This window comes from Tasmannia lanceolata, unplaced genomic scaffold (genome assembly GCF_043159265.1).
Source record: "Tasmannia lanceolata isolate RefF3 unplaced genomic scaffold, GAP_Taslan_0.1 ptg000006l, whole genome shotgun sequence".
NCBI classification, from domain to species: domain Eukaryota; kingdom Viridiplantae; phylum Streptophyta; class Magnoliopsida; order Canellales; family Winteraceae; genus Tasmannia; species Tasmannia lanceolata.
Window position 1 is genome coordinate 37,899,855 of NW_027518683.1, and position 138,928 is coordinate 38,038,782.

General features: G+C 39.6%; 1 protein-coding gene and 1 long non-coding RNA gene across 2 annotated transcripts; both read right to left on the reverse strand.

Moving 5' to 3' along the window:
* Window positions 1-11,506: 11,506 nt before the first annotated feature.
* ABCB25 (ABC transporter of the mitochondrion 3) lies at window positions 11,507-113,827 on the reverse strand. Its single transcript, XM_077383118.1, has 20 exons — window positions 112,966-113,827; window positions 108,280-108,516; window positions 106,713-106,899; window positions 106,096-106,157; window positions 105,492-105,535; window positions 92,392-92,494; window positions 92,059-92,166; window positions 91,772-91,855; window positions 91,146-91,206; window positions 71,227-71,372; window positions 65,699-65,815; window positions 52,012-52,097; window positions 37,374-37,462; window positions 35,927-35,982; window positions 28,030-28,110; window positions 27,784-27,849; window positions 27,609-27,701; window positions 26,813-26,877; window positions 25,561-25,696; window positions 11,507-12,364 (listed from the first exon to the last, which is right to left on the reverse strand). Exons 1-20 carry the CDS (start codon window positions 113,278-113,280, stop codon window positions 12,197-12,199), a joined length of 2,304 nt encoding a protein of 767 aa, XP_077239233.1. The 5' UTR covers window positions 113,281-113,827; the 3' UTR covers window positions 11,507-12,196.
* A 12,641-nt stretch (window positions 113,828-126,468) lies between these two features.
* Window positions 126,469-135,561, reverse strand: LOC143878586 (uncharacterized). The gene is made up of 2 exons (XR_013251027.1): window positions 134,988-135,561; window positions 126,469-126,696 (listed from the first exon to the last, which is right to left on the reverse strand). It is a non-coding gene; the product is annotated as an uncharacterized LOC143878586 (long non-coding RNA).
* Window positions 135,562-138,928: the final 3,367 nt, after the last annotated feature.

A 138,928-nucleotide genomic window follows, 5' to 3' on the forward strand; every position in this document is an offset into this window, starting at 1 on the left:
TTTATATGGGGATGACATGATATATATACTGGGAGTTTTCTTAGTATGATTAAGGAATTTAAAGAGAGCATGCTGAAAGTTTTTGAAAACTCAGATTTGGGTCTTTTGCACTAAATTCTTAGAATTAAAGTCATTCAAGGATCCAATGTGTAAGCCTAAGGGTTCCCATGGGTTAATCATTCACCTTACCTTCTTGTTTTGATGCTAGCAAACCAAATTGATTAGCATTTTTGGACTAATGTGTTGCTTTGAGGTGTTGTGTTATATACAGGAATTTCTTGTCATAATCGCCATTACACAACTCTTCTCAACATATGGCTTGTGGATCAAAAAGCAAAGTAACCAAGATCTTGCACCTACATTGGAGATATCCTCATTTGAAGATCTTCAAGTCAAGAAGCTCAACATGAAGATCCCATAAATTCCCTAAGCAAGTGTCAAGAAGGAGCTTGGAGTTGAACATGCCATGGTGACTCCTCATACACCTCTCAACATGATTTGAAGATTCGAGGAAGTCACAAGAGCCAAGACAAAGTTCAAGACGTTCACTCAAGCCGAAGTAGTCCAAGGAAGTGCAAAGGAGCTGATACAGTTCAAGAAGACTCATGGTATACACTTTTATATTGTATTTATAGTCCTCTTGATTTATGTAAAATTCACTTTCAAAAGGTTTTCAAATAGTTTTCATACTTAATTTTTTATATCTTTGGAAACCATAAACACACCCAAAAATGTGTTTGAAAACCTAGGACTAAAGCCCAAAGACCATGGCCCAAAAGCCCCTGATCTTTTAAAGTTAAAATGGAATTTTACATAGGGCCAGTCGCCCGGGTCGACCGGGGTATCCCGGGCGACCGCGGCAAGGTAGCAGGAAATCCAGCACTTGCTGAATTTTATCGGGCCGGTCGGCCGGGTGATTGCGGAGGTGTCCCTGGAAAGCCAGGAACAATTCGTCATGGGTTTGGGCAGGCGACCACCGTGGGTCGGTCGACCGTGGATAGGTTTATGAGCCAAATTTTTAAGCAAACAAGTAGCCCTCGCCGAGCGATCGCCATGGTGTCGGTCGACCGCAACGGTAAGAAATTTGAAAATATAAAGCCCGATAGGGGTGAGCGACCACAATGGCTCGGTCGACTGCCGAGGTCGAGCAAACTAGCTGTTGGGCGTTTTCTGCTTGAATTTTTCAAGCAGTTTTATCCTAAACGGTCATATTTTCAAATACAATATATATACATGATTAAAACCTATCTCTACAAGCTTTTGAACATTTTAGAAAGATCAAATCCCATTTTCCTTGAGCCAAAAACTTTTCTATCTAAAGCTAAACCTCTTTGATCTTACATTTGCACATTCTATCAAGAGGTACTCCATAGGCTTTACATTTTATCTTTCCTTGGAGTGTTTGTGAGCTATCAAAGTTTGTAATCCGCCTATCTAAGAGGCAAGAGAGTTTTTCATTTATTTTCTTCATTATATTTGAGGGTCTCCTCTTCGGCCCGGTAACAAAGGTGAAGACACTGTGAGGGCCGGTAACAAAGGTGGACATTGTGAGGGTCTACTCTTCGGCCCGTTAAGAAAGGTGAAGACGTTGTAAGAGGGTGTGTCCCCTCGCCAAGGCTTCGTGCAGAAAGGGTTTGTTCCCTTTGAAGATCAGAAGAGTTGGTGTGCGGCTTGGAGATTCGCCCGTTAAAGAATCTCATATTTTAGTGGAGATCCCAAGGAGGTAAACTTTGAAGAGTGGAGTAGGTCTTGTGATAGACCGAACTACTATAAATCGTGTGTTCCTTATGGTTGCTTCTCTTCTCCTTCATCTCTTGCACTTTGTGGTGATTGGTAAACTCTACCCTTTCTTGTATCTATGTTTTATTAAAACAAGGGTTAGGGCAAATTGATTTAAAGTAATATCTAATTTATTATCTTGAATATTTGAACTAGGGTTAGATTAATAAGTGCTTAATTAATAAATTAATTTTAATAATCAATTTAATTAAGCCCAAAATTTTTAATTGACCAATTCACCCCCTCTTGGGTTGTCACTCCTATATTTCATTTGGTATCAAAGCTAAGGCTCTTAAAGAGATTTTTAAACTTAAAAATCTACAAGAGAAAGATCCGTGACAATCCAAATGGATTTTGAGTTAGGTCAATTTGCTCTAATTCCTCCATGTTTTGATGGAACGAATTATAGAGCTTGGAAAGTGAAAATGCTTGCCTATCTCAAATCCATACACTATGGCATTTTAGATGTCATTGAAAGGGAATTTTCTTTATCAAGAAAATATAATAAAAGTGATTTAAAATTATTTTTCTTGAACTCAAAAGCATTGATTTTATTGTGTTGTGGTTTAAATTCAAATATTTTTGAGAAAAATTTCAACATGTTTAAATGCAAAAGACATTTGGACCACTCTTGAAGATATTTATGAGAAAAATAGTTGTCTCCTTTTCAAATGATAAAACTCTTGAGTAAAAAGAGACATTACAAGAATCTTTTGCAAATAAAGAAAATGTTAAAAATTCAATTTCCAACTTCAAGAATCAAATTGATGTTTTAAAAATAAAAATTGATGAAAAATTAAAAAGGAATGAGAAATTAAGTCAATTAAGCAAAATCTTGATATACAAAAATAATGACTTAATACAAAGATGTAATGCTTTTGAGAAAGAAAAAGAAAGCCTTGAAAACACAAACAAGGATTTAAATGAAAAATATAAACTTTGTGAAAATGAAGAAAAATTGAATGCTAATTTATCTCAATAAATAAATTGTCTTGAAAATCAAGTAAATGAGATAAAATTAGTAAATGAAGAACTCTCCATAAAGAACCAAAGATTGTAAGAAGAGAAAGACAAACATTTTGTCATCATGTGCATTCTCGTGGTTCTTCATGTTCCTCATCTACCAATCATTACTCATGTACTTATTATGGTAGATTACGACATCACAAATCTAGGTGTAAGCTTAGATTTGTGAAGTCAAGCAAGTTTGTTTAGATAAGAAAAGAACACTCCTGCAAACAAACTTGAGTAAAACCAAAGCAATTTGGATTCCAAACTCCCCCACTCAAATCATTTATTGAACATATTAATTTATGGGGTTGTGCTTAATTGCTATATCATATGATTTCTCTCTAGATGCTTTACTTCATATTACATTCTTTGCATCTAGTTTAAATGTGCTTAAATGACATATCATTCCATTTTTAAGCTTAGATATATATCTTTACACATGATTTAATAGAATGTATCTTTGCCCATAGTGCTTTAATGATCACATCATCCCTATGCCATAGTCTATAAGCAAAACAATGCTATACATGTTGTAGACTATATCTTTGTACTTTATTGAATATCATTCTAGATTTTTAGTCTAAGTGCAAACACTTTGTCTCATAACTTCCTGCACTTAGAATTCATCCACAAGAAAATCCATAATAGAAAATTCAATGTGAAAACCATGTGTTCTTCCATGAAAATCAACCACTCCTTGTCCTTGAGTTCAACTTGATCTATCAAGTCCATTTTCTCCATATTTGAACTCTATCTAGGACAAATTTGGCACCTGCTAGATGTTAGGACATTCAACTTGTTTGGAATGTCATCTCTAGCAAAATTAATGAGTTAAAAGCCATGTCTAAGAAAATCCACTCATATCCGTGCTTAGACATCTTTTGTGCCCTAGGTGAGTAATCATGTCTATTACTTTGCACCTAGTTGTCCTTCTAACCCATTCTTGTGTGCTTAATGATTATCATTAAATGCATAAGAAATCTTGATAGGTTAAAATGGATGTGTTCCAAAAAGCCTCAAAATGAATATCCTCTCGTGACTAAGATAAAACTATGTAGTCATAGTAGTTCATTTTGTAATGCATGTGTCCAAGGTGTTTATCACTTGATATTCTCTTGAAATCCTTGGATTATTCTCTACTGTTCTAAAATGAATATTTTCTTTGTAGAGAATTGAAAATGTGTCTAGATTCAATTTATGAAACTCAGTTGAGTAAAATTAAAAATGTCATAGGAATCTAGTATCATTATTGGGCACTCACACATTATGGCAGTTGTCATGCAATACATTGTGATGGGAACACTTGTCTCCCTCACATTTTGGTTTTCTATGGGCTTATGCACTTTGTGCTTAATGCCTTATCCTTTCACTAGTGGTTTGTGGATGTAGATGTAGAAGTTTAGACCATGAACCCTATGTGTCATGTTACTTGTGTCCAATCTTCGTAGACTATCCACGGAGGCTTAAAATCCCATATCTTGCTCATGTAACCATAAGTAATATATAATCACTTGCATGAGCTATGGTTGTCTCTCTCAGACTAATCCTTTATAGTCTACTTGTCATTTTGTCTGAGTCTTATAGATTTGTGTTAAATAGACATATGTATATAATCTATAGTTTTATCCCCTTGTAAGGCATTAGCTACATGGTAAATATGGTAAATCTAAAGTTAAAAATCACTCAATTGATACTCTTAGTCCTCTTACCTTGGAAGATTGAGAGTGTACACTCACTTTAATTAAAACATCTAATCTCTTTGGCTTCTAGACAACATCTTCACCATGACAAGCCATATGTGCATTGAAGTGTCACTTATATATATATATATATATATATATATATATGCACATAATTAGGGGGTGCATGGTTTGCTAGGTTGTCATCTCTTTTGGTATCATATGACTACCTGTAGCAAACATGCATTTGTAGCCCAAGGGTGGTTTGTCAATCATTCACCTGTAAATCCCTTGGTGCTTTTATGTTAGGACAACCCTTTGGATTCATACTATTTATGAGTTTCTAACAAAGGGGGAGCTTTATATGCATTATCTGTCCTTTCCTTCTTATCATATGTGAAGTTGATATGGGTATCACATTACATATGATAAGTGTACTCATTTGAAGCCTAATTGCTTCATTTGAGTTTGAGATTTGTCTTATACTTACATTTTGAGATCATCTCTCATTTGTGACAAAACCCCTTAGCCTGAGCCTCAATGCGTTATCATCTTAGGCTTTATACTTATCTTGGGTGGACTCATATTATATCATCATTTCCAATGATAAGTACCTTGTTATAGAGTTCAAAAAATCTCTAGAACTCTCCTTCATAGGATAGTGCTTGAGTTGAACATCTCATTGCCTATGAAGTAGTCTCTTATCATGTGCTCTTGAAAGTTAATTCATTTTCATCATGATAAGATCCAATGGCTATACGTCTACATTTATATCAATAGCCATTGTATAATGTCATGCCTTGCCTCATAGGTTTTATCAAAGCCCACTGACAATCTCTTGGGAGAGAGAATTGATTCTGTGATCTTGTCATGTCCCATCATCTCTTCCAAGATTTTAGCTTCGGAGGACTCAAGTTGATTGATTTCAAATAATAATCAGTCATTTGCAGCTTGTCAATGGTACTTGTCTCCTTCTATCATGCAAGATGTAATAAGATGCTCATGTCTAAAGGCTGTCATGTGCTCTTCATGAGCATCCTCCCAAGGATGACTTTTTCATGAAGGAGAAGAGTTAAAACAAGTACCCAATCTCTCAATCTGGGAAGAACTTTTAAAGATACTACCCTTACATGGAAGAAAGGGTCAAGCATTGATTTAAGCTCTTCTAAACATTCATCAGTAGAAGAGTTCTGATAGAAGAATGCAAAGCTCAATTTTGCTTTTTTCAAAGAGATTTCCAAATACCACTTTTTTCATTTTAAAAGATATTAATTGAAATGTGGTATCAATCTTCCATCTTTGGTTCATGTATATGGAGCTCTATCTTTATTTCATCCATATATATACATGTCCCATAATTTGCCATGGATATGTACCTCATTGGTTTCATTCCCTTATCCATGTGCTTATTAGACTATGCTCTCTTCATTGTCATATCTTGAGTCTAATAAGCATCCATTCCTATTCAAATTGTAATTCTCATTTGAATAGAGCAGACATTTTGAATGGTTAAGGTGATTTCGAATCAAGGGCCTATGTGCTTGGAATTCACATTAGATTGGCTGCACATAGTCAGGGGGAGCTTACATTTTTACATATGTAAATCTCTAAGGGAAAGCAACAAGTGATCTCTAAAAGTTATGATAATAGAGATATGCTCTGGAAGAATCATGTCTGCTCACTGTCTAGAAAATCCCTTCTTGAAGCAACTAGTGAACCTAAATGGTTGTGTCATAGATCTGAGCATATCCTTGTTTAGGTAAATATTTACATGCTTAAAAAGTTGCAAATGGAGCCCAAGTGTTAAAATCATTCAACTTTTCCATCATAGTATCCTGTCATGCCCTATCACACAGGTTTCACCTAGGGCCAATGTCAATCACAAAGGGGGAGAGCTAAATGGTTACATATTCATGATTATATAAACCATTGTGATGTACTCGTATGGTTTATTGCCCCCATAGTTGTGCTTACCTTGAAAATCTTTAGATAAAAAAGGGGCTTATCATGCACTTTACTTTGTTTTCTATTTTGATAAGCATTATATGAGCTTCATTGACACATCATATACACCTTGAATACCTCTTATGAATTATTCTTCATTTTGACACCCCACTTACACTTTCACTTGCATATCCCTACCTTTTTGCTGTTGCCAAAAGGGGGAGCGTTTTGGGAATTGATTAGGTAGTCCAATTGTATATGCACCACATGCTTTTTATTATCCTTTTGTACTTGTACATATAGTGAGGGGGAGCATTGTTTCATCATTTATAATGTTTAATGCTTATTCATCTATTTGTTTAATATCTTCTGCCTCCCTAATCAATTTGTTTGCCATCATAAAAAATGGGGAGAATGTAAGCCCAAGGGTTCCGATGGGTTAATCATTCACCTTACCTTCTTGTTTTGATGCTAGCAAACCAAATTAATTAGCATTTTTGGACTAATGTGTTGCTTTGAGGTGTTGTGTTATATACAGGAATTTCATGTCATAATCGCCATTACACAACTCTTCTCAACAAATGGCTTGTGGATCAAGAAGCAAAGTAACCAAGAGCTTGCACCTACATTGGAAACATTCTCATTTAAAGATGTTCAAGTCAAGAAGCTCAACATAAAGATCCCACAAGTTCCCTAAGCAAGTGTTAAGAAGGAGCTTGGAGTTGAACATGCCATGGTGACTCATCATGCACCTCTCAACATGATTTGAAGATTGGAGGAAGTCACAAGAGCCAAGATAAAGTTCAAGATGTTCACTCAAGTCGAAGTAGTCCAAGGAAGTGCAAAGGAGCTGATACAATCGAAGAGGACTCATGGTATACACTTTTAGATTGTATTTAGAGTCCTCTTGATGTATGTAAAATTCACTTTCAAAAGGTTTTCAAATAGTTTTCATACTTAACTTTTGATATCTTTGGAAACCATAAACACACCCAAAAATGTGTTTGAAAACCTAGGATTAAAGCCAAAAGACCATGGCCCAAAAGCCCCTGATCTTTTAAAGTTAAAATGGAATTTTACACAGGGCCGGTCGACCGGGGTATCCCGGGCGACCACGGCAAGGTAGCTGAAAATCCAGCACTTACTGAATTTTATCGGGCCCGAGCGACCGCGGGGTGTCCCTGGAAAGCAAGGAACAATCCGTCATGGGTTTGGGTGGGCGACCGCCTTTCGTTCGACCGCGGATAGGTTTATGAGCCAAATTTTTGAGCAAACAGGTAGCTCTCGCTGGGCGACCGCCATAGGGTCGGTCGACCGCGACGGTAAGAAATTTGAAAATATAAAAGGGAGCCCGATAGGGACGGGCGACCACGATGGCTCGGTTGACCGCCACGATCTAGCAAACTAGCTGTTGGGGCGTTTTCTGCTTGACTTTTTCAAGCCAGTTATTTACAGTTTTACCTCAAACGGTCATATTTTCAAATACAATATATATACATGATTAAAACCTATCTCTACAAGCTTTTGAAGATTTTAGAAAGATCAAATCCCATTTTTCTTGAGTCAAAAACATTTCTATCAAAATCTAAACCTCTTTGATCTTGCATTTCCACATTCTATCAAGAGGTACTCCATAGGCTTTACATTTTATCTTTCCTTGGAGTGTTTGTGAGCTATCAAAGTTTGTAATCCGCCTATCTAAGAGGCAAGAGAGTTTTTCATTTATTTTCTTCATTGTATTTGAGGGTCTCCTCTTCTGCCCGGTAACAAATGTGAAGACATTGTGAGGGTCTCCTCTTCGGCCCGGTAACAAAGGTGAAGACATTGTGAGGGTCTACTCTTCGGCTCGTTAAGAAATGTGAAGACGTTGTAGGAGGGTGTGTGGCCAAAGCTTCATGCAGAAAGGGTTTGTTCCCTTTGAAGATTGGAAGAGTTGGTGTACGGCTTGGAGATTCGCCCATTGAAGAATCTTATATTTTAGTGGAGATCCCAATGAGGTAAACTTGGAAGAGTGGAGTAGGTCTTGTGATAGACCGAACCACTATAAATCGTGTGTTCATTGTGGTTGCTTCTCTTCTCCTTCATCTCTTGCACTTTGTGGTGATTGGTAAACTCTACCCTTTCTTGTATCTATGTTTTATTAAAATAAGGGTTAGGGCAAATTGATTTAAAGTAATATCTAAACCCTAAATTTCATTATCTTGAATATTTGAACAATGGTTAGATTAATGAGTGTTTAATTAGTAAATTAATTTTAATAATCCATTTAATTAAGCCCAAAATTTTTAATTGACCAATTCACCCCCGCTCTTGGGTTATCACACCTGTATTTCACAATGGGATTTTCGTATGTCAGATGAATGGTCCGATTTGAAATCGATCGGGACTGATGCAGGAAGTAGGATAAGAAAAATACTACAAATCCGTTCCAACCGATAACGGATTTGATGTATTGTGGATTGAAAGAACATCAGAACATCCAGTTGACCGATTACATGGTCAGTAAATCAACTATATTTCTATTTAACAAAATGGGGGAGTGCCACAATGAAAATGGGGGTGAGGATATTATTGCCTATTAAAAAGTACAAAAGATCCTCATTATAAATAAAATTAAAATTACACCTTCTCTTGTAAGAATAGATGATTTTCAAGAAGACTATGCACTATAAATAGGTCCCCCAAAGGGTTATGCCTCCCTCTCTCCCCACCAGAGGGCATAACACCAGTCGGTTGCACATCCCCAATAACCAAACTTAATTTGGAGGGCAAACCATCCCCTCAAATAAAAATTATTATCAAACACAAGAAACATCTTGATGTGGAGCCGATTGGTCATATTATATTACTTAGATAAGGCGGTCATTTTCTTTTCCAAGAAATAGGTTTCCAAACATGAGATATACTTTGGCGGGAAATGATTTTCCTTTTCATGCTTGTTGAACCAAAGCATGTGGAAAAGGGTTTACTTGAAAAGTGATGGAAAGAGGCTTTCTTGGGAAAGCCTTTCCTTAGCCGAGAAACCTTTCATGTAAACCAAACAATCGGCCCATGGATTGCAGGAACTTTCTGGAAAAGTTTGGAAAGGAAAAATATTTCTAAAATCTCTTACCTTTTTTATACACCAAAAAATATAACTTGAACTATTCAATTTATATGGAAGGACCTTCAATTTATAACGATATCACTCTAAATTAATCATAATCATATTATTTTCCTCTAAATTTGAGGAAGAAAAAATTTTCCTCAAGAAATGTTTTGCTTGCAATCCAAACAGCGCCTAAGTGAACCACGGAAGCATAGAAGACAACTCTAGCCGAAAACACGGAAGGAAAATTTCAAGTCTTCTTCAGACCTCAGGCTCAACATCAAAATACTAGAAAATGAAGGGGGTGGAGGATTTCTGTTACGAACCGATTTCGTAACAGATTTGATCTTCTTAGAGGGAAGATCAGCCTCTTGACCCGCAAACCCCAAGATATTATAACTATGAGGGATGAACAAAGATCCAGAGCTCTGATTCAAAATTATATGGATTCATCCCCCCCACGAGGAGTTGGCAAAACATTTGAGTCTTTATTCATCCCAATATAAAGGATTAGTAAATCAAATAATAGATATTAAGTGGATTGGTTTGAAGATCAGCCTCTTGACCCACTTCGAGGGAAGGGTCGTCCTCCTCTGTGCACAAAACACACTATTTTGAGGATAAAATTCTCATTGAACAAAGAAAGGCTACGTACAAGTTATTTATTAAAAATCCCTAACTAGATAAGTCTTATCTCTAAGACTCCTAACTAACTAAATAACTACAAAGCAAATCTCAAAATAACAAATATCTAAACCGATTTATTTCAGCCAAGGTGGGACCCAAATAAGCACGTAACAATTTCTCAACAGAGTTTTGATAATGATACCCAGTCATGCAAATAACACGTCAAATATTTGATATTGGCACCCGCTTCAACTCTACTATCAAGGCAGGGTAGGCAATGTGGCTTGATGGATCTAGTTCTCAACAACATTTGGCCGGAAATGTGGTCTCTGGTCAAACCAATTGATCCAATCACATAGAGGTGGCATAGGCATGCCACAAACTGTTGGGAATGAGCTATCTGCCACGTCTTTCTACTATTTTCAATTACTAAATTGGCATTGGAGAAATATTAATCCGTTTACTTATTCACATACCTAAAGGTGATTTGCAATGCGGCTTCTTGGAGATAGTGCACGCAATGCCAACGTATAGGGAAATTTGACAACTCTAAGAAAATTCACTTAGAAACCTCTTAGGCCATGTTTGGATATCTCATGTTTTTATATTTGGATTTAAGTTTTGGATACAAAATACATCAATCATCTTCATGCTCATGTTATACGAGAGGGAGGTCTTGCTGCTGCTGCTGCAGCAAGTTCGAGGAGCAGCAAGGATGAAGGTACTTGTCACAAATATGGGTTTCAAAATAATGTCTTGCAGAACAGATTTGAAAATCAGATATTTTTTTCACTGAGCTGACTTGGAAATTTAAGGATTGGATCCAGATCCAAATCTATATCTTGTGGGTATCCAAATGTGGCCTTAGGGCCCGTTTGGATACCTCAGATTTTGTATTTGGATTTGGAATTGAGTTTTCAGTACAAAATGTTGAGGGAGACAGAGATGGAAGGGGGTAATTCCTACTGCAGGGGAGAGGTTGAGGAGGAGCCATGAGGCGAGGGAAACTGCCAGATCTGTGGATTTCCAATTTCTTATTTCCACAGCTTATTTGGAAATCTGATTTTTGTCACTATCACTCGCTGCATTGGAAATTCAAGGACTTGATCGGGATCCAAATGTCAACGCAAAGGGGCTGCAAATGTGAGAATTCCAAATCAAAATCTTCTCGGCATCCAAACGGGACCTTAATGAATTTTCCATAAAGTCAAAACAAATCAAGGATATTTGCAGATATCCTTTCAGTCAATTTAAAGATATTAATATACATCCACCCAACTAATAATTTAAAGAAACAGGACACCAATTCAAGGGTGAAACCCACTGCCTGAAATGTGTTGGACAATACTCCATTGGTTTTTATGAATAAAATAGAAAATGCAGAGAGCACTACGATTGGTTCGTTATTATTCCAAATCTGCTTTGTATGGGTTTGGCTACACAAATTGTAGATTTTACACTTCACCTGGTTTCGTTCTTTTCATTACACAAACACCCTGTTGATTTAGTGGCCCTAACTTGTATAGAGATGTCATAGCCTAGCAGCTACACTCTTCATAGAATAAAAATAACAAAAAAATGCATATCTAAATTGACAGTTAAAATAAAAATAACAAAAAAATGCATACACCAACTTCTCCAATTGGACAATTACATGACCAGACCAGATCATTACAAATGGACTCAATCAGATGGCGTCTTATGAATGTCTCCTGTGTGCTTCTTTGTAGTCCACCAATTCCCATTGGTGCGAGCGACGGAACTCTGGACTTGCCAATTTGCCACTGCTTGCGCCAATGTGAATACGGCCTCCAATCTCTAAAGGACTAGTAAACCAACCCATATTCTGTAACTTAGTTATCAAATAGATCAATTTTTTCACCGTGAGGATCAACCAGTGTTCCACTTTCAAGCACACATTGAACCCCGGAAATATACATTTTTGTATAATTTAGAATCTGCTTACAAGTGCTGGAAGCAGGAAAACCTTTTGCATTGGGGTATTCCTTTTCTCTGGATGTATTGTGAGGAATTACAAGAAGAGAAGTTGTAAAATGAATGAATGCCGCTAAGTATACTGAGATTCTGGATGCTTCAAATTACCGTTTTGACTGGTCGCATCAATTCCATCAGAATTATTTTGCTGACCCCATAGCTGTGCATACCTTCCTCCTCTTGACAAGAGAACGTCATGGTGACCCTGTTCTACTACTTTGCCATTCTCTAAAACAACAATCTGAAAAGCCAAACACAGGAAACAAAATAAGGGCATGTGAAAATGAGGATACGTTTGTGGGCGAGGAAAGATATGAGCAGAATTTTAAAATGCTTGGACGAACCAAAACTGCATTTATTCTTGCTAAGAACTGATTAGGCGACACTCGGACAAAACTAAGGATTATCATCAAAGTTTGTAAAAGTCAATAATTTGTGATATAGACATGGGGTATTCTAGGGATTTGCTTTTATTAAAACAAATGAAAAGTTTAAAAATCACCCAATGACTTTAGTCACACTAGCTCATCATGTTTTGAGATTTTAAGATCTGGCAGTATCACAAGCCAAAATTAGATCTATGCCACTGCACCTTTATTTTTTCTACAAGAAAGAAACAGGTGAGTAAAATTATCAGCTAGAAGTCCGTCATGGTCACATGGAGTTGAAGATGCTATAAGCTAAATTATGGCTTGTTCGTCGTTGCACAATCTTAAATTCCTACTGGAAAAAGAGCCAAATTCTGTGTTGAGGCTAATGTGTTGAGCGATGCATTAAAGTAGACCCCATGGTGGCAATGAGTGTTAAGTGACGGATGTAACTTCCATTGGAAATAGTAATGGTTGTTTAGATATTGCTGAAATACAGAAATTCCTTTTGAGTGGTGGTCAGACATACACAAGAAGGAAACCAGGTGGCTGACAGCTAGACTCTAGGGAAATGGGCTACAAAGATCCAGGTTTCAGAAGTTTGGATTACAGCCCCTAAAGTTTCTACTGTAAATTATTTGGTCTCTAGTACATGTCACTCCCAAGCATCTTATCTTCTCACTCGACATAAATAGACGTTTCAAATGTTTCATCTCTGCTAGAATTAAAAATATGACCTCCAGACACTTGAACACTTTGGTTTTCAAATGTTTAGAACGATACATCTTTAAATGAAGTGCCAATTTCCTGACATCATTGATAATGTCATCCTGACACTCCTATCAGTACATGTCCGGGAGTGTCGCCTCGTGTCCAAAGGTGTCCTTCATGCCAACACTTCAGGAAACCAAAAATTTGGGGTGTCCAGGTTAACACAGACAACAGCAAAGTATCGTCCCTAAAACTGAACGACCAATTTTCACATCAAGTGCAACTGTTACAGCACGTGCTTTTGTGTCATTATTATTATATTGCAACAAGCTAATAACTCACTATGCCATTATTGAGATTTGATTTAATATGATTAATAATGTTATGACAATGTTGATCTCTTCTCGTATCAATCGGGTGATTGTTCAGCTCAATTATTTTTGCCTCGGCTTTTGGCCGTGCCTGCAATTCCATAATTTGAAGTGGCAATAGACGAAACATGTGATTTAATTGAGAGATGGATGCAGGAGAAAAAGAGGAACCGAGGAAGATTTGCCACTGTGAAAGGAATGTAAAGAACATTCAAGTGGTGGTTTTGGATATAATATAAGAGGGATATTCCTACAAAGAGGCTTCAGAATGCCTAGAGCTGGAAAATGCATACGGAATTTGGGAGCAGCTGGAGGATACATGAGCGACCCAGATGACACAGGCGAAGAAGAAGAGAGTATCCCAAGAGAACCAGTAGGATGATGACAAGATAAAGAAGAAGCACTGGCCGAAAACACAACCGTATAGAGTACACCCTTTACCAGGTGACTGGATGTGGGACGAATGTGGGTACCATAACTTCAAAAGATCGGTGTGTAGGAGGTGTGAACATTGATTTGAGGGCAAAAGCGAAGGCCGAAGGGTAAGGGTAGCTCAGGCCACGAAGGGAGATGTCTTGCTAAAATGGCCGGAATGGGGAAAGTTCTCAGTTATGGAGGAGGAAGGCTTGCAAGCCCTAGTAGTGGAAGGGAAAGAGATGGAAGATAGAATTAACCTCGTGAAGGCATGCTTGACAGGAGGACAGAAGGGATTGTGATCGACAAAATTCATAAATGGGTGAGATGGTTCTGGGATTTGCCCAATCTCCTCAAAAGGAGGAAGCTAGGGGGCAAAGAGGTCCTATTTTAGTTTGAATCGGCTATCAGGGAATCATAAATCCTAAGAATAGGAGGCTGAGAGTATGTAGAATGGCTCTGTCGTCTGGAGCCATGGAACACGACGAACCAGTGCGAGGTCGACTTGGGTTAGAATGGCTCTTTAGGATTCCCTTACATGCACTGGACGAGTCAACGATGGAGGCATTGGGAAGCCTGTTTGGCAAGGTGTTAAAGACGGAAATGGAACCAGAACGAGGGCACAATCTGGAGTCTGCACGAGCCCTTGTTTTCACATCGGAGTGGGGATCCTTAAGAACAAGAATGAGAAGATTTGTGTTGGAATATTCAATCTCAATAGAAGATAAAAGCATGGGAGAAGTTCAATGGAATTCCACCAGTGTACGCGGAGAGTTCGGCCTGGATACCAAAATGGCGGCAACAGAAATGGGAAGATTCGTGTTGGAATATTCAATCTCAATAGAAGCTATAATGAAGAAAAGGCCTCCAAATCCTCTCCAACACCTAGAGAGGATATTGGTGCTTTTTTGAAAAAGGAATGGACTCATTTTAACAGGGAGGCCAATAGGAGTAGGGAGGTTTTCTTTAATATAACTGGGCTTTACTATGTGAAAGAAACCCATAAGCCCATGCACAAACACCCCCTCTTTGTCAAATTCATGATGGATGAAAGAAAAGAAAGGAGGTTGGATTGGAAAGCAAAGAAAAAGGATGGGCTTTGAAGGCTGGAGGACTGAACTTTAAAAGCAGATGCCTCCGAAAAATCGAATTTAAATGAGGAAGGCCAATCTTTGGAAGAGGAATTGGTCCTTGACGAGTTCAGTTCCATTCTGGAAGATTTGAAGAAATGTCTGGGTAAGGAAGAATGCTTCTATGTGGATCTTATAGATAAAATAGGAGCCTTTTGGGTGTGTTTGCCTCTGCTTGTATTAATTTCTGGTTTTTTGTTACTATTGGCGCTAACTGTAAGAAGTGGGTTCTGAACTTTACAAATAGAGGACTGACGTAGCTTTTCTTGGAAACATAGGCAGGACTGAATTGTAGAATGAAGGAATCTTATTTTTGTAGTAAAGATGCTCTGTTTAGGCCTACCTTCTCTGGTTCTGGGTATGCCCAGTCCAGTCTTATTGATACGTTGTATCGCAGGACGGGACTCTTGGTCCCCAATGCCTTCCTAATATCAATAAAATTGTCATCTTTCAAAAAAATATATTCAATCTCAATAGAAGATAAAGCATGGGAGGTGGCCCTCCTCTTTCCACTCGGAACCCGACAGTAGAGTCACTTGGAACCAACACAAAAAGCTGTGGAAGCCGGAGTAGTCGAGTAGGTGTTGAAGCGTTAGGAAGCAGAATCGGAGAACATTAGTTTTCAAGTGATTCACTCGAAGAAGGCATTGGGGAAGACAATCTTAGGTGGCAATCAAGGTGGGCCCCGTGCAAGACTCTTGGAAAGAAAGAGGCCCAATCTGGACTGTTAAAAAGACAGGAAAAGCTAGATGCAGGGCCATCGTAAAAAGGAGATGCACTTTGGGGTGGCTGAGAAAGAAAAGGGGATAATCACAGTGGCAGAAAACGAAGAATAGGGCAACAAGTGGCAACCTGAGTCGAAACAATGTGGGACCCTTAAGGCAAACCTGCGTACGGGAGTTTGAATTCGAAATGTGAATTAAAGAGGCTGACTCCCCTGCAAGGGAAAGAATAGTCATTAATGGGGGGCATAGAGAGGCGTGGTGTTGATTGTTGAATGAAATGAGAAAGCTTTGGCAGAGGCAGTTGAGTCAAGAGAAAAGGCTGCATATGATGAAAAAGCAATACAAAGCAAATAAATACCTTGGATTACCTATGGCAATGTACAGGTCTAATACCTCTTGAACTACCAAAAAAATCAGTTGGTGCTCCTTTAGCTAGAATAGAAAAAGGTCAGCGTAGAGGATCCAGTACAAGGGTGGAGTGACTTTTTGTCACTCAGTGCATGGGGAGGGGCTTTTTGCCACTCAGTGCATGGGGAGGGGCTTTTTGCCACTCAGTGCTAGGGGAGTAGGGGAGTAACTTTCAGTTACGTAGTGATAGGGGAATGGCATGTGTACTAAGATGATGAGCATTAGGGATTACTACAGCCATCGCAAGGATATCCCCCCGGCGGCTTTAGGCATTGATAATAATTTGGAGCAGGTCATCTGTAGCTGTGACTCAACCTGGAGCGCTTAGCGGAACAATTCCTCGCCTGTGTAAACAGTGGATATTCTGCACTGGAGGTGTTTCAATCTCTTGGGGTTCTCAATATTTGCTGTCGGAGATCACTAATCTCGATTAGTCAAGGCGAAGGTCTGGTAAGATCATTTTGGGCCGCCCTAGATCCCACTCTGGATCTCTAGGTAATATCGAGGAGTGGGATACTAGAGTGAGACGGCTGGATTTTGGAGCCCGAAAGGTCCCTGGTCGAAGAGCCACTGAGTTTAACAGGCATAGGCCATCAAATGGAAGCGACTGGATGTGTCTGCACTGCACTGTCGGTATAAAAATTTTGGGCCGTGCAGTTCCTGTGGAAAGTGCTCCAGGCCAAAGAGTAAATCTGCTCCGCCAAGGTATGGAGGCCAAAGCCAGCCAAACCTCAGGGAGCCGAAATTCTGGACGATCACCCGGTGATCGAAGTATCGTTTGAGTTGGTTGTAGAGCAAAAGAGGATTCTCAAAAGCTGCCTTATTGGGATCTTGAAGAATAATGCATGGCTTTTGGAAGATATCTGGGACTGGGCTAAACATTGCTGGGGCCTTCCTCACTTGAATAAACCCTTTTCCATCAGTTCATCGGCTATTCTGTTTTGTTTTGAATCTGAATCCCAGGCAACATCTATCCTAAGGCGTGGCGGGGATGCTTTGGGAGGGTATCTTTCATCCCTTCAGCATTGGTTTCTTGCTTTTAATACTGGCGCCAGAACCATTAGAATCAGGTTTTATGATATCCCTATTCATGCTTGGTCCATATCTACCATTGAGTCCCTTGGTCAGCATTTGGATCAGGTCTCACAGACTCAATTATTTGGCAACCATGACCATTGTCTGGCTTATGCTTCTGCACAAGTCCTCATGCCGCTTTGGAATTCTTTACCCTCATTTATCAACCTTCGGGTTGATTCTAGCATTTACTCTATGAAAGTAAAGGTGGTTGACGTGGAATGCCTTAATAGCGTGGACTTGTCGGTGGTGGGGGACTTTAGTGTTAAGAATTCTGTGTTTTTTGAAGGGCCTGAAATCAATGCCGCCGGAGTTGGCCGATCCGATGGAAAAAGCTGAAAGTTCTTTTGTTAATCCCGAGGGTAATATTGTCAGTGGCAGAGAGCCGTTGGTGGGTCCCCCTGTGTTTTTTGAATCGCCCTTTGTAGCGCCTTCTGAATCGCCACTTAAAAAGTCGTCTGGGAAGTCAAGTAGTAGAAAAGCGTCAATGCGTGGATCGATGGGATGGCGCGAAAAAGGGGCATATCAGAGATCTTTAAATGCTGAAACACTTGGCGTTCGGGGTAAGGACAATCGTAAAGATATCGCTGACATCTTTATGCTGAAGTCGGCGGAAGACAAAAGGATGATCAAAATAAAAAATAGGTTTTCCAATGAGAATAAATGCAATAAAAGAAAGGTGAGGAATTCAAAAACTAATGTCGGACATGGGAAGCTGGATCGCGCCAATCCATCTTGGCCTCACAAACGCTTTCAGATTGGGAAGGGTGGGCCCACGCGTAGAAACTCCAAATCTGAGGCTCGTTTTTTGGCTACCAGAGGTGGTCTCTCTCTTTTTTTAAAAGAGGTCTCCTTGGTCGCATCAGAAAAGAGGAGATCAGGAAGAGTAGCTTTGTAGCTGAAGTTCAAAACTTTTTAAAAGAAGTTGATAATCCTTCTCCAGTTATGTCGGGTGATGAAGGGAACAAAGATAGGAAAAGAAAATATAGTCAGGATTTGCCTTTAAAGTAGGCGACTTAGGTCTATTGAAGGAATTGGAATACAATGAGAAATTGGCCAGAAAGGAATCCCCTACTCCGAGAGAAATTTCTGAGTATTTTACAGAAACAATGGAAACAGTTCAATTCGGATGCTAGGGATAATAAGGAGGACTCCATCAGTTTATTAGGAAAGAATGATGCCCAGGATGCTTGTGCGCCTCTCTTCAAACTTCCCCATTTCAAGGAAGCCCTAGAAGAGGAAAGGCGGTCCCGCCGGATTCGTTGGGAAGAGGAGAAAGGCGGCAGAAATTCAGAGGTTGGAAAAATTGAAGGCGGGTTCACATGAGGAACCAATTTCTCGTGACTCGCTGAATATGGAGGTTAGCCAGCTAGTCTGGGAGCGTTTGCGTCTGGAGGAGGACATTAAAGGAAAATGAAAAATGGTGGAAGATGGTTCAGGGTTACCGGAGGATCGAGGATACCTATCGGAAGAGTTCGATGACATGTTATCTGTTGGGGACGTTTTCGGGAGAGGGTATGAGTCGGGATACGGTATGAGGAGAATTTGGGAGCAACGAAGGCAATGTTTGAGTCTATGACTGCAAGAGACTTGAAAGAGAAAAAGAAGAAAGAGGCTACTAAGAAGAACGGGGAAGGGGACCTGGGTAATTAGGGGGCTATCTTTATGGATATGTACAGGAGTTTTTTGGTTTTTGAGGTTAGTTCAGTTTGTGAGTCTTTTAAACCGGTTTCATGGATTAGTACCTTTCACTAGAATTTGGGCATTCGGAGTGGTTGGGGTAAAAGTTTGGCGTTTGGGGAGACTACCTTAGGTGCTGATGCACAAGTAGATAGTGGTTGTAGTTGTGACCTGAGCTTTATTAGACTGTTCAACGGTAATACTTGGTGGTGGTACTTGCATGGAGGTAGGTTAGGTTTTGGAAAATGATAGGATCCATTACAAGGAAAGAATTATAGACAGAAAGGGGGACAGATAGGAGAGAAAGGAGTCCTTCTGGAATTATTGTTCGCTTTCTCATAAGTGAAGTATGGTTTCAGTGAGTAGAATTTAGTTTGCAGATTGAAACAATAGCAGTAGTATTTGTCCCATGAATTGTATGCATCTAGCTTGGCTATATATGGTTTCGCCCAAATTACGGCTTGAGAGACCATGATCTCTCGCTTAGTTTTGGTTCTCTTGTCTCGATCCTTCTACTAGGCTATTAGTAAAAGAATGTGGAGGTGTTATTGCTAAGAAAGTTTTGGTTTTTAGGAGGAAGACAATGGATGTAGGTTGGAATGATCGTAGTATAGGGCTGATGGCTGGGCATGATTGTGGAAAGTTTTCTTTTCGAATTGATTGTAGAAACAGGAAAAAGGATCCAGATTTTTGCTTATTTTTTGGTTCAGTCTTTCTGACCCAGGGTATGCCCGGGCCAGTTTATTTGATACTATCAATGAAAATTTGTAATTTTTCAAAAAAAAAAAAAAAAAAAAAAACCTATGGCAGTGTACAATTAAGGAATCCCAGAGATCAAGGAAAGAAAACTTTGGAAGCTCCAATACAAAGAGGCGAATGGAACAAGGAGGAATTTCTTTAGAAACCCAAAGAGTTCAGCGAGTAATAATCCAGAACCATGAAGAGAAAATTAGAAGAGAATTTGGTTGGATTTGAGCGAGAGGTGGTTGTACGGCCAGATATGAACTCTGTGGATGGGCCTCTGAACAAGCCAGGAATCCAAAAGATAACTAGACCAAGCAAAAAGAATTGAAGATGCAGAGAATCAAGGAGGTGTGATGAAGGTTGACATTGGGTTACACATAAGGGTGAGGGAAGGATGCTGGAAGGAAGGGGCAATCAGAAATTGGGACGTGATAGAAAAAGGAAAACTTAAATGGGAAGATGATAATGACTGGTAAAATTGAAATTACAGTAATTGAAGGATCTGCAAAAGATTCTTGGAGCTGAAATTGACGAGCACTATTGAGGTAGAAAACAGAGGAATCAACCAGTGGCGACATCGAATTAGAATCTGAAGCTAAGAGCATGGCAGGATAAGAAAGGTCTGGGCATAATACGGAAATAAAGAGAACATAAGACATGGAGTATGCTGGAAGAAATTGAAAATTGTTTGATAAGGTGACCATTGCCATACAAACAAAAACAGGGGAAAACAGAGGGGGAAGAGGGATTTCAATCATGATTAGTCAAATGAAGATTGTATTTTGGAATATTAGGGGACTAGGTTCCTCGGAGAAAAGGGTAGCTATTAAAGATATCATACAGGGCAAAGTGGTGGACAATATGGTGGTGTTGGAATCCAAGGAGTCGGGGGCGTTTGAAAAACTCATCAATGAACCATAGGGTAGAGGGAATCAAAGGTGGATAGCGCTTGATGTAAAAGGGGCAGGCAAGATTATCATAATCTGTAGAGACTACAAAATAGGATTGAAGACACTGAAAGGATCTCTCTATATCTTTAATAGAATAGTCGGAAGGGATCAGGAAGAGAAGGAAACTCGAAAATCGACGGACTTCACTGGGCTAGACAGGGACGCCAGTTTTGGATAGAGCTACATGAAATTTACGCCAGCTGGAGTGGGCCTTGGATAGTCGGTAGGAATTTCATTGGTCTGATTTCCATATGAGAAGAATACACACGAAATAACCACTAGAAGTATGAAGAATTTTTCAATGCTAGGGAGTATTTTTCTGGCTCACATGGCTTTCAGGATTATCTGTCCACTCATGGCATCCTTCATCAGTCCTCCTTCGCATACACCTCTCAACAGAATGGTGTTGCTAAGAGGAAAATTCATTACTTACTTGAGGCAGCCCGCACCCTACTCTTTCAAATGCGGTTGCCTAAGACGTATTGGAGTGATGCCATCCTTAGTGCCTACTTCATGGCTAATCGCCTTCCCTCGTTAGTTCTTCGTAGTGACTCGCCCTTTATGGCTTTACGTCCTGACCAACATCCATTCCCTCTCACCCCCCGTGTCTTTGGTTGCGTCTGTTTTGCACATCATCTAGGTCCAGGTCGTGAAAAACTTGACCCTGGCTTCGAGCGCTGTGTTTTCATAGGTACTCTCGTACGTAGAAGGGATATCGTTGCTACAGTCCTCGTCTCCGGCACTGGTTTGTGTCTGCCGATATTACATTTTTTGAGTCTAAGCCCTTCTTCACTCAGGGATCTGAGTCTCGTACTTCCCTTCTCAACCCAGAGGTCTCACTTCCTCTCCTGGTCCTGCCGGATTCACTCATGATCCCCCTTGTGTCACCACCTGCACATGTGGCTCCACCAGCTGTGGCTCCTCCATCTACTACTCATTTGGCGCCGCCAGTTCATCCCGCCACTACGAAGTAGTATCAACGACGCCGACAGAACGATGGTCCCATGCCACATCCTCTCGATCGATCCTCTTCTCAGGCGGTGATTCCGGCCTCTACTTCTCAGGTATTATCTCTCCCTTCCTCGATTGAGGTTTCTGATTCTACTATTGCTTCCCGCACATGTTCTTACTCTATTGTGCATCCTATCTCTAATTTTGTTTCCTATGATAATCCCACCCCTGCCTTCAAAAGTTTTGTATCTTCTTTTTTTTATGTCTCTTTACCGCAGTCTATGGCTGAGGCTCTTGCAGACCCTGGCTGGCGTGAGGCTATGGACTTGAAGATGGGAGCCCTTCACACAAATGAGACTTGGGATCTGGTTCCTCTACCCTCTGGTGCTTGCCCTGTTGGTTGTAGATGGGTATTCTCCATTAAATATTTGCCAGATGATACTGTTAAGCACTTGAAGGCACGCCTGGTTGGGAAAGGTTATACTCAGACTTTTAGTGTTGACGATATTGAGACGTTCTCTCCGGTTGCTAAGATTCCATCTGTTCATGTACTTCTTTCTCTCACAGTGAATCATGGTTGGGCCCTGCATCTTCATGGCAACCTCACTGAGGAGGTGTATATGGAGCAACCTCCATGGTATGTTGCTCAGGGGGAGATGTCCTCTTGTGTGCCGCCTGCGGAAATCACTCTAAAGCCTCAAGCAATCTCCACACGCATGGTTTGGGAGGTTCAGTGAAGCAGTCATGCGCTTTGGCATGAAACAATGTGCCGTACACCACTCAGTCTTTAGTCATCACTCCTCAGTTGGTTGCATTTTGTTGATCATGTATGTTGATGTCATCATCATCACTGGTAGTAATTCAGGAGGTATACAGCAATTGAAGATCTTCTTACATAAAGAATTTTCCACTAAGGATTTGGGTCGTCTCAGGTACTTTCTTAGGATAGAGGTAGCATGCTCTTCTAGAGGCCTTTCTCTATCACAAAGGAAGTATGCTTTGGATTTACTAGAAGAGATAGGTAATCTTGGGGTTAAGCCAGCATCTGTACCCATGGATCCAAATGTGAAGCTTGTTCCAGAAGGAGACTTGTTGGAAGACCTTGGTAAGCTCATATATCTTACAGTTACTCGACCAGACATATCATATGCTGTAGGGGTAGTCAGTCAGTACATGAGCTCTCCATGTAGCTGTCACTGGGCTCCAGTAGTCCCAAGTTCTCATGTACCTAAAAGGTTCACCAGCAAAGGGTCTGTTGTTTAAAAGGCATGGTCATATGAAAATTGAAGGTTTCTCTAATGCGGATTGGTCTGGATCTCCTCCAGATAGGAGATCAACCACTGGGTATTATACCTTTCTAGGAGGTAACCTAGTATCATGGAAAAGCAAGAAGCAAGATGTCATAGCCAAGTCCAGTGCAGAAGCAGAGTACAGAGCAATAGCACATACAAGTACTGAACTCATTTGGTTGCGCTCACTTTTATCTGGGAATGGTATTGTTCCATCTTCTCCTTCCCAGTTGTACTGTGATAACAAGGTTGTGATACACATTGCCACCAATCCGGTCTTCCATGAGCGCACTAAACACATTGAGGTAGACTGTCATTTTATCCGTCAACGAACCCAGAAGGGCGAAATAAGCATTGTGTTTACTCGTTCAATGGATCAGCTGGCTGATATGTTTACAAAGTCATTAAGCAAGGCTAAATTGAGTGATATTTGTAACAAGCTGGGAATGTATGATATATAAATTCCAGCTTGAGGGGGAGTGTTAGAATATGTAATATGCCTAAGGACATAATAGACTTTGTACTACATGTTTCTTTAATATAAATACACGAGTGAGGGGGAGATCTCCTCAACTCATTCATTCTTCTCAAACTCTTTCTCTCAACAAAAATCATTAAAGAACACAAGCATGGTTTTAAATTCCCAAAAACAAACTTAAACTTTTAGAATAAAACCCATAGGATTTTTACATAGAAAAAATACAATATACTCCTATCTAGGGCATAAGATTTTGAAAAGAAATTCAAAACAATTTCCCTTGATTTTTAAAGAAAACAAAACAAATCATAAACCCTATCTATAAGCAATGTAACATGGTTTCTATACTCTAAATAAATAAAAATAGAGGTTTTTGAACACTTACTTGAAAAGGGGGAAACGAAATTTGAAAAACCCTAGTTTTCTTCATCTTTTCTTTCTTTCCCTCCCTTTCTCTTTTCCTTTTCTTTTCTTTTCTCCCTTTTCTTCTCTCTCTCTCTCTCTCTCTCTCTCTCTCTCTCTCTCTCTCTCTCTCTCTTTGGGTGTGCGCAAGAGCGTGCGGAATTTGGGGTTGAAAAACCCAACGCATGGTGGGTTTTAAAAAAACCCACTTTTATGTGTTTCTTTCTTATTTGATTTGGTTTCTTGGTTAATTTCCTACTTTGTGTGGATTTCTTACTTTAGTTTCTAATCTAACCCCTACTAAAAAAGAAAGTCTATGTTTTGTTTAAATCACTCAAAAGACTGCACACATCAATTATGAAAATTGCTTAATTTTTTAACCCTTTTTAATTAATTAGTGTGGTCCACATAGGGCGTACGCACTCCCAACTTGCGAGTGTATGTGCGGCAACATTGATGCCCTAAAATTAAGCTATAAATAAAATGACGGAAATACACTATGAGCCGTCGATTTTCCGAAATTTCTTGATCTCTTGAAGATCAAGGGGGGTCGATACTCAAGTGACGTGATATGTCATCCATTCAAGCTTGATCGACCGTCTCAGGTATCCGGTAATCGATCCAACAGTCTGAAAGGTTCCAATCGATGATCTAAACCGTTGATCTTTGATCGGGCATCTACCGCCAAGATTTACTCATAATTATTAATTTTCCCCACCATTGGTGAGGCCGGGTCTTTACAAAGGCACTCAGTGAAAAATATATGGAAATATTGAGAAAGGAGGAGATCAGTTGGTGACAAAAATCCCGTGTTCTATGGATCAATAAGGGGGACAAGAACTCAAAGTTTTCCCATATAATGGGCAGTGCTAGAAGGAGGATCAATTCACCGAACTGCCTTGCAGACAGAGATGAGCTTGTAGGCTTCCTTATGGATTTCTTTCAAAAGTATTGGGAAGTGATAAAGGAATGTTGTAGCATTTATGTCCAAATTCCACCACATAGGTATAATTGGGAAAAAGATGAATACTACCTTCATAACTCTTATAACAAAGGAGGGTGCCACAAAGTTCAAGGACTATAGACCGGTTAGTCTTGCTCATAGCGCATAAAAGAAACTAAGGTGCTAGTGAAAACGATCAAAGAAGTAATGGGAGATATCATTTAATAATTTCAAAGTGCCTTTGTGCAAGGGAGACAGATTTGGATGGAATTCCAATGCCATCATTAACTCTAAAAGACGAGAATGAGGGAAAGAGACTGGGGAAGATTGATATGGTGGAAAAAAAGCCTAAAATCACATTGACTGGAACTTTGTGGATTTTATCCAGGAAAGGAAATGGGTAAAAGAATGTTTATCCTCATTATCATTTTCCGTCCTGGTGAAGTCCGTACGTGGGAGTTTCCCCCCTACTTCCCTTCTAGTTTTCCCAGGTATAACAACAGGTAGCTTGTTATTAACTTTTGCAGCAGTGCAATCTCAATAACAGGAAAAAATGCACTGCATCTTCAGAAAGAAGCAGAGCTATATTTGTTAACTAGCAAGCCACATTTGGGCCGCAATTTTTCTGTCCTTTCAGATAAAAAACAGGTCGCCATTTCGTACACAATAAAATGTATGCAATAGTCTGAAAAAATATCAGGTATTATGCTCTCGAGGCAAAAATTGGACTCAAGACTCTCCCAGAAGATAACTAAAAAAACAAGTAAATTCACATAACTCTGCAACGAGAATTGTTTACCTCATCACACTGCATTGCAGTCGTAAGTCGATGAGCAATAAAGATCGAAGTCCGGTTGTATGCTAGACTTTTCAATGCACTCAGTATCTCAGCTTCCGTTGTACTATCAAGAGCACTTGTAGCTTCATCACATAGCCTACCAAAAACAAAGAGAACAATGACTCACTGTAGATGACAAAAGATTGACTTTTAATGGAAGAGCTCAGGGAGATCTACGGAAAGTTAAAATGAAGATTTGAAAACATAGGAATTTTAAAATTTACTAGCATGTTTTTTTTTTTTTTTTTTAATGAAACGTCTGATAATTTATTTACCAAAAATACTTCACGTGGCAAAATTACCATAATCAACAAGGACAGACTAGGAAAGAGTGAAGGACCATTTACAGGCCTTCCACAGATTAAGTGGGGCTCTTGTATTTAACTAAATGTGTTTCCCGATGTACAGAAGAATATGGTATAAAAAAACTAATACCTATTTAAATAATATATTTTTCGATTTTATTGAATAACTGTACAGACATGTTAGGGACTCAGATTTTCCAGTCACCGTGTCTAGTGCCTCATGTCCATCCAGAAACCAATGCACTAGTCCCACTACCTATGTGGCAAAGGTGGTTATTAAGTAGCGTCTTTCAAGGACTGAGTGCTATTAGGATTCAGAATTATGCACAGATAACTTTGCTGATCAAATCCTTTTTTTCAAATTCCATAAAACTCCATAGCCAGCCACAAAAAGCAAGTTATAAGAAGTAATAACAATAAAAAGTAAAGATCATATAAGTCGAAAAATCTTGTAGTTCCATAGTAAATTAGTAATTGAGCATATCACGATGCGATGAAGGCCCCATTTTCTTTACAATAACTTAAGCAGGCATTCCGAAAAGAAGAAATAAGAAATAAAATATTAAACAGGTGTACTAATTTGACTGATAAAAAGAGTGGTACTTTCCATGGCCAGATGCATAATTTTAGTCCAGTCCAGGAGAATTGAAAACGGGACAGGCATTTCCAGGTTTTATATGAATTGTTTCTCGAAAAACAACTTAACAATGAAACAGAGAATAGTTCGAAGAGAAACAGGAAAAGTGGGTATGACGATGGAAGAGGAAAAGAAATAAGGTTTGAATGAAAGGATTTGTAATTTTATGAAACGAAAATATGGCTTATAATTCTTTCTCTTCTTACCCAAAATAGTTTAAATGGTCTGATAAAAGTACTCAAATGAACACAACCAAAAACTAAATGCTTACAGAATAGCCGGCGCCTTTAAAAATGTACGGGCAAGTGCCACGCGCTGCTTTTCTCCACCACTTAACTGCATGAAAATAAATTGCGATATCATTATACGATTACAAGCCTTCTCAGCAACAACATTTCCTAAATTTTCCAGGAATTAATATTTCCACTACCCAAAATTGCTAATTCCAACTCCACATTGGTTAGTTTGAACATAAAGATTAATGAAAACACATCAGGAAAGCCCATATGAGTTATTTGCCATGTTGCTAGCAGAAAATAGCAGACCTCGGGAATAGAATAACATGTCAATCTTCTTTTAATTAATTTTGTTCCTCTAAGAAATCAAACGATCGGACATTCCAGGCAGACCTTATCCTGATCCTGAGTAATATAATGTCAAAGACTTATCCATATCTAACACCGGCACATGTCCATATCTCGGCAACATGCTATTGGCTAAAAAGCATGGGAAATAAATGATCAGATGAGACTAACTTGATTGATTACTCAAAAAAGCAACAGAGCACTTGGAAACTTCAATTGTGTGAGAGAAGTTAGCACTCAATGATTGGGCAATAAAAACATATAACATAATTTAAACTCCTAAAACTTGATCAAGTACCTGACCAAGTTATGACACGACTCGGGCTCATTACTAACGAGAAAAAACTAGTAAGTAATTACTTCACGGTCAGTTAGCAAAAGCCAAAAACTAAACAGTTACATATACTAGAAGTAATGATAGCAGTTCCAAGTGCTTTGAGGACTTGCTGTTTTGTGTTTGTTATGAGGATAATGGTCTCTCACCTTAAGTCCACGTTCTCCAACTATAGTATTATACTTCTCCGGAAAGTTCATGATAGTATCATGTATGGCTGCACGTCGAGCTGCTTCAAACACCTGGTTATCAAAAAGAACAATAAATGCCGAGCATATGTTCATAACCTCAAATAGTAAATAAACAAAGAATTACATCCACAACCTCTTCTTCAGTAGCTGATAGTCGACCATAATGTATGTTGTGGAATATTGTATCATTGAAAAGTACCTGCACACAAATTACCCAGTACGACAGGTTGGTTATAGGGGTACAAAATCATTCCTGAAGAAACTTACCTACTGTTTAGCAGGAATGGAGAACGAAAAAAGACATATTGCTGTAATATACTTATTCAAGTAATAGAGCACAGAAGAGTAAATCTTGATACCCTTGCCTATGCCAACTTACAGTATCCTGTGGTACAACACCGATGGGATTCCGAAGACTCTCAAGAGTCACACGACGTATATCTTGACCATCAATCCTGATCTGTCAGAAAATAGTTTACAAACTAAAGGTTAAGCAGTGGAAGAAAAATTAGTTGTGGTTAAAGGTCCAGGTTTAATTTACCATTCAAAAAAAAAGGTCAAGGTTTAATTAAAGTACAGTTGAGGAACACAGATAAAGTCATATACATCAATGACCTGAAACGTTAACTGGCTAGTTACCACAGAAACAAGAGGAAGACACAGTAATAACCCTACAGGAAAACCTTAGTGAAAATAAAACCATCCTCAAGCATAATCAATCCTCAAGAAAAACAAACACGGAAATTAGAACAAAGGACAATTAAGAATTCTCTTTTATTTAATTAAAAATTTGTCCATTCAATGCACAAAATAGTGGATACAACAATCACCTTATTTGAAAGAAATAAGTAGTGTACCAATCAACATAACTTGACTGACATGCACGAGAATCCCAAAATATTAGGACAGGAGTCCTCTTTCAGAGTATATCTTTTCACGGGCCGAACCAAAAAACATAAAAGAAACTTCGGACATTTCTCTCTTTTTTTTTTTTGAATGGTAGTATGATATAATAAAGAAGACTGAGGGAGTCCCCCTTACAGAACTAGAAGAGAAACAAAAACAAAAAACAACAACTGTTGAGAGATGAAATTAAGGAGGGAGAAAATCATAAAGAGTGAGAACTTGCTTTGACACTCCGTCTTTTGCTAACTTATCAGCCACCTCATTAGCCGATCTTCTCACCTGCTGAAAAGATACCGACATATCTTGTACGAGGTCTTTTATCTCATCAAAATATTGAAGAAAACGCCAAGGGGGATCTCGCGAGCCTCTGAGCCATCTTATAACATTCAACGAATCCCCCTACACCACACATCTAACTGAGCGCCCCTTTAGCAAACTTAAAAAGCCTTGATGCACTGCCCTGACCTCTGCCTCGTTTGAATCAGCCCTACCGATGGGCCCCGAAAAAGCCTGGAGGACTACACCGTTGCTATCTCTTAAAACACCCCCAATCCCAGCTGGTCCAGGGTTCCCCATACTGGAACCATCGAAATTGAATTTAACGATTCCGGCAGTAGGGGGGCTCCATTTAGGGGTTAAAACAGGCCTGGTTTCCTGACTCTCGCAGACCAAAGACCACCCTTCCCACAGGTCATAGGCCGACACAAATCTGAATAACGGGAGTGCCCTTGCCCAAGATATAGTCAGAGTAATGACCTGAAAAAATAGTAAAAGAGGAGATTTAGTTTTCCCTACAAAAACTCGGGAATTCCTTTCTTTCCAGATGACCCATAAGAATGCCATGAGTGTCAGCCACCACAAGCTCTTGCCTTTTCTGCCCCATGGTATACATTTCCATCCGACAAACAAATCTTGCAAGCCGGAGGGGAACACCCAATTGATGCCAAATCTTACTAGAATCTTCCCCCAGACCTCCCTAGCTACTCGACAATGAATGAAAAGGTGATCCACCGTCTCCCCAGATTCAAGGCACATAGAACAGTGATCAATAATCAGCATATGCCTCTTTCGCAAGAAGTCCACTGTTTGGATCCTATTTCTAATGGCTGACCATCCGAAGAAGCAAACTCTAGGGGGCGCCGTAGATTTCCACACCTTTGCTGCCACAGCATTGCCTTCAACAGACACCATACTATTGTAGAATGACTTTACCGAGAACCTGCCTGAAGAAGTGTTTACCCACAACCTTTTGTCATCCCCCTTGCCACTGACGTAAGTCTCAGCAAGAAGCTGAAATAGATTGTTCACCGATGTCAGCTCGCGGTCAAAAAAGTTCCGACGAAAGAGAGGCTGCCATATCACTTTACCATTATAGCACTCGAAGCAGTCTTGGACAGAAGCAAACTTATCTGCTGCTACTAAAAACAGGTCTGGGAAAAGAAATTGAAGTGGAGCAGACGAACACCACCACATTGACCAAAACGAAATCCGTGCACCGGAGTACACCCGAAATCGAACTCCACAATGAAAGGGCGCTGTTAGGCGGAGGATGTCCCGCCAAATCGTCACCCCTGGATTAAGAAAATTATTTAGGGAAGTCCACTCACCTGATGCAACACCATATTTATCGGAGATTACTCTGGTCCATAATCTTGCTTTGTCTTCGCCAAACCTCCATAACCATTTACCCATCAAAGCTTGGTTTAACAACCTGATCCTTCGAATGCCTAGACCACCTCCTTGAATTGGCATACAAACCTCTTTCCAGCTGACTAGAGCCATGACCCGATGTTGGTCTGAACCACCCCACAGAAATCGTCGCTGAAGCTGTTCTATACGTTTCACAACAGACTCCGGGCATTTAAATAAAGATAGTTGATATATTGGAACATTAGCCAAGGCCGCTTTAATCAAGGTTAACCTACCACCTTTAGATAACAAATTCCGCTTCCAAGTATCAAGCCTTTTCTCTATTCTTTCCACAATGGGATCCCATGCACATTTACGTGGGCGCCCTACTCCCAGGGGCAATCCCAGATAGGACGCCGGCAAAGACTCCAGAGAGCAACCCATAATATTGGCTAAGGTAGAAGCTTCTTCCTCACTGAGATTCATAGCATAAATTCGGGATTTAGAGAAATTGGAGCGGAGTCCTGTGACTAGTTCATAGCATCTTAAAATTGCCTTCAGGATAAGAATCTCTGAGACCAAGGAAGAGCTAAAAAGGAGGGTATCGTCCGCAAATTGCAAATGAGATACCTGCAACCCAAGAGCACGGCAGGAAACCCCTGAAATCAGCCCCTCCGCTTGACCTTTCTTCAACAGCACACTAAGAGCTTCCGCTATAATAACAAAGAGGAAAGGCGAGAGAGGGTCTCCTTGACGCAATCCTCGCGACGATTGAAAGAAACCCTGTGCAGAGCCATTTCTCTCTTTACTTTACCTTTATTCGGCAGAACAAAAAGAAAATTCCCAAGTTTGTCCCTCCCCAAAATGAAATATAAAATATTATATATTAAGTGGATGTATGCTCTGAATTTACTTTAACAAGGCAAATCCATCAATGCTGGAATGAGGTCTCAAGAGCATATTCACTTCCATTCCACCGACAGACAAAGGGATATCTCCCAACTACTTTATTGGAAAATAGGTAGCTTAATGCTGACAACAATAATAGAGACCAACCAAGATCAGGCAAAGTTTAGAAGCACTTCCCATAATGATCCCCAACCGACAATGGGATATCTTCCAACCTATGTTGCATGGATTCGGATTCGTGTGTCGGGATCCGACACGGATTCGAATTGTCGGATTCGGCATACCCCAAAAAGTAGGATTCGGATTCGGTAATTTCTACATAAAATAAAATTTTTAAATTAAAAATTATATATATATATATATATATATATATATATATATATATATATATATAATATGTGTGTGCGCGAGCGCAGATATTCATGAAAATTTTGAGGGTGGAGGGTTGAGGTGTTAGAGTTTTTATTAAGAGAGTCGAAGGAGGAGGAAGGGGGTCGAGGCGCTAGGGTTTTTATTAAAAGAGTATGGCTTGTGCTTTCATATACATAAAGTTAGGAAGAAAACACAGTTAAAGGGGAAATATATAGGATTCGCATTTTAAAAGAGACAACAATGTGTCGGATTCGCCTGAAAAAATAGGATTCGTGCGGGACACGGCTACGACAAGAATCCAGGTGTGTCCCACGTGAATCCAAGTCCGATTCGGGCACAGAGACGTGTCGACACGGATTCGGCATAGGGGGCAAATAATCCATGCAACCCAGCTTCCAACTATAAGGGAATGCAGGAAGATTAATGTTGACAATAATTATAGAGAGCAACCACGACTAGGAAAAGTTTAGAAGCGCGTTCCATAATGATCCAACACATGGTTTTGGCTACTAGAAAACAGCAGGTGTAATGGTTGCAAAGGCACAAGCATTTTGCAAGGGTGTCAAGTCCATTGCCTCAGTTCCATTTAATGAGTGCTGATTAAAGGATTTTATGCTAATATGATCGGATGGCTTAGTAAAGTCTCTGCTCCACTATGGAGGATTGCTCCTCATTGTGGCTGTAAGTTTATGCCGGTGCATCCCAGGCATTTGAAGGCCAGATGATCCAAATCCACAATCAGATTGATCAAATATCACAAATCAATGGCTCTCATTCAAAGACATGATCGGATCAATTTTTATCTTTTGTTTTGGGAAGAAGATGAAAGGTTTTCTTCATGAAAACTTCCACTTTATCTTCGATTTAATTAACTTGTATTATGCAGGCTTTTCAATCTTGTTCTTTGCAAGGTTGTTATCACCCGAAGCAGTCCTCTGCTCATTGCCATGCCACAACCAACCCAGGTTTAGCCGTAGGAAATCGCCTAACTGATACCCTTTCCTCTTGTTTTTTTTTTTACGTAAAAAGTCAGTCCAGCCAGCAGGAAAACACCCTGCTGATAAATGATTCTTTCACACTCGAGCCATCTACACTTTTTGCCACCCGGGCCTACTCTTTCCCTTTAACTTCAATCACCCGATCTAGACAACCGCAAAGCTTTCCTGCATTCTCAGCCGTGTGTAACCTAGCCAGAGTCCCAACCTAATCGACTGCAGATTTACCATCCTCCATCCTTCATGTTTAATCAGAACACCTTCTATCACCACCCGATAGTTCTAAACTGAGTCTCAATAAGCATTGCCCAAAACCGAAGCCCCTCCAAACCGATATTAACAGCTACCATCTATAACAGCAGCACCACCCTGCTGCCACCTTTTGTTCTCAGCCCATAAACCACCTAAAATTCAGCTAACAAAAGCTCCTTGTTGTTGCGGCAAAACCCCCTTCCTTGCTATCAGCCGAGAGTCTCCCAGCTGCAGATTTTCATCCCAAATCAGTCCCTTAATCCCTATTCCAAACTGCTTAAATCCCCTTTAACTAGCCGCCCAAAGACCCTTTGTTCTCAAGTTTAACCAACCATCCAAGAAATCCTTTCTTCGTTAACAAACAACCAATGCGACCAGCCACCTTTCACCCTTCTTCATCCATCTGTTAACAGCCCATTCCTAACCGAATCCATTGAATCTTGATTTCCCTTAACTGAATTCCCTCCAAGAACTTAGATTCTTTAAGCTCTCAAATCATAAAATTCTTAGCTGATTACCAATTCTTGATATCTCCAATCATTCTTTTCTTTAACGGCCAACCGTCATTCTTGATTTCCCTTAACCACTTCTTGAAATAACAACCCAAGAAGAATCCCAATGTAACTACCTTCCACCTTAATTAACCTACGCCCAATGCCCCCCTGTTTCTGTGCTCGAGCGCAGATATTTTTGGTAGACCCCCCATCCATGATGGGGCCTTCCAAATGAATGGTTTGGATCACGCCCCCAATGCCCCTCCTGTTTCTGCGCTAGAGTGCAGATAAGCTTATCTGCGCTCGAGTGCAAAAACCCTTTTCTCATATATATATATATATATATATATATATATATATATATATATATATATGTCTGTGTGTTTGTAGAAATTACCACTTTTGGGGCACTAAATTTTTGAAGTGCGTGCGCGCGCGTGTGAAGATGGTTTAAATTTTGAAGTGCGTGCGTGGCACGTGTGTGTGTGAAGATGGTTAGATATAACCATTTTTTTATCAACTTGAATTTTGAAAAACAGATAAAGAAAATATTACATAAATGTTCCCATGATGCTCTCAACCTTAAGACTCTTCTAGCCCCCCACGCTTCCCCGCCCTCGCTCCCACCCCTGCTTTGTGCTTCTAAGCACGCAAGCAATCTATACTTTGTCCACATGATGCCACTCTTTCCCTTTACCTGCAATCACTCAATCCAGTGAACCGCAAATATTTCATGCACTCTCAGCCCTGAGTAAACCAGCCAGACACCTAGCCTAACCACCTGCAGATTTGACATCCTCCATCATGTTTCAGCCAAACACCTTCTATCACAACCCAAAGTTCTAACATGAGTCTCGGCAAGCCTTTCGCAAAACCGCAGCCACTCCAAACCGATTTAATCAACCATCATCTATAACCGTCACATCACAGTACTGCCACCTTTTGTTCTCATCCCATAAACCACCTAAAATTTAGCTATCCACAGCCCCTTGTTGTTGCCGCAAAACCCTTTCCTTGCCCTCAACCAAGCCTCCCAGCTGCAGATTTTTCACTCAAGACCAGTCCCTTAATCCCTATCCCAAACTGCTTAAATCTCCTGTAACTAGCAACCCAAAGAGCCTTTGTTCTCTTGTTTAATTGAGCATTCAAGAAACCCTTCGTTAACGAAGAACCCCATGCAACCAGCCACTTTTCGCCCTTCTTCATCCATCCCTTAACCTGGCATCCCTAACTGAAATCCATAGAATCTTGATTTCACTTAACCAAAATCCCCCCAAGAACATAGGTTCTTTAACCTTCAAATCATATACGCCTTGGCCGATTACCAATTCTTGAAACCACCCATCTAGCTTTCCTTTAACGGCCAACCATCATTCTTGATTTCCCTTAACCATTTCTTCAAATAACATCCCAAAAACTCATTGTAACTAGTTTTCACCTTTGTGAAGCAACCAATTACTCCAAAAGCGTAAGCTATTAGAGATGACATTATTTAATCTTTTATACTTTAACATTCCCCCTCATTTGTGGCCCCAGTTTTTAGGGTTGGCCTACTCGTGGCATATGTGGCCCCTCTTCTGGGTTGGCCATTCCATGTCGATTTCTAATGTCAAGGAGGTTTGAACCCAGGACCTTTTGCTCTGATACCACATGAATCAACCGATTACTGCAAAAGCTTAAGCTGTTGGAGATGTCCTTTTCAATACGACCACACTCATTTCGAACAAATCCAAGTATGCTTTCAACCATTCCAACTGCCCTTTCTCCAAGGCTTTCATAGCTATTTTCTTCCTCTACCCTCCATTAACACATTCGTATTAAAAGCTTCCGCTACAGACAATGTGCATTATTTGGTATCAAAACATCCGCATCGCTACTCTACATTACAAGTTGAGCCAGTGTATATTTATAGAGGCCAATACCGTAACTTGACAAAGTGGAAAATGTCGGTTCATAAGCTGGTTGGAGACTCCACCTTGTTACAGAGCTGCAGTACCTTTCATCTTTGATTCTTCGACTAACTATTCAAAAAGAAAAAAAAACACTTTAATTGCCTAATTTATACCTGCTCTTCAAGCATGCAGGACTTCAAACACTAGATAAGCAAAATGCTGATAGAGCATGTAGAGTTCATAATTGCCCAGACTCCAAATTTTACCATATCTTACAAAAGAAAAAAAAAGAACGAGAATAACTTGCAAATATATATAGACAAGATACATTAAAACCATACTATTGGAAAATACCATCCTCTTTATACAATTAAAACATTGATTAGTTCTGGGCTATGCTTTTTAATTGGACAGTCCAAATTCTATCATATTTTATAAAAGAAGAAATGAATGAGACTGACACAAAACGAATAGCACTAGATGCAATTAAAATTATACTATTGGAATATTTTTTTAAGAAAATCAAAACTTTATTAATAAATACCACATAAATACAAAGATTACAATATGAACACTAAAAGAACAGAATTAGAAAATCAAACCTTTATTAATAAATACCACAGAAATACAGCCATTTCAAAACAAAAAAAACCACATAAATACAAAGATTACACTATGAACACTAAAAGAACAGAATTAGAAAACAATTATAGAAAGAGAGAAACTTTATTAATAAATACCACATAAATACAAAGATTACACTATGAACACTAAAAGAACAGAATTAGAAAACAATAATAGAAAGAGAGAAAGTTTTTTATTCTTACAGTTCCAGAGTCGGGGTCAAAAAATCTATAGAGCAATCTAAGAATGGTTGACTTACCTGCACACATAAGACATGATGAATACATTAATGGCACTGCTGAACTATGATGGAGCATCAAATCCAAATGGAGGAAAAGCTTCAGAGAACTACTCGGATAAGGAAAGCATCATGTGATGGAAATAAAATATTTCGATGAACCAGAGCTTGAATACCCTGAAACTAATTGTGATAGACCTAACTTCTTGACCTACAAATGAGTAAACGGTAATCTAAATTTGTTTGGACGGGGCAAGATGCATGAAACTGTGGATCAGAAAAATGTGGCTGCGCAGAACCCTAATTCATTATTGTAACATAGACTCGGTCGGAAGCCTCCCTCGCACTACGATCGAACGCTCACACGCAAGCACGGAAGGAAGAGGTTTTAGTGAGCGAAGCGTGCCCCCATAGCAGCGGTTGAGTCGTTGCGTTCGGTCCCTCACCCGAGGCCTCTATCATTCAAAAAAAAAAAAACATGGAACCACTATCTAGATTAATTACCCTCCATGTTAATGTATATGCAATTTTCTTTTGGACAAGTATTTGATGGTACAATATATTTTAGGAAGAATCGAAAAATTAGAACTTTCCAAAACTAGACACACATTTGACGATTATATTTCCAACTGAAATAATACTACATTCTTCTGTTTCACTACTTGCTACAGGCAAAACAGCAAAAAGATAAGGATAATGTTTATCTCTGATTGCCCTACATGATACTTTTTAACCGGTACATACGCTGTTCAACTCTCTATCTGATTCCAGTCAGACCTCTGCATCCTCCACCTAGGGGGAAGCAAAACTAGGACGCAACCATAGGAGGACCATTGGTTTTTAGCCATGAGTCCCAGTTACTTTAATGACCAAAGCTGCTTTGAGAAATTTCAGCCAGTTGCTCATTAAAGCAACGCAAACGGGACACATGGCAGAAATACATCGGCAGTTTTGGGAAGGCTGTCCCATATGGGCAGCCCATTATATTTTTCAAACTTTACATACACAAATTCCTCACCCCTCCTATCTCCAATCCACCACGAATCCTCATTCCTACCTATCCTTTTTAGCATTTACTGACAACATTCATCTGACCCTACATCTATGATCTTCCTATCCCCATGCACATTGAATTCCAAGAAAACAATAAAATCAGATTTTGATCTTAACATGTGTAGAATGGAACATCTCTGTCCACTTGAACCTAACTGTCTAGTACTTCTAGTTGTTAATCAATTTCATATAACTTTTGTTTTTTTTTAATGGTTCAGTTTCATATAACTTTAAACGAAATGATAGGTATAGATAGTGATCAAGGACCAAACAAAAGAGAAAATCTCATAATTATAGACAGTTTATGGGCTACCATGTGAAGAAATTTTTTTTTTTTTTCAAGACCTCACAAGACTTACCACTACCACTGGTTCCAACAATAGCCACACTACTCCCTGCTGATACACCAAAAGATATTCCATCAATAATCTTTCGCTCTGTTACGTATCTGAAAAAAGAGAAAGGAAGAAACTTCTGTTGACCAAGAAAAAAACTATGGCATAATCCATAAATGGGAATGAAAAGCATGACAAATCCGAATAAGAAATGAAAACAAGCATCCCCACATTTGCAGTCCAGAAAGTCACAAGATGTTCGCTATGCTACTGTCACCAACGTGAGATAATTTAAGCAGCAATATGTAAACACTTAAAACCAAATGAATCTGTCATAAAAGACAATACAAGATCTACGACCGTAGTTTTAGTATAAAAATATACAATGAAAATAGAACAAATTCACGTTTTCATAAACGTTGGAAACAGAATGCAGAGTGGGGAAGCTTCCCCTTACCATTTTTCATTCTTCCATAGCTCATAATTCACATGAAGTGTTTTTTTTTTTTTCTCTATAAGCAATTCCTCCTATTTGTAAACTAATTCATTAAAAAAGGACCTCATCCTAACAAAAATTGAGCTAAGGAAATTGCTGAAACTCAGACTTACATTGGACAATATGTGAGAGAGAGAGAGAGAGGAGGGGAGAGAACGAGTGATGCTATGAGATTATTCTCATACGCACCATATATATATATAGAGGAAAATGATTGTGCGCTCGACCGCACCAAGCTTTGGTGCGGTTGAGGGCCCAAAACTCATGTGGGCCCACATTGTTAGGATGGTCCAAAGCATTCATTTGCAAGGCCCCATCATAGATAGGGTGTGTGCAAAAAATCAGCTCCATAGGATCATCCTAACCCATCCAAAAATGGAGGGCAAAATGGACAGACACCGTTTGCCACAAATCTGCCCATTTTTGCCCTCAACTTTTGGAGGGGTTAGGATGATCCAATGGAGCTGATTTTTTGTACACACCCTATATATGATGGGGCCTTGCAAATGAATGGTTTTGATCACCACAAAAAGTGTGGGACCCATGTGTTTAAGCCCTCGACCGCACCAAAGCTTAGGTGCGGTCAACCGCACACTCCTTTTCCTCATATATATATATATATATATATCAGGAAAAGGATTGTACGCTCGAGCGTACCAAGCTTATGGTACGCTTGAGTGCCCAATCACATGGGTCCCACATTTTTTGTGGTGATCCAAAGCATTCATTTGCAAGGCCCTATCATAGATAGGGTGTGTACCAAAAATCAGCTCCATTGAATCATCCTAACCCCTCCAAAAGTCAAGGGCAAAAATGGGCAGATTTGTGGACAAACAGTGTCTGTCCATTTTGACCTCCACAAATAGATGGGTTAGGATGATCCAATGGAGCTGACTTTTGGTACACATCCCATCTATTTAAGGGCCTTTCAAATGAATGCTTTGGATCATCCTAACAAAGTGGGCCCACATGTGATTGGGCACTCGAGCGTACCATAAGCTTGGTACACTCGAGCGTACAATCCTTTTCCTCATATGTGTGTGTGTGTGTGTGTAACATGATCAATGGCGTAACTGCCCCTATAGAGGGGCGCACACATACATTCCCAGCTTGTTACATAAATCGCTCAATCGAGCTCTACTCAATGGTTTTGTAAACATGTCCGCGACTTGATCATTCGACCTTGTAAACACTGTGCATATCTCTCCTTTTTGAATTTGATGACGAATAAAGTGACAATCCACCTCTATATGTGTTGTCCGCTCGTGAAAGACTGGATTCATGGCTATATGGATGGCGGACTTGTTGTCACAATAAAGAGACGTAGGGATGAGTAGGGCAGCCCAACATCTGACATGAATGACCGCAACCAGATCAACTCACAGCTGGTATAGGCCATGGCTCTGTACTCAGCTTCTGCACTTGACCATTATACAACTTCCTGTTTCTTGCTTTTCCAAGACACTAGGTTACCTCCAACAAAGGTACAGTAGCCATTCGCGGACCTCCTATCTACAGGAGATCCTGCCCAGTCTGCATCTGAATATCTCTAGATCCTCATGTGATTATGTTTTCTGAAGAGAAGTCCTTTACCAGGAGCTTTCTTTAGATATTTCACTATGTGAATAACTGCCGACCAATGAGATGTCTGTGGAGCACTCATATACTGACTAACCAAGCCCACTGCATAAGCGATATCCGGACGTGTAATAGTAAGATAAATCAACCTCCCAACTAAACGTCTGTATCCGCCTGGATCCTGTAGTAAATCCCCTTGATTAGGTGAAAGCTTGACGTTTGGATCCATGGGAGTTTCAACAGGCTTTGCTCCCAGAAGACCAGTTTCTTCCAATATATTCAGTGCATACTTTGATAGCCCTCCACGTGAATATGCTACCTATATCCCTAGAAAGTATTTCAGATGACCAAGATCCTTGGTGCAAAATTCCTTCTGAAGACAGTCCTTCAGCCTTTGTATACCTACATTGTCATTCCCTGTAATTATGATATCATCCACATAAACAATCAGGAAAATCCTCCCATCTTTGCCCTGAGAGCTAAACACTGAGTGGTCCACTTCACGCTGTTTCATTCCAAATTGTACTACTGCCTCACTGAATCTTCCAAACCAAGCACGAGGGGATTGCTTAAGACCATATATTGCCTTTTGTAACTGGCAGACATCATCTTTCATCTCCCCTGAGCAACGAACCCAGGAGGTTGCTCCATACATACCTGTTCTAGCAGATCACCATGCAAGAAGGTATTCTTGACATCTAACTGGTAAAGAGGCCACGACCTGTTGACTGCATGAGATATCAAAACTCTGATGCAAGGAATCTTAGCCACTGGAGAATGTATCCGTGTAATCAATGCCATATGTCTGTGTATACCCCTTGGCAACCAATCAAGCCTTCAGTCTTTCTACTGTCCCATCTGGTAGATATTTCACTGTGAATACCCACTTACAGCCAACCACCTGATACCTTAGTGGAATAGGGACCAACTGCCATGTGTGATTCTCCTTCAGAGCACCCATCTATGCATCCATAGCTGCTCGCCAACCTGGATTAGCCAAAGCTTCGACAACAGAGTGAGGAATAGAGACTGAAGACACAGATGACAATGAACTGTAAGAGGATGACACACGAGCATAAGAAACCACATCAGAGTTCAGATTTGAAATCCCTCAGTTATCCAGATTTGAAAAATCAAAGTTCAGACGGACGTCCGCCAATTTTTCGGACGATCGCATTTTCCTCGGTTATTTTTCTGAGGTGCAGACGGACGTCCGTCAATATCCCGGACGTCCGTAATTCCTCTGGATACTTTAACTTGTGATTTCTGAGGAAATTTACAACGGACTTGAAATGACTAAAGGGAGTGTGATTCCTATAGATGTCTAATGTTAATTTTAGGACTCCCTAAGTGCCAAAAACACAATCAACCAAGAGATGGCATACAACGTAATCTTTCATGAGAGCGGCTACTCTTTGGGTTGCTTGATTCTTCATTCTTCTTGTTGGCTTCAATCAATCAGTCTTGGATCTTCAATTTGTGTTCACTGTAGTTCCATAGATTACTTGAAATAACCACGATATCTTGCTTCGATGTCTTGGTTGGTTTCTTATGAATAGAACCTATTCAACTCATATACAAGCAACTTGCCATGATCAATCAATATGGGTTTGGGTTCAATCAAAACATGAGTGATCGATAGCCATTCGGCTTACAATTATCATATAAAGAAATAAATTGTAATTGGTTAAAATATATTTGGGAATCCATAAATCCTTTTTTATTGAGGTTAGCCGAATCCGACACTCAGTACCCGTGTCAGATTCTGACATCTACTGGAACCTATGCAACGTAGGCAGCCACCCAAGTAAAGGGGTAATTGCCCTCCAGGCTGGATGAGTGTCCAAGCAGTGAGCACTTAGTCCCATATCTACATGCATTCTTCTAATTTTGTTTCATTCCCTTTGTCATGTATTCCTTGGTCGTCAGTAAGCACCCATAGCATTATTAAATCCATTAATATCATGTGTTAGATTATACAACAGAAGGCTTGTGAATTAAGCATGTTAAATGTAATAAAAAATCCATGATTTCGAAGTAGAGACATACGTCAGTCGTGCGGGATTGATACCTAAGCCCTTCCAATCCCGTAACCAAAGAACATACCCAATCTCGTTGACGTATGATTGGCTTTACAGAGTCATAACTGAGGTCCTATATTCTTAAGCTAAGTGGCAACTCCAACAATTTCCAATATAAAGTTGCGAGATTTAGGCAAGGATCGCTATGTGGTGACTCTACTCGGAACCCTCTAATTTGAAAAGAAAATAGAGGCTTTAATGTTATAATTAGTATCTTTAATTCCAACCCTCATATGCATAGTTTGCTTATTACGCTTTGAACTGCTACATAGCTTATTTGTAAAGTTGCTACTCTATGTTATCATGTTAGATATTTTGTTCTTGTTGTGATGCTGAATTGTAACATTCTTTCATTTCATGGATGATAATTAGTTCAATTGTATAACAACAAAATAAAGATCGCTTTCGAAAGGCCTCAGACGCATCTAATTTCACATATGCACCAAACATGAACATTTATTTTGCTAGCCACCTTGGGTGGATTTGCATTACATTGCACACATGGATATCAGCCCAAAAAATATTGCCTATTGGTATTACCATGTGGCCTGGTATGGATAAAGGGAGTGGCTTATCACTTGAGGAATGCTATTAACCTTTAGCTATTACTCATTTGCGAGTGCATGTCAAATGGACCTTCATGTCCCGTTTAATTGGAATCCCTCCTCACAAAAGGAGCTTCTAAGAGATATATCAAGGGAATCCAACCAAGGGAATCCCAATCAATGTGCATGTTCCTAACCTAAAGACAAAACCTAGGATGCATCCCACGTTAAGGCATGCACACATTACAGATAAAGATGGTTTTTTTACTTGCAAAGTCCATGAATAGAGTAACATGAACACATCACATAAAACGATTGATTTTTTATTTTTATTTTTTGAGTTATAAAATCCATGAAAAGAGTAACATGATCAATCCCCTCCGTTAGATCTGAAAATTCTTTGAAAATCAATAGTTTTCAATCAACTTCGAATGCCAATAAGGTGACCGTCCTTTAACAAGGCTGGCCGACTGCTGGATGGGGCCGTTGGGGCAACCACCCAATTTGGCGGCATGCTAACCTTTTTTACTACATATATTCTGGAATATCATGATCTGACCGTCAGTATCTTATTCCACTGCACATATTCATGCAATATCCTATCCAAGCTCCTAAAAGAGACCGAGATTGTCAGTACAAAGATAGAAGAAACCAAAAAAAATATATAAAAAAATACAACGGAGTAGATTATCAAGGCGGAAGAGAGTCAAAAAGCACCAACGATTCCTTGGAGACTCCCAATCTAGCAAGGCTATCCGCTACGTCATAGGCAATACGACGGACATCTTGGAAAACCACTAGGGGCCAATCTCAACCAGTAAATCTCATAAAAAAGATAGTCAAATCGCCAAGGCGATTTCTGAATGCCCTTAAGCCAAAGAAACACATTCAGTGAGTCTCCTACTACCACGTTCTCGAGGCTATTCCTCACTAAGATCTTCAAAACTTGGTGCACTGCTCGCACCTCAGATTCTGTAGCATCCGCTTCTCTATGGGACCAGCAAAAGCCCAAATAATCCCCCCCCCCCTTCATTTCGTAGAACGCCCCCAATTCCAACAGGACCTGGATTCCCAATACTAGAACCATCAAAGTTAAGTTTCAGAAGGCCATGCGCAAGGGGAATCCAGGTTGGAGCAATTTTTTACTTGATTTCCTCACAATCACATACTTCACCCCACTTTTCCAAAAGATCATAGGCAGAAACAAATTGAAAGTGAGGAAGAGATTTAACCCATGGTATTGCCACTGCAATCATTTTGATGAACATATAAGATGGGCTTTTGGAGATACCTTTAAAAGTTCTAGCGTTTCTTTCCTTCCATATCACCCAAACTGTGGCTAAGAAACATACATTCCATAAAATATTACCTTTTCTCTTCCAAGATGACGTAGACCATCCTAATAGGACGCCCATTAGATTATCAAGGAATACCCAAGTAATGCCAAATCTGCATAGAACTTTACCCAAAGTTCGCTAGCCACTATACAATGAATGAGAAGATGATCCACCGATTCCTCAACCTCAAAACATAGCGTACAGTGAATGATGAGAATCTTCCTTCTACGCAGGAAATCCACTGTTTGTATCCTCCTTCTAAAATGTTGCCCATCCAAAAGTGCACATGGTAGGTGGGGCTTGAATTGCCCACACTCTAGCAACCTTGGAAGTAGTCGGGCTAGTCACTAGGCAATGATAAAATGACTTTATAGAGAAAGCCCCAGTTGTGCTCCAGATCAAAACCCGTTTGTCTTTCCTATCATGTTTAATGTAACCCCCTTCCAGTAACTCCAACATTCGACCAATGGATGCAAGCTCTCGATCGAAGAAATTCCTTCTGAATTGGGGCTTCCAAAATACTCTTCCATTACTTCTCTCCATATTATCAATGACAAAGCTTTCCTTGTGCACTTCGATTACATACAAATCCGGAAACATCACTCTAAGAGATCTATCACAACACCATATGTCAGACTAAATCCGAATTCTCTCACCAGAGTAAACCTTGAATATAATCCCAGATACAAACAGATGGCTTAATTTCATAATATCCCTCCAAATTGTTCCACCCTGACTTCTAAAATTGTCGGAGGATGCCCAGTGACATGGGAGAGAACCATATTAGACTTCAATGACTAACCTATAGTAGAGACTCCTCATTTCCAAATCTCCACAACCATTTGCCCAATAGGGCAATGTTAGACTCCTTAATCCTTCTGATTCCGAGGCCTCCACCTTTGATAAGTTTACCTACTTCTTCCCATTTAATCAACAAAATATCCCACTGTTCCTTACCAGAGAAACTGTCTTTGAATCTGTTCAATCGTTTTTGCAATACTGACAGGACGTTTGAAAACCAACATCTGGTAAATCGGGATGTTAGGTAGCACTGCTTTAATCAGAGTGATTCCACACCCCACCCCCCCCCCCCCCCCCCCCCCCCCCCGAGACTAGATTTCTCTTCCAAGTATCCAACTTATTTTCCAATTTTTTGCACCACATGGTCCCAACACATTTTTTTAGCTCTTTCAAACCAAAGCGGCAACCCAAGGTACGAAGTGGGAAAGGTATCAACTTTGCACCCTATAATGCCTGCCAACCCTTGAATTGTAGTCCCCTCCAAATGATACCAAAGGCTCTAGATTTATGAAAGTTAGTTCTTTGCTACGTAATAGATTTGTAGTACTGCAGTATAGCTTTCAAATTTGATACTTTTAACACTTCAGGAGAGCTGAATAAGAGCGTATAATTTGCAAACTGGAGTTGAGATACTTCTACTCCTGCCTCCCCAATCATAACACCTTCTATTAAACCAAGATTTTTACCTTTTTCAACAAATGCTCTCTCTAACAAATGCTTTCTGACTTCATGATATTATGGTAGAACTTTTTTCAGACGTTCGGCTAGAACCTTTGCAAGGATCTTATGCAAGCACCCTACCAAACTAATGGGACAGAAGTCTGAAACAAAAGATGCACCTTTCACCTTGGGTATCAGGGGAATGAATGTTGCCCCTGCACCACGATCTATAGACAAGCCATCATAAAACTCCTTGAAGAAGCGAAATATGTCTTCTCTCACATATTCCCAACACCTTTGGAAGAATGCCAGACAAAAGCTGTCAGGGCCAGGAGCTCTATCTTTCCTTAAAGAGAAGACCCCCCTCTCAATTTCCTCTTCAGAGAAAGGAAGCTCGAGGTTCCTTTTTACCAGTTCTCCAAGCGTATTAAATTCCACTCCATCTTCTCCAAGCCTATTAAATTCCACTCCATCTGGGCGGGCGAAGAAAATTCTCCGAGCAAAAAAAATGATGATAGAAGTTGACAATCTCTTCTGAAATTTCATCCTTGTTGTTCGAAAGCACACCATTCACCTTTAAGGTTTCAATTCGGTTTATCTGTCTTCTAGCACTAGCAATACCATGAAAGTATGCCGTGTTTTTATATCCTTCCTTCAGCCATCTCACCCTCTCACCCTAGCTTTCTGCCTCCAAGAAATTTCTACCTAAAGAAGAATTCTCTTATGCTCCTCTTTCCATCACCCTAACTCTTCCAACTTCTCAAGTCTAACTTCACCTCTTTCTAAAGCCAAGTTAACTTCCTTTATTTAAGATAGTAGCCACTGCTTTCTTTCGTTTAAATCTCTGGTTCTGTTATAATTCCAAGTCTTGAGTTTGCTTTTCAAAAGGCGAAGCTTTGAGCCAATCACCACATCAGCCGGGCCATCAACTTTAGCAATATTCCACCATTTTTAATGGTATTAGCATTATTCCACCATTCACCCATAGTTTCCTTCATTTTAGGGCATTCCAACCAGGAAATCTCGAATCTAAAAGGGGTAGGCCCCCAGGATTCCAACCTCAGATAAAAAAATGGGCAGCGATCGGACACCGAATGATCTAAGGCTTTTCGGTATTAAGTCCGGAAAAGCTTCCAACAATCTAGGGCAAACCTAAAATCTGTCAATCATGCAGCAACTGGTACCCCTGGACCAAGGGAATTGGGGACCCAACATGGGCAGATCTATCAACTCATGGTTTGCTACGAAATTTGTAAAGGCGAACATATGATCGCTCAACTTACTACATCCCAATCTCTCCTCCAAAGATCTAATTTCATTAAAGTCCCCACCAAAACACCACGGATGACGCCATTTCCTGCTGATCTCCCAGAGTTCTTCCCAGAAAAGATCCTTTTCCTCCCGAGACACCGGGCCATAAACCCCGGTAAAAGACCAACTTGAATTATAACTAATTTTCTTAAGGTTAACATATACCGAGAATCTGCCAATCCAAAAGTCTATTAATTCAACCATAACTGCATTCCAAACTACTAAGATACCCCCTGCCTCTCCAATCACTCCCTTTGCCACAAATTCCAGATTTCCGGGAAAAACCAAACTTCTAATCTCCATCCTACTTATCTGAGATAACTTGGTTTCCTAAATACACACAATATCCAGCTCCGAACATTTAATTACATCTTTCACCTGAAATTTCTTTTCCAAGGAACGTAGTCCATTCACATTCCACGACGAGATCTTCATTGATGACCACGGATTTGAGAGCCCCTACCCCTGCCACTGCCCAATCTGATACCAGAATGGCCAATAGGTGACTGACCTTTTTGTGCCGACCCTTCCTAGTTAATTACGGATCTAAGCCTTGAAAATTCCCGCATCATCTTCATTGATGCATCGATGTTGGCTTGATATGAATGGTCCCCCCTGGAAATCCCTTAACTCAGCCCGATGGAAAAATTGTCTGAGACCTTCTGTCCTACAAACGATAGGCCCAAAACTTTGCTAGCCGAAATAGAGTGATTCACAAATAACTCAGTCAGATCTGCCTCCGGTTGGGATGCCAATGGTGCGATAACCTTCACAATATCACTCATCCCACACTTAGGAATTTTGCAGCGGACTCTCAACTCAACAATTCTGAACCAGGCTCGGATCTACAACCATCTACAAGATCATTTGCTTCCACAACTGACTTAGCATACTAGGAAATGAGAGGGTGTAAATACCCAAAAATTCCCTCCCTTACAAAATTCGCCCCCTCTAAGTGAGGGGCGTTTTTGTCCATGAGAAGTATATTGGATTAGGGCTTCTTTAAGAAAGCCTATAAATATAACTTTTGGGAGTTTAGGGAGTTTTACTAAACCCTAAACACGTTTTCCACAGCCCCAAGAAAGGATTTTTGTGTGGGAGGAGAAGGAAACTAAGTTTTGGGATCGAAGAATGCGGATAAAGGTAAGAACTATGTTCTTGGATGATCGTTATGTCTTTAGAAACCCTAAAACAAGAATTATGTCTTAGAAAAAGAACTCTCTGACTGATCTTGGATTCTTTGGGGTCTGTTCCGTTCTCAAATCCCCAACAAACCCAAGATCAGATTGTTGCGGTCTTAGAAACCATGACCTTGGTAATTTGACCTAGACTTTAGTTTAAATTCTCCGATCTTCGTGAGGTGTATTTTTTGGCAATTAACCAGGTTGGGCGGATTTCTCTCATTGTAAGGAGTCCACCGGATCCGCTCTTGCGAAATCGGAGGTCAAGCAAATAAGTTGCGATCCTACAAAGCTATGGTGTTTTCGGACGTCCGAAGGGGGTTGCACACCCGATTCGAGCGCCCGAACGCATGTGAACCCGAAACCCAGGAGTTTGATTTTCCTTCGGAAGTTCTCAGAGACGTCCGAAGAGGCTTCCGAAAGGGGTGTTCGGAAGTCCGAAGTGGCTTCCGAAGGTGTTTGGACGCCAGAAGACCTTGGTCGGGCGCCCGAACCCGTCGAACTTTGTGAATTATTTGGGGACTTTGGACTTCTGATTATTTGTTTTGGCCCACTTATTAGGGCCCTTAATTGATGAATACGATCTGTTTATGTTAGGTAATTGACTCTTAAGGCAAAATCAAGGAAGACCTTTTCGTCATAGAGGTAAGTAGTTTCGTACTACATTAGTGTGATGATTTACCATACGATAAAGTGCCTTTTGATTATAACTTCCTCACCCCTTTGAAAATGTGCGATCTTTGGTAACCTTAGACTATAACCTGGGTGATGTAGGCTGAGGAGAGAAATAGAAGAAGTCCTCAGCCTACATCACTGGGTCTCACATTGCTTATTCTTTTATTGAATGAAATCTATTGAACCCCATACCCATTGATGGCATATGACTTTCTATAAATCTCCAGAGGGGCCTTGGAACCGCATCTCAATCGCAACCATGATTCAAGGGATGGAAGGTAGCCGGACCAGCCATTTCGAATCTTTCCCCAAAGGCTATGATCTACTTTGTCGATCGCCATAAGTTCCATGAGTCCGCTGCCTCTGACCCCATCAGGGCCAACTTGAACCAGACCTGCTCCGAGCATCTCACCTTCATCTATAATCGAACCCGCGATAATGTTACCTAATTCCTCTACCTCCATCATCGGAAAGTTGAAATCTGCTCTGGGCGATATTTTTCTGCATTTGAAACACTCCCGAGTGTTTCTGGAAATTGCGGAAAGCACATCTGCAGCAGCGCCAATCTTCCAAACCGTCGTCTCTTCTCCTTTTAGACATGCAATCCAATCTCTAGTTTCTTCTACTCTTCATTCTCGTCCAAGGTCTGGCTTCTACTCCCACCATTTCCTGTCAGATTGACATAGTGCTATCCAAGCTCCTATATATTTGATCAAATAAAATATTCCATATTCTGTGATGGTCGATGCCCCAAAATGTCTAATCGACAATCCGACAAGGCGATTGCCCTTCACTAGGGTGACCACTCGTCTGGAAAGTCAGCTGCCTTAATTGAGGGTCGATCACCTATATTGTCAACTCCATAAAAAAATCCGAACCATACAATTGCCCCCATCCTTGTCTTTCTTTGTGCTTTCAAGTAGGTTGTTATAAACTCCTACATAGCTCTAAGAAAGCACACTCCCAAGTCCCAACTCTCTGTTTGTGAACATAGTCGGCAATGTTTCATGTTTCGATTTCGGTACAAGTTTCGATCACCACGAAAAAGGAAACGTGTCTGTTTTGATTAAAAATTTTGGCAGAAATCCTTTAAAATCATGAATATGCATGAAACCATATACAAATGATGAAAATTTAATATGAAACTTTATGAAATGCTAAAGCAAGCAAAAAAAAACACTTGCTCCCGCTTATCATCCTGTCCTTTCATTCCTATCATGTCTCTTTCATCTCCTCGAGCATTCCAGTGTTGTTTCCAAGGGCTCTTTTGACCCACATCCCCTCCTATTTCTTCCCCACCAGCTCTTCGATATGCACCAGTTGATTTTTTAATGGTGCAAAAATAAACACATAGAAACCATAACTTAATCAAACAACCATCCATAATGGTTTAATAACATCGAACTCCTAATGACGTGTTGTAAAAATATCCAAAATGGTTTTACAATCCTCTTAAAGAACACAACAATCTACCTTATAATGGAAATGTTTTAAATTTTGGTCTCGGTTTTGGTTTCGATCATTAGCGAAATGGAAACATTTCAGTTTCAGTACGAAATTTTGACCAAAATCTTGTAAAATGATTAAAACATTTCTGTACGAAATCACAGCAGAAATCCAGGTAAGATTCTTCACAATTGGGATTTGTTTTATTTTTGTCGTTTCTCTAGAAATATCTTAAAGGAATCCCGTTCTTCTCTTTTTTGCAAGTGGAGTTTATTTTTGTAAGGGTTTCTGTTGAAATGTCATATTCCGACAGAAACATTGCCTTTTATCTAAAAAGTAACATGTTTAGCATATTTCAACTGAAATATTAACAAAATCCGAAAATTTCGGGCACAATCTGGTATTTTTCTGAATCCAAGTAGATTTTGTTTCGGTAGCAGCCGAAAGCGAAATATTTGGGCCAAAATTTACCATAACTTAATCAAACAACCATCCGTAATGGTTTAACAACATCGAACACCTAATGGCATGCGTTGTTGCGCATATTTGGAAGACTAGAATAATAAGATTCTTTATAAACTCATTTTCCTAACCACTTTTTATTCTACATCTTTGAAAGAACTCAACAATCTACCTTTTATTGGTAAGTAACTTAAGAAATTGGAAAGAATTCGACGAATAATGTTTTTAAGCATACTTTACGAAGAAAAGGCGGAATTGTATTTCGACCAATAGTCAAGCAAAAATTTACAAAGATTTAAAGAATTCAAGGAAAAGGAAAGAATTCGAAGAATAATTTTTCCAAGAATCCTTAGTAAGAAAAGAAGGAATTGTATTTCTGCCAATAGTCTATAGAGAGAAAATGTACTAAGGTTTGAAGAATTCAAGGAGTTCCATAAATAACCGAAAATGTGAGAAACTTTTCTTGTCTCATAATTGGATTGTGAAAAAACATAACAATAAAAGACATCTATGGAGAAGACATATATTTCAACACTTTCAGTCCTTCAAACATACCCATATTTTCATCAGAATGATGGTGTGATGGCCTTTCAGCAAAAAACTATTGGAACCAGACAAATCCAGGAGATCTGTTTGGAGGGTACAAGTCAAAGGGCGGTTCTTCTTCCATAGTTCACCTTTGTATTCTTATATTAAAGGTACGATTCAGGTTACAAATAGAAATAGAGGGCCCCAAAAAAAAAGGATTTCCCCAAGATGGAAGAAAAATAATCACTTTTAAGCCAAAAATTAATTTTAACAAAATGTTAGTATTGATAAACAAGATGTGAAAAGAACAATTATCAATAGTGATGCAATGACATTAACAACAATCATCTATAGTGATGCAATGACATTAACAACTGAGATGTCTATGGTTTGATGCCAGAAATCATTTTGTAAATAGTTTATGGGCTGCACTAGACATGTACAGAAAGTCATGCTAACATCCATCGTGAGCCCCGCATGCATATGTTCCTTGAGAAAAATTGTCCAACATAGTTATAATAATTTATAAATATTTTTAGGGACTTTTTTACAGAAAGTTTTGGTGGGCTATATGTAGAGAGAGTGTGAAATCTTTTTAGGACACCAACATCCAAAACACATTTCTCTTTTTTACTTTCGGCTGATCTAAAATATATGTTAGGCTTTATTTAGGTTAATCTAATGGATGAAATTGACCCTATACCAATGGTTAGGATTACAGCAGAGTTTTAAGATGTTTTGGAACTATAAGCTTTGATATACTATTTAGGAGGTCAATAAATAGTTTCAAGTTCTGAATTTTGGGTTTTACATATGTTGATCATGTTTTGAATAAACCCATTGTTCTCTCTCTCTCTCTCTCTCTCTCTCTCTCTCTCTCTCTCTCTCTAGCATTGTTTGTGAATATTTATTCGATTATTTGTGTGATTGTTCAATTCTATATCGAGTTCAGGACTTTTAGTGGATTCGTAGTAGTTTAATTGAACATAAAATTATACGGTTAGAGACATTCCTACCAACCTCTATCAGTAATGGTGTATTCAAAATTCATGCATGCCACACACAACCACTTAGAGACGAAGGGATTTTCTGAACTAAATAATGACACCATTGGCTAATTTGATTTGATGGAGGGATAAACCCATAGCTCTTTCCATTGTGCAAAACGAGATGGATGTTTGTTATCCCAACCATTCTTGTTAGTCCTGATCCCGATAAGGAAAAGGGGTAATTTATAATCTGCTCAACATATCATAAGATTAATTTACATTGTTATAATCTGCTCAACATATCACAAGATTACTTAAACCAATGGAAGACATTAGAAAGAATCTCGGAAACGTAACTACATAAATATCTCACAATAAACAGCTCTCTACGTACTATAAATTTAGAACAAGGGATTTGAAAAAATGAAGCACTTATTTAATAAACTTTATTATGGTAGGTAGGCTGGGATCGAACCTGTGACCTCAACGTTGATATAGAAAGCCTCAACCATTGAGCTACAGGCTCAACCCCACTTATTTAATAAACTTCCAGAAGAAAGATTGGTATATACCCGAAGTGGACATTGTCAAATTGAATACTTCCCCCCATTAACTTTAAAGGCTTTGCATCAGGCTCATCTTTAATAGCAGGCTTCACCTAAAAATAATATCAAACCAATATCCCACATGAAGAGACAGAGAGAAACATAACTCAATGCAAGAGTTCCACAGACAAGAAAGAAACTCAGAAGTTGGAACAAAAATCAAAATATAACCCAATGCAAGAGTTCCACAGAAAACAAACTGAGAAGCTACTTTAGTGAAAGAAAACATTACTTCTTTAACAGGAACAGGAACTAAAAGCAGACCCAGTGGTAGAAAGGAACAATTATCATCAATAGTTCCTACAAGGATGCCACTGATGCGAGATACAGACTAAAAATAGTAATTTCATACCACAATTTGACATTATCAATGCATGAGATAGTAGCATAACTTCCCTTTCCCCGTCGAGCACTCACTGATTGTGACATTTACAAACTGTAGACCAGAATATGTTAGAATTCCTATAGATGGAAAGCATTCCTTTTCACCAAGACCAATAATGAGGAATTAGCGATTGGAGGAAAGCTTTATGGTAAAATTTATGTAACAACCGAAACTTTTATTAGGTTTTAGTAATTTAAAATGTGGTCAATTGCACCTAATTTTTAATAAAATGTGTGAGACTAAATAACCTTAGTTATTATATTACTTTAAGTATTAATTTAAGGGTATTTTGGGGCATTGCAAAAGTAAAAGGAGAAATTAAAGTTTTGTCTTAGAGGCCTTCAGATTTTTGGCCGCATTCCCAACCCCTAAAATTTGTGCCGTATTTCCATATTTCCAAAAAATTTCAACCGACTCCCAATTTCCTAAAATAAAGCCGTACCCCTATTTCTCCCCAAAATTTGTGCCGTATTTCCCAATCCCTAAAATTTGAGCACATTCCCATATTTTCCCAAAATCTTAACCGACTCCCAAACCCCTAAAAATTTGGTCATATCCCCCTCTCCTAAAAATTTGCCGCCCACTCCAAATTGGAGTCGGTACGGCCATCGATTCTTTCCCCCTTGGGCGTCTGTTGTGGGCCCTCAAAATCAGCTATATAATATTATATATATATATATATATATATATATATATATATATATATATATTTATATATATATATATATATATAGAGAGAGAGAGAGAGAGAGATAGATAGATAGATAGATAGATAGATAGATAGATATTCATAAAAAGAAAAACATAGATTAGAAACATATCTAATTCATATAGGAAGAAAGAATATAGGAGGAAATATAGGAGAAAAATATGGATCATACTAAAATTAAGGCCACGTTTGGATACAAACAAGATTTAGATTTGGATTTAGTTGATATTTTGAACTAGATCATATCCTTAGATTTCCAAATCAGCTACAACAGTGAAAAAAATTCCGATTTTCAAATCTGTTCCGCGAGACATTATTTGGAAATCAATATTTGTGGCAACTTCCTTCACCATTGCTGCTCCTCGACGTTGCTCCGGCAGCAACGAGAAATCCCTCCCTCGCTCCCTCCCTCTCTTAATCTCTCTCTTAAAACATGATCATGAAGATGATTGATGTGTTTTGTATCCAAAAAATACAAATCCATGAGGTATCCAAACGGGCCCTAACGAGATTTACAAATCTCCACAAAATATTGGTCGTGCACGACTTCCCATAAGGGGCGTGCGCACATTTTTGCCTCCCCACATTCTCTTAATTTGGCGTGTGGACCCATTGTCAAACCTAAAATAAAGACTTTATATGTATAAACTTTCTATTCACAGTGGATTTATGCAATTAGAAATCAATTAGGAAAGAATTGAGCTAGAAACAAATAAGGAATTGATTTGGGAGAGTTTTCGACCAAATTTGGGAAAACACTCTCACACACTATATATTGTGGGACGCCCCTCCCTTTCTCCAAAAAAATTCATACGTTTAAAAAAAATAAAGAGAGAGAGAGAGGTGTACGGCCAGGAGAGGAAAAGAAAAATAAAATAAAATAAAGGAGGAAAAGAAGAAAGGGAAGAAAAGGAGAAGGAAAGTTTGGGACGTTGGTTCAAATTGATTTTTCTCTTCAAGTAAGTGCCCGAATAAATTATTTCTTATTTTTCATTCGAATAAGTGTATATTGTTCTTTTTGGAACTCGAATTTGGGTAAAAAGAGGTGTTGCATTTATGTTTTCTTGATTTATTGTTTTTTTTTTAATAAAGAAACTTGTTTTAAATTTTCTTTTCAAGATACTATGTTCTAAATCTATATGTATTGTATTTTCCTTATGAAAAACCCTACTTAGAGTAATCTAGAGTATAGTAGGAATGATTTTTGGATGCTTAAACACATACGTGTGATTTTCTAGGAGATTGTCACTGTTTTTAATAAAAAATCAGCACACAATAGTGGTTGTTTTACAAAGATTTTATCAAATAATTATTATAAAAATTATATAAGTTGTTTTTCATGAAGGGTATAATACGTAAGTATATTGTATATGCTTTGAAGGGTGAATATATATAAAAATCAGCACAAAAACAGTAAGTTTATGGACTGTTTTGTGAAGATTCTATCACATATATATATTATATAGCATGTATATGTTGTCTTTTATGAAGTTTGGGATATAATTATAATATCACTATACTTTAAAGGGCTGATTTTCAAGAAAATCAGCATATATGAGTGTTTTTGTGGGTAATATATGTAAGTTCTTTTATATACTAGCTATACAATACATGTTTATTGTTTTTCATAGAAGATATAGTATATATAAATAACATATAAGCCTTATATGGCTGATTTTCATTAAAATCAGGACCAAAAGGAGTTAAAAAATTATTTTAATCATAGTTTCAAAAAGATCGGATTAGTAAGTAGGATTTATGGTTATGAGGTCAAAGGACTCTCCAAAAGAGGCTATTAAAACAATAAATAGTAGAATCCGAAAAGAACAAAAGTGCTAAATTAACTAGGGTGAACACTGAATGTTAGGAAAAATTTCATGACGTTATATGGGAATGTTATTGTCAGGTTGAATACCTTCGGCCTCTCGCTTAGAGATCTCTAATTCTTGAAGACAAAGAATCAAGGCAAGTATCGGTTTACTCGCTTAATAATGATTATGAAGATAATGTGATTTTGTTACTCTAGTTCTCATAATGATGGAATGTATAATTGATCATGTGTAATTAGATATATTTAATGTTGACATGATATATAAGTTACAATAGAATGATGCCTGAAATTGGATAACAATTCGTGAAATAAATGCAAGGATTGAATATTTAGTATGGTGGTAAAAGAAAAGTTTTGTTAAAAAGTAATTGCATGACATACTTAGGATTTGGGAATAATGGGAGGGAGGACTAAGGAGAACCCTTGGATCTAACTTTCGGCGAAAAGCCAAAAGCGGACCAATCCGAGAGCGTACGACAGCTAGTGGGCGATGCATTTGGGAGGAACCCTTGCGGTGAACCGATAGAAATCTTAAAGTGGATCACGTTCCATTAGGGAACGGAGGGTCCTTGATGGTCAATGATCACCGGTCAGGCTAAAACGCCACCGTTGTATATGAGAAGAGAATCGATGGGGATTGCTGCATGATCATTGGGGGAAAATGAGAGAATGTTCTCATTGTGAGCCATGCATTTGCATTTTTAATTCCATTGTTAATTATTTTGTTGTTGAATCATAAGAAAAATGCCAAAGTTTCATGTTCCTTTATTATTCCATTATGGTAGAGAATTATTGTGGTAAAGTTCATGTTACTCATTTTTATTATTTTGGGTGTTGCCTTTACTTTGCTCTAACCCACCTACATTACAGGAAATGCAGGTGTTGAAGAAGGAGCCTTCGCTAACGAGAACATTTGATGAAACCAATGCGGGATGGGAAGAGTCGGTGTCGAGAGTTCGGAATGACATAGATGTCATGACCGAGAGTCATCATTAGAGGAATTTAATTTCTTTTTATCCATTCGGTTTAAAGACTTTAGTTTAATTGGTTTTTAATTCGTATGGTTTGAGTTATTTTACTTTCATTGTTTAGGGAACAAGGTTATTTTATTGATGAGATAAACAGTTAAAGTAGTGCTTTAATTGGATTTAATTTTTATTATATCGCTTCCGCTTATGTTGAATTGGTGTTTTAAGAAAAAAATTATGTGGTTTTTCCTACCGACCTCAGGAAATGAAAGCCGGCTCGTTACAATTAATGGTACAGACATCACCATGAAATTTAAGATGACATTTACCATCCTGTTATAGTACAATAGAAAAGTCATCCAGTAACGAACATGTTCTATTTGGCATAGTACCGTACATGTTCCATTTGGGTCAAGGGAAGTACTGAGGAATCGCCGGGGAAGCACGACAAGGAAGCGTGTTTCCCATTTTTCTGATTCCCATAAAATTAAAACGATGGGAAGCGACGGGGAAGCGTGTTCCCATATTCGGGAAGCGCGATTCCCATTTTGGAGAAGCGCGATTCCCATTGTTCGGGAAGCGGGATTCCCATTATGGTAAACACGATTCCCACTTTTTGGGGAAGCACCGAGATTCCCGATTCGGAATCGGGTTCGGGACAATCGCGATTCCCCGATGCAGGGTAAGGTTCCTGCTTCCTTGGTTCTATTTGGGGTGAAGTCAAACTCTAACCAACTGAATATTTCATCTGGAAGGTCTCAACCGTAAAAGAACATTTTCCAGTCTAATTTTGCATTAGCTAATTAGGGGATAGTCGGGCCTGCTCATTGTAGTCATTGATATTTGGTCAGGCTCTTCTAAAGGGCTTACAAGATGGATGACTTTGAGAACGTCAGAAGACAAAAAGAAAAAAATTTGTGCAAGTGGCTGGATGGAAGATTATGCATATGAAAAAGTTGTGTGCAAGTTGTGTGGATAGAAGATTATGCATGAGAAACTCAATTCCAAGGCCATTCCTAAGAAAGCCAGTTACATTGACTATCATAAAATGATGGTAATAGAACCATAATTATAGGACAAATCAAAAGGAAAAAAGTGATAGATACAAGACCAATGGAGAGAAGATTCGCAAGAGGATTTGTTTTATTTGAGATTTCATTGGGGATCAGGATTTGAACAAGGTTCACTCCGAAAACTTTTCAGGAATGTAAAATACTACGGGGCTGTTTTGATACGCGGATATTGGAATCTTGGATTTCCTCAAAATCGTGGATGGAAGATGAGAGAAGGAGATTGCCCGTCGTTTTCTGATTTCTCACCCTTCTTTCCATCGAACGAGAGAGTAGGAGATCGCCCCTGTTTCTAGGTTACAGAAATCTCAGGATGGCGGAGAGATTTCTAAAACCTGGATTTTTACTTAAACACTTCATCTACTTCCCCCACATGCAACCTACTTCCATTGTAAAATCCAGAATTTTAAACTGCTTTCAAACTAAAACCTGAATTCTGAATTCCACGTATCCAAACAGGGGTACAAGTAGAACAATGCGAGAGGAGAAAACCAAGAAAGCCAAGGCAGGCACAATGAAGGAATTTGCTTGTCTAAGGATCCAAAAAACTTGGCAAATGTATTGAGCAAAGCAATTGTACGAGAGACAATGCAGCCATCCAAATTCAGGCTGTTGTGCAAGGATTGATAGCGCAAAAACTGCTCGACGTAAAGGGACAGATGCGAGCTGCACTAGTCATCCAATGAAAATTCCAGCAGTACGTGGCCCACTCACTTACTTAATGATAAAGAAAGATGCATATATCCTTCGGAATTGGTTCCGTTAGAGTTAGCCTGTGAACATTATATGAGGATCAAGAGGTCAACAACCGTCATCCAGCACTCCTAGAAGAAGAAGAAAGTCGTTCGATATAGTCAATGGGAGCTTCAAATCACATCAACAAAGCCACTGATCAGTGTTTCGATCCCTACTGATTTTTTTGCTGCTTAATCAGGAGCACATGAGCAAGCATCTACAGACCCAAGGAAATGGAAGAATCAAGGTTTCTTGCCTGAGTTGTCACCGTACAGAGTACATTGAAGGATAACCTTGCGATCACATTACTTCAAACCAACAAAGAAATTGCCCAAAACTTCTTATGGAAAGAACTTATGTATCTCGGGCTTCTGCCTCTTCAGACAAGCACTTGCTCAGTTTCTTGCCATTCTTGCTTTCAGAAACGGTGAAGTCTTATAAGATTGAATGATAATAGCAGAGAAATAGCCCTAAAGGAGCATGGCAACTGTCATGACACATGCCACTGGTATGTTTGGAAGACCAAATGATATGAGGGAAACTGAAAAGGAGAATTTACTCACAAAAAACCCACCAGTTACTAGAACTTTAATGGAGACGGATGTCTCGCCAAAAGGCATAGAAGGAAACAGATTTCAGTTGTAAGAAGGAAACAAAAAGGAGAATTTATTTTTCAAAAAATATATATATATATATATATAAAAGGTCCATGAAACAGCTTTCAGCTATAAGAAGGAAACCTTAATCGGATAACCAAACTCATGTAAGAAGGAAACAGCTTTCAGCTGTAAGAAGGAAACCAGAAAGAGAATTTATTTTACACGAAGCGGATGAAAAATATAAAAGAGCCATGAAACAGCTTTCAGCTGTAAGAAGGAAACCTTACTCGGATATCCACACACAGGAAGCGAAAAAAGCACATGAATTGATAACCATGAGTTGGAGTCTGACTCTTTGATGAATGGTGGAAGAACTTCATCTGAGAGTCATTAATTATGAACAAGGTTTTAAATTTCAGTTTCGGTTTTCGTAGGCACAGAAACGGAAACATTTCAGTTTCGATGGAAATTCTAGCGCAAATCTTGTAAAATATTGAAAACGTATGAAAACATATGCAAATAATGAGATTTTCTAATCTTTTAAAAAAACGAATGCAAATGATGGAATTTTAAGATCAAACTTTGGGAAATGCTACAATATTTTTTTTAATAGTTGGAAAATGCTAGAATATGCACAAATGCATACTTAGACACCATCGCATAAACAACAAAACCATATGTAATGGCTTAATCACATCAAACACCTAGTGACATGCGTTGTCGCGCATGTCTAGAACAGTAAAGTAAATAAAAAAGTACAATGTAATGAAGTATAAGCAACTCCAATGTCCAGTATCCCCTCTAATGACCCCAACTCTACATAAATACCACATAGGGTTACGGGGTATTATTGGTCTCATGCCAAAATGACATTCCATGCATAAGATACGGTTATTCAATGATGTTACCTACCAAATATCAGTCTCTAGTCTCTACATTAAGAAATGAAATGAAATGCAAACAATAACATCTATACAATTTTTTTATCATTCCGATCATTTTGGTTGAATTTCGGGAATTTCGGTCTAAATTAGGAAATTTCAGTATCGATCAAATTTTGGGAATTTCGGTCAAAATCTCGGGAAAATAATGACGTGAAAGGAAATCATGTAGATTTCATTTCAGTGGGGATGGATATGGAAACATTTCGTTCGTTTCGGTGAAATTTAAAACCTTGATTATGAAGAGGATGATCCTAAGGATAGCCATCAACAAGTTTGAAGGCCAAACCAAACCATCCCACTATTCTGATAATTAGCAGGCAGCTTAAGGAAACACTAGCAACTTCCTTCGTTCAACATGAACCTGCGTACTAGTAAAGATAGATAATCATTTACACCATTACCGAGTTCTCAAAGACAATGACAAAGAATGCAAATTCTATAAAGCAGAAACTTCCACTGTGCAAACAAATGCTCTGATGGATAAGTATCCGTCTGCTTTGTTTGGTCTGTGTGTGTGAAAGAGCAGATTGCAACCATTGTAAGAAAGGATACTGAACTAAATAACTTCAAACACATGGTGAAGACTTCTACAGATTTCAATAACTCAATAAGTTATCCACACATGTGGGCCAGGCAGAAAGACATCCAGCTACTTAAGAATCAATGATCTCTAATAGCTTGGCTGATGCATATTATGCTGGTGGAAATAGTAGCCCAAATGATTGGAAGATTTCAGATAGTCAGAAGAAATGCCCTTCTGATGGATGTTAAACTCAATTTCAATGATGCGGTGAAATATGGGAACCCACTTGCAGTGCCCGACAAATCAGCTCAAACAAAAGAAAACAAATCACTTTCCAATGACTTGCCACATTCTTCTCCAAGGTACAGTACATCCGAGAAATGGGCTATGGACCAGCAAAAACGGAAACTTCTTGAGGAACAAAGTTGGGATTTTTATTTTTTTTATAACAAAGTTGGCATTAAAGCAGAGAAAAGACAAATGAAAGAATTACAGCGTGTTTCCACAAGTTAAGCGAAAATGTGAGTTCATCTGCAGATATTTCAGCCATGACAAAAAGTGCTATTGACCTGAAAATGCTTCAGCTTCTTCAGTTGCAACACCATTTACAGAGTGATTTTCTGCATGACTTATTCAACTCTGGTATGGAATGCTTGAAATCAATCAAGAAACATAGCAAGGACAAAAATTAAGAGTGGCTGCTGCACACATGATAATTGCAAGTAATCAAAAGGTCAGCAAGTGCCATATGCTGTCAGTGACATGACTGTTAAGTAGTGTGTCACTGACAGGCAGACAGTGGCAAAGCATAGCTCAGGTCATGAGCAGCCTGACAGCATTGAAAGAATTCCCAAAGTCAAATCTAACTGATTCGAGGCATTTCCAGGGAAAGTCAGATGGTGCTAAAAGGTTAAAGGATGGAAGCTCAGAACCAGCCCCATGTAAGGACCATGCCTTGCCCTGCCACTCCGGCAATCCCCCCACCCCCCCCCCCTCCCTCCCCCCCAGCCACTTACGAGAGCCCACGCCCCCCCTACCACTCTGGCACCCCTCAACCCCACTTCCGGCCTCCCTTCCAACCCTTTTCATCAGGTTGCACCCTCCTCGTTTATTTTATACCTCTGCCACACCCCCCCCCCCCGGGTCCCATCTCTCCTCTTTGAACTCTTCTCCCGCATGACCTAGATCTCTTTCTTTGTCTCCTTTCTTCCTCCCGCGGCTTTGATTTTCTTGATGGCACCCTATTATGTCTCTTCTTGCTATGAGTCTCCTTCGGGGCCACAGTTTCTTCTTCAGGCTCGCCTAGTGGATCCTTTTCTTTCCTATTTACCTCGCCGGTGTTGTGGTTGAGAGTCTTCTTCTCTCCTTGTGTCCATGGATCCTCTCGTTATTGAGGATCCCTCTCTTGAACCCCACTCCTACAGTCCCTACCACCCGACCACCTTCGGCTCCTTCTTCATCTACTCATTCTCTATCAGTGGATTCCCACCGATGACTACAGTTAAACTATACGGGTCCAATTACCTGAATTGGAAGATGGTCGTGGAGACCTACCTCCTCGCTCGAGGTAAGGTCATCTCCATTTGTCGAAATCCTCCCTCCACCGATCCCACTTATGAACGATGGGAGAAGGATGATGCTCTTATTCGCACCCTTTTGTGGCAGAGCATGGCCCCCCACATTGCTGGCACCATGATGTGCCTTCCGACGTCTAAGTAGGTCTGGTACCACACAGCGATCCTCTATTCTAGGGTTGACAATCTGGCTCACATTTGTGCCACCTCTTCACAGTGGATGCACCTCCAGCGTGGTGACACCTCCCTTTCTGGGAGAACAAATGGTTCGAGAAGTGAGCTGGATGGGCATTACCGTCTGGATTGTGGCCCCTTCCGTGCCATTACGCACAGTTCCATCAACGCCTACTAGTGGCACTATCGTCTTGGCCATCCCTGCCTAGAGCCCCTACTGTGGACGTCTATTGTATCTTATCGTCTTCAGTCTTTTCAGTGCAAGGCTTGTGAATCGTTTGTCATTTCCTCCTATGCTTGTTAGTCGGGTCTCGCACCCTTTTGATTTAGTGCACTCTGATGTATGGGGTCCCTCGAGGACTACCGCCTTTTTAGATATAGATATTTTCTTGTCTGTATTGATGATTTCTCTCGTATGGCATGGCTATTTTGCTTAAAGACCGTTCTGAGGCCTTCTTCGCTTTTCGCTCTTTTTATACGGAGATAACCAACCAATATAATTGTCCTCTCAAATGTTTGCGTACTGATAACGCTCGCGAATATTTTTCCAAATCTAATGGCTTTCAGGATTTCCTCACCATTCATGGCATTCTTCACCAATCTTCATGCCCTCACACCCCTCGGCAACATGGTGAAGCCGAGAGGAAGTTGTAAGCTTTACTGGATGTAGCCTGCACTCTCCTCATTCAAATGCGGGCCCCTAAGCTCTATTGGAGTGATGCCATCCTTGGCTCTTGCTTTCTAGCCAACCGGCTCCCATCCTCGGTCCTTGGGGGAGCTTCTCCCTTTGTTGTTTTACATCCACAACATGATCCATTTCCTCTTACCCCCAAGGGTCTTTGGTTGTGTGTGCGTTGTCCACAACCTTGGTTCTGAACTAGATAAATTGGATCCTAGGGCCGAGCGATGTATCTTTCTCGGTACGCTCCAGAAAGGTTATCGATGTTACAGCGGTCTTTCGTGTCCGCCGATGTCACCTTTTCTGAGTCTAAGCCTTACTTTACTACTCCTCATGACGGCAGTAAAGCCGTCCTTGACCTGGATAACCCTCCTCCTGTCCCAGTTCTTCCGGATCCAGTGTCCCCCTAGTCTCCTTTCGTACAGCCTCCGGGGGTTCTTCCCGCACCTTTGGCCTCCGTTTCTCCTTAGAGGGCTTAGAGTCTCCTCTTTGCCCTCCTCTAGTTACTACGAAGATGTATCAGCGGCGGTTGAAGTCTACAGCCCATCCGCCTTTGCTAGAGCCCTCGTCCTCTCAGCAGGAGATCCCGGCCACCACCTCTCAAGTACCTCCTCTTCCCTTTCCCAGTGCTACCCAAGATTCCCTTATTGCTTCACATACTCGTTCACATAGCATTGGTCATCCTATTTCCTCTATTGTTTCATGTGATTCTCGCACCCCTATGTTTCGTAGTTTTATGTCTTCTTTGCTTCTGTCTCTTTGACGCAGTCAATGCCAGCAGCTCTTGATCATCCAGGTTGGAGTGCGGCAATGGATCATGAGATGACCGCCCTCCGGGCCAATCAGACTTGAGAGTTGGTTCCTCTTCCTCCTAGGGCTTGGCCAATGGGCTGTTGTTGAGTCTACACCGTCAAATACTTACCCGACGGGACTGTTGAGCACCTAAAGGCACGTTTGGTTGCCAAAGGTTACACTCAAACCTTTGGCGTGGATTATACAGAGACCTTTTCGCCCATTGCAAAGATTCCTTCTGTATGGGTTCTCATTTCCCTCGCTGTCAACTGAGGATGTCCCCTGCACCAGCTCGATGTGAAGAATGCCTTCCTACATGGTGAGCTTATTGAGGAGGTTTATATGGAGCAACCTCCAGGGTATGTTGCTCAGGGGGAGATGTCCTCCTCAGTTATGTCTCTTGAAGAAATCTATTTACGGCCTCAAGTAGTCGTCTAGAGGGTGGTTTGGGAGATTTAGTGATGCTGTAATGCGGTTTGGCAAGAAACAATGCACAGTAGATCACTTCGTCTTCAGCCATCATTATGTGGCTAGTTGGGTTCTCTTAATAGTTTATGCTGATGACACTATCATCACTAGAGGTGATTTTGTGGGGATTCAGCAGCTGAAGACCTTCTTGAAGAAAGAATTTTCCACCAAAGACCTGGGTCATCTTAGGTACTTCCTAGGGAGGTAGCCTATTCCACTAGAGGCATCTCACTCTCGCAGAGGAAATATGTATTGAATTTACTTGATGAGACAGGTTATCTTGGAGTGAAACCTGCTTCTGTTCCCATAGATCCAAATGTTAGACGACTTCTTGAAGAAGGGGGTTATTAGATGACCCGGGCAAGTATAGGAGATTAGTTGGTAAACTCATATATCTCACAATCACTAGCCGAGACATCTCCTTTGCTGTTGGAGTTGTCAGCCAGTATATAAGCTCTCATCATACTTCACATTGGGCAGCAGTACTTCAAATTGTTCGGTACTTGAAAGGTGCTCCATGAAGAGGCTTATTGTTTAAGAAGTATGGACATCAGAAAATAGAAGGCTACACAGACGCCGATTGGCTGGGATCTCCAGCTGACAGGAGATCTACCATAGGATATTGCACCTTCATAGGAGGTAAACTTGTGTCATGGCGCAATAAGAAACAAGATCTTATATCCAAATCTAGTGCGGAAGCCGAATATAGAGCCATGGCACACACTAGTTGAGAGCTTATTTGATTACGCTCCCTTTTATCAGAGATCAGATTTCCTCCTTCCTCTCCTTCTCAGTTGTATTGTGACAATAAAGCTATGATCCATATTGCCACAAATCCGGTCTTCCATGACAGGACTAAGCACATCGAGGTTGATTGTCATTTCATCCATCACATAATCCAGAAGGGAGAGATACGCACAGTGTTTACTAAATCCGTGGATCAACTAGCTGATATGTTGACAAAGCCATTGAACAAAGCTAAGTCGAGTGACATTTGTAACAAGCTAGAAATGTTTGATATATACATTCCAGCTTGAGAGGGAGTGTTAGAAGGTGTATAAGTGCCTAAGGACAAATTTGTTCATGTACTCTTCTCTTTCATATAAATACATAAGTGAGAGGGAGACCACCTTAACTCACTCTTTTCCTCCACTCTCTTCTCCTCTTTCCTCCCTTCAACATCAACTAATCTCTTTATTTTGCTTTTGCAATTTCCTCGCTTAGAGATGGCCATCTTCTTAAAGAAGAAAAAGGAAAACACCATGGAAGAGAAAGATATATTTACAAAGCCTTCTCCTCCTAGAGAGGAAAGACTCAAAGAAGACTTCGTCCAAGAAGATTTCTTTCCACCGGGAGATCTAAGATGAAAGCTTCTTTTCTTCAAGAGGAGAAGGATTTCTCTCCTCGAGGAGATCTGAGATGACTCAAAGCAGTTTCTCTTCCGAAAAGACCTCTTACAAAAGAATAGTAAAAAACATGACTCAAAGGAGTTCCTCTTCCGGAAAACTCTCTTTAAAAAGCAATGTTGAAACAAAGCTATCACTATTTTCTATGACTCAAACAAGTTCCTCTTCCAAGAGAACCCTATCCAAAAAACAGAGTCAAAATACAACTCAAGGGAGTTCTTCCCGGAGGACCTTTTACAAAAGAATAGTATAATATACGACTCAAATGAGTTCCACTTCTGAGCCGATATTTTATAAAAGAAGAGATAAAAATACAAATCAAGGGGGTTCCTCTTCTAGGTCGACTCTCATCTCTACGACTCAAAGGAATTGCTCCCTCGGGAGGACCCTTTTTAATAAAGAGCTGGATTCTAAAAACGTCTCCATGAAGCTCCTCTTCCGAGAGGATTCCTAAAAAAAGTAATAATCGAAATTTATGATTATATGTCAGAGTTGTTTTCTTTATTTGAGAAATGTAATCAATGGTCATTAGAGTTGGAAACGTACTTCCCCACCAATTTAATATAAGCTCTTCTTGCAAGAGGGAAATTTGATCTCAATGAGCTTCATGTATGTGATTTCCATTTCATGCATGTAAGATTTGTTGCGAAAGACACCAACAAGTGAGGAATAAATCCCATTATCCAATTTCATTGTCCACAAATTCCATTATCCAATTCCACAGTACACAACAACAACAACAACAAGAAAAGAAATCGAAAAAATAATAACAGAAAGATAGCTGGCATAAACAATACCTCAAGTAATTGAAACATGGCATTCATGTCAATAAGACTCTGCCTAGTCTCGCGATACACAGTTCCAAGGAAATTGAGAGGTAGAGACAGTTGGAAGAGAAGCCCATTAACCATAACCTGCTCGATCAAGCAATCTTCTTAGTGCCAGTGAAAGCAAATTGTTAAACTAATATTGGGTGATTAAATGAACTACTTATCATGATTTCGTAGAGAAAATATATACAAGATGAACTTAAAGAAGGGCATCAATTGGTAAGAGCAGTTCCCTACTAAGCATCATTTCACCAATATTAGAGAATTAACCAAGCATCATACCAATTTCTGGAACTGGAAATACTAATGCAACAATAGCGAGGAAATTGTTTACATTTGTTCAGGACTGATCCACGAAACACACCATATCAAGCCATGTTTGATAAATCAATTTATGTATGCTTGGAGTTACTAACTACATTACTCAATATTATAATATTTTGAAAAGCTGTGGATTTGGAATGCTACTTTATATCATTATCTTTACAAGTAAGAACTAATAACTAAGGCTTGAATAATTACGATTTGCTTTATACAAAATTGAAAAAGTCATTAAGGAAATGTTATAATATGAGCTATTTTGCATCAGTACGGGTACGTGTCGGAATCTGACACGGATATCTAGTGTCGGATTCAATTCAACTCAACTCAACAAAGCCTTTGTCCCAAACTAGTTGGGGTCGGGTAAATGAATCCTTTAGGAAAATTTCATGAAGAAGGTGAAAGGAATCTACACAGCTCTAATCCTGGCTCTAGTTGGGTTCTTCTCAACCCAACTCAACTCAACAAAGCCTTTGTCCCAAACTAGTTGGGGTCGGCTAAATGAATCCTTTAGAAAAAATTCACGAAGAAGGTAAAAGGAATCTACCCGGCTCTAATCCTGGTTATAGTTGGGTTCTTCAACGTGGATCATTTCCTTCCATTCTATCCTATCCAAGGTCAAGTTCTTTGTTATGTTCCTAGCTATCAAGTCTTTCCTCAATGTTTCTACCCAAGTTGTTTTCGGTCTGCCCCTACCTCTTTTTACTCCATCAATTTGGCACAAGTCGCCTCTTCTCACTGGAACATCCAAAGCTCTAGTTGGGTTCTTCTATGTGGATCATTTTCTTCCATTCTATCCTATCCAAGGTCATGTTCTCTGTTATGTTCCTAGCTATCAAGTCTTTCCTCACTGTTTCTACCTAAGTTGTTTTCGGTCTGCCCCAACCTCTTTTTACTCCATCAATTTGCAACAAGTCGCCTCTTCTCACCGGAGCATCCAAAGGCCTGCGTTGGATATGTCCAAACCATGTGCTCTCTCATCTTCTCCTCAATTGGTGCCACCCCCACTTTTTTACGAATGTCTTCATTTTTAATTCTATCCAACCTTGTGTGGCCACACATCCATTTAAGCATTCGCATCTCCGCTACACTCATCTTATGCACATGTTGCTTCTTGGTGGCCAAACATTTTGAGGCGTACAACATGGCTGGCCTCACAGAGTCACAGTTGTCTTATAAAACTTTCGGATTCAACAAACCCCAAAAAGAAAGTTTCGTGGCTTCGCCAAAATATTTTAATTAATCCCCAAATTTTAATATTTTTGCATAATAGTATGGTTATAACAAGTAATATATTAAATTTGAGAAAATATAATATTTTATTTCCACATAAAAATATACAATTAGGATGGGAAAACTCAAAACAATCGGTAACTGTAAAGTTGAAGTAATAGTATTAGAAAACAGATAAAATAGATCAAACAATCCGTAACTGTAAAGTTGAAGTTGTAGTATTAAAAAATAGATAAAATAGATCTAAAAGTGTCACAGAGAATCTTGAAGTATTAGAATCCGCACGTGTCTGACACGAGTACTTCACCCATTCAAAGGAATCTGTGTAACATGGAAAATGAGCCAGTACATTTCATATATCTTGTCACATTAAAATTAATAAAGGAAATATTTCATGACATTTATTGAGTATTAACTAATTGAATAAGTGTGATGTGCTTATTATCGACATAAATTCGTCCTTAGGTAGAAAAGTAGGAATAGCATGCTTGAGGATTCACACATCCGAGGCAGCAGGGAGATATGGTATCCCGGTTCATTGCAGACTTTAAAGGTTCCTGGTTGGGGTCAAGATTGGACATCTCGCCTTCTACACGACCAGCACCAGTCTTGCCTACATGCACGTGTCGTGGAGTGGCTTATCTCAGTCATTTGGGTAGTGGACTCTAAGCAAGAAAAGTGGGTGCGATAATGGTATTGCGCACTGAACCGGATCACACTAGAATAGCTTGTGGACAGGAGTTAGTAAGGCTATTCTACCAAAGGACCTGAGGGGTCATATTAATCTGTGGGACCAGCCTAGATTCTTGGTCTATCTAACTGTGGTCCTTCTAGAGATCACCAGAGGGTAGTACTGGAGTCTCGGACAAACCTACGAGGCTAATAAGGATACTCGACATGGAATTCTCCGCCCCAATTACGGGGATATCATCTACAGTTTCAGTCAGAGCAGTAGGCCTATAAAATAGCTAGGCCAAGCAAATTCGATGAATGGTTTATCTAATATTTTATTAAAACAGTCGCATGTTTTATTAAATGATTTTGCAAATGCATTTGCGGGCCCTATCTGCTTGACTGGAAGGTATACCGTGAGTGGGCCCAAGGGGTAGTAGCTGTCCCCCCCCCGGTAGGACTCAACTTAGTAGATGTGGAATGGAGAAGGGACTTGTACTTATTAGATGTGATTCGAGGTATGATGATTTGACGGTCATCTTCAGGGTTATGTCTCAATGGAGGCCACTTATCCAATGTGATTGTCGTTGTTAACTACGAAGCAAGATCCCAGTGGGGCCCATCATTGAGTTCTGCAGGATCGATCATCGGATCCCTGCAATGATCCCACTCACAACTTGAATGACCTATTTATATTCTTTGGATAAGGGTCCTGCATTTACTAGATTGTACAGACGGACTAGATCCATAGCATTTAATGAGAGGGAAAAGATTTACGTAGTTCCTTTGGTGTATTGTGGGAACTATGTAATATTATGGATGGAGCTTTTATCCCATTGGATAGGAGGAAATAAGTTTATTTAATTCTAAAAATTAAATAACAAATGTGTATATAGCTTATAGACCCGTTTTACTAAAACAGTCATAACTCTCTGACCTTTTGGCCAAAATGAGTAAGTACTCGTTTTGAACAACTTTGAAAGGGCTACAACTTTGTAGTTTATGACTTTTCCTGATTCAGGCATCTAATAGTCCAAAAACGAAATCGAAAAGTTGGCCCGCAGCTTTGTAGCATGATTGCACCTGCATCAAGGTGGGGCCCACATGCAAAAATGTGCAGCCCAAGCAAACCACGTTTTTCCAAGGTTGGGATCATGACCAATGCTAGTAGGAAACCTCCATAGGTTCCCACTTTGTGTTGTTTTCAAATATTCAAAGTCTACTTAACTAGTTTTCCCAATTTGAGTCAAATTGTGAGAGGAACTTTAAGCATTTATTGAAGTAGGAAACTAACTCTATATAAACCATTATAGCATGTTTTTTTAGGCTAATCAAGGCTGGAAAATTCGTGCTCCCTCCTTAGAGAAACATCCAAGACTATCTCTCACTTCTACTTTCAAGTTTTCTCTCTTGATCTCCAAGTTTTTCAACTCTAATTCAAATTGTTTTGAGAATACCTAAAGCTTCATCAAGAAAATTCAAATTCTCATCCAAAGGTACTGATATAACTCAGTACATATGTTTGAAGAAAAGTTCTTCAACATCCCTTCGGGCAATTTGAAGGAATCCATTTGTTCAACTTGCGGGTCCGCGGCGATCGGATCGTTCGAAGAGTAGATCAAGCAGAAGCTGATATTACGGTCAGTCACATGGGTAATTTTATGTCTTATATTTTTATTTGAATCACCATCAAATCATCTAGACCCTAGGTTCCTGGGTTAATGGGCGAAATCAGCTTGAAAATTTTTGTTATTCGCGATTTTTAGTTCCGCTGCGCGTAGCGATTTCGCTTGAGGTGAAAACCCTTCTAACATATGGGGCACCACATCAACTGTCTTGAGTAACATTGCCTTGAGTTACATATTTTGTATTGAATGTATGGGCATGAGACCTAAATTTTATGGAATTAATGAATAGTGGATTTTCCGTACAGTTTGTGTTTATTTGATGCATATATTTATGTGGTTTTATAACATTTTGCGTTCAAAATTAACATTACTATTCCAGACATGTGCGACAACGCATGTCACCGGGTGTTTGATCTTGTTAAACCGTTTTGGATCGTTGTATTGCTTATGTGATAGTTTCTATGTGTAGTTCGGTTTATTCTAACTTCTCCTGAAGTTTCATCTTAAATTCCCATCATCACCATGTACTGCCATAAAACTTTTGGATGGTTGTATTGCTTTTGTGATTGTTTCTATGTGTAGCATTTATTCTAACTTTCCCAGAAGTTTCATCTTAAATTCCCATCGTCGCCATGGACTTTTATAAAACTTTTCCAAAATAGTTCCACTTAATTCGCCTATCTTTCTTGAAAAATTCTCAGTTAAGGCTTCCAATCCACATTTCATATGTGAAAACTTGTGGCCAACGGTGCCATGCTTCAAGAAGATGGAAGTAGATTGGTGGAATGGGTTAAATTTAAAAGGAAGGGAAGGCTTATAATTGGTCAAGACTCAAGAGACTTCAAATTCGTCTCATTGTTGGAAGAACAATATGCACCAGCCTCATTGTTAATTAAAGGCATAATCTCTTCAAATTCGTCTGTGAAGAGCCACTGAATCTCTTCCTAATCCTTAATCCATCTGGTTACGTATAGGGAGTTTCCTTCCATGATCAAGTGATCAAGCTGAGTTTGATCAACGAGCCACATGCCATGCAAGAGAGCAAGAATATAATTAGAACATGTCATACCAATCAGACCAGACAAGGCCCAATAGATGTTAGAATCAGCCTTACGGAGAATTCCCATGAATCCACCCTTTAAAGTTCCCAAGTTTAAAAATCAGTCCCTGATGTTACACTATATGTTTCCCTTCCTTTAGACCAAGCATGTTATTGAATCAAATATGGCAAAAATTTATCAGTAACCATCAACAAGTCAGTTTTGTTTTTATGAAATGGATCATTAATAACAAACCAGTTATCTAAAAAAATGCAATTTATTTGATTTATTTATTATTTATCAAAAGAAGGCTCAATAAGACTTGGATCATGTAATACAAAATAAAACCTTGCCATTCCAATGTGCACAACAAGAAGTTTCACTAGGCTAAAAGACAGTGGAACGTAACAAGAACATGATACAAATACGGATAAATATATTTCAGAGATGCATATAGATAAATGCGTTAATATCGAATTGGCATGGATTAAACAGCAAACTTATAACACCGAATTTTTTCCACTTATTATTGATTCTAGAGAGTTGATAAGAAAATATAATCTTTGAAAATGAGATCTAATTGAGGTGCCTAGAGCATTACCAAATCTCCAACTGTCATTGTTCCATTCATGATGCCATGTGAACATAACACCATTGCGGATGATAGAGCCATGCTAAATATCACATTCTGTCCAAAGTTCAAAAAAGCAAGACTAGATTGTGTTTTCAAAGCGGCATCTTCATACTCTGACAAATAGCATGGCCCATAATGTGTCAACCAAGATACAAAGAAAACACGTACTAAAACTTTGATAGGTTTCACTAAAGACTGAGAGAATGAGCTAATAATAGACAAGAATTAGAAGTAGCAGGATAAAAAATATTGAAACATTTACCATTTCAAATATATATATATATATATTGAAACATGGCTCAAATAGATATCCATAAAAAATGCCACATTGTGAGCATTTCAAAATAACACAATACCCCTTTAGATTTTCTATGTATTAATGTGAGACAAAAAAAAAATGAATACAATCAAACAATATACAAATAGAATGCATGCTCTTTACAGAATTAAGCAGTTCAAGTGCTCACTAAAGTATCACCTCCAAACAAAACCATGACACAGGTGAGGACCACTATAAAAAGGAAGTAGGCAATGTAATTGATGGAAAGACTTGAGGGCTAGGAACAGAACAAAGAACATGACCTTGGATAGGAGAGAATGGAAGAAAACGATCCATGTAGACGAACCCAACTAGTATCAGGATTAGACTTAGTCAATTTGAGCAGGGTAGATCCTTTCACATTCTTCATGAAAATTTTCTATAGGATTCATTAGCCGACCCCAACTAGTTTGGGACAAAGGCTTAGTTGAGTTGAGTTGACCTGAGGCATTATAATGGATGTGTCATTTCAATTGAGCATGCTCTATAATGAGGCTCAACTCCTTATCTACTGCAAAATTCAGGTAACAGTTTATGCTCTGAAAAGTTTTTCAGGGCTAATACAACCAGAAACCATCATCAAATTACATGGAGTTTTTATATGGGGTCCGCCCGTACATGCCAGTATAAGGGCAGCAACCCTTGATATTTGATCCAAGGATTAAAAGGATCCTTTACTTTTATCCTATTGATCCTTGGATCAAATATCAAGGGTGGCTGCCCCTTATACTGGCATGTACGCCCAGACACCATATAGTTTCCCCATTATCTGAAAGGTAAGTCTAAAATCTACAACTGAGGTAGCCAACGCATTTACTAATGCTGTACAAAGAGATCATATCTGATTTGTTAACAGTACCAATTCATGCAAACTGGCAGAACATGCCATTAAAATGATCTTTGAATATGTGATTAAAATTTCTAAGAAATTACAAAAAAATATGGAAAAACCATAGGCCTCAGAAATTTTAAATGGTTTGGGATACAGCATTCATGCCTTTGAGATTCATTTATGATGTAAAAGACCTCAAAATTTCAATGTCGCTGGTTTTGAAAGGAACAGACATGAGATGACCGCTAAAACTATATTCTGCATTCAAGTTGCCCTATGAATTTGCACATGGTTGCCAAGCAGTCAGTTGAGATATAAGATTTCTGAAATGTATTTATGTGAAATGGGACCTCAATGAGGCAGACGGAAGTGAACAGCCTGATCAAGAGTATTTTTAGCGAACATAAAATGGCAATGACACAAACCCGGAAAATGTTCAAATAACATCATTTATCCTCCCAATTATCATGATCAAAAAATGTAATTTTGAAATGTACAATCAAAACAATTCACCCCATATAAGACCTATGATACCCAGATATGGATACAGTCACAAACACATAAAGGTAGATATATCTCAACATTTTCCAAGATGTAGGAAACAGATATGGACACAGGGATATATTCATAGTCTTCAGAGATGTTTAAGGCAAAGGCGGATGATTGGCGGGGAAGGCAGGAGGATTGGCAGTGCCTACTTTATCGCTACCATAATTTTGGATGGTGGATTCGATGTAGAAGGTGCCTGCAAGTTAGATTGAATCTCCATCCCTCATCCCGCACATCTTGGGGAGGGAAGGGGAGACCCTTAGGGAGAACTAAGCATGATCGAGTTAACAAATCAGGAGCATGGTTTTGCTCTCCCTGTCAATATCTTAACTTTAGATGGCGGGATGATTGTCGCTGGCGTCATACGACCAGAATCCCCTCAAAATGGGTTCCTCGTGCTAGCTCATCACCTAGAGCAGAATCCAATGGTGGTGAAGATGATCGTTGGCCTAATTCGGGTAAAACATATCACCACAGAAGTTCAGGGATTCCACTTTTATCTATCTCGGGCAGGGAAGTGGATGTGCGAATGGGTTCCCTAAGAGCTTGCCTGATAGGGTAAAAGAAAAACCATGATGAGACCCTGCAGGACCTCTAGAAATGGGCACAGGAGTCCTGGGAAATCCCTTTTTTACATTGTCCTTCTATGTTGACGAAGAATGAAATTCTTTTTATGCTTGAATCAGAATCACAAGCCTTGCAGATCCTCAATAAGGGATCTGCGGCCTTGGATAACCATTTGCTCTCCCTCTCACCTTGGAAAAATGAATTAATTCAAGGAGAGGAAGCTCTTTGGGTTCATTTTTACGGCATCCCATTGCACGCCTGGGCTGTTTCAACGGTGGAGGTGTTAGGGGGTCTTTTTGGTAAGGTTGTAGAAACTAAGATGGAAAGCAACTACCAGAATTGTATGAGGTACGTCAAAGCCAAGATTCTAGCCCCCCGCTGGCTTTTCCCTAATTCGGGGGTTAAGCTCAGAATTTTTGACCAGATCTATACCATTGGGGTTGAACTTTTGAAGGAAAATCCTTCTTCGCCGGCGGATCGACCTCCGGCGAGTAAAAGGCCTTTTGAGCTGTTGGGCCCTATATAGGATTCAAATTTTAAATCTAACAAATCAAATCCTCTTGTCGGGATGCCTAAGAATGTGCCGTTGGTCTGCTTTGAAAAAGGTGTGATAGGACCTGAGGAGAGGAATTCAGACCATTCTTGACTGTTGGTGAGTCCCGAGAAATATAAGCCTAAATACCCTGCCCTTAAGCGGAAAATTGCTTCGTTGGTTGCACCTCTCACTAATTTCTATACGCTTTGTCTTCACCCTAGAGCCACGAAGAGCTTTGACTATCGTGCCCCTGGCAGTTCTCACGATGGCTTAAATCCTTTAGCCAGGGGGTCAAGATCACAAGAAAATTTCCTTACGAATATATTAAGGACTATCTTGGTTTTAAAACCAGGATCAAGGAAGCTAAACGGCAGATTGTTGAAGATCCTAAAATTTTACTCCAAGTCTGGTAGGAAATGTCCCATCTATAGCCAACTCAGTAGTCGTGGACTGTGGGGTTGCAGGAGATTAAAGCGTTAATGGATGCATTGATTAACCTGCCTTCCTCGGTAGTTGAGAAGTTGTCTTTTCAGTCTCCTAGCGCTTTCTTCTAGGGGCGGAGGATTCAAGGTCTTGGGTTTGGTATTAAAAGGTACCCCCAACCTCATTTTTTGAAGAGACTCAAGGATCTCTTATTAGCAAAGGAGGAATGGCATCTCCTGATGATTCAAGAGAATCCTCACCTTGCCCTGGAAGCGGGCTTCTCAGGCTAGAGTCTCAAGCCGGGTCGTTCACTGGGTACAGTCTCTGTGGGATTATTCTGTTCAAGGACAACTATTTACCATTATTCAGGCACTCTCTCTTTAAATACTTGGGTTCGGAGAAAGGGTTGGGTGGTGGCACAAACGAGATAAGACTAAGGCGGTGGTGGGTATCCGGTGGGTGGAAGAAAAGCCTACGACCAGCAAACCTCCGGAAGTCCTGAACATGATTCCGAGGTTTTTCTCCTTTTCTTGCCACTGTCCTAGATACAGCATAGCATGGAGGAGTTTCCTTCGGTTTTGATGACTTGCCTAGAAGTTCTAACTGAACGACTATTTAGTTGGTGACGACAAGTCTGTTTTGATGAATGCCATGGCTCTTCCCTGTTTTTGAAAAGATGTGTACGGGACCTCAAGAAATAAAGAGTAGCGGAGGAAGGATTCGAAAGGAAAGTGAAATAGTTACTCGACATGAAGGAAGTGTATGGTAGTGTAGACCTCACTGTAATAGTTGACCTTGAAGATTTTTGGCTTGTTACGGACTTAGGAGCATGCTCCTACCCTCCCTTATTTGATTCTATGTAATGCAAGTAAGGACCCCAGGTCCCCACTGTATTTTTCATAGTATCAATGAAATTGTCAATTTTCAAAAATAAAAAAGTTATGGACACAGGGATCTCATACGATGAGATAAAATACTTCATGCTCAAAATTATAGTTGCGACCAAGGTTTTAAATTTCGTCTGAAATCCGAAATTTCGGTCAAGACCAAAACTGAAATGTTCCGAAACCGAAATTGGAGAAACGTACCAAATCTAGGTCGAAATTTCGGAAATTTCATCAATCTCGGTAAAATTTGAAAAAAAATATTATTTTTTTTATTCCTTTCCAAAATTTCAGCCAAAATTACTGAAATTTCGGTAATTTAGGTTGAAAATTCAGCCCAAAATTTTGAAATTTCGTGTCTTTACCGAATTTCGGCTGAAATTTCGGTTTCGGTTAGGTCCGAAATTAACCTCGAAATTGAAATTTAAAACCATGGTTGCAACAATGTGACACTAACAAGCAAAAACCATGATATCTAATACAAAGAGACTAACTTATTTCAGATACTATCATGGATTTGAAATTCGGTTTCGGCTACGCCCATAGCCGAAATCCAGTAATAAAAAAACATTATTTTACTAAATTTCAAAATTTCAGCCAAAATTGTGGAATAATAATATTTTTTAAAATAATCAATTTTTAGAAATTTCTGAAATTGCTCAAATTTGGAATTTCGCGAAATTTCGGATTTCACCCGAATTTCGGTTTCTGACTCACAGAAATTTCAGATTTTGGATGAAATTTAAAACCATGGATACAATCAAAGTTTTAAATTTCGGTTTTGGCATTAATTTCGGACATAACCAAAACCGAAATTTCTGCCGAAATCCCGAAATTTGACCGAAATTGGGTAGAAAGATGTGAAATGCCGGTTTTTTGGCCGAAATTTCGGCGGAAATTCTGTAAAAAAATAAAATAATAATATTTCATCTAAAATTTCGCCGAAATTCCTCAAAATTTCTGAAATTGCAGCTGAAATTTGGTAAATTTTGGCCATTTTGGCTTCGGTCTTGACAGAAATCTGAAATTTCGGATTTGGGTCGAAATTTAAAATCTTGGATACAATTTAGTTATTTTCAAGAATATAAGTATATATTGTTGGACATATTACACCTTAAGGGTATTTTGGTCTTTGTGACACACACAGACACGAGCGCGCGCGCACACACACACACACACATACACACACACACACACACACACACACACACATATATATATATATATATATATATATATATATATATATATATATACTAGTAAAAAACCCCATGCGATGCAAGGGCCGACAAAGAACTGTACGGACCACATCACGGGTTGATCCAAACCGTCCATGTGATGGAACACAACATAAATAGGTTGTGCCCCAAAAATCATTTCCATAGGCTGATCCTAGCCCTCCAATCTATAGAGGTTTCCATAATATGTTGTTCCTCTTAAATCGGATGGTTAAGATCACCCTATAGTTTTTTATTAAAAAAGCATAAAGGAGGGGGGCAAGATTGAAATTATTTGGCTTTAATGGGTGCCTTTGTTAAAAAGCATAAAGGAGGGGGTAGGATTGAAAATATGTGTGTTGAATGGGTGCCTTTGTTAAAAAAAGTCAAAAAGAGTGATGTGTAATTCTACAAAAAATTCTCTTATTTTCTCTTCTACTATATATATATAATATATATATATATATATATATATATATATATATATATATATATATATATATATTTCATGTGAAGAGAAGACTCTCTGTCACGCCATTCTCTCTCTCTTCTCTTCTCTATCTCTCTTCAACTCTGTCTGTTCTTCAGCCATGTAGTAATCTAACAGGGTATCACAGCTAAAGATGGAAGGAATCATTCCCCATTAAAAGGTACCACAAATCTTGTTTTCATCTTCGTCATTCTTTTTTTTTTCCTTTTTCTTTAACCTAACTCTAGCCACTCTCACTTCGAGTTTTCTCATCTAGGCTCCCTACCTTCTCCCTATTCCACTCTAGCCTTGCCACCCCACCCTATTCCCCCTTCTTTTCAAAACCGCCCCCTCCCTTTCCACTAATCTCACCCCCAACGACAAACCCTTGTTTGATTTTACCTCCAACTCTAACCCTAATAGGCTCATATTTGATTTTCCTCTAAACCTTCACCCTAGACGATTCTTCCAACATGATTCCTTTCCATTCTTGTGTTACAATAATCCTCTTACTCTCGCGTTCTTCTCAAATCAGTCCTTAAACCATCTTTTCTACAGGTCCTAAACTTGTTTCTTTCCCATTTTTCTTTCATCATAGGTTCCGGGACGTTGGTAGGTGATCCTACTTCCTTTCTTTTATGTTTTTTGGGTATCTTTGCCCCCTTGTTTGTCCCGGAGCCACATCTTGCTGTCTTCGGCAGTGATTTGTTGGTTGGTTTGGTTGTATGTTGGTGTTGGTGGACTGTCGTTAGCAGTGGTGATCGTATGTGCTTGTTGGGAGATTTGTCGGTGGTGGTGATTGTGTTGTTGGTTGTTGATGATTATTGTTGGTGGAGTTGTTGGTGATTATCAGTGGTGGATTTATTGGTGTTTATTGGTTGTTTGTTGGTGTTGATTATTATTGGTTATTCTTGGTAGTGGAGTTGTTTCTACCTGTGACAGATTGTTGGTGGCCATTTGTTCTGTGAGTGTTGAAACTTGGTGATGTCTATTGTGACTTGGTGCTGCTATAAGTGTACTTGTTGCTTTGTTGGTCGGGATGCTGGTCCTCTTGGTTTAATATGGGCACTGGTTGTTGTTGATTGTGGTCAGATGGTTTATAGCATTCCGATTGTAGGTAGAGTGCTTTTGTGTTAATATTGTTACTTTTGAGTGTGTTGGATTGTTGGTGGTTGTTCTCGACATTATCATTGTGATTGTAGATTGTTATAATTGGTTGTTGTTATGGATTCAGTAGATTCCTCATCACAGCCGACGGTTGATGGGGCCAATCCTCCCTCTTCAACACATTCATCTAGTGCTTCTTATTCTGCTACGGAGGCTCCTCTTTAGATGACCTCCATTAGGCTTGATGGGAAGACTTGTGCTCCTTGGCGAAGGGTCGTTTAGACATATCCTGTAGGCCATAGGAAAGTTAGATTCCTTACAAGTGATCCGCCTGCCACCACAGACACCTCCTATGAGAGATGGTGTCAGGAAGATGCTGTGATCATGTCTTTTCTAGGGAGCTATATGGAACCACTCGTGGCTACTACCATGATGTATCTTGATACCTCTAAAGCCGTCTGGGATTATGCTGCTACCATATACTCTGGAGCTGATAATGTTACTCAAGTATGTGACCTCTTTTCTGACTGGTTTAAACTTGAGAATGCTTAATGATCTGTGGAAGATAATTACAGTTCTTATGTTGCCATCTACCTACATCTGGAGCTTCGCCCCTGTCGTCCTACTACTGCTTCAGTATCTGCTTCTGATGATACCCACCCTCCCCACCCTGCTCGAACTACAATGGCTTCCATTGACTCCATGTTTTTTAGTCGTGCTAACTATGGGGAACTTATGCACATCCGTGATAAGGGAAAGTAGTCTACTGCCACATTCACCCAACCAGGTAGCTCGTCATGTTTCCTCTCTAGTTCTACCTCTGAGTCATAGCTCATTGATTCGAGGGCTTCTCATCACATGACCAGTAATTTTCATCTTCTAACATTCTTCCAGTCAGATCTCTCTAGGATTCCTCCTACTTTCACCTTAGCAGATGGAACTAAAACCCCTGTCTCTGGGGTTGGAATGGTGTCCATATCTAATGACATTCATTTATCTTAGGTTTTGTGTGTTCCTTCATTTCCTGTAAATCTGTTATTTATGCGTCAATTGATGAAATCACTAAACTGCTCAATTTTTTTCTTTCCATCTTCTTATATTTTCAGGATCTGAAGACTGGGACGATGATTGGTTTGGACCGTGAGGTTTGTTATTTATGCTATCTTGGTTCGACCCATGCTGGTGTTGCTCTTCGAACATCTGTTGATGCCTATCAGTAGCACTGTCACTTGGGTCAGCCTCCTGCAGAAAAGTTTCACAAATGACCATTTCTGACTACTTATGTTGAGTCGTTGTCTTGTGAGTCCTGTGAGTTGGGTACCATCGGGTGTCCTTCCCATCACATGGAAGTCGTAGGTCGCCACGTCCATTTGAGCTTGTTCATTCAGATATTTGGGGTCCATCTCGCACTATTTCATTATATGGTTTTCATTATTTTGTCATCTTTGTTAATGACTATTATCGTGCTACATGGTTATTCATGTTAAAAGATAGATCTGAAGTGTTAAATGCATTTAAATCTTTTTACTTTGAAATTGCGAATCAATTTAAATGCTCCATTTCTTATTTGTGTACTGATAATGCAAAAGAATATTTTGCTAATTGTCATGGCTTAAAATCAATTTCTAGATTCACGGGGTATCATTCATCAATCTTCGTGTGCATACACTTCACAGCAAAATGGTGGCACTGCGAGAAAGATACGTTACTTATTAGATATGACTCATACCACCATGTTCTAGATGCGTGTTCCCAAAATTTATTAGGGAGATGCGGCTCTTACCGCTTGTTTTTTAGTAAATCGTCCCCCTCGTCTATCTTGTCTAATCATACACCATTTTCTTTCTTATATCCATTAGATGATCCTTTTACATTGATCCCTCGTGTATTTGCGTGTACCTGTTTTGTCCATAATTTAGCTCCGGTCGTGACAAACTAGATCCACGAGCAGAAAAATGTATCTTTTTGGGTTACTCTCGTACTAAAAAGAGATACTAATGTTAAATCCTCAGCTGCGGAAAACCTTTTGTTTCTGCAGATGTCGCTTTCTTTGAGGAAACCTCTTATTTTTCTTATCTGTCTCCAACTACGGTTGAGGTACCCAGCCTGCTCTTTCCGTTGCAGTCACCTACATTAGTGCAATCTCCAGTGACGATTGATACAGAGACTACTGGGGACCACTCTCCACTTGTGCCTAAAGTACACAATCGAGGATCACGACAGGTTGTTCTTCTTACTACCAAGCCACCATCTCAGACCGTTGATCCTCGTCCTCAGTTAAATCAATCTCAATCATGTATTCCTTCCCCTGTATCTGACTCACCTAATGCTTCTCGCACTAAATCTCGCACTACTGCCAATTCTATATCACAATTTGTTTCATATGAGCATCTCTCACCTACTTTTCATTCCTTTGTCTCTAGTATTTCTTCTGTTTCGTTGCCTAAAATAGTTTCAGATGCTCTGGCTCATCCTAGTTGGTGGGCTTCAATGGATGCCGAGATGGCAGTGCTTAAGTCTAATAAAACATGGCAGCTTGTTCCTATTCCCTCTGGGACAAAGCTAGTTGGCTGCTGATGGGCCTTTGCTATTAAATACATTGCTATTAAATACATCCCTGATGGGATAATTAAGGGTCTCAAAGCACGTCTTGTGGTCCAAGGATATACTCAAACATTTGGGACAGATTATCAGGAGACATTCTCACTTGTGGCCAAGATACCCCATGTCCGTGTTCTAATCTCTATTGTTGTTAACTGTGGTTGGCCATTATATCAGTTAGATGTTAAGAACGCATTTTTTCATAGCAATCTCGCCGAGGAGGTCTATATTGAGCAACCTCCTGGGTATGTTGCTCAGTGGGAGATGGGTTCCTCTGTTTGTCGCCTTCGAAAAGCAATTTATGGGCTGAAACAATCTCCAAGGGCATGGTTCGGGAAGTTCAGTGATGTTGTTTTGCGATTTGGCATGAACCAATGTGCGATTAATCAATCTGTTTTAAGCTATCACTCCACTAATGGGTATATCTTCTTGATAGTATATGTGGATGATATTGTGATTACGGAAAATGACCAAGTTGGCAAACGAAGATTAAAGACCTTCCTTTGGGGAAGTTTTCCACCAAAGATTTGGGATTTCTCAGATACTTCCTTGGGCATCGAGGTAGCACGTTTTCATTATGGGATCATTGTCACAAAGAAAGTGACAAAAGAATCGTAGAGGGCTGCTCACGGTGAGCGATACCTCATAAACCTTTTTCCCTATATGTGTGTGTGTGTGTGTGTGTGTGTGTGTCAGGTGGAGAGAAGACTCTCTCTCTCTCTCTCTCTTACGCCATTCTCTATCCCTTCTCTTCTCAATCCCTCTTTCTCTGTTCAACTCTCTCTCTCTCTCTCTTCTTCAACCATATAGTAATTTAACATATATGAAGTATTTAGTACGAGTATCGGTATTTAATCACGTTGGACAAAAACGTTTAGGGCTCCAAAGTATCCAGGTATCAGAGTTTAATGCCAAAACTTATAAGGACCATGTCTACTGAATCAAAATCTCATTCCAAATCAACTTTAGCCACCTTAACATGAAAACCTAAGTTACGGGCAGTTAAAATCCCTCACAAAGTATCTGCATTTCAAAATCACTGGAGTCCAATTTCGTTAGAGATAATCATGCATCTGATAACCTTTCTCATCTCCAAGAAGTCTAATGATGAACATTCAAAGTGCAATTGTATTTATGATTTCTGATATGAGAGTACTGAAGGAGTTGAAGTCAGCAACCAATCTGTTGAAGAGAATTCCATTATTAGTAGCATAGGCCCTCATATAACAACTTCAAAAATCCTAGAGGCAAGTTTTTTTCATTGGTAGCAACTTTATTAGAAGAAACAAAAAGACACAGCAAACTGCTCACCCTCCAAGATTTTCAGTGGAGGAAAAGACTTTTCAACACATACCCATCAATAGTTGACTTCAATGGGATATAGGGAAAGAGACCATAGTGCATCTACCTACCCGATCTCCGGTTAAGGAATCTTCGTACTAATTACCATATCAACAGGTGTGATCAAAGAGCAGAATGCCCACATCTAAGTGGACAATAAACTCCTCGAAGCGGATCACAAAGTGCCAAGGACAGCCTTCCTTATCCTGGTCCACTTGATCGCGGATCTTGAATCTCCTTCCACTTTGGTGAAGGATAATCACATAAGCGACAATCCTTTCAATCCTCAAAGAAAGAAAAAAAACATGGTGTTAATGGTGTAAACAGTATCTGATACGAGAGCAACAAAAGGGATAAAATGCGGAAAATTGATCGAGCTGGTCACAAGGGAAACAAACATTAAAACACACACCCATCACTAGACTGACTCCAGTGGGAAAACAAGGGAAGAGGCCATAGCAGATATGGCAATCCCATCTCAGGCTGGGGAATCTTCTTCCTGATTAATAGACCAACGAGTGTGCCAAGCTGTAACTAAAGAACAAACAGTGCAAATCAAGGGGATGATAATTTCCATCCTTATCCTAGATGCACTTGATCACATTTCCCGAGTCTACTTCCACGTAAAATTAGCCCAAGGCTAGGGTTCTAGAACCTAATACCCATCAAGAGGGCCAGCGGGCCAGCCTAGGCTTCATTGGTGTCTTTCGTGTCAATTAGGCCAAAACAAGCTAGCTTGATCGCACCCTCACTCAGTTGTAAATTTCATTTCGGTCGCCATTTCGTTTTGGCGACCATAATGGAAGGTTTAGGTCATTTTGGTAATTTCGTTCTAATTTTGGTCGAAACTTATAGTTCCGCTATGAAAAGGAAATTTTTTTTAATACTTAAAAATAAGAAAAAAAACAGAAATTTTTAGCAAAATACAAAATTACTATCAACTAAAATGCATGTGTTGACGTGTGTTGACCTGTAAAGACCCGGCCCCACACGGGCCTAGAAAGTTAATAACCTTAATTAAATCTTGACCATAGATCTCCAAACCAAAAATCAGTGTATTTCCGTTTTTTTTAGTATAATCAATTTTTTGAGCATCAAATCTTGTCCGTTCGACTTGATTTTGGTCCCGGTAGATGAGTATTTCGAATACTTACCCAACGGACCCAAGTCAAGCAATTCGGAAGCGATTTGAGGAAGTTATGACCATTTTTCTGTTAGGGGTAAGTGTTATTACGAACTTTGTCTTATTAGGCAACTTTTGGGTTTTTATTTTCATTTAAAAACTTTAGTTTAGTTGTTAAATTTGATAAGTACACCCTTAGGGAGTTTTAATAAAGATGGACTCTTGCTAATTGTGGAAGACTTAGATTAGGAAACTAACTTTTAACATTAAATCTAATTGGGAAACCCACTTTAAGCAAAAAACTCATAAGCTATTAAAAACCGAAAACATGGGCTTTTGCAACCCTATTTGTGCACATCCAAAAATCAAGAAAGAGAGAGAGAAAGAAGAGAGAAAGAAGGAAGAAAAGGAAAGGAAAAGAGAAGAAAATCAGAAGAAGAATTGGTGTTTTTCATCGTTTTGGGTTTTCGTCTCCAAGTAAGTGCCCGAAAAATCTGTTTTTCAATTTTTTCTTTTATTTGTTCTTGATTTGATCTAAGTAGGGTTTCTAGCTATGGTTTCTTGATTTTGTGGTTTTCTTTTAAATCAAGAACCTTGTTTTGAATTTTACATTTTAAGATTTTATCCCCCAAATATATAGAAAACGTATTTTCCTGATTAAAAATATTGTTAACTGTAATCTAAAATTTCCAGGGCATTGCTTTTGAAAGACTGGGGCTATGCGTATGATTTTTATATAGTTTGAGGCTGTTTTCATACAAAATCAGCATGTATTAATTTGTGTTTTTTCAATTAATTCGTTATATATTTTCCGTATGTTGTACATGTTACTATTCACAAAGAATGTATTTTTCTAAAAATCGGCAAATAAAATGTGATAATATGTATTGTTTTATTTTATTCTTTTACTTATATGTTGTACAAATTATAAGTATGATCTTATATGAGATATAAGTTATATATATATGATATTTTAAACTCACCACTTCGCGTTCCGCCACGGGAGAATCATCTTTCAACCTAACTTTTGGAACCGAAGCCATAATCCCGATCGACCTCGGCGTTCCCTCACGGCGTGTAACGTGCTTCAACTAACAATTGAACGGAGGCGATCTCCGGGCCAATCTGGACTTACTTGAAGAAGTACGTGAAGAATCTCAAATCCGATCAGCGGCGTACAAGCAGAGGGTGTCCCGCTACCATGACACCAAAATCCGCCCTAGAGAATACCGTGTAGGTGACCTAGTCCTGAGGAGAGCTGCAGTATCCCAGCCCAGAAAGGCCGGAAAACTCTCCCCCACTTGGGAAGGGCCATACAAAGTGGTCGTAGTTATCCGGCCTGGTAGTTACAAGTTGAAGACCCTCGACGAGAACCAGCTCCCCCATGCCTGGAACTCCAAGAACTTGAGGAAGTACTACCAGTAGCCCGTCAAAGGAGCGTCCTCATAAATAAATAAAAATTATACAGATGTAGTCGCCGTAAGATTTGTGCAATTAATGAAAATATCACGGCATTTTGCAAATTCGTTCACCTCGCACTAATGTTAACTTGGTTCGCCTCGACCATCTCCATTAAGACCGGAAGTATATTTCTGGTCGGGATTGGTTGAAGCCTAAAACCAATATGGCGCTCGATGAAAACCAGAGTCATTTAGCTCGGGCTAACTCGGTTCACTTCGACCATTTCCATTTAGACCGGGAATATATTTTTGGTCAGGAGTGGTGTTGAAGCAGAATACTAGTGGATATCTTAAACCCCTAGTTCTTTCACTAAGGACTTATGTCAGACAAGCCGTTCCTATTGAACTTAACAATGTAACCTTGAATGAATCGACATGCGTTCCCAAAGTAAAGTAAGCGGATTAAAAATAAACACGCATAGACGAACTCAAGCACTTAAAAAAAAATCCACAAAGTATATTCCTTCCAAAAAGAGCCCCATGGGCATGGTACATCTTGGCCCAAAGCCGGCGTAAGAAAATGATGGAATAAAAAAGAGAAGTACATAACAAGCAAAAGAGAGATCGGGATTCACTGAGCGGCGTCACCGGTCCCCGGATCCGAGATCGGGTCAGAGTGAGTTGAAGCCGGGAGTTCAGCTTCGGGGACGGATTGACCCTAACCAGTCTCTTGGTCATCTTCGTTGGACATGGGAAGGAATACATCCTCGAGGTCCAAGTCAGAAAACTTCGCCTTAACAAGGGATTTGCACTCGTCAAAGCCATCCCTAAACGACTCAGCAGCTAGTTCAATCAGCTCGTCCTCTTTGGCCTTCACCGCTTTTTCCAGATTAGACTGGTACTTCAGTTGCCGTTTCTCCGCCAAACCAATGGCCTTTTTCGTCAGCTCTTTCTGGTCATTCAGTTCTCCGATCAAGCGCTCTATGGTAGCCCTCGCCTCCGTAACAACCGTCTCTAAGCCGGCCTTGTCCTTCTCCAACTTACCGACCTTCTCTTCAGACGAAGTCAGTGTCTTGGAAAAATAGGCAGACTTATTCGCCTGATCAGTCCAGTAACATTGGAGCTAAAGAAAACAATACGGACTAAAGTAAGGTTCCAAGTCGCAAACCAAAGACAGATAAACAAGCCAAACATTTCAAGAAGAAGTACTTGATAAAGAGCACTAAAGCCCCAGCCTTGACCGTCTCGTTGTTCTGGTGAAGGATCCGAAGCCGATCCTTGTGCAAACAACTCTTCGTGACGATCTCCTGAGCAACCCAAGCATCATCCAAGCCGCAGTCGTCCTTTTTTACTCCCCATTTCGGACGAAAGGTGCTATCCGCTCCAGTTCGGTTAGTAGGCGCCGCCTCCAAGCCAAGGATGGGCGTATCATCATATCCAGAACGAGTGGCTCCACCAGCCGACGACCCCACAGTCACCTTTGCGGATTAGAGGATGTACCGCCCTTGTCACCAAGGACGGCCTTCTCTTTACCCTGAACGGTTGGAGCAACCGGTTCAGGCGGCTTTCTCTTCTGGCCTCCGCCCTTACCGAGGACGGACTGGCGGACTTTTTCACGTGCCGATTGCTTATGCATCTCTGCAAAGAATACAAGTAAATGAGAACGGCCCTTAAAAAAAAAGAAAAAGGGGCAGTATCTGAGAATGGCCTAAGACACCTACGTGTTCGGGAAGCAGAACTAATCCCGATCTCGACCAAAACCTCTTCCCTGGAGAAGTCCGAGCAGTGAATAAGACCGTTCTTATGGATCTCATCGCGGATCATTCCTAAAGTGACCTCATCCTCGTCATCTAAAGCTGGTTTGTGACTCATGGCCTTTGTATTCACAAAAGACCAATTTATGGAAACCGGCCAACCTTCCTCGCAGCTGGCGTAGAAAAACCTGCTCTTCCAAGTATGAATGGAGGTAGGAATGCCAGTAATCATCCTCATCTCAGCTCGTTGGCTAATATAAATCCAACCTCCCAGTCGATGGCTTTTCAGTTGAGTGCACCTCCTGAAAAGGGGCACGGACAAGTTCCTTTGAAGACGGAACCGCACAAGGTAAACAAAGCCGGCTATAGTCCTCCACGAGTTCGGCGCCACTTGAGCGGGGGCCAGACCATAGAATCTCAGCACGGCGGCTATAAATGAATTTATCGGCAACCTAAAACCGGCCTTCATGGCCTCCTTGAATATGCACAAATCGACGCTATCATTACACGCCCTATCCCCCTCTATAGCCGCCCTCAAGGTAAATCGGTCGGGAATACAGTACCGATCTTGAACATCACTAAGTCGAGAAGAATCAAGTGTGTTTTCCACCTGAGCGGCTGCGAGCGATACCCTCTCTAACACCGCCCTCCATTCTCGTTGAAGCCAATAACTCGACTACTCTACTTCCAGCAAGAGAGACCAACGCTCTCCTCTCAAGGTTACTTACCTCATCATCGTCCTCGGCTCCATTACTGTCGATAGTTACGTTGTCCGGATTCTCGACCCGAACAGGACTCAGATTAAGGTCAACAATGACCTCATCCGAACCTACGTCTACATCCTCTTCGTCACCCACATCGTCTGGCCGACCAGCCATGGACTCTTGCCCCTTCAAATTTGAGACCGATGTTGTCCTCTCCGACGAACACGAACTGGTTCCGCTTGAGGAGGAAGACCCTCCTGACGACGAACTAGACCCTGAACCGGACTCCAAACTAGAACTAACACTACTCATATGCGGCCAAAGAAAAATAAAAATCGGACTAGAAAATTACCTATGGGTAATCTGACCTCGAACTCAAGCAAGCCGCACCGAACTGAGCAAAGAGAACAAACCTAGCTGGCAGAGCAAAGGTGAAAATAAAAGTTATGGATGGTAAAAATGAGGCCCCGCAGGCCCTCTTATACTCATCCCTGTCAGACGGCCGGCCGTGTCCGCGACCCATTTAACGCCACGCGTCAGGGTATTCAATGCAAACTCAAAAAACGAAGAGCCAAGGGCCAGGAATGAGACTGGAATGGGGGCAAAACCGAAAAGGGAAGAAGTAAAAACCTTCTGTTTCAAAACCATCAAGTATGGGAGATTCGGAAAGTAAATGAGTAAAAATATACTCACCTAGAGGGGAAGAACATACAAAAAGAGATCGTCTCAAGCCGTGGTGGATATAACATAATCCACTAAACGATAAAATGGAGATCGTCTCACGCCGTGATGGATATAACGCAATCCACTAAACGACAAAAAAGGAGATCGTCTCATGCCGTGGTGGATATAACGCAATCCACTAAACGACAAAAATGAGATCGTCTCAAGCCGTGGTGAATATAACGCAATCCACTAAACGACAAAACTGAGATCGTCTCAAGCCGTGGTGGATATAACGCAATCCACTAAACGACAAAACTAAGATCGTCTCAAGCCGTGTTGGATATAACGTAATCCACTAAACGACAAAGCTGAGATCGTCTCAAGCCGTGGTGGATATAACGCAATCCACTAAACGACAAAACTGAGATCGTCTCAAGCCGTGGTGGATATAAGGCACTCCACTAAATGACAAAAAGGAGATCGTCTCACGCCGTGGTGGATATAACGCAATCCACTAAACGACAAAAAGGAGATCGTCTCAAACCGTGGTGGATATAACGCAATCCACTAAACGATAAAAAGGAGATCGTCTCAAGCCGTGGTGGATATAACGCAATCCACTAAACGACAAAACTGAGATCGTCTGGATCTGAGCTAAAAAAAGAAGGAAGAATATCCAGATCGCCTATGGCCGTTCTGGATAAATTCCACTGGCCTCAGCTCTGAATAAATCGCCAGATCATCTCAAGCCGTTCTGGGTAAAACCAACCGGCCTCAGTACTGAAGAAATACTCAGATCGTCTATGGTCGTTCCGGATAAATTCCACCGACCTCCGTACTGAACACGGGAATCAACTTTCCAGATCAACCTATGCCGCTTTGAACAAGTTTAACCTCACTGAATGTTAATCACAGAACCCAGTCCCCAGTTCATCAAAGACCTGGCCACCTCCAGTATGACGCTCAAAGGAGCTTCTCCAAGTCATTACAACGACTCGAAGAGCTGGGGGAGAGTGATGGGGTATGCAAAACAACCCCAATCGTCATACAACACGTAGCACCAGAGCAAACCCCTAAAAGCCCTCACCCAGCCATGGGTCGACATTTGTCTAAGGGAAAGAAACAGAGGCACAATTTGGCTCAATAACAGGACGACACCTATCCCAAAAGGATAAGCAGACTTACACTCAAAGTCTCGCTATAAATAGCCCTCATAAAGACAAGGTAGAGGACTCGAATCCCAAAAAATCACTATTCATCGCTTTGGCAGTTCAGTTTCACTGACTTGAGTGGCGAAGTGCCCGTCCGGAGCAAGGACTCCGGGTTGGCCTTTTGACCTCGTGTGCCGTTGTGCAGGTTATTGCCTCTTTATCAGCTTAGTATCAGAATTCGCCAGATCAGCTCTTACGTCACTGCCTTATCTGTTACCGATTCCGGGCATAACAGGACCCTTGGTCCGCATTGTAATCTTCATAGCATCAATGAAATTGTCAATTTTCAAAATATATATATATATATATATATATATATATATCTTTATTTGCTATTTAATGTATTAGTAGTATAATATACCAGTATGTGTTACATAACAATATATTTGGTGTATGTATTGTGTATAAATATTTATAAGAATTACATGTGAAATGTTTATATCAGTAAGTGATTTTTATTTGCTTATGTGATGGTTTTGATTCATTAGCCGACCCCAACTAGTTTGGGACAAAGGCTTAGTTGAGTTGAGTTGAGTTTATGTGATGGTTTTGATTCATTAGCCGACCCCAACTAGTTTGGGACAAAGGCTTAGTTGAGTTGAGTTGAGTTTATGTGATGGTTTTGAGTGTGTATTTGTGCTTATTCCGGCTCTTCCTGATGTTTCATCTTAAATGTCTTTCGTTTGCATATTTTTACATACATTTCTGCGATTTTACAAGATTTCCACCGAAGTTTTCATCCAAAACCAAAATGTTTAGATTTCGGCCACAACTGTAACACATACTAAAATTGAAACCTAAAACCTTGGTTAGCAAGACATCTGTACTGGCCCTGAGATTAAAAACAGATGCGTCCAAACTCCCATGTAAATGATAATGGAGTTAGGTATGTTTCTACAAACAATTAATGCCAAGCTTCAACCTAAATTGAAAAATGACATCACATGGAGATGACATACAAAGAAAAAACATAACAAGAAGATTAAGGAAAAATAACGAGGTTGTACTATCAATGCAACCCCTCAACCTCAATATCATTTGGTGTTTTCAAAATTTCAACAAAGGCTTGCTTCAAATTGATAAGCCAATAGATTGATTAGCTTTCAATAATCCAATAATTTCTATTGAAAGGATGGATATTTTCGGAACTCGAGGCTATATATGTTATCGACACATCAACCATATGCAGTGACCTTCAAATTATGCTATCGATAATTGGCACAACTAGGTCAATCACTCCAGTTACAGAGAATATAGACCTAACAAATATATCATGTATCATCCAGAGAGAAAGCTCAAACACGGGTCGATTCCACTACGCAAACCATGTCTGGTAGGAGGCAAGACATGATACAGGAATGCTTAGAAGCTTGCACCCGGACAAGACCTAGCCCAAGGTAAAATCGAGTTGACACGGGCAAGTCAGTCACTGATGTAGCAAGTTTTATTTGCTCAGAAGAGTAGGCAATGTTGCACAGGTAGAAGTATGAGTGTCGGAATCCGATATAGGTATCAAGTGTCGAATTCAGCAAGCCTCAAGAAAAAGGATTCATGGATTCAGAAATATATTTTAGTAAATTCTTAAAATGATACTTTTACATAATCATATGGTTGTAAAAGGTGATACATGTATGAGGAATGTTAATACTTAATAGGTTAGGTAAATTTACTCTTGTATTTTACATAAACAGCTTACTATTATAAGGATAAAACTAAAAACCTATGGTAACTGTAAATTATTGTTAGAAGTGTACTGATTGACTCAGTTGATCCAAAACATAGTCAATTGGCAGAGTTTCTAAACAATGCATTACAAGCAAGTAGAGTGTTGGTCAGGAGCATAGCACAAGTGAAGAAATATGTTAGGCATGCCATCAAATAATTGGCATTAGGAAAGAAAGATGTTGGCAACCAGATATGAGAGTGATAATAAAACGAAAGAATTGAAGGCTTCCAAAGCGAAATAGAGAATGATGGCCATTAGAAACAACATCAACAAATTTCCTGGTAATGATTGAGGAAGGTTCTATACACCCACAGAAAGGATTGAGCAAAGTCTAGAAACCAAAGATTGTTACCTAACACATCGGATAAGTGAAAACAAATTAACTTTACACCAAAAAGAAAAGTATATAATGGAAATAAACAATTACTAAGAGAATGCTCCAATATCAAATAACTTACTCTTCAAAAATTCATCATATTTCTTGACTTCAAAGGCCTCATTGTTGAAATACTTGACAGTCTGGAAGATGAAAAGAAATTTTGGTTAATGAAAAAGGATCCAAAAAAAAGGATCACAAAGACCACGTTCGGCAAAGAGATGACAATCCGGGGATAGCCATCCCTGTACTCAATAGCTAGTAAGAAAGGGGCAGAGGATGGATTTTTGCTGATGGTTTCTCCCACTCCTTCGCCTCTGGTTATCTCTACCCCTTCCCCGCTGGTTTCTCCGATCAAGCAGCGAGGATATTTAAGTCTCCATTTTCATCTGAAATTTCACTATCCTCTAGCTTACACTTCCCACCATCCTTGCATGACCCAGAAACCAGCGATCGCTGGTTGATTTGTAATGGGGAAGGAAAGGGAAGGCAACTTTGCTATTTCACTATTTTCTTATGAAAGGGAAGAACGATTTATGACGGGCTATCAGCAATGGACTACTCCAGTGATGGCTATCCCAAGATTTTGGGATCCTTCTACCGAACAAAGCTAAAAGAAAACTCCCAAGAAAAGCAAACCATCGAAGTTGATGGAGAAAGTAGAAGCATAGAAAGTGAAACAAAATATGGCCAAGAAGTAAAACACACCTCATAATTGATAAGCGAATCAATAGCTCTGGAACTGGCTTCATTATCAGCTTTATTCATGGCTTGCCTGAACTTAGTCCGCCACTAGCAATAATGAGGAAAACCTTCATATAATTAATAGCCTTCAAAGTGGTCTCCATTTTAAAAAAGAAAATAAAACCATCAAATAAAGATTTACGGCCTACATGATTATCTATAGATAGTTAGCTGGAAAAAAGAAACAGTTTCGACACAGAAACAAATTTCCAAAATTGATTTGATAGGATATGATACGAGAAACAAGTTACCTGGGTTACAATCAACGTGAAAGCGACATATGCACCAACAGATAGAGAAGTAATCCAAGCAAAAGATGACCCATATTTGTATGCCAGGATACCTGATACCATGGATATCTTTTAAAAAGAAAAAATAAGGTTAACTGCTAGGAATTGTTTGCTTAGAAAACCATAAACAAATATGAAAGGCACAGTGGTTCTAGAATATCAGCCAATGTAATGAAAATATACATAGTCAAATTGGACATGAACTATTTCAGTGACAAAAAGGAATGCAATCCTTAGCAAATAAAAGGTATGCTTTAATGATGGTGTAGGTTAACAAAGCTCACGAAAGCATACCTCTAAGATGGTGGGTAAGACGTTGAATACCATTGCTGTGAGAATAAAATTTATCGCGCGGCTACCACGGTCAATTATGCGATTCAAAGCACCAGTTTGTCGGCTGGCAATTAAAAATTAGTTCAGAATGGCAACAACCAATTGTTAAATACCCATTGTCGGCTGGCAATTAAAAATTAGTTCAGAATGGCAACAACCAATTGTTAAATACCCATAAATAAATAGTTACGAAAGAGTTGAAATCCATCAAGTTGCAAAAATATCAAATAAATACTTGTGTTGTGAAACATTTATAAACTTTAAAGTCCTAACAAGTAAAATGAGCAAATAAGATCAAGTTCTGTGTTCAACTGGTACGTATGGGTAGCTTTAGTCCATTTTGCAACAAAAAGGAAACCACACATTCAGTAGGAGACACTTATACGATATACATGACATGTCAATGCAACAAGGTTCAAACCTACAATTATCTGCCAAAGTATTTTGGAAACAACAAAATCAGTGGGAGACATGTATATGAAATAAATGACATGTTAATGCAACAAGGTTCAAAGCTTACAATTATCTGCCAAAGTACCGCCAAGCAAAAAACATGCTCATGTATCATCAAAAACCCTACATGGGCAAAAGAAGGAAAAGGAGAGTCTAATTTAGAGGTGTATCCTATGTTACATGGATGCTTCTGAATGGGCAAAATAATGGCACCGGACAGGTGTCAATTTCCAACAAATCATGGATTCAATACATAGTTTTAAATCTGCACTGAACCAGCACAAAATGCCGGAAATATTTTTGTTTCTATCTCCACCAAAATGCATCACGAAATCAAAGTTGCAAGTGTATATATTACATTATTTTGGACAAAACATAGAAAACATGAAGGTTTCATTTGGAAATAACATAGAAAATACTATAAAACCATGAAAACGTATGAAACGTATGCAAAATTGGGATACAGCAACGGATACTTGGGTTACAACTTCTCAGACGTCTTCGTAAGTGCCAACTTTATGAGGATCAATCAGTTACAGATGGACATTACCTGCCGTCAACAAGGGGAAAGGCCTCTATGTAACTACTTTGCCACTGTCAGGAGTATTGGATTGTCACTGACGGGAGTATTGGAGAGGAGTTGGATTTATATGAACCTTTTGAACCAACATGTAATTTAGATGCAGTTACTGATCAAAAACGTGTTGAGCGGAACCTTATCATAGAATTTCTTACTTGACTCAAAGGATCAACAGTTTCACGTTCAACATCTCAGCTAAGATAACTTATCAAATCTCAAACAATTCTTTTTTCTTTTCATTTTTTGATAGGCAAGCTGGGGTCTGGCAGACCCCCACCAGATGTATATGAGAAAAAAAACCATTAAAATCTTTCATTTTGCTTCACCTCATTGTCTTGATGAACAATAATTAATAGCATGGGTGGAGAAAGGAAAATAGGAATATTGATTCCTTTACATGGGCATTCAAATTTAGAAAGAAAATCTGCTGCTGAGTTTACCTTCCTCCATGTGTGTGAGATTCTCCAAATCTTCAAGTGTTATAAGGTTTTATCAATTTTGTAAATGGGGCATCTACAAATAGCCCCACATCAAATTTTGAAATTTATTTGCTCACAACAAGTTCAGAGTTTTGGAAACTGCTTTTGGAAATTCCTATATGATCTCCTTACTACAGAATTCCTCTTAAGTTGAATGGGAGTTGATAGCTTTTTGATCAAGCTCCCAGAGGTCTGCAGCACAATTCTTAACTCTGGAACGTAGAGGCAAGTCAGGAGTCAATTGACTGAAATTGACTTCATATTTGACTTTGTAACTTCAGCTTCAAGACTAGACTCCAATCTTAGCCATTTAATGCAGCCTCGTACAACGGTAAACGCGAAATTCAATCACAAATGGGAGAAGTCTGTAGCCTTACGAGTGCAAATAGAGAGGGAAAGAGGAAAAAGTTCACTGTTGGACGTTTCTTCTTCTTTGCATTAAATTTTATTCAAAAGTAAAAACTGATCTCCTCTTACAATTCCTATCTAATAATAACATTCCTTCTCCCAATAAAGTAGTAAGCTAGGTAAAGAAATAACTACTAGGCAACGTTGCCCATTAGACAACATACTAATATAGCAGGGACTCAATACAGCATATTTCTAAAATAAGGAACGGGCTATGTAAAGAAAGATAATATAAAATAATTTCTAATGGAAAGTGCTCCTCGATCAATGGGCAAAAGAGAAACCTCCTAAGAATAAAAGAAGATATATGAGGAATCTTTGACCGGTTGCTCTCTTGTGGATATTGCCAAAATTGGCTACTTGTGGGGGCCCTCTTGGGATGGTCCATCCTTGCCCACATGGCATGAATGACATGCTCATGTGAGCCTGCATCACTATTCCAGGAACCAAAACCTAAATTCAGATCAGTTTCACGACAGGTTGAGGATATTTTCAAAATACTATTTTAAAAATCATAGGTCATTTTATTGTAAGTATTGTCATCTGAAGTGGGTTGTCAGTCAAATTTATAAATTCATATTGTGCTTACCAAATTTTTCTTATAAAACAAATACTAAGAGCATGTGGTTCTATGTTTACTGTTTAGCTCAGGAGGAGATAGCAAGCGGGTCTAACCGACACAACCCGACCCAACTCGGGTCGGGTTTGGGTTGGGGAAAAGCATATCCGGGTTGGGTCGGGTTAGTCAAATCGGGTTAAGAGTCAGTTTGGGTCAGGTTAAGGTTAGAGGATGAGGTCTTCAGGTTAGGTTCGGGTTGGCCTCAACCCGACCCGAGTTGCACCCATAACCTACCTGAGTGGTAAAGGAGCTGGAAGCTAAAGAATTCAACCGGACCCACATTACTTCAGATCCAAAGGATGTTGGTGTGTTTTACATCAGCTCATCAGGACAGCCTCTCCCGCCTCCCTCCTCTCTCTCTCTCTCTATCCCGTCCCGACCCCCCACCATCCCCCGATTCCCTCCTTCCCTCGCCTCCCGTCTCCAAACCCTCATCCCGTCTCTCTCTCTGTCCCCCCCCCCCCCCCCCATCTCTCCCAACCCCCTCCTCCCGCTTCCAACCCCATTACCCGTGCCAGCCCTCCCCTGCCCCGCCTCACTCCGTCAACCCCCGCGCCAACACTCTCTCTCTCTCTCTCTCTCTCTCTCTCTCTCTCTCTCTCTCTCCGCGTATTTTCCCCTATTTTTCAACCCTTCCCTAACCTTCTCTCTGCCGCCCTTTGGTGTCTCTGTTTAAAGCCCTAATCTTCATCTCTTTCCTTCTACCCTATTCCCTCATGACTTAAATCTTTTTACCCTCTCTTCTACTCATTCCGTGGCTCCGATTTCTTGTCCTTCTCTTCTCCTTTTATGTATTAGAGGCCGTCTTATGCCTCCTTCCTACCTTGTTTACTCTCAAAGCCGCAATATCTTCTCTTGACACTTCTCGTAGCCCTTTGTTGTGGTTGGGCCTCTTAGTTTCATTTTCTCCACATGGATTCGTCCATCATTGAGGATCCCTCTCTTGGCTAGCCTTTTGTGGCTCCTGTCCCTCCACCTCCTACATCATCTTCTTCGTAGAGTCCCTCTTCTTCGGTGGATTGATCATTCCTACCCATGACCACAGCCAAACTCGACAGGTTCAATTACTTGAATTGGAAAGTTGTTGTGGAGACATACCTCATTGCTCGGGGGAAGGTCTCTCTTATCCGTTGTGATCCTCCTGCTAACACTGATCCCACTTATGAGAAGTGGGAACAGGATGATGCCCTTATTCGTACTCTCCTCTGGCAAAGTATGACCCCTCAGATTGCGCGTACCATGATGCACTTTCCGACTTCCCGACAGATTTGGGATCATACAGCGGTTCTCTACTCAAGGGTAGGCAACCACACTCGCATCTGTGCCCACCTATTCACAGTGGATGAACCTTCGGCGTGGTGACACTCCTCTCTCTACTAATTATAATCAGTTTGTTTCTCATTGTCAACAGCTGGATGTTCTTATGCACCTCACGACGAATCTGACTACGGCCGCCCAGAGCGGGATCAGGTTCGTGTCGTTCACTTCCTCGAGACTTTGGGCCCTGAGTTCCTGCATCTCTGCTAGCAGATCTTTGGATCTGGCACTATGCCTTCCCTTCAGGAGGTATATTTGGTGCCCAACAGTGCCTTCTTGGTCATTCTATGCTGGCTACCTCTATTGATAGCACTGCTACAACGACCTATGGAATGGGTGATTGTGCTACCCGTGATGGTGGTACCTTTGGTCGTGGTCGTGGACGTGGACGTGATTCTAGCCATGTTGTTTGTGGTGCTTGCCGCGACCTTGCTGCCGACCGTGGTGGTCGCCCTCGTCCCTAACTCACTATCGGCAAGAGGGACATTATCTTGAGACATGCTATGCTCTGCACCCTTCCACTGAGCCTCGTTTTGGCCGCTTTGCACACCTTCCAGCACTGGATGCTTCCGAGTCCTTGTCCTCTTCATCTCAGTCCAACCCTGCCCCTACTTCTGATGGGGTCTTTCTCTCTCGTGCGGACTATGATGAGTTTCAACGCCTCAGGCTGACCAGCTGCCCCCCGAGTGCCGGTTTCGCCCAGCCAAGTAGCTATCCTGCCTCTCTTCTTACTAGCTCCCTCCTGGATCATTGATTTCGGAGCCTCCAATCATATGACATGTACTTATTCCTCACTTAGTTCGTTCCGTCCTCTTTACTCTCAGTCTATTACCCTTGGTAAAGGGTAATGGGAGCTCTTCTACTATCTCTAGTATTGGGAGAATCTTCCCTCGCCCTGGCGTCACATTGTCCTCTGTTTTATGTGTTCATAAGTCTCCATTTAACTTACTTTTAGTCAGTCAACTTACTAAGCATCTCCACTGCTCTGTCTCATTTTATCCATCTTATTGTTTGTTTCAGGATCTCTCGGCTGGACGAACGAATGGCTCGAGCCATGAGGTAGACGGGCTTTATCGTCTAGACTGTGGCCCTTCTCGTGCCATTTTGCATAGCTCCATCGACGCCTATCATTGGCACTGTCGCCTTGTTCATCCTTGCCTCGAGCGTTTACGGCAGACATCTATTGTTTCTTCTCCTGTTCAGTCTTTTCAGTGCGAGGCCTGTGAACTTGGAAAACACCATCACGTGTCGTTTCCTCCTGGGCCTGTTAGTTGGGTGATGGGGACCATTGTAGGGCTATATTTTAATTTTTAAGTGTGTTTTAGGTCTCTTTTAAGTCTTATGTTATAGTAGGGGTATTAGAGTCTTTTTACATCAAAATAACTAAAGTTCTTTGAGTTATGGTTGTTTTACATTGGCCCCACATGTGTCTTACAGGATTTTTAAGTAGGAAGCAAGTAAGAGGGTATTTTGGTCCAAAAGTAATAGGTTTTCTTTAGGGTTTTAGAACTTTCTAGTTCTCTGCTTTTTTCTTATATAATGTAAGCCTTAGGGCACTTTGAAAGGAGAATGCTACATTATGCTATGGATGAATGAATGAAAAGATTTGAAGTTTTTTACCTCTTGTGTGGATGTGATGTCTACTCCTTGCAAAGGTGTGAAGCCTTGATCTTCCTTATGGTGCGATGCCTTGGTTGGTGGGATTCCGACCTTCCAATCTATTTCTCGTTCATTTTTCCTGCCCCCCCCCCCCCCCCCCAAATCAGCCATTTCTTAATCGATTTCTATAGATCAGCCCAATTTGGACCATCCAAGAGTCTGATCAAGGCCAAACTTTGGGGTTTGTTACTTCTTATAGGTTGTTCTCACATATCAAAAACCTGGAGTAATCCAACGTTTGGATCTGATCCCACAATTAGATCTGGACCGTCGATTTACGAGAATTACAGATTCTGTATTTTCACCAAGATTTACGATCGGACGGTCGGATTTGCACTAAAATTGGATATAGTTATTCCCATAATATCCCCTACCACATATCCAAGAATCAAGTCAATCCAACGGTCGGATTGTTCTGTACAACTCTTTTCCCGATCTGCTGTTAGACTTTTTGTAGAAATTTAATCCCTCCTATTGCAAATATTCTTTCATTCTCCTCCCATGGATCCGTCCTGCATCAATTTTGGTATGTAAGCCAAATATTATTTCATGTTCGATCGTCCAGCATCATCGAGGTGCGATCATCGGGCCTCGTACCCTTTTGATTTAGTGCACTCAGATGTACGGGGTCGCGCGCGGACTACCTCTATTTTTGGACATCATTATTTTGTTGTAATTATTGATGATTATTCTCGCATGACTTGGCTTTATTTACTTACGGTTAGGTCTGAAGTTTTCTCTGTTTGTCGTACCTTTCATGCAGAGGTTAAAAATCAATTTAGTTTTACCCTCAAATGTTTGCGCAATGATAATGCAAGAGAGTTTCTCCAAATCCAATGGTTTTGATGATTTTCTATCTACACGTGGTATTCTCCACCAATCTTCATGTGCTCATACCTCCAGCAAAATGGTGTAGCTGAACGGAAGATGAGATCTTTACTGGATGGCACCCGCACTCTTCTTATACAAATGCAGGTCCCCAAGAGTTATTGGGGTGATGCCATCCTAACTGCCAACTACCTCTCCAATCAGCTTCCTTCCTCGGTCCTCAGTGGTTCCTCACCTTTTGCTATGTTACATCATCATCATGACCCGTTCCCTCTCACTCCTCGGGTCTTTGGTTGTGTGTGCTTTGTCCACAACCTTAGTCCTGGCCTCGATAAGTTGGATTCTCGAGCTGAACCATATATCTTCCTGGGTTACTCACGGACCCAGAAAGGTTATTGTTGCTACAACCCTCGCTTGCGTCAGTTGTTCGTCTTGGCCGATGTAACCTCTTTTTAGCCTGGGTCTTACTTTCTCACTCAAGATGGTATTTCCACTGCTCCTGGTTCTGACCTTCCTCTCCATGTTCCTGTCCTTCCCGACCCTGTAGTCACTCCCTCTCCATCTCCTACCTTATTGATACCGGAGGTTGTTCCTGTTCCTGTTTGCGGCTCCTCCTCCACCTATTACGAAGACCAATAAGCAACGGCTGAAATCTGCAGCACATCCCTCTCCACCTACGCCATTGCCAGCTCAGCAGGAGATCACGCCCACCATTTCAGAGGTACCTATCGATTCTCCCATTGCCACTTGTACTCTCTTATAGTACTGCTCATCATATTTCTTCTGTTCTTTCATATGATTCAATCACCCCTACTTTTCGTAGTTTTGTGTCTTCCTTGTCCTCTGTCTCATTGCCGCAATCATTGCCAGCGGCTCTTGATCACCCATGGTTCTTGAGATGGAGGCCCTCCAGACCAATCAGACATGGGATTTGGTCCCTCCTCCTCCTGGTGCTTGTCCTATTGGCTGTCGTTGGGTTTATACCGTAAAACACTTACCTGATAGGACTGTTAAGCGCCTTAAGGCGCGCTTGGTCACCAAAGGTTACACTCAAACTTTGGTGTGGAATATGGTGAGACATTCTCTCTGGTGGTTAAAATTCCATCTGTTCATGTTCTACTATCTCTTGTTGTCAACCATGGGTGGCCCCTACATCAGTTAGATGTCAAGAATGCCTTCCTTCATGGTGAACTCACAGAGGAAGTGTACATGGAGCAACCTCCTGGCTATGTTGCTCAGGGGGAAATGTCCTCTGTATGTCGATTGAAGAAATCCATCTACCGCCTGAAGCAGTTCCCTAGAGTATGGTTTGGAAAATTTAGTGATGCTATCAAGCGCTTTGGCATGAAGCAATGTGCGGTTGATCACTGTTTTCAGCCATCAGTCTGCAGCTGGTTGGGTGCTATTGATAGTCTATGTTGGTGACATTATCATTACTGGCAGTGATTCAGTGGGGATCCAGAAGTTGAAGTCCTTCTTGCAAATAGAATTTCTACCAAAGATTCGGGCCGTCTTAGGTACTTCCTTGGCATTGAGGTAGCATATTCCACCAGGGGCGCATATCCCTCTCACAGAGGAAATACGTCTTGGACTTTACTTGAGACAGGTTATCTTGGAGTGAAACCTGCCTCAGTTCCCATGGACCCAAATGTGAGACTACTTCCCAAAGAAGGAGACTTATTAGATGACCCTGGCAGATACAGGAGATTGGTTGGTAAGCTTATATATCTCACAGTCACTCGCCCAGACATCTCTTTTACAGTTGGCATTGTCAACCAATATATGAGCTCACCTCATACTTCGCACGGGTAGCTGTGCTTCAAATTCTTCGATTCTTGAAAAGTGTTCCAAAGAGAGGAGGGTTGTTGTTTAAGAAGTGTGAGCATCAGAAGACAAGGTACACAAATGCAGATTGCGCAGGATCTCCAGCTCATAGGAGATCTACCACAGGATATTGCACCTTTGTAGGAGGTAAACTTGTGTCATGGCGAAGTAAGAAGCATGATGTGATATCTAAATCTAGTGCAGAGGCCGAATATAGAGCCATGACACACACAAGTGGAGAGCTTATTTGGTTACGCTCTGTTTTGTCAGAAATCGGTTTCCCTCCATCATCTCCTTCTTAGTTATATTGTGACAACAAGGTTGCGATAAATATTGCTACCTGTTAGAAACTTACCGACTTCTCCAAAAGGGTAGTATTTAATCTTTAATACTTTAACACTCACCCTCATGTATGGCCCACTTGGCAAACTCGTGGCACATGTGGTCCCACCTTGGGCCAACCATTGCATGTGGATTTTTTTTTTACTCTGATACCATGTTAGAAACTTACCGACTTCTCCAAAAGCTTAAGCTTTTGGAGAAGGGCAATATTTAATCCTTTATACTTTAACATTACCAATCCGGTCTTCCATGAGAGGACCAAACACATTGAGGTCGATTGCCACTTTATCCGGCATAGGATTCAAAAAGGGGAGATTTGCACAGTTGTTACTAGATCTATCGACCAGTTAGCTGATATGTTGACCAAACCATTAAGCAAAGCAAAATTAAGTGACATTTGTAGCAAGCTAGGAATGTTTGACATTTACATTCCAGCTTGAGGGGGAGTTTTAGATGTATGTTTATGTCATGTGGATGCCTAAGAGCATAGTAGTCATTTGTAATGTTCTCTCTTTATATAAATGCATAAGTGAGGGGGAGTTCTCTCCAACTCACTAACTTCTTCTCCGTTCTTCCTCTTTAACAGTAAGGACGCTGACCTGCCATCTGCTCTAAATCAGAAAGGCCTCATTCCACATCTGATTAAAGTACACACCTTGTAGAGTAAATAGGAATGCCGGTTCCAGAAACGGAAATTAAATTTGTTTCTTATTAACTGAAATCGAATCCAGGTAGCATTGAGATAGCAGAATTCAGCCTTATAAAATTCGTGTGTTCCCCTATTGATTCTCTGTTCCAACCTTCAACTATCCTCAGCTCACAGTAAGTAACAACAAGGCATATGAAATCTGAGGTTTGGGTAAAATTAAGTTATATCAAAGTTCATGGAATTAAAAATCAGATTTGTAACTACTCATTTCAAAGGAACTCTCAAATTTTTAAAAGGATAGTAGTTGCCCTCATAATATTCAAATAAAAAATAGAAGCTGCCTTCAGTTTCTGTTCAAGGTTTGAATCATACCAAGCTACATTCAAATGCTTCAGAGACTTATTGCATCAAAAGTGATATCAGAGCTCGCTTGTAAAGTTTCTCAACTTTACAGATCTTGGCAGAGCTAATTGCAGGGGCTTGATATAGATTACAGTATGTAGTTGATTGTATAACTACTATGATTTGTTTGACAGATAGTTTTGGCAGAGTTCATTGCAGGGGGCTTGATACAGTATGTGGTTATTTGCATGGCTACTATGATTTGTTTGACAGATATTTCATATTCCATTGTTTGTGTTGCTGTCATATTTTGAAGTTGACTGTTTCGGATCAAATTCTATGCTTATTGGCAGTTATACACTTATACTTTGCTAATGATTGCTACTGGTTAGACTCCTCATTGATTGGTTGCTAATGCTTGATATTGGTTTGATGGCCCGTCCTACATGTCAAGAATTACTTGCCTCGCTCTTGGAAGGTGCATAAACACAAGATGCTCTGCTGGAAGAGATCCGAGGCATCAACGCGAAGCAAGATCAACTTCTTACCCGAGACAACCAGTCCCCTCCGAGAAAGAACACTTTTCAAGAAAGGGGAGCAGGATGGATCGCCAAGGAGAGCAGCTCCAAGGCATGATCTTCAATCACACTATGAGTATGATCGGCATTGGGATTCACTTGATGTGGCTAATATTCCCGAACTCTATTGCGGAATGGAGGCTATGGGGATAATTGACTAGGCACATGCCGTTGAGAGAGTATTCGACTCTAAGCGAGTACAGGCAAGGAGTCAACTGCCATTGGTGGTTGATAAGTTACAGAGGCGAGTAGCGAATTAGTGACGATCTTTGATGTACCAATGAATAAAACTTGATGATTTGCCAATTCAGACATGCGCAGAATTGAAGAAGGTGACTGGGCAAGAGTTTCTACCTTTTGGCTACAACTACAGGTTGCATCACCAGCCTGTGAGTGTTACGGCTGCACCTCCACCATTGCAGCCACCTAGGGTAACTCATCCCTTTCTCCCATTGTTACCTCATCCATTACTTGCCATAGAGATGATATGAAGAGCCAAGAAAGCAAGGACTGCCCAAAGCCAAAGCAAGAGTTATCGGTATACTTGCAAGTAGAGCCTAATGTTCAAGATGATGAAAATGATAGTCACTAACGACTAGAGTACGATGAAAACTACGATGAACTTCTTGTTTCGGAAGCGGACAAGGATGCCATTGATCTAGATGAAGCCACCTACATTGACAATCAAGCTCGTGGAGAAGATAAGAATGACACTGAGCTGGATGACACTAGTGGCATGGAAAATGAGGCTCTTGACACTAGTGACATTGAGCTAGATTGCTAAGGAGAGCTTATTGGAGAAAAAGGCTTCTTCTTTGGTGAGATGCCGAAACTCATGGTGTGAAGCCTTGAGATAAGTGATTACCTCGTATTACTTGTCATTTATTATTTCTAACAATCTTCTCTCATCGTTTTTTATTTTTCTCCCTTAAAGCGTCGTCCCGGGAACCCCAAACCTTAATTAACCTCACCCAAAACCTCTCTTGCATTATTTTTCACCTGTCTTCAACCTAAAACTCCTAAAATACCCATTAAAAAAATCCCCAACCTTTTTTTTTTTAATGGTAGCCAATGATTATATTGCTATGAAAGGAAAAAAATTCCTAACCTTAGACACATCATTTAAACATATCCATGCCTAGTGCCCCTTTCATTATACACGTAATTGAAACACATCCATGCCTAGTGCCCCTTTCGTTTTGTCCCAAAACTAATTTTACACCTCCAGGGATCCTTCGACAGCTTCCCGGCATATCCGCATACGTCTGCACAACTCCAAACCTTTCATATGCCTAATAGAAATATGTTTCCAATTTAATCACAACTTTTACGACCCAAACCCATAGTTTTCACTCATATTCTCTACCACAACAATCTATATCATCTCAGCATAAATCTGCAACTTCATGGCATGTGTCTAAACACCTCGAAACCTACCCAAAAGCCCTCTTTGAGGTCCAGAATCTTCTTCATAGGCATATTGCTATTGTTTTGACTTTTGAGAGCTTGTGAGATTTTGTACGATCAGATTTGGTATCAGAGTGAAGTATTAGCCCTTGCTTCGATTGTCCTTCCTTCGATCGTCCTGCATCACCAGATTAATAAAAAAATTGATGAAAAAGGCCATTAGGATGAAAGGTAAACCCCACCACATCCTTTTCACTTTAGGGGGCCCCCTCCAATGCTAGGGAGACATGAAACCTAGATTTACAAACAAGTTAACAACCAAGGTTAAGCTTGAGAGCACTAATGGGAGACAGGATCATCTAGTCCCTACTCTATTCAATCTAGGACAACCATTTTTATTTCCCTCCCATAAACAGCTAAAACTCCTTCCTTACTAGAGCCCAATTGATGATAGCATTCTAGATTTCACATAATAAAAGTTCTAAAGTGATCGTTCAGTCTAAATTCGCTACAACCCTGAAGTGATTTTTCATAAGATTTGATCCTTGTCGTCATATGGCCTATTTGACCATTCATCACAAAGGACCACTATTGAGTTGTAGAAAACCTATTTCAGTCCTGTCATTGAAGAAGAAAGCTATGGTTTGTCATTTCTTCCGCTACCTACCACATAAAACACATATTCGCTGGCCAAAACTTCTCTCTTCAAAATTTCATGGGTGTTGCTCTTGCTTGCCATAGTTTCCCAACAAAACACTTCCAAATGATATCTTGATGGTGCGCCCAGATTGAGGGTACCACTGTTAACCAAAAAGATGCCTTCATGAATCCAAAGAAACTGTCTCAGATTCCACAACTGAACCTTCTTTTATTTTGTGTTCTTTTTCCTATTACGATAACTGAAACTAGGTTAAATGTAGTCTCTACAACAAGGGCAGAGAATTTTCCATGCATAATGTAATTCCAATGACACCCAATTTCTAACATTTTGGCTAAATCATTGGCCTATCTAAAAGTCTGCACAAAAGATATACTTACTGAAACTTCTTTCCTCCCATTTATCTCAAGTGTTAATCTCATTTTCCAGCGTTTCGCACCAAACATTCCCATGGGACCACTAGATGGTCAGTCCAAATTGAGGCTCCCTCCATCTCTGTGCAAAAAACAGATCATTCACACCATAAATTCCACTACAACATTCATCTTTTAAAACTAAATACTTTCGTTCAAAACTTGGAAAAAATATCCTAACGTAGAAGTAAACACAAACTCAAGGCATTTCCAAAAAATTATAATAATTCATTAATTGAAAATGATAGTAAATTAGTATCTAAAGGATAAGGGACGAAAGAGCATGCAAATATATACAAGGAACCACAACATGAGATAGAATATTCTAGTTTTCATGACATTTAGACAAACTATCTAAACCTGAAGAGTTTGAGCATCTCTTAATATATTAATATGAATGGTTACGAATCTCGTCACTAGCAAATCTACGTGCAGGTGGTTAATGAAAGCCCATCACCAAATGCAAATTTCTAGCAAATTAAATGTCATTTTCCTAAAATAGTACCTCAGATGATATCGAAGATCAAGATCAAGCAAGTGTGCAAATACCTGCCACACCATATGTATAATTACAAGAATTAAAACAACAAAGTCAATCAAATTAATGTCATAAGCTCAAGATTAAAAAAAATCAAATTAGGGAACTTCGACCACTAATTGTAAAAAAGAAACTTTATGTGCTTTGCAGAGGACAGACAAGCATGGAATAGTATATAGGGTATTGGCTGTCTACAATGCATCATATAAAACTATCATTTCCATTTACAAGAAATAATTGAGGAGGTTAGCAAATGTAATGCCATTCAAGTTCATACAATATGGCAAACTACATTACTTGAGGGTACCAAAATGGAGACAAATGTATGGTCGTGATCATCATAGCATGTAGCTGAGATTGTGGCTTCGAGACAGCAACAATATATTTTTCTCAACCCAAACAACTCAGTTTAGGTCTACCCCAATACGAAACAACATTGTGCAACAAAGTAGTGGAATGATGGTTGCAATGTGTCTCAATTGGGGTCAAATTGATTTTGTTATGTTTCGGCTGTTTCGGCCAAAACAACCAAAAATAACAAAAAATATCAAACTGAAAAAAGCTGGCATACCTTTCTAGAAACTGTTCGGATAGCTCGCAAAGCTACCTTCGAAAACACAGCCGTCCGCAACTCTGTCAAAAAAAGAATCCCATGCAAACATTAATATGGCATAAATAAAATGTTAAAATTACAGGAAGCAAGACAATATGTTAAAAATAAAGTTGTAGGCCATCAACAAAAAAAATCCAATATAAGCTCCTCTTTGAGAAAGTACAAAATGTGGGTCTATCTCACAAATATCGTTCTCGGAAATTTCTTGGCAAGGAAAAATCTTTGGATACATTAAATTTATTTTATTTTTTTGGGTTTATATCGGGAAAAAATGATAAAAACAAATTTTTTAAAATATATATATATATATATATATATATAATTTAATAAAAAATATAAAATAAAAATATCGTAAAAATATAGTGATATTATCGCGGTATTTTGTGATTAAAAATGAAAATATCGCTATATTTTGAAAATCTCTGGATTGTTTCGGGATTTTGTTATTTTATCAAAATGTCGCGATAAAAACATGATATTTTGAAAATATCAGAGATATTTGTGACATAGATATGGGTTGTTATTATTCACTTCCAAATCCCAATTAACTAGTAAGGACAAGTTCATGGTAATACCATTGCAGGCTGATGCGCCCATCCGTGCTATTCCATATCCAACTAGAACACCTGCTGGAGTTACAAAAAGTGCCAACAGATTTGAGTTATCAACAGTAGAGGCTGTGATTGTACTGGCAACACCTGTTACAGTTGACAACCAATCTATGGCTAGCTTGAACAAGAAAGGCACTTGAACATTTAGAACCTGAAAGTAATTAGTATAAATTAGGTAATTATCAACATGTACATTAAGCATGTCATACAACTGAAATTTCAGGAAAAAATGAACACTATCTGTAGGAACACTGTATGTAAGAAATGAGACCAATAATGTACTAGTATTCCTCCAAATCCAAAAATGTATACTGTACTAATATTTCTCCAGATACAAAGACAAGTTTTGAAAGATTTAACATTGGACCACGGTATCAGTAGACCATTAGCTATGTACTGAGAAAAATGTCTCACTGAAAGAGAGCAGAGGACTTTCCTCTATGAATAACAAAGATATTCAATACCCACAAGCTTGTTTGATACTAGTTATTGAGAAGATCTTGATTTAAAAAAATCAGTATACATATAATTGATGGCATGATTGGCATCAAGCATAATGTAGCATAGAAACCACAGGCACTTGAATGATTAACAGATGCCAGATACATTGTATAGATAGAGCTTGCAAATAGATCTTACCAGTAACCAACACCAACCAAAAAATTTGATAAGCAAGCATTAAAAAAGGTAAAAACTTAGAATAACTAAATAAATAAAAAAACAGCATCCAACAAAATAAGGTATGTTTAGTATGAAAAGGGTAAAAGCTTGAATGCTATAACAGGAAATGGTTTGACCTAAAAGAACAGAAAATCTTGGCATGTGAAAGAATGAACTGGTTCACTGACAAATTCATGCAACCTCATAACATGCTTAAGCCAGTAAAAACGGTACATGTGTTGAATTGATGATGGAATTCCACTTGAGAGAATGGTTATCATACCAGGAGCAAGTCAAAGAGAAGACCTTAACAATGACTAATTAACTACAGCTGGTGCATACAACTTTTGAATGGAAACAGCTTACAAAATTCTGTACTGAAAGAACAACAGGCGTTGGCTCTTAGGCAGGAGGTTAAACTGCTCAGTCTCTTCGTAAGTATGCCCCATCATCCATTGAAGGGCTTTCCCTCAATGTTAAGAGATGGATTAGATCTGATCAAAGCTTCCCGTAGACATTAGCAAACGTATTCAAGAAAATACTGGGCCGTTTAGAGGGGCATCAAGTGCATTTTGCCCGTGTGCGGGTAGTGGCTAATGTGAGCAGATAGATTTGAAAGGGAGGGGGTGCCCAGCCATTCTTTTATTATAAGAGATCATATGCCTCTATAGCCTATATTACTGTTTATTTTTAGCTCCACACCTTTATTAATAGAGAGAGAGAGGGAGAGAGAACGAGCAATATTGCAATAAATGATCCGTATAGAGATAAAACTGAATAGTGCACATGAAACAGTGCATAGGAATAGAGAGGTGATTGGGACTTTCAACTTGCAAGTCATTTATAAGGAAAGTAAGCAAATGGTCCTCACCTTTGCCCCCACAAGAAGACCCAATGCCACTAAGACTCGCAAACGGAATTCTAAGTTATCTTTTAACCATAAGTATTTCGCAAGTGTACGGAGGATTCTCATGTCTGCGACTTCCTCTTCCACAGGTTCTCTTTTCACTGTGTTGTTTTGGATTAGCTTTACAGAACCAGCTTGCTTTGAGCCCGTCATATCACCAGTGGATGAAGAAAACAATGCGTGCCCCTTATGCAACAAACTCTGTTTATGACAGAAATGTGATCAATAGATTATCCAATGTCATTGTAAGCCTTCAATTGCTTCTAAAATAGCAAAGTAGAACGAAATAAGTTTGAAAAAAGAGCCATCCATTGAGAAATCTAAAAAGGAAATAAACAACTCTACTCTCATAGATCATTAAATATAGTTTACATCATCGGAAAGCAGAATTCATAGCAACTGACAAGGTAGCATCTACATATCATTAAGCATAATATGTGTTCAACGATGAATAAAAAAAATTCCTCGGCAGAAAGTACCTCTAGGACCAAGCAAGTGCATTGCCAAAATTCTTACTCACAAAAACTGATACAAAATGATATTGAAAATTTGAGTAAAATAAAGAAGTCCATCACTGCTTTCCACCTTAAGCTAGGAAGCATTATATGACAAGTCGTCTATAGGTTAAACACCAAAAACTAAATGGAATGATAGATCCACATTAGGCATACTATGATGGCGACCATAGATTCATTCTCAGAAATTGTTCCTAGAAGCTTCAAAAGAATTTAGATGGATGTGGAGTCCATCAAGAACTGATCCCAATTCAAATCCCTTGAGAATTACACCAAGGGCATTTAGGCATTGACCTCGGTTAAGCTGCAACACGTGGAAATTTAAATCCCTTTGGCATTTTCAAGAAGCCTAATGGAGTCCACTTCATGGTCAAACACATTTTCATAGCGTTTTGTTTGAGTTTTAGATACTTTTGCATGTTAGTCAAAGTTTCCTTTTTCGCGAGCTAAAGTCTTTTAGTAAATTGAAGTATGTTTAGGTTAGTTTCTTGTTTTCAATTAAGTATTTTAGAAAGTCCTAATAGATTCCTCGCCTCTATTTTGTAGATTGAATAAAGTAGGCTACTTTATAAAGTGAATTTAGTCTAGAAAAAAAAAGAGTCTAGAAGGACGCACTGATTTTAGACAGTTTAGATTTAGAAATTGTCTAGAGACAAGAGTCTACTGTAAATTCTCGACAAATTTCTCCCATTATATTGTAATTCCAAAGGGATGGAATAGAGATGAATGGATTAGAATAATAGATTAGAATAAAGCCTTGAAGCTTCACTTGCATGTGGAAATGATTTTCCAACCTCTTGATTGTGGGCATGATGCCTTTGATCGAACCATTGGAGTGGTCCTTTTGGGCCTTGGAGTGATTACTTGGCAACTATTGGTGTGATGTCCTAGTATCTATCCCAATACTAAGTAAGATCATCTTATATCTTCTTTATTATTCTTCTATTCTCTTCCCAAACCCTAATTTCTGTCTTCTTTAATTAGTGCAGTTGATACCCTAATCTTGGAGCAAATTCTAACCTCCAAGCTTTGAAGCTTTCGGAATTGGGTTCTTGATCAGTTCGACATATAGGTTGGCCGTTAGTAACCCCTTTGGATGGAAAACCCTAACCTAAGATTTGAAGAGAAACCTAATTTCTTGACACTCTATAATTTCTGGAGAATCTGAGTTTCAGACAGATCAAACTCTATTTGTGGTCAGATTAATCCCTATTTTGGATATAGACTTCAATTTGCATTCTCCTATTACATACCTAAACCTGGTTAAGATCCAATGGTCGGATATGTGCAAATCATCTGGAGAGTTAATAAATTTAGAAACTTTAATCCAGAATTTGAGATCTATTGTTCAAGCTTGCTTCCTTAACCCCAATTCTGGTATTAGGTCTCTAGAAACTCATCTAAGATCCTAAGATCAGCCTCTTCCCCTTACAGTCTCAATTCTCCCAGATTGTCCTACATCATACTACCCTACAGGTAAGGCAAACTGAAACCAGGTGCACAGAGGAATCTTACCATACAACTTGGAAGACTTGCCATTCTACTAAAAGCAGGTTGGCCGATCAAGATATTGACTAATAAAACAAGGAAGATTTGGAAACAGAAAGTATACTTGTAATGAATGAGCTTGACCAAAATACACATATCATGTACAATATCCCTGTAGGTAAGGCAAACTGAAACCAGGTGCACAGAGGAATCTTACCATACAACTTGGAAGACTTGCCATTCTACTAAAAGCAGGTTGGCCGATCAAGATATTGACTAATAAAACAAGGAAGATTTGGAAACAGAAAGTATACTTGTAATGAATGAGCTTGACCAAAATACACATATCATGTACAATATCCCTGTAGATGTCTGACAGATAACAATTGCCCATATGCATATCGATGTATCTCTACATATAGCACAACATGCTCACATGACTGTACATGTATTCAACATTTGAATTATAATTTTATCCATACTCTATGGCATATGTATGCGCCATGCTCACATGACTGTACATGCAGTCAACATTTGAATTATACTTTTATCCATACTCTATGGCATATGTATGTGCATGTGATGTCGCTAAAATTTATCTATAAATGAAAAAACCTACATATAACCAACCCTTTTTCCTTTGTTCTCATAGTATACATGCTAAGTTCAGTAACCACATGCCAATCGGACTTAAAGCCAAAGCATAAGATTCATCTTTTATCAAATAAAAATAACTAGAAACAGTCGTGTGGTCCAGATGTGAGAAAAGTAGAGGGATATGTTTGAGTGGCAGGTAGTGAAATGTTTCACCTAGAAGCAGGATAGATAGAACATAAGCAACCTTTCATGTTCCCGGCTTAAAGATGCAGAATAAGAGCACTCAAATTTTGTGCTGAGCATTAGTCTGAAGAAATATGGGTCATGCTTTTTTTAATGGTAAATATACTACAAAGGGCAAAGAGAACAACAATACCGAGGAGGTCTCAAACCAAACAGAAGAGAAAAAAGAAAAACGAAGAGCAGACACAGAATATCCTCGGGGAGGAAGGTAATTCATGTGTGGAAAAGGAAATAACAGTGATTAATAGGCGTGAAAATCACAATCCTATGAAGCACGGATACGGGTGAGGGGTGCAGGTACAACACGATATGGGAACGTGGATACGTGACTTTTTAAAAAATGTTGTATATAATATATTTTTATATTTTATTATACATTTATAAAAAATAAAAAATAAATATTTTGTTTAAAAATTCAAACAATTTAATTGGAGAACATCAAATAACAAGAACATCAGCAATCATAGTTTTAAATTTCGGCCGAAATCTGAAATTTTGGCTGAAATATTTTGGTTTGGGTTTGGACCGAAACCGAAATTACATTGAATCGCTTTTTTACATGATTTCCCCGAAATTTCGCCGAAATCCGAAATTTTGGTTAAAATTTCGTTTTTCACCCTTATTTACAAAATTTCTACCAAAATGTAAAAGATTACCACCGAAAATGTAAAAAATTTCGGCGACTTTTTAAAAAAATGTTGTATATAATATATTTTTATATTTTATTATACATTTATAAAAATTAAAAAATAAATATTTTGTTTAAAAATTCAAACAATTTAATTGGAGAACATCAAATAACAAGAACATCAGCAATCATAGTTTTAAATTTCGGCCGAAATCAGAAATTTTGGCCGAAATATTTCGGTTTCGGTTGACCGAAACCGAAATTACATTGAATCGTTTTTTTACATGATTTCCCCGAAATTTTGGCCGAAATTTTAACCGAAATTTCGTTTTTCACCCATATTGGTTCACAATCCCAAGACGCTCGTCAATGCCACTGCCCTTGCCCGAGCTCAAGAAGATAAGGCACAGCCCTATCGTCGTTTCCATCCTAACAAGCCACCACCTAGCTCAGCGACAATGGCTTCCACGTTGACTCCTAGCCCCAAAATATCTGGTCCAACGACAATTGTATTCAATCCACCTATAAAGCGGCTCAATTATACACAGTTAAAAGAACGTTGCGACCGTGGGCTTTGCTACAATTGTGTAGAAAGAGTTGTTCCTGGTCACAAGTGCAAATCCATTCAAATCTATATGCTCGAAGGAGATGTAGATAATGATGTAATCGAAGAAGATCCGTAGAAAGTTGTCAACCGTGGGCCTTTCAGCCTTGCGGACAAGGCTTATATGAAGCATTTAGGGATGTAACCACTCAATAGAGCCGTGCAATCTGGGAGTCCTTGGAGTCTTTCATTGTTAGTCTTTTATGGTATTGTTAGTTGTAGGATGAGGCTTTATTGAAATGATAGATAGAATTTATAGAGTTTGTTAGCAATAAGACTCTTATTCTATGCTGGATTGTAGGGATGCACAAAGTCTTTATATTGCAGCTGTACTTTTCCTTTTGTATGAAGAACTAAAAGAAATTAGAACTCTGCGTGGTTTTGCACGTAGGAAACTAATCCTCTCTAAAGGATTTTGTGATACAGAGTTGAATCCTCACAAATTGCTTCTTCACACAGACCCAAACTTGAATAAAAAAAATAGAAACGCAATTGCCAAGAAACAGAAAGAAAGAAAAAAGTATGCATGAAAGAAAAATTATTGCAAGTAATGAAATCAAATAGGATTGCCTTACTGATTCTCTATAAGATATGTTCCCCCTTGGCAAAGAAGAATCCGATAGAAATCCATTCAGATGTTTAAAGAAACCACCTCTTCTCATGTCCCCAACAAACAGAGTATTTCTGTTCTTGGCCCCTTCAAATCCCCTATAACCACAATCATCTCGAAAATACCTACCAGAGCCTGCTCCGGCAAAGCGATTAGCACTCAAATAACAATCAAACCTGCATAGAGACTCCGAATTGAGAACTACGCGATGCGCATTCATCGCGCTTCTTCCGTATCCAATGATTTTGGAAGCCATAAAGCAACTCGAAACAGCTCTCATACTCGATTACAGAGAGTTCAATTTTGCTTCTATGGCAAAAAAATGGGTACTGTTACTGTTGAATAGTCATTCTGCGGGGATTTGAACTTCAAGAACTGTAATTGTATGCAATTAGTGAGAAATTCAAGGTGGATCAGATCGCCTTCACAATTTTTGTGTGGATGTCGGTCGAAGACGAAGCGATCGTGATGAAAAAAAACCCTAGTTTCAGACAAAAAAGAGGAAAAGAAGAAACCCTAGCGAGAAAGTCGTTGAAAAGATGAGAATAGGAAAACGAGGTAAATGGTAATTAATCGAAAATCCAGCGCCGAACGATGCTGCTCGTAGAAAGGGCATCGAAGAGCGAGAAAATGTAAGAGAGACAGGCTGTGAGATGGCGCCGAGACACATGGATTGGCGAGCAAAAAACACGGGAAAATACCAAAAGCGGCTAGTTTATTTTCTGAATTTAGGAAGATGCGAGTTTTCAACTTTATACCGTGAAACGGCCAAAGAACAGGTCTCAGAAGAAATATAGATCATTTTGCCCTTCCTTGCAGCCCCGAGTACAACGCAATCATTCTTTCGTTCGGCAGCCCATTTGTACTATTTTATTGTTTTAGAAGGTTGCTTTCAGCTTGCATTTAATGGCTATCGTGTCGATCATAAATGTAGTGCTACGATCGAGACAGCCCCAAACCCATAGAATAAACGTTTTACCCAATTGTAGCAGTTGGAGGAAACTCGCTATTAACGTCCCCGTAAATAAAATTAGTGTATTAAATTCCCCTTAAATAATTGGTAAATATTATTAATCAGCATTATTTTAAATGGTAATTAATTTACTTTGGAAGGTAAGTTCTGTTGTGCAGAATTAGTCGTGACGTGTCAACTCCACCATCGTTAACGTCGACATTAATGTGAATGTTAAAGTCGACGTTACCAAAATATGCTGACGGGAAAGTGACACTGACTTCTGTTTTTCTTAGAGTTGTCAGGGTTGCATTCTATTTTTCTTCTTCTTGCAGTAGAGAAGGGGAGGAATGGATAGTAATGGATGGATATCCAATGGCATTAAAATTCAAAACTTTTGTGGAAATGAAGATCAGTGAGTGTAGGGTTTGGAAATGAACAAGTACGTAAGTTAAGCTTTTTCATGGATTGAATATTGATGGTATATGTAGTCCTATGTTTTTTGCATGCAATTTAATATGAAGTGTAGCTGTAAATGATGGATTTCAGTGTGAGGCTGTCATTAGTTATATGTATTAATTGCAACTGTTAGAAATTGATTGAGGGAAGAGCATGGAGGTAGGTACAGCAACATTTATGGTATACTATGATGGTAATCTAAGGGAGGATGGATCATTTGATTATGTTGGAGGGAGGCTTAAGGCTGTGAAGTTAAACGGTAGAGTGAGGTACCCTGAATTTCTATCAGTAATTCGTAATACCATTGGAATTACTGAAAGTGATGTGTCATTCTCCATCCGGTGTCGCTATGTAGTTGATCTATCGAAGTCCATTGTTTATGAAATCAACGACGAGCATGACCTTTCTGTTTCAATGGGGATGCTTGATCATCCTGGGGTTAATGATGTCATCATTTATTTAACGAGACATGTGAATAGTGGGAATCAGGGTGTATCTAGACTACCATGTGGAAAAGTGGAAGATGTGAGATGTTCCAGTCCCCAACACAATGCACCGAAATTCAAGTTTGCCGAGTGGGCCATTGTCGAACGGCGATCCGCAATATGTGAATGTAGAGAAATTTGTGATTGGTAGTGATTGTCCATCTGGCAGGTGAATTTGGTGGATCATTTGAAATTTGTCCTTCATTAGAGTTTGTTTGCATTATATGTGCTAATCCAATATAGGTATATACCTATATACCTTTGCAGATATAATGAAAGTGATACAGGTTTCGTTCGCAATACAGTACAACCAAGCTCAAGCTGTCCGACTATTCGATTATCAGACGATGGTCTCGATTATCCATTTCCCCCATCTCCAAGGTAGTAACTGCATAACTTGTTTGTATGTGGAAATGTTTTTTTTTTTTTCGAACAGTTCTTGGTATACATCAACATATCTTTTAATGAGTTATCATTTTTTTGTCATCTCGGCATAGGCTTTACTTAAATGAAGAGTATGACTTGGGTCAGGACAATATCGAGCGATGCATGATTGACCGAGACAATGGGATGGATGAGCACATTATTGAGGCATGCATGATTGACCCATGAAGGCCTTTGGAGAATATTGATCCATCGAAGAATATTGAGCCCTGTAGGATTGAGCCATTCATGAATATGAGTGGGAGGGAGGAGGCATGTAGGCCATCGGGGAATAGTGAGTCCTGCATTGATCCCTGTATGATTGAGCCATTGATGAATATGAATTGGAGGGAGGAGGACATGGACATGAGTGATGATAACGTCAATGTAAATGGGGTTGAATATGACGGAGATGACACTGGAGGTAATATATGTGACAAGAATGACGCTGTTGATGTAGAGATCGATGCCGAGATGATCAATTACGAAGGGGATGCTTTATATGCGAAAGATGGTGAAGAATTGAAGGTAGGAGCAGTGTTTCAGAGTTTTTTAGTTTTTAAAAGGGTAGTTCATGAGTACGCGTTAAGGCGGTGATTTCTTTATGTGCCAATTACTACAAATACTAAGAAGTATTCAGTTAGATGCAAGTCACATGGATGTCAGTGGCGAATAAGTGCTACTAAATTTAAGGACTTTGCGAAGGTGAAAAGATTTGTAGCAGAACACAGCTCTACTCCTCAAGTATATGGAAATGATCATCCACATGTTGTGGCAAGGTGGGCAGCTGAGCATTACATAAGTAAATTTGCTCAGCCGGTTGAAGCAAATACTATTATTGGGTACATGAAGTCGGAATGGGGTGTTAAGCTTAGTTATCAGAAGCACTGATTGCGAAGGGGATGATGCACGATCATTTCCATGGAAATTTCAAGGAACTCATACTGTATATTACCTGCGTATGCATTAGAATCCTGCCGCGCAAACCCAGGGAGTCACATGCATGTATACAGGCTATGCGATCTATGTGATAGAGGAGAAAATGAATTCTGCCATCTATTCCGGGCAATTGGTGCATGTTTTCGTGCTTCGAATCGGTGATTGAGGCCCGTTGTCACCATCGACGGTACACATCTAAGAGGAAAGTACACCGGTATATTGTTGATTGCATGCAGTGTAGATGGGGACAATCGGATACTTCCGATTGCATATGCTGTTGTTGAGGGGGAGATGTTTGAGACATGGAGTTGGTTTCTCTATCATCTTCGCATGTACATTATGGCATCGAACCGAAGATTAGGCATAACATTTTGCTCAGACCAGCAAAAAGGTTTAATGAAAGCAGTTCGTACAGTTTTTCCTGAGTCGTTTCACACGTAATTAGAGGTGGCAAAATTGGCCGAACCGAACCGGAACCGAGCCGAAACCGAACTGAAAATTCGGTTTCGGTTTGGTTAAACCAAACCGATTCAAATTTCGGTTTGGTTCGGTTTGGGTATCAAACCGAATATTTGCAATTATTATGAGTAAAGGGTGGCAAAATTGGCGGAACCGAACCAAAACCGAACCGAAAATTCAATTTTGGTTCGGTTTTGGTTTGGTAAAACCAAACCGATTCAAATTTCGGTTTGGTTCGGTTTGGGGGTCAAACCGAACCGAAACCGAACCATTGCCACCCCTGCACGTAATGCATAAGACACCTGTAGACCAACCTCTACGATAAATTTAAGGATGCGGTTTGTAAGGATTTACTTTGGATAGCCGCTACTGCGTTGAGGGAAAGTGAATTCCGTGAGACCATGGCGAAGATTGAAGAGACGAATAGGGCCATGTCGAATGGTTGATGAAGATTCCAAAGGAGCATTGGGCAAGTGTGTATTTTAGGGGGGAGAGATACAATGTTTACACATCAAATGGGGCCGAGGTAATGAATTATGTTCTTTGAGAAGCGAGGACACTCCCCATCGCCACTTTGGTAGAGTTCACACTTCACACGGCGGAAGGCGTCAGAAACATTCGATAACCGTAGGACTAAAAGTAAGGGTTGGACTAATAAGTTGACTTCCTATGCCCTAAGGGTTATTCAGCTAGGGGGTGAACGGGGAATGAAGATGCTTGTATTGGGATGCAATTTGTTTTTGTTTGAGGTGAAATCAAAGGGTCACCAGGATAGTGTCGATTTAGAAGCACAGACATGTACTTGTGGTGAGTATCAAAACCTTGGCATACCTTGTGATCATGCTATGGCCGCCGCTATTGGTTCCAAAGATTTAGATCCCTATGACTTCACTGCCGCTTGTTACCATACGGAGACTTTGCATAAGACGTATGAAGAAGTTGTGCATCCAACATTGGATAGGTCGTAGTGGCCTCAACCCACGCAGCCTTTGCCTATTGTGAAGCTATCCTTAAACAAAAGAGTCCCGGGAAGGCCACAGACTGTTAGAATCCAGAGGGAGTTGGTGTCTGGAGTACATCACAAATGTAGTGCGTGTGGGATAAATAAAATGTCCAGTAAGACATAAATAACCTAAAGTTTGATTAGATGTTCACATATCCGCAGTTAAAGAAACCCTCTGACACGTACTTATCAATCTTTTCAATTTAAACTTCTACTCTCCATAGATATTCAATAATTCTTTCCTCACAGTTGTGCGTGACACAATATTGAGCCGAGGTTGAACTACCCTCATAAAATTTCGAAAAGCAACTTTATCAACAATATTAAATGGCAATTCAAGCATGACTACCATGATTGTCAATTCTCTCCGAGCTTGGTTTTGATTAAACACCCAAGGAGTAAGACCTGCCCCTTCCTCACCCTCATCACCCTCTCTAATTGGATTAAAAGCCAATAATTTCTGCCTCTTGTCTCTTGTCGAGTACGGTATACATGTATTTTTCAGATGCCTTATAAGACTACTGGTGCCACTGCTGGTTGGGAATGCTAAGGATTTTTTACAATAATTACGCATAGCCTTCGCATTCAATCCTACAGTTGTTTTGTCCGTCGTAAAATATTTCCACACATAAGATATGACAGAAGACACTCTTTTCTTAGACGTATTCGTTGTGGAATCTCTAGCAGTGCTAATAGTATTAGCAGCATTCTCAGAAGAAGAATTTAATACCTAGATGATACAAAAGTAATTATTTGATAACAAACAAAAGGGTTAAACGATTAAGTGGATGCTATATAATTGAGAATGAGATAGATGCATAGCTATAATAAGCAAAAAAGTAAATCTTACATCAATTTCATTGTCGATATCCTCCATTTCCATTTAAAATTGATGTAACCTCTGGATGCTCTACACAAAGACAGAATGAAAATTGATGTAACCTCCCATTGTATTATTTCTAATATTTTCCTAATGAAGTGGAGTTGGAGCTTAGTTTGATGAAGGCAATTACAACCTGTTGACAATAAGTCAGCTTCAACTTACCAATCTTCCTCCTACACCTATCAATCTATCACGAACGTCGAATTGCAATAAGTTCACTTTGAACACACCTGCAAGTGGATGATTGACAGCTAAGAACAAGTTTTCCTTTTACAGAAAATTTAACCAAATACAAATCATTGCAGATAGAAGTCAAAATCCAAAGGCCCTGTTTGTTTTGGATTTTCATAATGGTTTGTGAAAGAGAGAAAAGAGGGAAACGGCAAAGTTGGAGAGAGTTCAGAGAAGAGGGAATGAAAAGTTAGGGTTAGAAAACAGTACCTTAAAAATAAATACCATTGAACAACCATCTCCAAAAACCATCCAACAGAAACCCAAACAAATGACTAATCAAAGCAGTGATTTCACAACAATCCCAAAAAAAATAAACAATAAAATTAGCAACCCATCAAGAGAGAAGAGAAAATAAACACCCAAATGCCAAAAAAAATAGGGGAAAAAGAGAGAATTCGAACACACACACACAGAGTATGAGCATAAGTGAAACCCTAAAACCCTCTGAAAAAATGATTTCACACAGAGAGAGAGAGAGAATAAAACATAAAAACAGATTAAAACAGTAGCAAAACCCTATGAAACCCTAGCAAAACCTATCATTTCCTGCTTTCCATTCATGATTTGCTGGAAACAAAAAGAGAAAAAAGAGTAAAGTGATGAAGGAGCAAACCTTAGGCTTGGATCGCCGGATTGGCTAGATGACCCGGTTGGAGAGGAGAAGGAGATGCCGATTTACAAGAAGAAGATGAAACCCTATTTCATGAAGTGAAAATAATCAGTGAAACCTGAAACCCTATTTGAAAAAAAAGAAAAAGAAATAATAAGTTGAAGAGAAGGAAGGAACAAACCTGATGGGATTTTTCCATCGGCGGAGGTTTTCTTGGATGGGCGGCGGAGGTTTTCTTCCTCTTAGGTTTCCCTCAAAGAGACGAAGGCGATGAGGTTGCATGATTTTTTTGCATCGAAAACCCTAGTTCGAAGTTATTTCGTCGAGTGGAGGGCCCACTTAACAGCAGCCAATGGGAATATGTCTCTCTCTTCCAAGCGCATAACGACATAAGTGCATAACTTCGGGTAAGGGATTCGGGCCAGGCTTTTCACATTTAAAACCGGCCCGACCCGAGAATCAACCGGGTTTTGAAAAGTGGAACCCGGTCCTACCCTTTACCCAACATCTTTAAACCCGGCCCTGCCCTTTTTCGGGTCGGGTTGACGCGGGCCGAGTAAAATCCTGCCCAAGTTGCAACCCTAATGCCAAATGATTCTGTTTGATATTACCCACCAAAAGAAGCAAACTTAAAAACTTTCTATTTTTTAGGTTTGACCACAAAGACTTTCTATTTTTAACTTTCCCATTTAAGGGGTGAACCAATTTGAGGGTATTTTGGTCGCATTTGGATGTGTAATGATCGAATAGGGGTATTTTTGTCCGAAAAATTATTTTTTCTAAAGGGAATGGTTCGAACATATGTCGATGGTGCACCATAAATGTCATATGGGTTCGGTTCATCAATAAAACTTTTAAATTTAAAGGATTTTATTAAATTTTCATTAAAAAAACCCAAAATACATGTCATAAGGCCCATTGGGCTAAAGCCCACAAGGTGGGTGTCCATGTGGACCCACCCATGTGGGTCAGCCATATAAGTGAGCTCCCCACATTAAAAAAAATGTCCAACATGGGATGAGGTGGTTGGTGACATCATATTTATTTTGAAAAAAATAATAAAGAAAGGAAGAGCTATAATTAGAAAGGGCTAGTGTGGTCAGGTTAGTAAAATGACTATAACTTTTTACATTCTAGTCCAAAAAATTTGCAATTAACTTGTTTCCAACGTCTCGAAAAGATCAACAACTTTCTAGTTTATGACTTTTCCTGAATCAGCCTCTAAATAGGTTAAAAACGAGCTCAAACTTTGGGCAGCCCTTTTTGGACGAAAATCCTTCATAAAAGCTAGTTTCCTATATGAGAAGGCTTCTAGATTGATCTTGAAGGATCTCCATTCTGTAATTTAGCATTGCTTAGCTTGCAAGAAACAAGGTTTAGAAATAAGTTCAATATGCAAATCAAAGAATGAGAAAGTTAAAGCACAAATTGGAAACTAACTAAAGGTAGGAGTCCTCACATTGGAAACTTTCAAATCCAATCCAACCCTAACTTTTTCTATAAAAATAAAGCAAGCACAACCTTTGGCCTTTCTCTAGAAAATTAATCCCTTTCTCTCTTTCTCCTTGGAATTCATTCATCTCTTTTGTTGCTTTGGTGTTCATCTCTTTTACCTGGTTCTTCACAAAGTGCTTTCACATATTCAATACATTCAACATATTAGACGCTAGTTTATGATTCTTTGGGGTTTCTTTTGCTATTAAAATGGTAAGTCAAAGCGTATATCCAATGATTACTTACCCTAGAGACAAGGAGAGCTAGCAAGGTTGGTCTTCCAAAACCCTCTTTCATGTAGTTTAAACTAGAAGCATGCTAGGATTGAATTTGTGATTTTCTTTGAAAAGCTATGAATATGAAATTTTTGAATGTGAAATTTTGAAGAGATGAGATCAAGTTTAGGTTATTTCATAATCTAAAATTTTTCTTGGAAAATCTATTTTTTAATATTAAAATCCAATTTTTAAAATTAAGAGGATTAAACTCACTTTACAAAGCAACTTTAATAAACCTTTGAAATTTCTTGAATTTTTCAATCTTTGAGTCTTTTGTGTAATAAAAAGCATAGAAATCTAGAATTTTCAGAAATTTTGACTCCGTTTTGACCACGATTTGACCTTTTGAACTTTACCCCTAATGCTCTGTATGGTTGCCGGGTTTTTTTTGTTCCTGGGAGTTATGTGGGAGAAAAAATACCCTGGGAGATAGGTGGGGAAAAAAAGTCCTAGAAGTATCCTGGTAAAATAAAAATCCCATGTTTGGTTATGTGGTAGAAAAAAATACCCTGGGAGATATGGTGGGAAAAAAAAACCTTTGTTTGGTTGCTTGAACTGTTGGGTAGAAAAAAATTCTTCTCAAGCTTATTTTTGGTTCCTGAGTTTATTTTTGTTCCTGGGGTTATCTTGGGATGGGATGAAAAGGCAATCATTACAAAAGTGGGATTAAAAAATTCACCCCACAAGTAATCATTACAAGAGTGGGATTAAAATAAACCTAGTGCTAAAAGGCAACCAAACATGGGATGGGACCAAAATTTAACTTACTCTCCCACAAAACTCCCAGGAACAAAAAAAACCCGGCAACCAAACAGAGCATAAAGGGGTAAAATTCTCAAGATCAAATTTAAAAAGATGTCAAAACAGATCAAAAATCAATGAAAATTTAAAAATAATAGAATTTTAAGGTTTTGAAACCGTACGAATGTTTTGAAGAATTTTGGATTTAATTTAAGGGGTTTAAAAAATATTTAATCCTACGGGTGTTTTTGGAAAAAACTAATTTTCGAAATATATAGAGAGTTTTCAGAGATAAAATTTGGCGGAGAAGTAACTAAGACTTGATCTAATCTCCTATGAATTTTTCAAGATTTTTTGTTGTTTTAAGATACTTGTTTATTATTTGTTATGCCAACTCAAGCATTCAATATTAAATCAGACAAAAATAGCAAATTGCAATGAAAACTTTTGAAAATATTTTATTGAGATTTACTGCTTATGTGTTCACAAAGTTTGGAGTGATCTGGATTAGATTCACTATGTGTTTCTTTGTAAATTCATAATTTGGGTAGATACTTTTAAAATAAAAAATTGGTAGTAAATCATCTTTAAAATTCATGAAACATTTACAGTAATCCTCTCTGGTCTAGAGGAATCTACTGTAAAAATTTTATCTTGTTTCGATTCGATTTACTATGTGTTTCTTTGAAAATTTATAATCTGGATAGATAGTTTTAAAATAAAAAATTGATAGGAAATCACATTTATAATTCTTGGAAATTGTACATAAACCTTCTCTGGTACAAATCAAGTTATTGTAAAAATTGTAAAAATTTGAAGTTATTTAGATTAGATTTGCTATGAGTTACGGTGTAAATCAATAATCTGGACAGAAGTCTTCAACATAATAAAACTGATAGCAAAATATATTTATAATCCATGAAAATTTTACAGTAATCTTCTCTGGTCAAGGAAAAGCTAGTGTAAAATTTTTAGCTTAATCCGCATAGATTTGCTATAAGTTGATGTGTAAATCGATAATCTGAACTGAAAATTTTGAAATCCTTAATAAAATCGAAATAAATTCAAATTGTTGTAAAAATTTTCAGAGAATTCTAATACCACATCATGTATTCAATCTTTAAACTATTGAAACAGAAATCTTAAGAATTATTGATTTCCTTTGTAAATTTGCAATACTATGATAGTTTCATCGCCAAGATTGCGTTCATAATTGTATCTTAATTGCGATCAATCCTTAATAATTTGAGCATTTAACTTATAGTATGATGTTGGCTCTGAGGTCCACTGTCCACGGAAATTCTGAGAAATATGCCAGGCAATAACATACTATAACTTATGTGTTAAATTATGCAAGGGTAGAAAGCACGATTCCCTTTCATGAATGCAACTCGAGGCTGAAACTTGCCAATGATAGAACCATTGGTTTTCCTTAGATGTTAGGAATAAAAAATCTTTAAAAATTTGAAAATCCTTAACTTAATAAATTAAGATCATTTGATCCATGCTTTTGGAACTGTTGGATAACGGTATCACTTCGTAGGAACCTTTAGAACCAATTAAGAACACTTATGTCACGTTGTGTCCTAGGTTTTAGGGCGTCCTAGAGTTAGGGAGTCCAGCCTCATCACGACCGATTGCTATTATTAGCAATTGAGTCATAGATCTAGTTACACTAATTACCCCTTTTTCCCATAGGACAAGCTTAGTTACCTAGGATGTAGATTCACCTGTATTAGTCTAAGGGATGTCTTGCACTTAGATAGGACCATATATCATCTTAGATGGAGTCATAGGATAATAAAATCTACTCAACTTGAACTTAATAGTCTCTCTTAAACTGTTGAAACAGTCATTCCAGTCTAAATTGGTGTCCTAGATGTCTTAGGCATGTAGCTTAGTTCAGGCACCGAACTACGTCGACTCTGATCTCAGTGAGGCTTGGGTACGTAGGCAGCTTGGATGCTTAATGGCATACCAATCACGAGTCGGCCCCACACACAATTAGTGGGGTTTTTTAGAATTTTTTATTTTCTTTCATCATTTAAAACCTTATGATTTTTTTTCAAATTAGAATTTTAGGAGAATTTTCACATAGATTGAATCCAAACGAATTAAGAAAATTAAGATACACATTAGAAAATACATTGAAATTAGATCTTAGGATGCATGTCATATAGTTCGCACATTAATATAGAGTTAAATGAGCCATTTAAAAGAAGTTCAGGAGAGTTAACTTTTGGAATTGAAGACCGGATTATCGGACAAGAATGGTGCATGTGGTGGTAACTCCCCATACCTTCCATTCTCGTAATCAGGTAACGAATCTAGATTTCTGGTCAATTATGGGTCCTAGATCTCTCAACTAGATGACGACTCTGTCATTCTCTTTTGCATGAAATTCAGATTGCTTTAGTGATCCCAAGTTCACGAAAAAGATGAATTAAATCAATACTAAAAAATGTCACACGCCATTCACGTGGGTATGAGAGACCAAGGGAGGCGGGTCACGCGCCGCACCCCTCTCGCGGGATCGAGTCCCACAGAAAGCTAGTGTTATATCAAGTTTGCTAACTTACGAGCACCACACTGCAATAGTAACTTTAGTCTTCTTCTAGTAATTGAATTGGACAGCCCCTTCTAGAATAACTCACTCCTCCTTTTGCACTACAGTTCTAACTCGGCTCGTCCTATTAGGTAATTTTGGTCCATTTTTATGATATTTTGCAGGAACCTACTTGGAATCCTAAACTACCTTAGGGTAAAATTTGGGACACTAATTCACTTGTTTGAGGGAATTTTACTCACACATAATAATTTAAGGTTCGGTCAAAATGGGGTGTCTACAGCATGTAGCTAGGCATTTAGGTATTTGAACTAGAAATTGGCTTGATCCCTAATGTTTAGGGTACATAGGCAACTTGGCGATCCCCAAGTTCCGTCATACCTTTCTGAACCACCTCCATCCTCTTTATCAATCAATTTTTTTTTCTTGTATGGCGAAAATACCTCAAATAAATCATTAGGTCAGAAAAGAATACTAACATAACTTAGGGTCCATATCAAACTAGATTCCTTTAGGTTGCATGTCACATAGATTGCACATCTCAGCTTTCATTAATAAGATTTAATAGCCTTTTAATCGAGCTTAAGTAAATTAATTCTTGAAATTAAAGACCGGTCTACCAGGAGAGAATGATGCCTAACACATTCCATTCTCATAACCAGCTGATGGATTCAGAACATATGGGATCATAGACTAGTTTACAGTGTCACTTATGGATCATAGATCCCTAACCTAGGTGGTGACTCCGGTCATCATTCTTTTGCGTGAAGTTCAGATTTGTCCTTAGTCCCAAATTCATGGAAAATAAGGAAATACATAGAAAAATTAAAATACTAGAAAATTGAAGCAAAACGACACCAACTTCGTGTGTACGGAAGGCAAGACCTCCCGGATTAGGTCCCACACCAAGGCTCCCTCTTCCTCCATTGGTCGTCGACAAGGATACCAGAATTGTTTTCGCAATGGATGTGGCCATGGCAGAAATCAGTCCATCTTCATCCGCTTTGAATCTCCACCACTCTACAGGTCGAACAACAATAAAAGTCGGGTCATTTTTCAGTTTTGCGGGCGTGTGGGTCACTCTAAACTTACCTGTTATCGCAACAATCAAGCCTCCCGTGGTGATCCTTCTCAACAGTAGTCAGCTCTTTATGCGGGCTAATCACCCAACACTGATCTGGGATGGTACCTTGACTCGGACTCAACAAAACATTTGACTCTAGATCTTCACAATCTTCAATTAGTCTTTGAATATCAAGGCCTTGAGCAAATTCGAGTGGGTAATTGGCAAGGTTTCCAAATTTGACATACCGGTTCATCCTTGCTCTCTAATTCTCCTAGAAATTTCTATCTTTCTAATATTCTTCGTGTGCCTTCTATTACTAAGAATTTGTTGTCTGTTTGTCCATTTTGTCTCAATAATTCAGTATTTGTTGAATTTACTTCATCTTCTTGTTTGGTCAAGGACCTTCGGAACGGGGATCGTGCTGTCTCTACTACCTTCTAGTTTCTATGTCGTCATCCAATAAGGCTGCCAATCGATGTGCCTTGGTTGGTGAACGTGTATCTATGGGCATTTAGCATCAGTGTATGGGTCATCCGTCCTCACGCATTGTCCATCATCTCCTTCGCAAGTTTTGACTTCCAGCATCGTCCAATAAGCTGAAGTCAGTATGTTCATCTTGCCAACTTGAAAAGAGCCAACGACTCCCTTTCTGTCTTCAAGTCATCACTCTGATTCCCCTTTGCATTTAGTTTTTGCAGATGTTTGGGGTACTCCACCGGTTGACTTCAATAATGGTTTTAAGTACTACGTTCATTTTATTGATGATTATTGTCATACCCGCAAACCGAATTCTGGTCTAGGCACATAACGGCACCACATATTCATCAAACCACGAATATGTAAGGCATTCTCACTGTAACCATGCAATATACAGAGTAACAAAGATAATAACTAATTAATTAATTAACCATCAGAGTATTCAATGCGGAAACTAAAATTTCTTATCCAATGGACTACATGAATTAAACCAAATGAAATAACTAGATGTTCATTCCTACAAAACTATTGTCTCAATTAACTGAATAACTGGAAATAATAAACTCCTATACTGGCGCCCTTGCTCACACCCGAAGCCCACGCAACAAGCATCCTACTGTTCTCCACCTGTAATATAGAATGCGTGGAATGAGCTAACGCCTACTGAAATAGATATGTCTACACCAATAACATGCACTAGAAACAGAATAACTAGCAATCTATGTAATAATTGTAACTGGCATAGCATTTTAGCTAGCAAACTGTATAACTGGCATAAACATGCATAATTGTAACTGGAACCGTAACTGTAACTTGTAACTGTGTATGTAACTGTGCCTGACGCCTAGTCTAATGAAACTAGTACTGCTAGACTACATAGCCAACAGAACCTGCGTACTAACTCGTAGGAAGCAAAATCTCAACGATCTCGTATGGGATTATACCCTCGAAAATACTGCGTAGGGTGAAGCTCTCGAAAATACTCCGTAGAGCCATAATTGCGGCTTGATCCGTGACCTTTCTTTGACCGCCTAGAAAAAGTCTCATACACTAGTAATCATGCAAAATACTTCGTCTCAAAGGACATTAACCTGTTGCATCCTTACTTGGACAACACCATGTCCTGATGCAAAACTGTGACTATAAAAGGTTAGCTGGCACATACGTGCAATAATAGATCCTAATTAGGAGTCATACTATACTGTGAATATTGACACTCGTATACACTAACATAGTCAATATCAATCAAGAACATGGATAACTTTGCATAATAAATCAAATTCAATATGTAGATTAATTGTGGTAGAACATGTCTACTCACCTGTGGCACAGGTTTGATTCGTCTCCCACGAACAAGATCCTCAAATCACTGTGTAGAATCACCTACAATCCATATTAACCCTTGATTAACACTTTGGATTAATATCTAGGTCTTACGGGGCAGATCTATGCCTTCAAAACTTATTGGAAAACCTCTCAAAAATCGTCCCCTCATAGTGGTTCGTGCTTCCGAACCGGGCGTCCGAGGACTAGCCCAGGGCGTCTCAGAGATTTCCCCTCTTTCGGGAACTCTTGGATATGAATGTTAGGGCACCCACCCTTTGGGTGTCCGAAAGACCCTTCGGACGTCTGAACCTTGCGATTTGGGTTTTCCCAATTCGCGTGAAAACATAGTCTTCTTTCTACGCAAAAACCCATCTTTCCTCTTCCTTAAGCAGATTAATTATCTTAATAAGCTATCTCTTAATTTCCTCAATTGATTAGGGCATTAACGCGAAACGAATGTGAATATCTTCAGGAAAAACCAATTTTCCTCAACTCTAATCAATGGTTCTTCACTAGAAGAACACAAAACTTGATTTAATAATTATAGATGCGTTTTAACTTTTATTCTCAAGAGATCTAAATTTCTGTAGAAAGTAGAATAATCATAATTGTATTTTACATACCTCTTGGAAGACGGATTCCCAAGCTTTTCTTGTTCTCCTCTCCCAAAAACACCACACGGTTTCTCTATAGGGTTAAACTTCTAAAATATATAGCTTAAGTGTGTTTTTATAGACTCTTGCTAAGAGTCCTAATTAGCAGGATCTTGGAAGCCCTAATTCACTCCAATTAGGAAACTAGTTAATCTCTCTTTTCATTCTTTATTAATTAATTAAAACTTTAATTATTTTTGGACCAAAATACCCCCTTCCCAAACGATTTTCATTTTGGGGTATTTCATTCTCCCCTCCTTATAAAATTTAGTCATCGAAATTTGGTAACTTAAATTCGTACCTGCGAATAGATGCGGATACATTTCTCACATTTCTTCCTCCAACTCCAAGGTTGCCTCTTTTGCCGGCTCAACGCTGTCTTGAGTCTTTCTCTGATTAAGCCACAAGCAACCGTGATTAGTCTTTCAACCACTGCGAGGGGATTTGAGGCCGGTTTTTAATTCTCTTAGTCAATCTATAGTTGCTTTCAACTGATAACATCGGCGGGATAAGCATAGCCATATCATTCCCTCCCATTCCCTCTTGAATCCTCAGCTCAATCCTCTTAACCACATAGATAGGCTTGGGGCATGGCTTTGCTCAAACCTAGTTCACTCGTAGGTGCTGGTTTTCTTTTTCCTAATCTACCTAACCTAACAACTAGCCTTCGAAGCTTCTAGTCGTATGTATATGGCGCTATTCAGACTCTTTAATTTTCTTTTCTGCCTGCTGTACCAGTTCTGGACCTAAAATTTTCTTTCACCCATGTCATCCCAGCATATGGGAGATCTGCATTTCTTTCTATACAACGGTTCATATGGTGCCATCTGAATACTGGCCTGGTAACTGTTGTTGTACGAAAACTCGATCAAAGGTAACTATTTATCCCAATTACCCTTAAAATCAATTACACAAACCCTCAACATATCCTCGAGGGTCTGAATAGTTCTTTTGATTATCCGTCTGTTTACGGATGGTATGTTGTACTGAAACCCAACCTGGTACCCAAAGCTCTATGTAAGCTCTGCCAAAACTGTGACACAAATTTAGGATCTCTGTCGGACACGATTGACACTGGAACTCCGTGTAACTTCACGATTTCGTCGACATACCATTCTGCCATCTGCTTTAGAGTAGTAACTCCCACTCCGTAGGGCAAGAAATGGTCCGACTTTGTCAACATGTCGACAATCACCCTAATTACGTCTTTCTTTTGTAGGGTCTGAGGTAGCCCTATTCTCCTGTCGGCCTCTGCTGTTCGGCTTTCACCTGCTAGCATACTAGGCACTGTGCTACATATTGTGCTACCTCATGCTTCATGTTATTCCACCAGAAAGTTTCTTTCAAATCTCTGTACATCTTGGTACCTCCGGGATGAATCGAATATCCTGAATTGTGAGCTTCTTCCAGGATCTATCTCTTTAAATCTGCATTGTTTGGCACACATACCCTATTGCCAAACCTCAATGACCCTTCCTCATGGACTCTAAAATCTGTCTGTGCTCCAGATTATATTACTGATCGAGTCTTCTGAAGCTGCTCATCAATTGCATGGCCAGATCTTATCCTCTTTAGCAAAGTTGGTCGAACTAGTAGGTTTGACAACTGAGCCCTTGGCTCAAACTGCATCACCATAATTTCTAGCTTCCTTAGATCATCTAAGATTTGTCTTTTATCTGTGATCAAAGCTGACAATATTCCTTGTGATTTTTTGCTTAAAGCATCGACGACCACATTCGCCTTTCTCGGGTGATAGCTGATCGTCAGGTCATAGTCTTTTAGCAACTCTAGCCATCTTCTCTAGCAAACTCTTTCTGAGTGAAAATGTACTTCAAGCTTTTATGATAAGTAAGCACCTCACACAACTCTCCATAGAGATAATGTCTCCAAATCTTGAGTGCAAACACGACTGCTGCTAACTCCAAGTCATGAGTGGGATAGTTTTGCTCATATGGTCTCAACTGTCTGGATGCATAGGCCACAACTCTGCCATGCTCCATCAATACGCACCCCAGGCCACTCCTGGATGCATCACTGTATTAGAACAAAAACTCCACTCCTAAAGGGTATAGTAAGCACTGGAGCCGACACAAGTCGATCCTTTAGTTCCTGAAAAGTCTTCTCACATTTCTCCGTCCATGTAAACTTGGCACCCTTGTGAGTTAACTGTGTCAACGGAACTGCAATACTCGAAAACCCTTCAACAAATTTCTTATCAATCTTAGAAAACTTTGTACTTCTGATACGTTGCTTGGCCGCTTCCATTCCACTACCGACTGGATTTTCTGAGTGTCTATGGATACACTGTCTTCGGAAATTACATGCCGAAGGAATGCTACTTCTTTGAGCCAAAACTCACATTTATTTAGCTCAACATACAATTCCCGCCCTCTAAGGGTCGTAGGACAATCCTTAAATGTTCCTCATGTTCTTCCTTTCCCTTAGAGTATATCAATATGTTGACAATAAACATGACAACAAACTCATCTAAATGAGGTTTAGAGATTCTATTCATTAAATCCATAAAAGCTGTTGGAGCGATCGTCAACCCGGATGGCAATACTAAAAATTCGTAGTGGCCATAACGAGTTCTAAACGTGGTCTTTGGCACATGCTTTGCCTTAATCTTCAATTTGTGATAACCCGATCGAACGTCAATCTTCGAAAACACTTGTGCCCCCCGGACCTGATCAAACAGATCATCTATCATTGGCAACGGATATTCATTCCTAACGGTCACCTTGTTCAACTCCCTGTAGTCTATGCAAAGTCGCATGCTACCATCTTTTCTTTTTTTTACAAACAATAGTGGTGCTCCCCGGGGCGACACACTTGGTCTTATGAAACCCTTATCTAACAAAATTAGATATTAGATATACATATACTGATAGACACATATCGTTCCCCATGTGATTCCCACCCTCACGTCGAGTATGTGTTCAAGGTGTTTTTTGTCTCTAGGTTCTCAAATCTATGCTCTGATACCACAAAATTGTCACGCCCCAAAACCGAATTCCGGTCTAGGCACATATCAGAGCCACATATTCATCAAACCACGAATATGTAAGGTATTCTCACTGGAACCATGCAATATACAGAGTAACTAACATAATAACCAATTAATTAATTAACCATCAGAGTAATCAATGCAGAAACTAAAATCTCTTGTCCAATGGACTACATCAATTAACTAGATGTTCATTCCTACTAAACTATTGTCTCAATTAACTGAATAACTGGAAATAATAAACTCCTAAACTAGCGCCCTTGCTCACACCCGAAGCCCACGCAACAAGCATCCTATTGTTCTCCACCAGTAACATAGAATATGTGGAATGAGCTAACGCCTAGTGAAATAGATATGTCTACACTAATAACATGATATCAACCAATAGAAACAGAATAACTAGCAATCTATGTAATAACTGTAATTGGCATAGTATTCTAGCTAGCAAATTGTATAACCAGCATAAACATGCATAACTGTAATAGGAACCGTAACTGTAACTTGTAACTGTGTCTGTAATTGTGCCTGACGCCTAGTGTAATGGAACTAGTATTGCTAGACTACATAGCCAATGGAACTTGCCTACTAACTCGTAGGAAGCCAAATCTCAACGATCCCGTATGTGATTACACCCCGAAAAATACTGCGTAGGGTGAAGCTCTTAAAAATACTACGTAGAGCCATAACTGCAGCTTGATCCGTGACCTTCCTTCGAACGCCTAGAAAAAGTCTCATACACTAGTAATCATGCAAAACATTTCGTCTCAAAGGACATTAACTGTTGCATCCTTACTCGGACAGCACCATGTCCTTATGCAAAACTGTGACTATAAAAGTTTAGCTGGCACATACGTTTAATAGTAGATCCGAACTAGGAGTCATACTATACTGTGAATATTGACCTCTTGAGCTACTTTCTAACCTCAAACCTGACAATCATTTTCTTAAAGGCCTAGTTGTGCTTATTACCCTTGTCTACGTCCCTACAATCGCCACAAGCTTCAATTCCGTTCGTTGATGTGTGTGTTTCTTGGTTAGCCCAAGTCATCACGGTTATTGTTGTCTTCACCTTCCTTCTGGTCGGATTTATATTTCTCGACAAGTTGTGTTCGATGAACACACTTTCCCATCTGCCAATCACGCTCCTGCATTGGTTCCCATTCTTCTCCGTCTCTCATTCATCTCTCTATCCATTGGGTTCCTTCTAGGACAACGCTCGGTCAATCCCCCTCCACATGCCCCCTACGAACTCCTTCCTTTACGACACATTGTGGTACCCTGATCCCGCGAGAGGGGTGTGGGGCGCGAGCCGCCGCTCTCTCTCTCTTGGTCTCTCGTATCCACGCGATTGGCGTGTGCATTTTATTATTGATTTGAATTAATCTTTCCTGTGAACTTGGGATCACTAAGGCAATCCGAATTCCACACGAAAGAGACTGACAGAGTCGCCACCTAGATGTGGGATCTAGGACCCGTAATTAACCAGAAATCTAGACTCGCTACCTGGTTACGAGAATGGAAGGTATGGGGAGTTATCCACCACATGCACCATTCTTGCCCGATAATCGGTCTTCGATTCCAAAAGCTAACTCTTTTAAATTTATTTTAAATGGCTCATTCAACTCTATGTTAATGTGCGAACTAAGTGACATGCATCCTATGATCTAATTTCAATGTGAATCCTAAATGTGTATCTTGATTTATTAATTTGTCTGGATTCAATCTAAGTGAAAGTTCTCCTAAAATTCTAATTTCATGGAAAGTCCTAAGTGATTTGATTAAGCATTTACAAGAAAATTAATATACAAAACACCACAATTTGTTTGTGGTGCCGACTCGCGGGTGGTATGCCATCAGACATCCAAGCTGCCTACGTACCCAAGCCTCACTGGGATCAGAGTCGACGTAGTTCGGTGCACCTAAGCTAAGCTACTTATGCCTAACTCAACTAGGACACCGACCTAGACGGGATTGACTGTTTCAACAGTTTTAGGAGAAGTTATTTAATTCAAGTTGAGGATTTTATTATCTTAAGATTTCATCTAAGATGCTATATGATTCTCATCTAAATGCAAATGGTCCCTTAGACTAATGCAGGTTTTCCTACATCCTAGTTTACTAGGCTTGTCCTAGGGAAAGATTGGGTGACTAGTGTAACTAGACCTATGGCACGGTTGCTATACATAGCAAACGTCCGTGATGAGGCTGGACTCCTAACTCTAGGACTCCCTAAAACCTAAGACTCCCTAAAACTTAGGACACGACACGACACCGGTGTTCCTAAATTGGGCTCTAAGGGTCCTTACGACGGAAACCGTAATCCAACGGTTCCGAGAGACACGAGGTGAATCGATTTCAGTTCTTGAGGTTAGTGAAAAAAGGGATGGAAGAGATGATGAAATAGTGTGAGGGAATGAGAAAGATAGAGAAAGGTGCGACTGAACTTGGGAGTGCCAAATTGCCTACGTACCCCGCGATGGGGATCAAGCCACACGTAGTTCCGCTGGCGAGGTTGCTTGGATTTTGGAAAACAGAATTGGTATTTGGATCAGGAATCGGGTTTGTATTTGAGCATTGGACTTGAGATTCAGAAACATTGATTTAGCAATGGGATTTTGGAATTGGGAATTTGCATCAAAGAATTGAGCATATAGGAATCATCAAGGGTTTGAATTTTGGGAATTCAAAATGGGCGGGCTTATGAGATTCGGCCAAATGGATTCAGACATGCGACTCAGATTGTGTTGGAATATGACTTGGTTAGGCAAAAGGGAGGAAGTTCTATTAGGTGTAAAAGGGTATTAGTAGAATAGGGGAATGACTCGGTTGTGACATGGAAGGCCGCAACTTGGTCGAATGCGACTCGGTTGCATTGGGATGGGTTGATTAAGGAATTGGATTGAGTCAACTAAGGGGAGAGTCCAATCAGTTAAAAAGGTTGAGCATACTCGACTAGAGAGTTGGGTCAACTCGACTAGGGAGGTTGGCTAGAGTTGACTCAGTTGAGCTGGGTTGGGATCCCACTTGGTTGGATTGTATTGGGGCGATTTGTCTTAAGCTGCAGGTGGCCTGGCTGGGTTAGATTTAATGTAACCAGATTTATGGATAAATGGTGTGCCTCAGTGAGTGGACAAAGGTATGGCTTGGGTTGATGTGTGGCTATGGTTATAGGGTTTAAGGCTTATGGGTATGGGGTTTAGTGAGTTGGGTCTAAGTTAGGAGCAAACCCGAGACTAGCCATGGTCTAACCAGGAGGAAGCAGGGTACAAACCAGGGTGCGGACCAGGGTGCACCAGGGTGCGAACCAGCAGGGAACCAGGGTGCGAACCAGCAGGGGAACCAGGGTGCAACCAGCAGGGAACCTGGGTGCAACCAGCAGCGAACCTGGGTGCAACCAGGGTCTAACCAGAGTGCGAACCAGCAGGGAACCAGGGTGCGAACCAGTATCGAACCTGGGTGCAACCAGCAACGAACCTGGGTGCAACCAGGGTCTAACCAGAGGCTAACCAGGGGGAACCAGGGTGTGAACCAGGGTACGAACCAGAGTATAACCAGGGGCTGGCCAGGGTGCGAACCAGGGTGCGAATTAGTAGGGAACCAGAGTGCGAACCAGCAGGGAACCAGGGTGCGAACCAGCAGGGAACCAGGGTGCAACCAGTATCGAACCTGGGTGCAACCAGCAGCGAACCTGGGTGCAACCAGGAGCTAACCAGAGGCTAACCAGGGGGAACCAGGGTGTGAACCATTAGGGAAAAATAAAAATGAAGACCAGATGGGTTAAGAGAAGAGGGAAACATGTATAACTTCAAAGTCTACCATCAAGAAGAATATGAGTAAAGATTGATCCTAGATGCTTCCTAACATGGTTTTTCTTTTAAAGTAAAAGATATGCATGAAAACAGACCCTACATAGAATTGAAATAAATGCCTACCTCTTTGAAAACCCACTTTGTGTTTGATTTTTCTTTGATGTTAATTCCTTGAAGATGATTCCTTGCTTGATAATGACCGCTTTTGATATATATCACCCAACGTATAAAATCACCCGATCCGGCAAGGATGGCCGAACCCTTGAAGAGATGAGGGAGAGGGATGAATTTTCTAAGAGAGGGGTTCTTTTTCTTCTTCTCTTTGGATGGTGGGATGAGAGGGTATTTATAGGAGAATGGGATAGGAGGTTAGGTGAGGTTAGGTGAGGTTAGGTAAGGTTAGGTGAGGTTAGGTAAGGTTAGGTGAGGTTAGGTAAGGTTAGGTGAGGTTAGGTGAGGTTTGGGTGGTTAGGATGAGAGGAGAGGTTAGGTGAGGTTAGGTGAGGTTTGGATGGTTAGGATGAGAGGAGAGGTTAGGTGGTTTTGGATGGTGAGACCCAGGTCAAGATCTGTCATTGATCTAACGATTTACGGAAATCGGGTCTCGGAATGGAATCAGGGTCCGGGCTATGAAGTGACCCTAGCTTATTTTGTCCCGATTGATGATCCGTAAAGTCAGATCAAGATATTAATGACCTAAAACATATAAATCAATGATTAAGGGGGTTCTCACATGGATTTAACACACTAAATTCACTAATCAGGGTATTTTTCAATTTTTCGGATCTAATCATCTCACCAGGTACATCTCTTTATCATTTTGTTTTTTTCAAAAAATTTGAGGATGGATCAATATATTAGATTATTGTTGGTTAAAGTAAAGCAAAATGTGGGTGTCTACAGATGCCCCTCTTTGGTAGAGACGACGTAGTCATCGAATACCAAAGTCAAAATGACAGAACCATTTTGCGTAGCTTTAATCGACAAAGGACCCCCTAAACACAATGCAACCTAATATAATGCAAGACCTTAGATGAAATCCTAGAATTGGAATGCAATAAAACAAACCTGCTGCGGTGCCGCTGGCAACGAGAGAAATGGGATACCATTTTCAAATGGATTTTCGGAGGGAAAGGAATATCGCTTTTGAACAGCTTCAGAGGAAATGAGACGTCATTTTCAAATGGTCTCAGAGAGAATAATGGATGACTTTTGAAAGATTCTTAATGAAAACGCAGCATCATTTTTGAATGGGCTTGGGTAAGATGAAATACCATATTTATACGGATTCCAAGGAAATGAGACATCATAGTTGTATGATGTTCAAAGGGTATAAGAGACCATAGTTGTATGGACTCGAAGAGAATGAAATACCGTATTTGTACGGATTCCAAGGAAATGAGACATCATAGTTGTATGATGTTTAAAGGGGATAAGAGACCATAGTTGTATGGACTCGAAGAGAATGAAATATCGTATTTGTACGGATTCCAAGGGAATGAGACATCATAGTTGTATGATGTTCAAAGGGGATAAGAGACCATAGTTGTACGGACTCGAAGATAATGAAATACCGTATTTGTACGGATTCCAAGGAAATGAGACATCATAATTGTATGATGTTCAAAGGGGATAAGAGACCATAGTCGTATGGACTCGGAGAGAATTAAATACCGTATTTGTACGGATTCCAAGGGAATGAGACATCATAGTTGTATGATGTTCAAAGGGGATAAGAGACCATAGTCGTATGGACTCGGAGAGAATGAAATACCGTATTTGTACGGATTCCAAGGGAATGAGACATCATAGTTGTATGATGTTCAAAGGGGATAAGAGACCATAGTTGTATGGACTCGAAGAGAATGAAATACCGTATTTGTACGGATTCCAAGGGAATGAGACATCATAGTTGTATGATGTTCAAAGGGGATAAGAGACCATAGTTGTACGGACTCGAAGATAATGAAATACCGTATTTGTACGGATTCCAAGGGAATGAGACATCATAGTTGTATGATGTTCAAAGGGGATAAGAGACCATAGTTGTACGGACTCGAAGATAATGAAATACCGTATTTGTACGGATTCAAGGAAATGAGACATCATAGATGTATGATGTTCAAAGAGGATAAGAGACCATAGTTGTATGGACTCGAAGAAAAGAGGCACCGTTCTCAAACGGGCTCGAAGAGGATAGAAAACCATTCACAAATGGACTCGAGAAAAGAGGCACCGTTCACAAACGGGCTCAAGGAGAAGACAAGACCATTCACAAATGGACTCGAGAAATGAGGCACCGTTCATAAACGGGCTCAAGGAGGACGATACCATTCACAAATGGATTCGAGAAAAGAGGCACCATTCACAAACGGGCTCAAGGATAAGACAAGACCATTCACAAATGGACTCGAGAAATGAGGCACCATTCACAAACGGGCTCAAGGAGAAGACGAGACCATTCACAAATGGACTCGAGAAATGAGGCACCGTTCACAAACGGGCTCAAGGAGAAGACAAGACCATTCACAAATGGACTCGAGAAATGAGGCACCGTTCACAAACGGGCTCAAAGAGGACACGAGACCATTCACAAATGGACTCAGAAAATGAGGCACCGTTCACAAACGGGCTCAAGGAGAAGATGAGACCATTCACAAATGGACTCAGAGAATGAGACACCGTTCACAAACGGGTTCAAGGAGAAGACGAGACCATTCACAAATGGACTCAAAAAAATGAGGCACCGTTCACAAACGGGCTCAAGGAGAAGACGAGACCATTCACAAATGGACTCGAGAAATGAGGCACCATTCACAAACGGGCTCAAGGAGGACATGAGACCATTCACAAATAGACTCAGAAAATGAGGCACCGTTCACAAACGGGCTCAAGGAGAAGACGAGAACATTCCCAAATGGCCTCGAGAAAAGAGGCACCGTTCACAAACGGGCTCGAAGAATTTAGAGGTTTTCATGAATTTGAATTTGACGTAGAATTGGATTTGATGAATTTTGGATTTTTTTTTTTTTTTTTGAACTCAATGAAATCGGGGACATTATAGATCGTGCCCAGTAAAGATATTGGAAACCAAGACTTTGACGAATGATGAGACGACCAACCTTATGAACGAAGAACCATTAGTAACAAGGATGGATTAGGAACACTTTTATGAAACTTCAACAAGATTTTTCTCAATGAGACTGTTGGTCTTGTCTTCTGGGGATTTTGATAACTGAAACCTTGAACAAGACATTTGAGATTGGTAATTTAGAACAATGGCTCTCTCGGATATAATCATGGAAAAGTGGGATTTGCCTCTTGACAGGTGTTTAGATAAACATTTCTTGACCAGGATAGTATTTAACAAACTGGAAGGAGATTCCGAATTTTAATGGTTCGTCTTTCTGAGAAATTGGCTCAACCACCATTGCATCTGGGGCTCTTCCAAGCTTAAGGTGCCTTCCTGGGGTATGATCTTTTTACGGAAGCTGGGCTTTCTGATGTTTCTACTTCTGAACTCTTCTGAGTTGATCTTCTTTGAAATGTAGCTGTTTGACTAGATTCTTGAACCCTTTCAGGTATAATTGCAGGGAGCTGCCTAGGTCGGGCCTCCTTCACCAAGACAGTTACATCATTTGGACATAGGAACGACGATTGACTCTTTCTAAAGAGAAAACTTAGATGAAAGGCACTACTCAAAGGATTGAGCAGCTCTGAAGGAGTGAACTTAGAATGACGAAGATTGACTAACGACACTGACAGACATAGTAATGCTTTTGACTTAGTTAACGTTTTATTTGGTAAGTCTATCATTTCGAGGAATGCTTCTTTTTTCTTTCTTTTTTTCTTTCTTTTTTTGAAATCGTAAACATTAGACTTCTTCCTTGAAACAGTAATGCCTCAAGAATTTAATTACGACTCCTAAGATTGCTTAGCTTCAATGCCCCCAGTTTTGAGGATATCACTTGAATTTGCTTGAACTTCAGTTGATCTTCAGTCATGATACCGGCTGTAGCCTTCTTATACTGATTCTCTTACCATGACCAAGTCACCTCTTCAGG

Coding starts and splice junctions, on each gene's coding strand:
- ABCB25 (XM_077383118.1), bottom strand. CDS start 113,280: ATGAGAGCTGTTTCGAGTTGCTTTATGGCTTCCAAAATCATTGGATAC. Junction 35,983..37,373: donor TGTTGGAACCAGTGGTAGTG/GTAAGTCTTGTG, acceptor TTATGTGTGCAG/GTAAGTCAACCATTCTTAGA. Junction 27,702..27,783: donor TATCAGCTACTGAAGAAGAG/GTTGTGGATGTA, acceptor TTTGATAACCAG/GTGTTTGAAGCAGCTCGACG.